Source organism: Leptodactylus fuscus, unplaced genomic scaffold (genome assembly GCF_031893055.1).
Source record: "Leptodactylus fuscus isolate aLepFus1 unplaced genomic scaffold, aLepFus1.hap2 HAP2_SCAFFOLD_130, whole genome shotgun sequence".
NCBI classification, from domain to species: domain Eukaryota; kingdom Metazoa; phylum Chordata; class Amphibia; order Anura; family Leptodactylidae; genus Leptodactylus; species Leptodactylus fuscus.
Window position 1 is genome coordinate 144,023 of NW_027440143.1, and position 137,135 is coordinate 281,157.

Sequence of the window (137,135 nt, forward strand, 5' to 3'; positions counted from 1 at the left end):
ATTATACAGTCACCCCATATATTATATTGTATATTATACAGTCACCCCCATATATTATATTGTATTATATTATACAGTCACCCCCATATATTATATTGCATTATATTATACAATCACCCCCATATATTATATTGTATATTATACAGTCACCCCCATATTTTATATTGTATTATATTATACAGTCACCCCCATATTTTATATTGTACATTATACAGTCACCCCCATATTTTATAATGTATTATATTATACAGTCACCCCCAAATATTATATTGTATTTTGTTATACAGTCACCCCCATAATATATTGTATATTATACAGTGCCCCCCATATATTATATTGTATTATATTATACAGTCACCCCCATATATTATATTGTAGTCACCTCCATATATATTATTGTGTTATATTATACAGTCACCCCCATATATTATATTGTATATTATACAGTCACTACCATATATTATATTCCATTATATTATACAGTTATCCCCATAAATTATATTGTATATTATTCAGTCACCCCCATATTTTATATTGTATTATATTATACAGTCACCCCCATAGATTATTTTGTATTATATTACACAGTCACCCCGTATATTATATTGTATTATATTATACAGTCACCCCCATATATTATGTTGTATTATATTATACAGTCACCCCCATTTATTATATTGTATTATATTATACAGTCACCCCCCATATATAATATTGTATTATACAATACAGTCACTCCGATATATTATATTGTATTATATTATACAGTGACCCCCATATATTATATTATACAGTCACCCCCATATATTATATTATATTACACAGTCACCCCCATATATTATATTGTATTATATTATACAGTCAACCCCATATATTATATTGGAATACATTATACAGTCACCCCATATATTATATTGTATTATATTTTATTATACAGTCACCCCATATATTATATTGTATTATATTATATTATACAGTCACCCCCATATATTATAATATATTATATTATACAGTCACCCCCATATATTATATTGTATTATATTATACAGTCACCCCATATATTATATTGTATTATATTATACAGTCACCCCCATATATTATATTGTATTATACAGTCACCCCATATATTATATTGTATTATATTATACAGTCACCCCCCATATATTATATTATATTATTCAGTCACCCTTGTATATTATATTGTATTATATTATACAGTCACCCCCAAATATTATATTGTATTTTGTTGTACAGCCACCCCCATATATTATATTGTATATTTTACAGTCCCACCCATATATTATATTGTATTATATTATACAGTCACCTCTATATATTATATTGTATTATATTATACAGTCACCTCCATATATTATTTTATACAGTCACCCCCATATATTATATTGTATTATATTATACAGTCACTCCCATATATTATATTGTATTATATTATACAGTCACCCCCATATATTATATTGTATTATATTATACAGTCACTCCCATATATTATATTGTATTATATTATACAGTCACCTCCATATATTATTTTATACAGTCACCCCCATATATTATATTGTATTATATTATACAGTCACTCCCATATATTATATTGTATTATATTACACAAACACTCCCATATATTATATTCCATTATATTATACAGTTACCCCCATATATTATATTGTATATTATACAGTCACCCCCATATTTTATATTGTAGTATATTATACAGTCACCCCCATATATTATATTGTACATTATACAGTCACCCCAATATATTAGATTGTATTATATTATACAGTCACCCCCATATATTATATTGTATATTATACAGTCACCCACATATATTATATTGTATTATATTATACAGTCGCTCCCATATATTATATTGTATTATATTACAGTCACCCCCATATATTATATTGTACATTATACAGTCACCCCCATATATTATATTGTATATTATACAGTTACTCCCATATATTATATTGTATTATGTTATACAGTCACCCCCATATATTATAATGTATATTATACAGTCACCCCCATATTTTATATTGTATTATATTATACAGTCACCCCCATATATTATATTGTACATTATACAGTCACCCCCATATATTATATTGTATTATATTATACAGTCACCCCAAAATATTATATTGTATTTTGTTATACAGTCACCCCCATATATTATAATGTATATTATAAAGTCCCCCCCATATATTATATAGTATATTATACAGACACCCCCATATATTATATTGTATTATATTACACAGTCACCCCGTATATTATATTGTAATTTATTATAAAGTCCCCCCCATATATTATATAGTATATTATACAAACACCCCCATATATTATATTGTATTGTATTATACAGTCACCCCCATATATTATATTGCATATTATACAGTCACTACCATATATTATATTGTATTATATTACACAGTCACCCCGTATATTATATTGTATTATATTATACAGTCACTTCCATATATTATATTGTATTATATTATACAGTCACCCCCATATATTATATTGTATATTATACAGTCACCCCCATATATTATATAGTATATTATACAGACACCCCCATATATTATATTGTATTATATTATACAGTCACCCCGTATATTATATTGTATTATATTATAGTCACCCCATATATTATATTGTATTATATTATACAGTCCCCCCATATATTATAATATAGAGTCACCCCCTATATTATATTGTATTACATTATACAGTCACCTCCAAATATTATATTATACAGTCACCCCCATATATTATATTGTATTATATTATACAGTCACCCCCATATATTATATTGTATCATATTATACAGTCACCCCCATAGATTATATTGTATTATATTACACAGTCACCCCCATATATTATATTGTATTACATTATACAGTTACCCCCAAATATTATATTGTATTATAGTATACAGTCACCCCCATATATTATATTGTATTATATTATACAGTCACCCCCATATATTATGTTGTATTATATTGCACATTCACCCCATATATTATATTGTATTATATTATACAGTCACCCCCATTTATTATATTGTATTATATTATACAGTCACCCCCATATATAATATTGTATTATACTATACAGTCACTCCGATATATTATATTGTATTATATTATACAGTGACACCCATATATTATATTACACAGTCACCCCCATATATTATATTGTAATATATTATACAGTCACCCCAATATATTATAATGTATATTATACAGTCACCTCCATATTTTATATTGTATTATATTATACAGTCACCCCCATATATTGTATTGTACATTATACAGTCACCCCCGTATATTATATTGTATATTTTACAGTCCCCCCCATATATTATATTGTATTATATTATACAGTCACCTCCATATATTATATTATACAATCAACCCCATATATTATATTGTATTATATTATACAGTCACCTCCATATATTATTTTATACAGTCACCCCCATATATTATATTGTATTATATTATACAGTCACCCCCATATATTATATTGTAATATATTATACAGTCACTCCCATATATTATATTCCATTATATTATAAATTTACCCCCATATATTATATTGTATATTATACAGTCACCCCCATATTTTATATTGTATTATATTATACAGTCACCCCCATATATTAGATTGTACATTATACAGTCACCCCCATATATTAGATTGTATTATATTATACAGTCACCCCCAAATATTATATTGTATTTTTTATACAGTCACCACCATATATTATAATGTATATTATACAGTCCCCCATATATTATATAGTATATTATACAGACACCCCCATATATTATGTTGTATATTATACAGTCACCCACATATATTATATTGTATTATATTATACAGTCACTCCCATATATTATATTGCATTATATTATACAGTCGCCCCATATATTATATTGTATTATATTACAGTCACCCCCATATATTATATTGTACATTATACAGTCACCCCCATATATTATATTGTATTTTATACAGTTACTCCCATATATTATATTGTATTATATTATACAGTCACCCCCAAATATTATATTGTATTTTGTTGTACAGCCACCCCCATATATTATATTGTATATTTTACAGTCCCACCCATATATTATATTCTATTATATTATACAGTCACCTCTATATATTATATTATACAGTCACCCCCATATATTATATTGTATTATATTATACAGTCACCTCCATATATTATTTTATACAGTCACCCCGATATATTATATTGTATTATATTATACAGTCACCCCCATATATTATATTGTATTATATTACACAAACACTCCCATATATTATATTCCATTATATTATACAGTTACCCCCATATATTATATTGTATATTATACAGTCACCCCCATATTTTATATTGTAGTATATTATACAGTCACCCTCATATATTATATTGTACATTATACAGTCACCCCCATATATTAGATTGTATTATATTATACAGTCACCCCCATATATTATATTGTTTATTATACAGTCACCCCCATATATTATATTGTATTATATTATACAGTCACTCCCATATATTATATTGCATTATATTATACAGTCGCCCCCATATATTATATTGTATTATATTACAGTCACCCCCATATATTATATTGTACATTATACAGTCACCCCCATATATTATATTGTATATTATACAGTTACTCCCATATATTATATTGTATTATGTTATACAGTCACTCCCATATATTATAATGTATATTATACAGTCACCCCCATATTTTATATTGTATTATATTATACAGTCACCCGAAAATATTATATTGTATTTTGTTATACAGTCACCTCCATATATTATAATGTATATTATAAAGTCCCCCCCATATATTATATAGTATATTATACAGACACCCCCATATATTATATTGTATTGTATTATACAGTCACCCCCATATATTATATTGTATATTATACAGTCACTACCATATATTATATTGTATTATATTACACAGTCACCCCGTATATTATATTGTATTATATTATACAGTCACTTCCATATATTATATTATATTGTATATTATACAGTCACCCCCATATATTATATAGTATATTATACAGACACCCCCATATATTATATTGTATTATATTATACAGTCACCCCCATATATTATATTGTATATTATACAGTCACTACCATATATTATATTGTATTATATTATACAGTCACCCCGTATATTATATTGTATTATATTATAGTCACCCCCATATATTATATTGTATTATATTATACAGTCACCCCCATATATTATATTGTATCATATTATACAGTCACCCCCATAGATTATATTGTATTATATTACACAGTCACCCCGTATATTATATTGTATTATATTATACGGTCACCCCCATATATTATATTGTATTACATTATACAGTTACCCCCAAATATTATATTGTATTATATTATACAGTCAACCCCATATATTATATTGTATTATATTATATTGTCACCCCCATATATTATGTTGTATTATATTGCACATTCACCCCATATATTATATTGTATTGTATTATATAGTCACCCCCATTTATTATATTGTATTATATTATACAGTCACCCCCATATATAATATTGTATTATACTATACAGTCACTCCGATATATTATATTGTATTATATTATACAGTGACACCCATATATTATATTACACAGTCACCCCCATATATTATATTGTAATATATTATACAGTCACCCCAATATATTATAATGTATATTATACAGTCACCTCCATATTTTATATTGTATTATATTATACAGTCACCCCCATATATTGTATTGTACATTATACAGTCACCCCCGTATATTATATTGTATATTTTACAGTCCCCCCATATATTATATTGTATTATATTATACAGTCACCTCCATATATTATATTATACAATCAACCCCATATATTATATTGTATTATATTATACAGTCACCCCCATATATTATATTGTAATATATTATACAGTCACTCCCATATATTATATTCCATTATATTATAAATTTACCCCCATATATTATATTGTATATTATACAGTCACCCCCATATTTTATATTGTATTATATTATACAGTCACCCCCATATATTAGATTGTACATTATACAGTCACCCCCATATATTAGATTGTATTATATTATACAGTCACCCCCAAATATTATATTGTATTTTTTATACAGTCACCCCCATATATTATAATGTATTATAATATACAGAAACCCCCATATATTATATTGTATTATATTACACAGTCACCCCATATATTATATTGTATTATATTACACAGTCACCCACATATATTATATTATACAGTCACCCCCACATATTATATCGTATTATATTATACAGTCACCCCCATATATTATATTTTATTATATTACACAGTCACCCCGTATATTATATTGTATTATATTATACAGTCACCCCCATATATTATATTGTATTATATTATATAGTTACCCCCAAATATTATATTGTTTTATATTAAACAGTCACCCCCAAATATTATATTATACAGTCACCCCCATATATTATATTGTATTATATTACACAGTCACCCCATATATTATATGGTATTATATTACACAGTCACCCACATATATTATATTATACAGTCACCCCCACATATTATATCGTATTATATTATACAGTCACCCCCATATATTATATTGTATTATATTATACAGTCACCCCCATATATTATATTGTTTTATATTAAACAGTCACCCCCAAATATTATATTATACAGTCACCCCCACATATTATATTGTATTATATTATACAGTCACCCCCATATATTATGTTGTATCATATTGCACATTCACCCCATATATTATATTGTATTATATTATATAGTCACCCCCATTTATTATATTGTATTATATTATACAGTCACCCCATATATAATATTGTATTATACTATTCAGTCACTCCGATATATTATATTGTATTATATTATACAGTGACCCCCATATATTATATTATACAGTCACCCCCATATATTATATTGTAATATATTATACAGTCACCACATATATTATATTATACAGTCACCCCCACATATTATATTATATTTTATTATACAGTCACCCCATATATTATATTGTATTATATTATATTATACAGTCACCCCCATATATTATAATATATTATATTATATTATATTATATTATGTTATACAGTCACCCCCATATATTATATTGTATTATATTATACAGTCACCCCCATATATTATATTGTATTATATTGCACAGTCACCCCATATATTATATTGTATTATATTATATAGTCACCCCCATATATTATATTGTATTATATTATACAGTCACCCCCCATAAATTATATTGTATTATATTATACAGAAACCCCCATATATTATATTGTATTATATTACACAGTCACCCCATATATTATATTGTATTATATTACACAGTCACCCACATATATTATATTATACAGTCACCCCCACATATCATATCGTATTATATTATACAGTCACCCCCATATATTATATTGTATTATATTATACAGTCACCCCCATATATTATATTGTATTATATTACACAGTCACCCACATATATTATATTATACAGTCACCCCCACATATCATATCGTATTATATTATACAGTCACCCCCATATATTATATTATAGTTGTCTCCTATATTTCTAATAATAATTTCTTATAATTCTATATACTGTGCTCCAGACTAGTCCTCTCCTATAATTCAATATACTGTGCTCTAGAGTAGTCCTCCTCCTATAATTCTATATACTTTGCTCCAAATTAGTCCTGTTCGGTAATTCTACATACTGTGATACAGACTAGTCCTCTCCTATACCGTATTTTACGGACTATAAGGCGCATCGCCCATGAGCGCCTTATAGTCCGTCTCGGTTCATATATAAGGCGCACCGGACTATAAGCCGCAGTCCGGTGCGCATTATATGTTATTAAAAGCGGCGGCAGGCAGACTTTGCCAGCGGCCGCTTAACCCCCCGCGTGCCAGCCGCTTCTATTGGAAGCGCTCGGCAGGCGAGGAGGGGCTCTATCAGCAAAATCATGCTGATAGAGCCCAACCGTAAAAGTTAGATTAAACTACCCCCCCCCCCCCCCCCGTTTTAAAATAAAAGCCTGAAACAGAATGTGAAACTTACCGAGCGGTGCAGGGTGGGCGGGCATTCAGGCCTCCTCTTCCTCCGATGTTCCGTCCTCCTCCTCCAGCGCTCGCTAACTGATAATGGCCTGGGCGCATGCGCAGTAGAAGCATTATGATATTGCGCATGCGCCCAGGCCATTAGTTCGCGAGCGCCGGAGGAAGTGGTCAGAACATCGGAGGAAGAGGAGGCCTGAATGCCCGCCCGCCCTGCACCGCTCGGTAAGTTTCACGTTCTGTTTCAGGCCGGCGTGACAGCAGGGCTGCCGGACACTTCCTATTCATTTTTATGGGAGCCGGCATGCGAGCGCTCCCCATAGAAATGAATGGACAGACACTTCCCATTCATTTCTATGGGGAGCGCTCGCATGCCGGCTCCCATAGAAATGAATAGGAAGTGTCCGGCAGCCCTGCTGTAACGCTGGCGTGTACGGCTGTGATACACGCCGGCGTTCCGTAGTGTAAATGCACCCTTACGGTGCCTTTTCTGTATGTATGGAAGCGGCACGCAGACTTTGCCGCTGCTTCCATCCATATATAAGGCGCAACGGACTATAAGCCGCACTTACGATTTCTGAGGAAATCGTAGGCTTTTATGTGCGCCTTATAGTCCGGAAAATACGGTAATTCTATATACTGTGCTCCACTAGTCCTCTCCTATAATTCTATACACTGTGCTCCAGACTAGTCCTCTCCTATAATTCTATATACTGTGCTTCAGACTAGTCCTCTCCTATAATTCTATATACTGTGCTTCAGACTAGTCCTCTGCTATAATTCCATATACTGTGCTCCAGACTAGTCCTCCTCTTATAATTTTAAGTACAGCGCTCCAGACTCGTCCTCTCCTATAATTCTATATACTGTGCTCCAGACTCGTCCTCTCCTATAATTCCATATACTGCGCTCCAGACTCGTCCTCTCCTATAATTCTATATACTGTGCTCCAGACTATTCCTCCTATAATTCTATATACTGTGCTCCAGACTAGTCCTCTCCTATAATTCTATATACTGTGCTCCAGACTAGTCCTCTCCAATAATTCTATATAATGTGCTCCAGACTAGTCCCCTCCTATATTTCTATATACTGTTCTCCAGACCAGTCCTCTCCTAAAATTCTATATACTGTGCTCCAGACTAGTCCTCTCCTATACTATATACTGTGCTCAAGACTAGTCCCCTCCTATATTTCTATATACTGTGCTCCAGACCAGTCCTCTCCTAAAATTCTATATACTGTGCTCCAGACTAGTCCCCTCCTATATTTCTATATACTGTGCTCCAGACTAGTCCTCTCCTATATTTCTATATACTGTGCTCCAGACCAGTCATCTTCTATAATTCTATATAATGTGCTTCAGACTAGTCCTCTCCTATAATTCTATATACTGTGCTCCAGACTAGTCCTATCCTAAAATTCTATATACTGTGCTCCAGACTAGTCCTCTGCTACAATTCTATATACTGTGCTCCAGACTAGTCCTCTCCTATAATTCTATATACTGTGCTCCAGACTAGTCCTCTCCTATAATTCTATATACTGTGCTCCAGACTAGTCCTCTGTTATAATTCCATATACTGTGCTCAAGACTAGTCCTCTCCTATAATTCTATATACTGTCACCCAGACTAGTCCTCTCCTATAATTCTATATACTGTGCTCCAGACTATTCTTCCTATAATTCTATATACTGTGCTCCAGAATAGTCCTCTCCTATAATTCTATATAATGTGCTCCAGACTTTTCCTCTCCTATAATTCTATATACTGTGCTCCAGACTAGTCCTCTCCAATAATTCTATATACTGTGCTCCAGAATAGTCCTCTCCTATAATTCTATATACTGTGCTCCAGACTAGTACTCTCCTATAATTCTATATACTGTGCTCCAGATTTGTCTTCTCCTATAATTCCATATACTGTGCTCCAGACTAGTCCTCTCCTATAATTCTATATACTGTGCTCCAGACTAGTCCTCTCCTATAATTCTATATACTGTGCTCCAGACTAGTCCTCTCCTATAATTCTATATACTGAGCTCCAGACTAATCCTCTCCTATAATTCTATATACTGTGCTCCAGACTAGTCCTCTCCTATAATTCTATATACTGTGCTCCAGCCTATTCCTCTCCTATAATTCTATATACCGTGCTTCACTAGTCCTCTACTATAATTCTATGTACTGTGCTCCAGACTAATCCTCTGCTGTAATTCCATATACTGTGCTCCAGACTAGTCCTCCTCTTATAATTTTATATACTGTGCTCCAGACTAGTCCTCTCCTATAATTCTATATACTGTGCTCCAGACTAATCCTCTCCTATAATTCTATATACTGTGCCCCAGACTAGTTCCCTCCTATAATTCTATATACTGTACTCCAGACTAGTCCTCTCCTATAATTCTATATACTGTGCTCAAGACTAGTCCTCTCATATAATTCTATATACTGTGCTCCAAACTAGTCCTCTCCTATAAGTCTATATACTGTGCTCCAGACTAGTCCTCTCCTATAATACTATATACTTTGCTCCAAACTAGTCCTCTCCTATAATTCTATATACTGTTCTCCAGACTAGTCCTCTGCTATAATTCTATATACTGTGCTCCAGACTAGTCCTCTCCTATTATTCTATATACTGTGCTCCAAATTAGTTCTCTTCTATTATTTTATATCCTGTGTTCCAGACTACTCCTCTCCTGTAATTCTATATACTGTGCTCCAGACTAGTCCTCTCCTATAATTCTATATACTGTGCTCCAGATTAGTCCTCTCCTAAAATTCTATATACTGTGCTCCTCTAGTCCTCTCCTATAATTCCATATACCGTGCTCCAGACTAGTCCTCTCCTATAATTCTATATACTGTGCTCCAGACTATTCCTCTCCTATAATCCTATATACTGTGCTCCAGACTAGTCCTCTCCTATAATTCTATATACTGTGCTCCAGACTAGTCCCCTCCTATAATTCTATAAACTGTGCTCCAGACTAGTCCTCCTCCTATAATTCTATATACTATGCTCCAGACTAGTCCTCTCCTATAAGTCTATATACCGTGCTCCAGACTGGTCCTCTCCTATAATTCTATATACTGTGCTCCAGACTATTCCTCTCCTATAATCCTATATACTGTGCTCCAGATTAGTCCTCTCCTATAATTCTATGTACTGTGCTCCAGACTAGTCCCCTCCTATAATTCTATATACCGTGCTCCAGACTATTCCTCTCCTATAATTCTATATACTGTGCTCCAGACTAGTCCCCTCCTATAATACTATATACTGTGCTCCAAACTAGTCCTCTTCTGTAATTCTATATACTGTGCTCCAGACTAGTTCTCTCCTATAATTCTATATACTGTGCTCCAGACTAGTCCCCTCCTGTATTTATATATACTGTGCTCCAGACTACTCCTCTCCTATAATTCTATATACTGTGCTCCAGATTAGTCCTCTCCTAAAATTCTATATACTGTCTTCTAGACTAGTCCTCTTCTACCATTCTATATACTGTGCTCCAGACTAGTCCTCCCCTATAATCCTATATACAGTTCTCCAGACTAGTCCTCTCCTATAATCCTATATACTGTGCTCCATACTAGTCCTCTCCTATAATTCCATATACTGTGCTCCAGACTAGTCCTCCTTTTATAATTCTATATACAGTTCTCCAGACTAGTCCTCTCCTATAATCCTATATACTGTGCTCCATACTAGTCCTCTCCTATAATTCCATATACTGTGCTCCAGACTAGTCCTCTGCTGTAATTCCATATACTGTGCTCCGTACTAGTCCTCCTCTTATAATTTTATATACTGTGCTTCACACTAGTCCTCTCCAATAATTCTATATACTGTGCTCCAGACTAGTCCTCCTTTTATAATTCTATATACTGTGCTCCAGACTAGTCCTCTCCTATAATTCTATATACTGTGCTCCAGACTAGTCCTCCTCCTATAATTCTATATACTGTGCTCCAGACTAGTCCTCTCCAATAATTCTATATAATGTGCTCCAGACTAGTCCCCTCCTATATTTCTATATACTGTGCTCCAGACCAGTCCTCTCCTAAAATTCTATATACTGTGCTCCAGACTACTCCTCTCCTATAATTCTATATACTGTGTTCCAGACTAGTCCTCTCCTATAATTCTATATACTGTGCTCCAGACTAGTCCCCTCCTATATTTCTATATACTGTGCTCCAGACTAGTCCTCTCCTATATTTCTATATACTGTGCTCCAGACCAGTCCTCTCCTAAAATTCTATATACTGTGCTCCAGACTACTCCTCTCCTATAATTCTATATACTGTGCTCCAGACTAGTCCTCTCCTATATTTCTATATACTGTGCTCCAGACCAGTCCTCTCCTAAAATTATATATACTGTGCTCCAGACTAGTCCCCTCCTATATTTCTATATACTGTGCTCCAGACCAGTCCTCTCCTAAAATTCTATATACTGTGCTCAAGACTAGACCTCTCCTATATTTCTATATACTGTGCTCCAGACCAGTCATCTTCTATAATTCTATATAATGTGCTTCAGACTAGTACTCTCCTAAAATTCAATATACTGTGCTCCAGACTAGTCCTATCCTATAATTCTATATACTGTGCTCCAGATTAGTCCTCCTCTGTAATTCTATATACTGTGCTCCAGAATAGTCCTCTCCTATAATTCTATATACTGTGCTCCAGACTGGTCCTCTCCTATAATTCTATATACTGTGCTCCAGACTAGTCCTCTCCTATAATTCTATATACTGTGCTCCAGACTGGTCCTCTCCTATAATTCTATATACTGTGCTCCACTAGTCCTCCTCCTATAATTCTATATACTGTGCTCCAGACTAGTCCTCTCCTATAATTCTATATACTGTGCTCCAGACTAGTCCTCTCCAATAATTCTATATACTGTGCTCCAGACTAGTCCTCCTCCTATAATTCTATATACTGTGCTCCAGATTAGTCCTCTCGTATAATTCTATATACTGTGCTCCAGAATAGTCCTCTCCTATAATTCTATATACTGTGCTCCAGACTATTCTTCCTATAATTCTATATACTGTGCTCCAGACTATTCTTCCTATAATTCTATATACTGTGCTCCAGAATAGTCCTCTCCTATAATTCTATATACTGTGCTCCAGACTAGTCCTCTCCAATAATTCTATATACTGTGCTCCAGACTAGTCCTCTCCAATAATTCTATATACTGTGCTCCAGACTAGTCCTCCTCCTATAATTCTATATACTGTGCTCCAGATTAGTCCTCTCGTATAATTCTATATACTGTGCTCCAGACTAGTCCTCTCCTATAATTCTATATACTGTGCTCCAAACTATTCCTCTCCTATAATTCTATATACTGTGCTTCACTAGTCCTCTACTATAATTCTATGTACTGTGCTCTAGACTAATCCTCTGCTGTAATTCCATATACTGTGCTCCGTACTAGTCCTCCTCTTATAATTTTATATACTGTGCTCCAGACTAGTCCTCTCCTATAATTCTTTATACTGTGCTCCACTAGTCCTCCTCCTATAATTCTATATACTGTGCTCCAGACTAGTCCTCTCCTATAATTCTATATACTGTGCTCCAGACTAGTCCTCTCCAATAATTCTATATACTGTGCTCCAGACTAGTCCTCTCCAATAATTCTATATACTGTGCTCCAGACTAGTCCTCCTCCTATAATTCTATATACTGTGCTCCAGATTAGTCCTCTCGTATAATTCTATATACTGTGCTCCAGAATAGTCCTCTCCTATAATTCTATATACTGTGCTCCAGACTATTCTTCCTATAATTCTATATACTGTGCTCCAGACTATTCTTCCTATAATTCTATAAACTGTGCTCCAGAATAGTCCTCTCCTATAATTCTATATACTGTGCTCCAGACTAGTCCTCTCCAATAATTCTATATACTGTGCTCCAGACTAGTCCTCTCCAATAATTCTATATACTGTGCTCCAGATTAGCCCTCTCGTATAATTCTATATACTGTGCTCCAGACTAGTCCTCTCCTATAATTCTATATACTGTGCTCCAAACTATTCCTCTCCTATAATTCTATATACTGTGCTTCACTAGTCCTCTACTATAATTCTATGTACTGTGCTCCAGACTAATCCTCTGCTGTAATTCCATATACTGTGCTCCGTACTAGTCCTCCTCTTATAATTTTATATACTGTGCTCCAGACTAGTCCTCTCCTATAATTCTATATACTGTGCTCCGTACTAGTCCTCCTCTTATAATTTTATATACTGTGCTCCAGACTAGTCCTCTCCTATAATTCTATATACTGTGCTCCAGACTAATCCTCTCCTATAATTCTATATACTGTGTAGCAGACTAGTCCTCCCCCTATACTTCTATATACTGTGCTCCAGACTAGTCCTCTCCTATAATCCTATATACTGTGCTCCAGACTAGTCCTCTCCTATAATCCTATATACTGTACTCCAGACTAGTCCTCTCCTATAATTCTATATACTGTGCTCCATACTAGTCCTCTCCTATAATTCTATATACTGTGCTCCAGACTAGTCCTCTGCTGTAATTCCATATACTGTGCTCCAGACTAGTCCTCCTCTTATAATTTTATATACTGCGCTCCAGACTAGTCCTCTGCTGTAATTCCATATACTGTGCTCCGTACTAGTCCTCCTCTTATAATTTTATATACTGTGCTCCAGACTAGTCCTCTCCTATAATTCTATATACTGTGCTCCACTAGTCCTCCTCCTATAATTCTATATACTGTGCTCCAGACTAGTCCTCTCCTATAATTCTATATACTGTGCTCCAGACTAGTCCTCTCCAATAATTCTATATACTGTGCTCCAGACTAATCCTCTGCTGTAATTCCATATACTGTGCTCCGTACTAGTCCTCCTCTTATAATTTTATATACTGTGCTCCAGACTAGTCCTCTCCTATAATTCTATATACTGTGCTCCAGACTAATCCTCTCCTATAATTCTATATACTGTGTAGCAGACTAGTCCTCTCCTATAATTCTATATACTGTGAAGCAGACTAGTCCTCCCCCTATACTTCTATATACTGTGCTCCAGACTAGTCCTCTCCTATAATCCTATATACTGTGCTCCAGACTAGTCCTCTCCTATAATCCTATATACTGTACTCCAGACTAGTCCTCTCCTATAATTCTATATACTGTGCTCCATACTAGTCCTCTCCTATAATTCTATATACTGTGCTCCAGACTAGTCCTCTGCTGTAATTCCATATACTGTGCTCCAGACTAGTCCTCCTCTTATAATTTTATATACTGCGCTCCAGACTAGTCCTCTCCAATAATTCTATATACTGTGCTCCAGACTAGTCCTCTGCTATAATTCTATATACTGTGCTTCAGACTAATCCTCGCCTATAATTCTATATACTATGCTCCAAACTAGTCCTCTCCTATGAGTCTATATACTGTGCTCTAGACTAGTCCTCTCATATAATTCTATATACTATACTGCAAACTAGTCCTGTCCTAAAATTTTATATCCCGTGCTCCAGACTAGTCCTCTCCTATAATACTATATACTTTGCTCCAAACTAGTCCTCTCTTATGATTCTATATACTGTGCTCCGTACTAGTCCTCTGCTATAATTCTATATACTGTGCTCCGTACTAGTCCTCTGCTATAATTCTATATACTGTGCTCTAGACTACTCCTCTGAAATATTTCCATATACTGTGCTCCAGACTAGTCCTCTCCTATAATTGTATATACTGTGCTCCAGACTAGTCCTCTCCTATTATTCTATATACTGTGCTCCAAATTAGTTCTCTTCTATTATTCTATATCCTGTGTTCCAGACTACTCCTCTCCTGTAATTCTATATACTGTGCCCCAGACTAGTCCTCTCCTATAATTCTATATACTGTGCTCCAGACTATTCCTCTCCTATAATTCTATATACTGTGCTCCAGACTAGTCCCCTCCTATAATCCTATATACTGTGCTCCAGACTAGTCCTCTCCTATAATTCTATATACTGTGCTCCAGACTAGTCCCCTCCTATAATTCTATATACTGTGCTCCAGACTAGTCCTCCTCCTATAATTCTATATACTATGCTCCAGACTAGTCCTCTCCTATAATACTATATACCGTGCTCCAGACCAGTCCTCTCCTATAATTCTATATACTGTGCTCCAGACTATTCCTCTCCTATAATCCTATATACTGTGCTCCAGACTAGTCCTCTCCTATAATTCTATATACTGTGCTCCATACTAGTCCCCTCCTATAATTCTATATACTGTGCTCCTCTAGTCCTTCTCCTATAATTCTATATACTGTGCTCCAGACTATTCCTCTCCTATAATCCTATATACTGTGCTCCAGACTAGTCCTCTACTAAAATTCTATATACTGTGCTCCTCTAGTCCTCCTCCTATAATTCTATATACTGTGCTCCAGACTATTCCTCTCCTATAATCCTATATACTGTGCTCCAGACTAGTCCTCTCCTATAATTCTGTATACTGTGCTCCAAACTAGTCCTCTTCTGTAATTCTATATACTGTGCTCCAGACTAGTCCCCTCCTGTATTTATATATACTGTGCTCCAGACTACTCCTCTCCTATAATTCTATATACTGTGCTCCAGATTAGTCCTCTCCTAAAATTCTATATACTGTCTTCTAGACTAGTCCTCTTCTACCATTCTATATACTGTGCTCCAGACTAGTCCTCCTCCTATAATTCTATATACTGTGCTCCTCTAGTCCTCTCCTATAATTCTATATACTGTACTCCAGACTAGTCCTCTCCTATAATTCTATATACTGTGCTCCAGACTAGTCCTCTCCTATAATTCTATATACTGTGCTCCAGACTAGTCCTCTACTATAATTCTATATACTGTGCTCCACTAGTCCTCTCCTATAATCCTATATACTGTGCTCCATACTAGTCCTCTCCTATAATTCTATATACTGTGCTCCAGACTCGTCCTCTCCTATAATTCTATATACTGTGCTCCAGACTAGTCCTCTCCTATAATACTATATACTGTGCTCCAGACTCGTCCTCTCCTATAATTCTATATACTGTGCTCCAGACTAGTCCTCTGCTGTAATTCCATATACTGTGCTTCGTACTAGTCCTCTCCTATAATTCTATATACTGTGCTCCAGACTCGTCCTCTCCAATAATTCTATATACTGTGCTCCATACTAGTCCTCTGCTATAATTCTATATACTGTGCTCAAGACTAGTCCTCTCATATAATTCTATATACTGTGCTCCAGACTAATCCTCTCCTATAATTCTATATACTGTGCTCTAGACTAGTCCTCTTATATAATTCTATATACTATACTGCAAACTAGTCCTGTCCTAAAATTTTATATCCCGTGCTCCAGACTAGTCCTCTCCTATAATTCTATATACTGTGCTCTAGACGACTCCTCTGAAATATTTCCATATACTGTGCTCCAGACTAGTCCTCTCCTATAATCCTATATACTGTGCTCCAGACTAGTCCTCTCCTATAATTCTATATACTGTGCTCCAGACTATTCCTCTCCTATAATCCTATATACTGTGCTCCAGACTAGTCCTCTCCTATAATTCTATATACTGTGCTCCAGACTAGTCCCCTCCTATAATTCTATATACTGTGCTCCAGACTAGTCCTCTTCTGTAATTCTATATACTGTGCTCCAGACTAGTCCTCTCCTATAATTCTATATACTGTGCTCCAGAATAGTCCCCTCCTGTATTTATATATACTGTGCTCCAGACTACTCCTCTCCTATAATTCTATATACTGTGCTCCAGATTAGTACTCTCCTAAAATTTTATATACTATATTCTAGACTAGTCCTCTTCTACCATTTTATATACTGTGCACCAGACTAGTCCTCCTCCTATAATTCTATGTACTGTGCTCCAAACTAGTTCTCTTCTATTATTCTATATCCTGTGCTCCAAACTATTCCTCTCCTATAATTCTATATACTGTGCTCCAGACTATTCCTCTCCTATAATTCTATATCTTTTTCTCCAATCTAGTCCTCTCCTAAAATTCTATATACTGTGCTCTAGACTTGTCCTCTCCTATAATTCTATATCCTGTTCTCCAGACTAGTCCTCTCCTATAATCCTGTATACTGTGCTCCATACTAGTCCTCTCCTATAAGTCTATATACTGTGCTCCAGACTAGTACTCTCCTATAATTCTATATACTGTGCTCCAGACTAGTCCTCTCCTATAATTCTATATACTGTGCTCCAGACTAGTACTCTCCTATAATTCTATATACTGTGCTCCAGATTTGTCTTCTCCTATAATTCCATATACTGTGCTCCAGACTAGTCCTCTCCTATAATTCTATATACTGTGCTCCAGACTAGTCCTCTCCTATAATTCTATATACTGTGCTCCAGACTAGTCCTCTCCTATAATTCTATATACTGTGCTCCAGACTAGTCCTCTCCTATAATCCTATATACTGTGCTCCAGCCTATTCCTCTCCTATAATTCTACATACTGTGCTCCAGACTAGTCCTCTGCTGTAATTCCATATACTGTGCTCCCTACTAGTCCTCCTCTTATAATTTTATATACTGCGCTCCAGACTAGTCCTCTCATATAATTCTATATACTGTGCTCCAGACTAGTCCTCTCCTATAATTCTATATATTGTGCCGCAGACTAGTCCTCTCATATAATTCTATATACTGTGCTCCAAACCAGTCCTCTCCTATAAGTCTATATACTGTGCTCTAGACTAGTCCTCTTATATAATTCTATATACTATACTGCAAACTAGTCCTGTCCTAAAATTTTATATCCCGTGCTCCAGACTAGTCCTCTCCTATAATTCTATATACTGTGCTCCAGACTAGTCCTCTGCTATAATTCTATATACTGTGCTCCAGACTAGTCCGCTCCTATAATTCTATATACTGTGCTCCAGACTAGTCCTCTCCTATAATTCTATATACTGTGCTCCAGACTAGTCCCCTCCTATAATTCTATATACTGTGCTCCAGACTAGTCCTCTTCTGTAATTCTATATACTGTGCTCTAGACTATTCCTCTCCTATAATCCTATATACTGTGCTCCAGACTAGTCCTCTCCTATAATTCTATATACTGTGCTCCAGACTAGTCCCTTCCTATAATTCTATATACTGTGATCCAGACTAGTCCTCTCCTATAATTCTATATACTGTGCTCCAGACTAGTCCCCTCCTATAATTCTATATACTGTGCTCCAGACTAGTCCGCTTCTGTAATTCTATATACTGTGCTCCAGACTAGTCCCCTCCTGTACTTATATATACTGTGCTCCAGACTACTCCTCTCCTATAATTCTATATACTGTGCTATAGACTAGTCCCCTCCTGTATTTATATATACTGTGTTCCAGACTAGTCCTCTCCTATAATTCTATATACTGTGCTCCAGACTAGTCCCCTCCTATAATTCTATATACTGTGCTCCAGACTAGTCCTCTCCTATAATTCTATATACTGTGCTCCAGACTAGTCCCCTCCTATAATTCTATATACTGTGCTCCAGACTAGTCCTCTTCTGTAATTCTATATACTGTGCTCCAGACTAGTCCTCTCCTGTACTTATATATACTGTGCTCCAGACTACTCCTCTGCTATAATTCTATATACTGTGCTCCAGACTAGTCCCCTCCTATAATTCTATATACTGTGCTCCAGACTAGTCCTCTCCTATAATACTATATACTGTGCTCCAGACTACTCATTTCCTATAATTCTATATACTGTGCTCCAGACTAGTCCCCTCCTATAATACTATATACTGTGCTCCAGACTACTCCTCTCCTATAATTCTATATACTGTGCTCCAGATTAGTCCTCTCCTAAAATTCTATATACTGTCTTCTAGACTAGTCCTCTTCTACCATTCTATATACTGTGCACCAGACTAGTATCCTTCTATAATTCTATATACTGCGCTCCAGACTAGTCCTCCTCTACAATTCTATATACTGTGCTCCAAACTAGTCCCCTCTTTTTATTCTATATCCTGTTCTCCAAACTAGTCCTCTCCTATAATTCTATATACTGTGCTCCAGACTAGTCCCCTCCTATAATTCTACATACTGTGCTCCACTAGTCCTCTCCTATAATTCTATATACTGTGCTCCAGACTAGTCCTCTCTTATAATTCTATATACTGTGCTCCAGACTATTCCTCTCCTATAATCCTATATACTGTGCTCCAGATTAGTCCTCTCCTATAATTCTATGTACTGTGCTCCAGACTAGTCCCCTCCTATAATTCTATATACCGTGCTCCAGACTATTCCTCTCCTATAATTCTATATACTGTGCTCCAGACTAGTCCCCTCCTATAATACTATATACTGTGCTCCAAACTAGTCCTCTTCTGTAATTCTATATACTGTGCTCCAGACTAGTCCTCTCCTATAATTCTATATACTGTGCTCCAGACTAGTCCCCTCCTGTATTTATATATACTGTGCTCCAGACTACTCCTCTCCTATAATTCTATATACTGTGCTCCAGATTAGTCCTCTCCTAAAATTCTATATACTGTCTTCTAGACTAGTCCTCTTCTACCATTCTATATACTGTGCTCCAGACTAGTCCTCCCCTATAATCCTATATACAGTTCTCCAGACTAGTCCTCTCCTATAATCCTATATACTGTGCTCCATACTAGTCCTCTCCTATAATTCCATATACTGTGCTCCAGACTAGTCCTCCTTTTATAATTCTATATACAGTTCTCCAGACTAGTCCTCTCCTATAATCCTATATACTGTGCTCCATACTAGTCCTCTCCTATAATTCCATATACTGTGCTCCAGACTAGTCCTCTGCTGTAATTCCATATACTGTGCTCCGTACTAGTCCTCCTCTTATAATTTTATATACTGTGCTTCACACTAGTCCTCTCCAATAATTCTATATACTGTGCTCCAGACTAGTCCTCTCCTATAATACTATATACTGTGCTCCAGACTAGTCCTCCTTTTATAATTCTATATACTGTGCTCCAGACTAGTCCTCTCCTATAATTCTATATACTGTGCTCCAGACTAGTCCTCTCCAATAATTCTATATAATGTGCTCCAGACTAGTCCCCTCCTATATTTCTATATACTGTGCTCCAGACCAGTCCTCTCCTAAAATTCTATATACTGTGTTCCAGACTAGTCCTCTCCTATAATTCTATATACTGTGCTCCAGACTAGTCCCCTCCTATATTTCTATATACTGTGCTCCAGACTAGTCCTCTCCTATATTTCTATATACTGTGCTCCAGACCAGTCCTCTCCTAAAATTCTATATACTGTGCTCCAGACTACTCCTCTCCTATAATTCTATATACTGTGCTCCAGACTAGTCCTCTCCTATATTTCTATATACTGTGCTCCAGACCAGTCCTCTCCTAAAATTATATATACTGTGCTCCAGACTAGTCCCCTCCTATATTTCTATATACTGTGCTCCAGACCAGTCCTCTCCTAAAATTCTATATACTGTGCTCAAGACTAGACCTCTCCTATATTTCTATATACTGTGCTCCAGACCAGTCATCTTCTATAATTCTATATAATGTGCTTCAGACTAGTACTCTCCTAAAATTCAATATACTGTGCTCCAGACTAGTCCTCTGCTATAATTCTATATGCTGTGCTCCAGACTAGTCCTCTCCTATAATTCTATATACTGTGCTCCAGACTAGTCCTCTCCTATAATTCTATATACTGTGCTCCACTAGTCCTCCTCCTATAATTCTATATACTGTGCTCCAGACTAGTCCTCTCCTATAATTCTATATACTGTGCTCCAGACTAGTCCTCTCCAATAATTCTATATACTGTGCTACAGACTAGTCCTCTCCAATAATTCTATATACTGTGCTCCAGACTAGTCCTCCTCCTATAATTCTATATACTGTGCTCCAGATTAGTCCTCTCGTATAATTCTATATACTGTGCTCCAGAATAGTCCTCTCCTATAATTCTATATACTGTGCTCCAGACTATTCTTCCTATAATTCTATATACTGTGCTCCAGACTATTCTTCCTATAATTCTATATACTGTGCTCCAGAATAGTCCTCTCCTATAATTCTATATACTGTGCTCCAGACTAGTCCTCTCCAATAATTCTATATACTGTGCTCCAGACTAGTCCTCTCCAATAATTCTATATACTGTGCTCCAGACTAGTCCTCCTCCTATAATTCTATATACTGTGCTCCAGATTAGTCCTCTCGTATAATTCTATATACTGTGCTCCAGACTAGTCCTCTCCTATAATTCTATATACTGTGCTCCAAACTATTCCTCTCCTATAATTCTATATACTGTGCTTCACTAGTCCTCTACTATAATTCTATGTACTGTGCTCCAGACTAATCCTCTGCTGTAATTCCATATACTGTGCTCCGTACTAGTCCTCCTCTTATAATTTTATATACTGTGCTCCAGACTAGTCCTCTCCTATAATTCTATATACTGTGCTCCGTACTAGTCCTCCTCTTATAATTTTATATACTGTGCTCCAGACTAGTCCTCTCCTATAATTCTATATACTGTGCTCCGTACTAGTCCTCCTCTTATAATTCTATATACTGTGCTCCAGACTAATCCTCTCCTATAATTCTATATACTGTGTAGCAGACTAGTCCTCCCCCTATACTTCTATATACTGTGCTCCAGACTAGTCCTCTCCTATAATCCTATATACTGTGCTCCAGACTAGTCCTCTCCTATAATCCTATATACTGTACTCCAGACTAGTCCTCTCCTATAATTCTATATACTGTGCTCCATACTAGTCCTCTCCTATAATTCTATATACTGTGCTCCAGACTAGTCCTCTGCTGTAATTCCATATACTGTGCTCCAGACTAGTCCTCCTCTTATAATTTTATATACTGCGCTCCAGACTAGTCCTCTCCAATAATTCTATATACTGTGCTCCAGACTAGTCCTCTGCTATAATTCTATATACTGTGCTCAAGACTAGTCCTCTCATATAATTCTATATACTGTGCTTCAGACTAATCCTCGCCTATAATTCTATATACTAAGCTCCAAACTAGTCCTCTCCTATGAGTCTATATACTGTGCTCTAGACTAGTCCTCTCATATAATTCTATATACTGTGCTCCAGACTAGTCCCCTCCTTTAATTCTATATACTGTGCCCCAGACTAGTCCTCTTCTATAATTCTATATACTGTGCTCCAGACTAGTCCTCTTCTATAATTCTATATACTGTGCTCCAGACTAGTCCTCTTCTATAATTCTATATACTGTGCTCCAGACTCGTCTTCCTATAATTCTATATACTGTGCTCCAGACTAGTCTTCCTATTATTCTATATACTGTGCTCCAGACTAGTCCTCCCCCTATAATTCTATATACTGTGCTCGAGAATAGACCTCCTCCTATAATTCTATATACTGTGCTCCAGCCTAGTCATCTCCTATAATTCTATATACTGCGCTCCACTAGTCCTCTCCTGTAATTCTATATACTGTGCTCCAGTCTAGTCCTCTCCTATAATACTATATACTGTGCTCAAGACTAGTCCTCTCATATAATTCTATATACTGTGCTTCAGACTAATCCTCGCCTATAATTCTATATACTAAGCTCCAAACTAGTCCTCTCCTATGAGTCTATATACTGTGCTCTAGACTAGTCCTCTCTTATAATTCTATATACTGTGCTCCAGACTAGTCCCCTCCTTTAATTCTATATACTGTGCCCCAGACTAGTCCTCTTCTATAATTCTATATACTGTGCTCCAGACTAGTCCTCTTCTATAATTCTATATACTGTGCTCCAGACTCGTCTTCCTATAATTCTATATACTGTGCTCCAGACTAGTCTTCCTATTATTCTATATACTGTGCTCCAGACTAGTCCTCCCCCTATAATTCTATATACTGTGCTCGAGAATAGACCTCCTCCTATAATTCTATATACTGTGCTCCAGCCTAGTCATCTCCTATAATTCTATATACTGCGCTCCACTAGTCCTCTCCTGTAATTCTATATACTGTGCTCCAGACTAGTCCTCTCCTATAATACTATATACTGTGCTCCAGACTAGTCCTCTCCTATAATTCTATATACTGTACTCCAGACTAGTCTTCCTATAATTCTATATACTGTGCTCCAGACTAGTCTTCCTATAATTCTATATACTGTGCTCCACTAGTCCTCTCCTATAATTCTATATACTGTGCTCCAGACTAGTCCTCCTCCTATAATTCTATATACTGTGCTCCAGACTAGTCCTCTCCTATAATCCTATATACTGTGCTCCAGACTAATCCTCTCCTATAATTCTATATACTGTGCCCCAGGCTAGTCCTCTCCTATAATTCTATACACTGTGCACCTCTAGTCCTTTCCTATAATTCTATATACTGTGCTCCAGACTAGTCCTCTCCTATAATTCTATACACTGTGCACCTCTAGTCCTCTCCTATAATTCTATATACTGTGCTCCAGACTAGTCCTCCTCCTATAATTCTATATACTGTGCTCCAGACTAGTCCTCCTCCTATAATTCTATATACTGTGCTCCAGACTAGTCCTCCTCCTATAATTCTATATACTGTGCTCCAGACTAGTCCTTTCCTATAATTCTATATACTGTGCTCCAGACTAGTCCTTTCCTATAATTCTATATACTCTGCACCACTAGTCCTCTCTTATACTTCTATATTCTGTGCTCCAGACTAGTCCTCTCCTATAATTCTATATACTGTGCTCCACTAGTCCTTTCCTATAATTCTATATACTCTGCACCACTAGTCCTCTCTTATACTTCTATATTCTGTGCTCCAGACTAGTCCTCTCCTATAATTCTATATACTGTGCTCCAGACTAGTCCTTTCCTATAATTCTATATACTGTGCTCCAGACTAGTCCTTTCCTATAATTCTATATACTGTGCTCCATACTATTCCTCTCCTATAATTCTATATACTGAGCTCCTGACTAGTCCTCTCCTATAATTCTATACACTGTGCACCTCTAGTCCTCCTCCTATAATTCTATATACTGTGCTCCAGACTAGTCCTTTCCTATAATTCTATATACTGTGCTCCATACTAGTCCTCTCCTATAATTCTATATACTGAGCTCCTGACTAGTCCTCTCCTATAATTCTATACACTGTGCACCTCTAGTCCTCTCCTATAATTCTATATACTGTGCTCCAGACTAGTCCTCCTCCTATAATTCTATATACTGTGCTCCAGACTCGTCCTCTCCTATAATTCTATATACTGTGCTCCACTAGTCCTTTCCTATAATTCTATATACTCTGCACCACTAGTCCTCTCTTATACTTCTATATTCTGTGCTCCAGACTAGTCCTTTCCTATAATTCTATATACTCTGCACCACTAGTCCTCTCTTATACTTCTATATTCTGTTCTCCAGACTAGTCCTCTCCTATAATTCTATATACTGTGCTCCTGACTATTCCTGTCCTATAATTCTATATATTGTACTTTTTCTGGTCTAGTTCTGAACCCAGGATCTGCACCTCGCCTGAGGCTACTCTAGATCTTCTCTGGACCACACATACATCAGAAATCTGGGGCTGATATATCTGGACTGCAGCATTCTGCTTGTCACCTTCTCACACCCATATATATATGTATATATATGTATATATATATTCTAGAGGAGGTCTCGGCTTCGCTTGGGTAGATTACATATTATCTTTGTGTAGTGGCCCCATAGAATTGGCTTTGGTCTATTTCATATGTCATTTATATGTAAACCTTCCCGGACACCTGATGTTTGTTTCTGCCAGATTTGGTGAAGATCGGTCCAGTCGTTTGCTCGCGCATAAAGAACAGACAGAAACTCATTTTAATATATCTTTCTATATTCTAAAAATTGATTTCTGTCTGTCTGTTCTTTATGTGCGAGAAAACGACTGGACCGATCTTCACCAAATTTGGCACAAAGATACATCAGGTGTCTGGGAAGGTTTAAGATGAGACGTCAACTCACTTCGACCTACCATTCTGGAGATACAGCATTCCCAAAACACTGACCCCAATTAGCCAATACAAACCTGCCAGTCATTCAGTCATATTCCACCTGCCACACACATGGTCACTCCATATATGCAATCCAACACTGATATCCAAACTGAGATACACGCTTCAGAGGATTAGATACACAGATCAGCACACAGTATCACATGTCAGAGGATTAGATACGCGTATCTGCACACAATACCACACGCCAGAGGATTAGGTACGCACATCATTACACAGTACCATGCACCAGAGGATTAGATATGTGGGTCTGCACACTGTACCACACACCGCAGGATTAGATACACGTGTCAGTACACAGTTCTACACGTTAGAGCATTAGATACACGCATCAGCACACAGTGCCAAATGCCTGAGGATTAGATACACGCATCTGCACATAGTTCCACACACCAGGGGATTAGATATGTGCATCAGCACACACTACCACACGCCAGAGGATTAGATACGCACATCTGCACACACTTCTACATATCGGGGGATTAGATATGCGTGTCTGCACATAATACCACATGCTGGAGGATTAGATACGTGCGTCTGAACACAGTACAACATGCTGGAGGATTAGATACACGCTTCAGCACACAGTACCACTCGCCAGAGTATTAGATACGCACGTCAGCACACAGTACCACATGCCGGAGGATTAGATACGCTCGTCAGCACACAGAACAACACAACTGAGGATGTGTGTGTGTAACCCCGATGCACATACTATACATGTTCTCTCCTCTCTCTCCCTATGTGTGTGTGTGTATATATATATATATATATATATATATATATATATGTGTGTGTGTGTGTGTAACCCTGGTGCACATACTATACATGTTCTCTCCTCTCTCTCCCTATGTGTGTGTGTGTGTGTGTGTGTGTATATATATATATATATATATATATATATATATATGTGTGTGTGTGTAACCCTGGAGCACATACTATACATGTTCTGTCCTCTCCCTCACTCTCTCTCTATATATATATATATTTATATTAGCAGGAGGACCTGGCTTCGCCCGGGTATATATCATTTTTTGTTTGCGTAATGTCCCCATAAGAATGGCCCAGGTTTGCACTGGTGTATTTTGTATGTTGTTTGTGTGTGTCCATAAGCGTCATGTGATTATGTGTATCTCAGTTTGCATATCAGTAAAAAACCTGCGATTGGTTGTTATGGAAACCTTGAGTAAAGCTGTGTGTATGTGACCTTGTGTAACAGTGTCACTCACAGCACTCTGCCCCTTTAAAGTCCACTTACACCAGTAAAGAAAAATGGCTGGGTTATTATTGAAACCTGGAGTAAAGTTGTGTGAATGTGGAGACTAAGCACCTGTGAGCTTCTATTGGCTGATAAGGGTCATGTGACCGTGTGTATGGCAGTTGTAGTATGTGTGAAAGACTCGAAGGCTTGTATTGGCTAATGCAGGCATTGTTTTCAGAATACTGTATCTCAGGAACTGTGCACCCTACAGAGCTGAGATCTAGTCTAAAACCTTCCTGGTCACCTGAAGTAACTGTGTGCCAAATTTGCTTTGGATTGGTCCAGTGATTTGGTTGCACATAGAGAACAGACAGACAGAAACTCATTTTTATATATATTAGTATAGTATAAATATATATTATATTAGTAAAAGGACTCGGCTTCGCAGGGGTATATTTTGTTTTTTGTTTGTGTAGTGGCCCCATACTAATAGGTTGGTTGCTATGGAAACCTGGTGTAAAGCTGTGTGTATGTGAAGACTGAAGAACCTGCAAGTTTCCATTGGTCCATAAGGGTCATGTGATCATGGGTATCTCAATATGGATATCATTGAAAAACCTGCAATCAGTTGTTACCTGGAGTAAAGCTGTGTGTATGTGACCATGTGTAACAGTGTCATCCAAAGGACGCAGCCCCTTTAAAGCTTACCTACAGCAGTGAAGAAAAATGGCGGGCTTGTTATGAAACCCTAAGAAATATAAGTGATATATTCTGCCGTATCCTGAAAACCAAAGTAGAGAGATTGTCAGTGCAATAAAGGACACTGCAAACAAAGCTCTGCTACATCTCTACATAAACAGCTCTGCTACATATCTACATTCACAGCACACACAGCTCTGTTACATCTCTATATACACACTGTACTGCTACATTTCTAAATACACACACATCACACATAGCTTTGTTACATCCCTACATACACACACATCACACACCGCTCTGCCAAGGGTTTAGTGTAGAAAAATGGTGGGGTTGTTCTGGAAACCTGGAGTACAGCTGTGTGCATGTGGAGAATAAGCGCCTGGGAGCTTCTATTGGCTGATAAGGGACATGTGACCATGTGTGTGACAGTCGGAATATGAGTGAAAAACTTGCAGGTTTATATTGGCTAATGGGGGGGTCAGGGTTTTGGGAAAGCTGTATCTCAGGAACGGTACATCCGAGCAAGTTGAGGCCCGGTCTAAAACCATCTCGGATACCTGATGTATCTGTGTGTCAGATTTGGTGAAGATTGGTCCAAGCGTTTGGTCACGCATAAAGAACAGACAGAAAGACAGACAGAAGTTCATTTTTATACCTATAAGAGATATGTGATCCCCAGTGCACGTACTGTACATGTTCTCTCCTCTCCCTCCGTGTGTGTGTGTGTGATCCCCAGTGCACATACTGTACATGTTCTCTCCTCTCCCTTCGCGTGTGTGTATGTGATCCCCAGTGCACATACTGTACATGTTCTCTCCTCTCCCTTCGTGTGTGTGTGATCTCCAGTGCACATACTGTACATGTTCTCTGCTCTCCCTCCGTGTGTGTGTGATCTCCAGTGCACATACTGTACATGTTCTCTGCTCTCCCTCCGTGTGTGTGATCTCCAGTGCACATACTGTACATGTTCTCTCCTCTCCCTTCGTGTGTGTGTGTGTGATCTCCAGTGCACATACTGTACATGTTCTCTCCTCTCCCTTCGCGTGTGTGTATGTGATCCCCAGTGCACATACTGTACATGTTCTCTCCTCTCCCTTCGTGTGTGTGTGATCTCCAGTGCACATACTGTACATGTTCTCTGCTCTCCCTCCGTGTGTGTGTGATCTCCAGTGCACATACTGTACATGTTCTCTCCTCTCCCTCCGTGTGTGTGTGATCTCCAGTGCACATACTGTACATGTTCTCTGCTCTCCCTCCGTGTGTGTGTGATCTCCAGTGCACATACTGTACATGTTCTCTCCTCTCCTCTCCGTGTGTGTGTGATCCCCAGTGCACATACTGTACATGTTCTCTCCTCTCCCTCCGTGTGTGTGTGATCTCCAGTGCACATACTGTACATGTTCTCTCCTCTCCTCTCCCTTCGTGTGTGTGTGATCCCCAGTGCACATACTGTACATGTTCTCTCCTCTCCCTCCGTGTGTGTGTGATCTCCAGTGCACATACTGTACATGTTCTCTCCTCTCCCTTCGTGTGTGTGTGATCTCCAGTGCACATACTGTACATGTTCTCTCCTCTCCCTTCGTGTGTGTGTGATCTCCAGTGCACATACTGTACATGTTCTCTGCTCTCCCTCCGTGTGTGTGTGATCTCCAGTGCACATACTGTACATGTTCTCTCCTCTCCCTTCGTGTGTGTGTGTGTGATCCCCAGTGCACATACTGTACATGTTCTCTGCTCTCCCTCCGTGTGTGTGTGATCTCCAGTGCACATACTGTACATGTTCTCTGCTCTCCCTCCGTGTGTGTGATCTCCAGTGCACATACTGTACATGTTCTCTCCTCTCCCTTCGTGTGTGTGTGATCCCCAGTGCACGTACTGTACATGTTCTCTCCTCTCCCTCCGTGTGTGTGTGTGTGATCCCCAGTGCACATACTGTACATGTTCTCTCCTCTCCCTTCGCGTGTGTGTATGTGATCCCCAGTGCACATACTGTACATGTTCTCTCCTCTCCCTTCGTGTGTGTGTGATCTCCAGTGCACATACTGTACATGTTCTCTGCTCTCCCTCCGTGTGTGTGTGATCTCCAGTGCACATACTGTACATGTTCTCTGCTCTCCCTCCGTGTGTGTGATCTCCAGTGCACATACTGTACATGTTCTCTCCTCTCCCTTCGTGTGTGTGTGATCTCCAGTGCACATACTGTACATGTTCTCTCCTCTCCCTTCGCGTGTGTGTATGTGATCCCCAGTGCACATACTGTACATGTTCTCTCCTCTCCCTTCGTGTGTGTGTGATCTCCAGTGCACATACTGTACATGTTCTCTGCTCTCCCTCCGTGTGTGTGTGATCTCCAGTGCACATACTGTACATGTTCTCTCCTCTCCCTCCGTGTGTGTGTGATCTCCAGTGCACATACTGTACATGTTCTCTGCTCTCCCTCCGTGTGTGTGTGATCTCCAGTGCACATACTGTACATGTTCTCTCCTCTCCTCTCCGTGTGTGTGTGATCCCCAGTGCACATACTGTACATGTTCTCTCCTCTCCCTCCGTGTGTGTGTGATCTCCAGTGCACATACTGTACATGTTCTCTCCTCTCCTCTCCCTTCGTGTGTGTGTGATCCCCAGTGCACATACTGTACATGTTCTCTCCTCTCCCTCCGTGTGTGTGTGATCTCCAGTGCACATACTGTACATGTTCTCTCCTCTCCCTTCGTGTGTGTGTGTGTGATCTCCAGTGCACATACTGTACATGTTCTCTCCTCTCCCTTCGCGTGTGTGTATGTGATCCCCAGTGCACATACTGTACATGTTCTCTCCTCTCCCTTCGTGTGTGTGTGATCTCCAGTGCACATACTGTACATGTTCTCTGCTCTCCCTCCGTGTGTGTGTGATCTCCAGTGCACATACTGTACATGTTCTCTCCTCTCCCTCCGTGTGTGTGTGATCTCCAGTGCACATACTGTACATGTTCTCTGCTCTCCCTCCGTGTGTGTGTGATCTCCAGTGCACATACTGTACATGTTCTCTCCTCTCCTCTCCGTGTGTGTGTGATCCCCAGTGCACATACTGTACATGTTCTCTCCTCTCCCTCCGTGTGTGTGTGATCTCCAGTGCACATACTGTACATGTTCTCTCCTCTCCTCTCCCTTCGTGTGTGTGTGATCCCCAGTGCACATACTGTACATGTTCTCTCCTCTCCCTCCGTGTGTGTGTGATCTCCAGTGCACATACTGTACATGTTCTCTCCTCTCCCTTCGTGTGTGTGTGATCTCCAGTGCACATACTGTACATGTTCTCTCCTCTCCCTTCGTGTGTGTGTGATCTCCAGTGCACATACTGTACATGTTCTCTGCTCTCCCTCCGTGTGTGTGTGATCTCCAGTGCACATACTGTACATGTTCTCTCCTCTCCCTTCGTGTGTGTGTGTGTGATCCCCAGTGCACATACTGTACATGTTCTCTGCTCTCCCTCCGTGTGTGTGTGATCTCCAGTGCACATACTGTACATGTTCTCTGCTCTCCCTCCGTGTGTGTGATCTCCAGTGCACATACTGTACATGTTCTCTCCTCTCCCTTCGTGTGTGTGTGATCCCCAGTGCACGTACTGTACATGTTCTCTCCTCTCCCTCCGTGTGTGTGTGTGTGATCCCCAGTGCACATACTGTACATGTTCTCTCCTCTCCCTTCGCGTGTGTGTATGTGATCCCCAGTGCACATACTGTACATGTTCTCTCCTCTCCCTTCGTGTGTGTGTGATCTCCAGTGCACATACTGTACATGTTCTCTGCTCTCCCTCCGTGTGTGTGTGATCTCCAGTGCACATACTGTACATGTTCTCTGCTCTCCCTCCGTGTGTGTGATCTCCAGTGCACATACTGTACATGTTCTCTCCTCTCCCTTCGTGTGTGTGTGATCTCCAGTGCACATACTGTACATGTTCTCTCCTCTCCCTTCGCGTGTGTGTATGTGATCCCCAGTGCACATACTGTACATGTTCTCTCCTCTCCCTTCGTGTGTGTGTGATCTCCAGTGCACATACTGTACATGTTCTCTGCTCTCCCTCCGTGTGTGTGTGATCTCCAGTGCACATACTGTACATGTTCTCTCCTCTCCCTCCGTGTGTGTGTGATCTCCAGTGCACATACTGTACATGTTCTCTGCTCTCCCTCCGTGTGTGTGTGATCTCCAGTGCACATACTGTACATGTTCTCTCCTCTCCTCTCCGTGTGTGTGTGATCCCCAGTGCACATACTGTACATGTTCTCTCCTCTCCCTCCGTGTGTGTGTGATCTCCAGTGCACATACTGTACATGTTCTCTCCTCTCCTCTCCCTTCGTGTGTGTGTGATCCCCAGTGCACATACTGTACATGTTCTCTCCTCTCCCTCCGTGTGTGTGTGATCTCCAGTGCACATACTGTACATGTTCTCTCCTCTCCCTTCGTGTGTGTGTGATCTCCAGTGCACATACTGTACATGTTCTCTCCTCTCCCTTCGTGTGTGTGTGATCTCCAGTGCACATACTGTACATGTTCTCTGCTCTCCCTCCGTGTGTGTGTGATCTCCAGTGCACATACTGTACATGTTCTCTCCTCTCCCTTCGTGTGTGTGTGTGTGATCCCCAGTGCACATACTGTACATGTTCTCTGCTCTCCCTCCGTGTGTGTGTGATCTCCAGTGCACATACTGTACATGTTCTCTGCTCTCCCTCCGTGTGTGTGATCTCCAGTGCACATACTGTACATGTTCTCTCCTCTCCCTTCGTGTGTGTGTGATCCCCAGTGCACATACTGTACATGTTCTCTCCTCTCCCTCCGTGTGTGTGTGATCTCCAGTGCACATACTGTACATGTTCTCTCCTCTCCCTTCGTGTGTGTGTGATCTCCAGTGCACATACTGTACATGTTCTCTGCTCTCCCTCCGTGTGTGTGTGATCTCCAGTGCACATACTGTACATGTTCTCTGCTCTCCCTTCGTGTGTGTGTGATCTCCAGTGCACATACTGTACATGTTCTCTCCTCTCCCTCCGTGTGTGTGTGATCTCCAGTGCACATACTGTACATGTTCTCTCCTCTCCCTTCGTGTGTGTGTGATCTCCAGTGCACATACTGTACATGTTCTCTCCTCTCCTCTCCCTTCGTGTGTGTGTGATCTCCAGTGCACATACTGTACATGTTCTCTCCTCTCCCTTCGTGTGTGTGTGATCTCCAGTGCACATACTGTACATGTTCTCTGCTCTCCCTCCGTGTGTGTGTGATCTCCAGTGCACATACTGTACATGTTCTCTGCTCTCCCTCCGTGTGTGTGATCTCCAGTGCACATACTGTACATGTTCTCTCCTCTCCCTTCGTGTGTGTGTGATCCCCAGTGCACATACTGTACATGTTCTCTCCTCTCCCTTCGTGTGTGTGTGATCCCCAGTGCACATACTGTACATGTTCTCTCCTCTCCCTTCGTGTGTGTGTGTGTGATCCCCAGTGCACATACTGTACATGTTCTCTCCTCTCCCTTCGTGTGTGTGTGTGTGATCTCCAGTGCACATACTGTACATGTTCTCTCCTCTCCCTTCGTGTGTGTGTGATCCCCAGTGCACATACTGTACATGTTCTCTCCTCTCCCTCCGTGTGTGTGTGATCTCCAGTGCACATACTGTACATGTTCTCTCCTCTCCTCTCCCTTCGTGTGTGTGTGATCCCCAGTGCACATACTGTACATGTTCTCTCCTCTCCCTCCGTGTGTGTGTGATCTCCAGTGCACATACTGTACATGTTCTCTCCTCTCCCTTCGTGTGTGTGTGATCCCCAGTGCACATACTGTACATGTTCTCTCCTCTCCCTTCGTGTGTGTGTGTGATCCCCAGTGCACATACTGTACATGTTCTCTCCTCTCCTCTCCCTTCGTGTGTGTGTGATCCCCAGTGCACATACTGTACATGTTCTCTCCTCTCCCTCCGTGTGTGTGTGATCTCCAGTGCACATACTGTACATGTTCTCTCCTCTCCCTTCGTGTGTGTGTGATCTCCAGTGCACATACTGTACATGTTCTCTCCTCTCCCTTCATGTGTGTGTGTGTGATCCCCAGTGCACATACTGTACATGTTCTCTCCTCTCCCTTTGTGTGTGTGTGATCCCCAGTGCACATACTGTACATGTTCTCTCCTCTCCCTCCGTGTGTGTGTGATCTCCAGTGCACATACTGTACATGTTCTCTCCTCTCCCTCCGTGTGTGTGTGATCTCCAGTGCACATACTGTACATGTTCTCTCCTCTCCCTTTGTGTGTGTGTGATCCCCAGTGCACATACTGTACATGTTCTCTCCTCTCCCTTCGTGTGTGTGTGATCCCCAGTGCACATACTGTACATGTTCTCTCCCCTCTCTCTACTCTATGTGTATATACTACTATCAGAGAGCAGTAAATGAGGCACAACAATGAGTGGAGGGAGCAGCAGATCCTGGGAGTGAACGGAGGCAGCAGGGTCTTTCTTTCCCACTCTGCCTGCCCTGGGAGTGAGGTTGTTATAGCTACATGAACCCCAGGGGTCCCCTTGTCTATTTAAAGTCCCTTAAATCTTGCCCCTCTTGTAAAGGACACCACTGGAGTAGCGGCAGCAGCAGTGGAGGGGCTTGTGGGCCAACATGCCTTAATGACTATTAAAACACTATCTCCTGGCAATTAGCTCATTCCTGCCTGACTGACAGAGCTGCAGCAGTGTCATCACAATTCCCCCTTGGCAAGAACTGCTGATTGGGTCCTTGCAGGGAAGGAGTCTGCTGCAAAGTTTTTTTTTCTTTTTAATATTTGCTTGCAGTGTGTTCGGAGTGTCAGCTCAGAGCAGCCTCAAGCACCTTGTACAGGAGGAGAGCCAGGCTCCTGCCCACCTGCAGCACCCAGGACAAGGGTAGAGCCAGGCTCCTGCCCACCTGCAGCACCCAGGACAAGGGTAGAGCCAGGCTCCTGCCCACCTGCAGCACCCAGGACAAGGGTAGAGCCAGGCTCCTGCCCACCTGCAGCACCCAGGACAAGGGTAGAGCCAGGCTCCTGCCCACCTGCAGCACCCCGGACAAGGGGAGAGCCAGGCTCCTGCCCACCTGCAGCACCCCGGACAAGGGGAGAGCCAGGCTCCTGCCCACCTGCAGCACCCCAGACAAGGGGAGAGCCAGGCTCCTGCCCACCTGCAGCACCCAGGACAAGGGGAGAGCCAGGCTCCTGCCCACCTGCAGCACCCCGGACAAGGGGAGAGCCAGGCTCCTGCCCACCTGCAGCACCCCGCACAAGGGGAGAGCCAGGCTCCTGCCCACCTGCAGCACCCCAGACAAGGGGAGAGCCAGGCTCCTGCCCACCTGCAGCACCCCGGACAAGGGGAGAGCCAGGCTCCTGCCCACCTGCAGCACCCCGGACAAGGGGAGAGCCAGGCTCCTGCCCACCTGCAGCACCCCGGACAAGGGGAGAGCCAGGCTCCTGCCCACCTGCAGCACCCCGGACAAGGGGAGAGCCAGGCTCCTGCCCACCTGCAGCACCCAGGACAAGGGGAGAGCCAGGCTCCTGCCCACCTGCAGCACCCAGGATAAGGGGAGAGCCAGGCTCCTGCCCACCTGCAGCACCCAGGATAAGGGGAGAGCCAGGCTCCTGCCCACCTGCAGCACCCAGGACAAGGGGAGAGCCAGGCTCCTGCCCACCTGCAGCACCCAGGATAAGGGGAGAGCCAGGCTCCTGCCCACCTGCAGCACCCATGACAAGGGGAGAGCCAGGCTCCTGCCCACCTGCAGCACCCAGGACAAGGGGAGAGCCAGGATCCTGCCCAGTACAGGAGAAAAGCTAGGATCCTACCTAGCTCAAGCACTCAAGACAGGGGCTGAACCTGTCCTACCAACCTGCCTCCTACAAGAGCAGTCAGGATCCTAACCACCTGCAGTACCAAGGACAGGAGGAGAGCTAGGCTCCTGCCCAACTGCCTGCAGCACCTAGGACAAGGTGGAGCTAGGCTCCTACCCACCTGCAGCACCCAGAGCAAGAGGAGAGCCTGGTTCCTATGCACTGCCTTCTCAATACTAAAGATCCAGGCACCTACTTTCTTGCACCCAGGAAATGCTTCTACCTACCTGCAACACCCAATATGCCAACCTCCTGCCGCAGCCTGAATAGATGGTAGTCGGACTCCTTCAGACCTTCTTGTAGCACCCAATAGAGTAACTAAGAAGACTTCCTAACCACCTGCCTGCAGCAACCAGCTCTGAAGTAGAGTCGGGCTCCTACCTACCTGCCTGTAGCAGCTACTATAGGTGGAGACAGCCCAGCTCCTGCCCACTTACCTGCAGCCCAGTACAGGAGGAGAGTCGGGCTCCTGCCCACCTACCTGCAGCCCAGTACAGGGGGACACCCGGGCTCCTGCCCACCTACCTGCAGCCCAGTACAGGGGGACACCCGGGCTCCTGCCCACCTACCTGCAGCCCAGTACAGGGGGACACCCGGGCTCCTGCCCACCTACCTGCAGCCCAGTACAGGGGGACACCCGGGCTCCTGCCCACCTACCTGCAGCCCAGTACAGGGGGACACCCGGGCTCCTGCCCACCTACCTGCAGCCCAGTACAGGGGGACACCCGGGCTCCATTTGCTCCACGTTCGTGCTCTCACCATTCCTTCTACATTTCTGGATATTTTTGTGATATAACTTCATTTTTCACCGAAGAAGAGAAGAGTCTCCGCTTACCCCTCACCTACCGGACAATGTTCTCTTTTGGATATTTGCTTTTTCTCTGTGGACTCAGCCAAGTTCTATCAACCTATCCAATCTGGTGGTGAGTGCCCCAATCCTCAGCTATAAGTAGTGACATAATCAGTCTTATCTATAGTGTGATGCGTATTCTCAGTGTTATCTATAGTGTGATGCGTATTCTCAGTGTTATCTATAGTGTGATGCGTATTCTCAGTGTTATCTATAGTGTGATGCGTATTCTCAGTGTTATCTATAGTGTGATGCGTATTCTCAGTGTTATCTATAGTGTGATCCGTATTATCAGTGTTATCTACAGTGTGATGCGTATTCTCAGTGTTATCTATAGTGTGGTCAGTATTATCCGTGTTATCTATAGTGTGATCCGTATTATCAGTGTTATCTATAGTGTGATCCGTATTATCAGTGTTATCTATAGTGTGATCCGTGTTATCTATAGTGTGAGCAGTATTATCAGTGTTATCTATAGTGTGAGCAGTATTATCAGTGTTATCTATAGTGTGATCAGTATTATCAGTGTTATCTATAGTCTCATCAATAGTATTATTACTAGCAGTATTATCTATAGTATGGTATAATGTACAGTATCAGTAGTATAATCAACAATATTATTAAAAATAGAATCACTATTATCAGATCAGTATTGTCACTAGGAAGGTGAGATCACTATTATAACTAGTATGAGATCACATCAGTAGTATCACTATTACTCTTAGTAGTATCACTATTACTCTCAGTAGTATCACTATTATCCTCAGTAGTATCACTATTATCCTCAGTAGTATCACTATTACTCTCAGTAGTATCACTATTACCCCCAGTAGTATCTCTATTACCCTCAGTAGTATCTCTATTACCCTCAGTAGTATCTCTATTACTCTTAGTAGCATCACTATTACTCTCAGTAGAATCACTATTATCCTCAGTAGTATCACTATTACCCTCAGTAGTATCAGTATTACCGTCAGTAGTATCTCTATTACTCTTAGTAGTATCACTATTACTCTCAGTAGTATCACTATTATCCTCAGTAGTATCACTATTATCCTCAGTAGTATCACTATTACTCTCAGTAGTATCACTATTACCCTCAGTAGTATCTCTATTACCCTCAGTAGTATCTCTATTACCCTCAGTAGTATCACTATTACTCTTAGTAGCATCACTATTACTCTCAGTAGAATCACTATTATCCTCAGTAGTATCACTATTATCCTCAGTAGTATCACTATTACTCTCAGTAGTATCACTATTACCCTCAGTAGTATCACTATTACTCTCAGTAGTATCACTATTATCCTCAGTAGTATCTCTATTACCCTCAGTAGTATCACTATTACTCTTAGTAGTATCACTATTACCCTCAGTAGTATCACTATTATCCTCAGTAGTATCTCTATTACCCTCAGTAGTATCACTATTACTCTTAGTAGCATCACTATTACTCTCAGTAGAATCACTATTACCCTCAGTAGTATCACTATTACTCTCAGTAGTATCACTATTACCCTCAGTATTATCACTATTACTCTTAGTAGTATCACTATTACCCTCAGTAGTATCACTATTACCGTCAGTAGTATCACTATTACTCTAAGTAGTATCACTATTACCCTCAGTAGTATCACTATTACACTCAGTAGTATTACTATTATCCTCAGTAGTATCACTATTACCCTCCGTAATACCACCATTACCCTCAGTAGTATCACTATTACTCTCAGTAGTATCTCTATTACCCTCAGTAATACCACTATTACCCTCATTAGTATCACTATTATCCTCAGTAGTATCTCTATTACCCTCAGTAATATCACTATTATCCTCAGTAGTATCACTATTACCCTCAGTAATATCACTATTATCCTCAGTAGTATCACTATTACCCTCAGTAGTATCACTATTACTCTCAGTAGTATCACTATTACTCTCAGTAGTATCACTATTACTCTCAGTAGTATCATTATTACCCTCAGTAGTTTTACTATTACTCTCAGTAGTATCACTATTACCCTCAATAGTAACACTATTACTCTCAGTAGTATCATTATTACCCTCAGTAGTTTTACGATTACCCTCAGTAGTTTTACTATTACTCTCAGTATTATCACTATTACTCTTATTAGTATCACTATTACTCTCAGTAGTATCATTATTACCCTCAGTAGTTTTACTATTACCCTCAGTAGTATCACTATTACTCTCAGCAGTATGACTATTACTCTCAGTAGTATCACTATTACTCTCAGTATTATCACTATTACTCTTATTAGTATCACTATTACCCTCAGTAGTATCACTATTACTCTCAGTAGTATCACTATTACCCTCAGTAGTATCACTATTACTCTCAGTAGTATCACTATTACTCTCAGTAGTATCACTATTACCCTCAGTAGTATCACTATTACTCTCAGTAGTATCACTATTACTCTCAGTAGTATCACTATTACTCTCAGTAGTATCTCTATTACTCTCAGTAGTATCACTATTACCCTCAGCATTATCACTATTACCCTCAGTATTATCACTATTACCCTCAGTAGTATCACTATTACTCTCAGTAGTATCGCTATTACTCTCAGTAGTATCACTATTACTCTCAGTAGTATCACTATTACTCTCAGTATTATCACTATTACCCTCAGTAGTATCACTATTACTCTCAGTAGTATCGCTATTACTCTCAGTAGTATCACTATTACTCTCAGTAGTATCACTATTACCCTCAGTAGTATCACTATTACCCTCAGTAGTATCACTATTACTCTCAGTACTATCACTATTACCCTCAGAACTATCACTATTACTCTCAGTAGTATCACTATTACCCTCAGTATTATCACTATTACTCTCAGTAGTATCACTATTACTCTCAGTAGTATCACTATTACCCTCAGTATTATCACTATTACTCTCAGTAGTATCACTATTACCCTCAGTAGTATCACTATTACCCTCAGTAGTATCACTATTGCTCTCAGTACTATCACTATTACCCTCAGAACTATCACTATTACTCTCAGTAGTATCACTATTACCCTCAGTAGTATCACTATTACTCTCAGTAGTATCACTATTACTCTCAGTAGTATCACTATTACCCTCAGTATTATCACTATTACTCTCAGTAGTATCACTATTACTCTCAGTAGTATCACTATTACTCTCAGTAGTATCGCTATTACTCTCAGTATTATCACTATTACTCTCAGTAGTATCACTATTACTCTCAGTAGTATCACTATTACTCTCAGTATTATCACTATTACTCTCAGTAGTATCACTATTACTCTCAGTAGTATCGCTATTACTCTCAGTAGTATCACTATTACCCTCAGTATTATCACTATTACTCTCAGTAGTATCACTATTACTCTCAGTATTATCACTATTACTCTCAGTATTATCACTATTACTCTCAGTAGTATCACTATTACTCTCAGTAGTATCACTATTACCCTCAGTATTATCACTATTACTCTCAGTAGTATCACTATTACTCTCAGTAGTATCACTATTACTCTCAGTAGTATCGCTATTACTCTCAGTAGTATCACTATTACTCTCAGTATTATCACTATTACCCTCAGTAGTATCACTATTACTCTCAGTAGTATCGCTATTACTCTCAGTAGTATCACTATTACTCTCAGTAGTATCACTATTACTCTCAGTATTATCACTATTACCCTCAGTAGTATCACTATTACTCTCAGTAGTATCGCTATTACTCTCAGTAGTATCACTATTACTCTCAGTAGTATCGCTATTACTCTCAGTAGTATCACTATTACTCTCAGTATTATCACTATTACCCTCAGTAGTATCACTATTACTCTCAGTAGTATCACTATTACTCTCAGTAGTATCACTATTACTCTCAGTAGTATCGCTATTACTCTCAGTAGTATCACTATTACTCTCAGTATTATCACTATTACCCTCAGTAGTATCACTATTACTCTCAGTAGTATCGCTATTACTCTCAGTAGTATCACTATTACCCTCAGTAGTATCACTATTACTCTCAGTAGTATCACTATTACTCTCAGTAGTATCGCTATTACTCTCAGTAGTATCACTATTACTCTCAGTAGTATCGCTATTACTCTCAGTAGTATCACTATTACCTCAGTAGTATCGCTATTACTCTCAGTAGTATCACTATTACCCTCAGTATTATCACTATTACCCTCAGTAGTATCACTAGTATGAGATAACTGTTGTATTCAGCTCAGGACAGGTTGATGGGGGGTGCAGGTGTATTTGGGGTGTAAGGGTTGGTGATATGAGGGTCCCTCTGACCTGTATACCCTCACGCTCGGGACCTTTGATCCTGACATCACAATGAACATCTGTAATGACACAAGAAACACTGGAAGAAAACTAGAGAAAATCAAAAACTTTTTTTTCTTTTTGGTGTGAGAAAGAAAAATGCAGGAAAGATAAGACTGGACCGGCTGTAGAGGACACGTGTATATATGTGTGTATATATGTGTGTGTATATATGTGTGTGTATATATTTGTGTGTGTATATATGTGTGTATATATGTGTGTTTGTGTATATATGTGTGTGTTTGTGTATATATGTGTGTGTATATCTGTGTGTATGTGTATATATGTGTGTATATATGTGTGTGTGTATGTGTGTGTATATATGTGTGTGTGTATATATGTGTGTACTCCTGTTTGTACCCCCATGATCTTCTCTCATTTATTACATGTTTCTATTATTTATTGTCCTTTTTCATGATATTAATTATTATTATTTCTGTGATTTCTCATCATTTATCACCATTGTATTGCACATGGGGAGGCTGTATGTGTGTGTCTATATATATATATATATATGTGTGTGTGTGTATCTGTGTGTATCTGTGTATAGCCGTCTGGTGACCTCTGCTCGTCTCCAGTCTTTGGTTTGTTTGTTGTCAGAGATCACTGGAGGATCGGCGGGGTCGGCTCTCTCTATATACTGTATGTATATATGTATCTCCAGGTGGAAGGTCCCGGATGAGACTTCTTGTTCTATGAGATTGTGCAGGTTTATGGGGTGCCGGCCCCCCGCCTTGTATTAGGGTTCACGTTGTACAATTGGTCATAGAGCTGTAAGGCATCTGGGCTCCTGGAGATGAACCTTCTCTTCTGTTGTCGGGGATTGGTATCAGTTGTCAGTGACTCACTATGATTTTGGGGTTCTTGTAGACTGCTGGACCCCCATTGTTTGCAGAGCAGTGTGACCTATAGCTGGGGAGTGGGCAGAGCTCAGCAGATATCTTGTAGTAACCCCACAAGGGAGGTTTGGGGGTCCAGGGCAGACGCTTGCCTTGTACACTATGACAGAGCTGTGCAGATTACTGGTGTCTGCAGCACATGGTGACCCCACAAGGCAGGCGCAGGGTCTTGTAGGGTGCAGCCCCCTCCCTCAGCACGTAGGGCAGGTGCTCCCTCTCCTCTTTCGTTGCCTGAGGAGCTGCAGGGTAATGTGTCTCACCAGGTATTTACCTGTGCAGGTTACTGGTATGTGCTGAGATGTTTGTACAGAAGATCCCGACTGCAGCACAAACCTCGTCTATAATTATACTCTCACCATTCACCTAATGGGGCCTGACAAGGCAAGTGCCTGCAGAGCGGCCGGCGAGCCAGTGAAGACAGCAAAGCCACATTCTAGCTGCAACATACAGATTGCCTTACAACAAGTCCGCTGCCAAGTCTAATGCTCGGCTAATTACCCCCCACACACACACACTGCAAACTGCACACTGTACACCCCACACTGCAAACCGCACATTGCACACTGCAAACCCACACCGCAAACTGCACACTGCAAACCACACATTGCACACTGCAAACCCACACTGCACACCACACACTGCACACCGCTCCCCGTGCCTTGTGTCAATGTTTGTGTAATGTGCACTCAAGTGTTCTATAAATATTACTGAGGAATGATCCCGAGTGGTGTCCACCTGACAGTCAGCTGCACTACAAGTAGCAGAGGTATCATGGGGGGGTCACTGTGTGGGGTGAGGTGCACATGGTCGGCGAGGTGCTCGGTGTCACCGTTGGGTGAGGTTCCTTGTCTCGCTGAGGCATCTCAGGTATGTCTGCGAGAGAGAATTCATTTCAATTAGAAGGTAATAAAATGCAAATGTGCTCTTGATAAGACAGGCAGAAGGAACACCTGGCCCCTAATCCCTAATGAGCAATCTTTAATTCACAGTTATTATCAGCCAGCTTATAATTACTAAGCATTGAGGCATTCCTGGAGCTGACAGGGGAGACATTCCTCCCAAACCCACAGATTCCCTGTCACCTCCCCGCACAACAAGTCCCTGCAACAGACGCAAAGCACCAGAAATCACTGCACTCTGAGGGGAATTTTAGGGGACAAAACGCTATTTCGTTTCATGAGAAAAAATCAAATTAAAAATTGCAAATCTTAAGAAGTTTTATATCAGGAGTCAAAAAAATCTTCTCCTTGTTCCATCGTCTTTGTCTTCGTTCTACCCGAAATGTTTTTGGTGACGTTGTGGGTGAAAAGACCTAAAAAAAAAACCATCAGGTCCGGGCGATCGTTTACGCATCGTCTGCAGATCTGTCGCAATTGTTGGGTTTTTATTCTGCCAAATTCCATATTAGAATGAAAGTGAAAAAATCCTAAAATATTTCAGATCCGGGAAGGGTTTTTATCGCAGAACCTTCCACCGATTTTCAGTCATTAAAAATCAGATTTTTTTGGATTTTTTACAGATTTTTCCAAACATTTAACTTATGAAAAAAAATGTTGCAGTTTCTAAAAACAATTTTTGCAATTTTGTAACTTTGAATTCCTCGTCAAAATCTTTGGAAAATTTCACAAATCGTTTGCTTCAGAAATCAATAGTTAAAGTCTCATTTGCAGGCGATTAAAGGAGCAGTGTTATGTAAATGAGACGCCCCTTTAAGACCGCGTCCTTTGTAAAGATCCGTTCAGATTATTTCAACCTTAATTTGTCATTTTAGATGGGTTTTTTTGTTTTTTTTCGTTCCCGGATTTTCCAAATACATCATAACCTCGCCTGGAGTCAAAGCCATAAAACATTAACCCGTTTCATCCCATAGGAATGCGCGGCTCGCTATGTGGCACAGGGTGCTGCAGGGCTCGGAGGCCGGGACGGGGGTCCCAGCAATTTCTGCTAAATACTTGTCTTTGAATTGCAGGCATTTTTGCCTTGCAAGGGTTAACCGTGCTTTAATCTATTGTTACCCCCTTGGCGGAGAGGCAAATGGACAAATTCAGACACGTGCAAGGAAAAATTATCAAAAGTTTTTTTGTTTTTTGTTGTTTTTGTTTTTTGTAACCAAAAAGAAAAAAAAAATTGCAAAAGAAAAATTTCAACTCACCCCCCCCCCACCACCCCCGAAGCCTGAATGCAGGAAATGCTGTAATGACTGTCACGTCTGTGCAATTCCTGCTAAGTGACATTAAATAGTCTTGTGTCATCTCACCCCCGGGCACGGCTTCTTCTCAGACATTGACGCAGATCATTCCCATGCAAAAATATTTTAGCCATTATTCAAAAACAGAAAAACCATCCTGACGGTCCGGAGCTCTCATGCCTGCACTGGGGGTCGCGCCTGCCTGCACTGGGGGTCTCACTTGCCTGCACTCGGGGCTCTCGCCTGCTTGCACTGGAGGTCTCGCCTGCCTGCACTTGGGGCTCTCGCCTCCCTGCACTGGGGGTCTCGCCTGCCTGCACTGGGGGTCTCATCTCCCTGCACTGGGGCTCTCACCTCCCTGCACTAGGGGTCTCACCTGCCTGCACTAGGGGTCTCACCTGCCTGCACTAGGGGTCTCACCTGCCTGCACTGGGGGTCTCACCTGCCTGCACTGGGGGTCTCACCTGCCTGCACTGGGGGTCTCATCTCCCTGCACTGGGGCTCTCACCTCCCTGCACTAGGGGTCTCACCTGCCTGCACTGGGGGTCTCACCTGCCTGCACTGGGGGTCTCATCTCCCTGCACTGGGGCTCTCACCTCCCTGCACTAGGGGTCTCACCTCCCTGCACTAGGGGTCTCACCTGCCTGCACTAGGGGTCTCACCTGCCTGCACTTGGGGCTCTCACCTCCCTGCACTGGGGGTCTCACCTGCCTGCACTCCAGGGCTCTCGCCTCATTCACTCACTCAATTTTGTTTTCTTAGTTTTTGCATTTTTTTAATTCCATTTTTTCATTCTTTTCCCCGTGTGACGATCCATTAACCATTTCTGTTACCAAATTACATTTTTTGTGAAAATTTTGGATTTTTTAAATACAAAAGGAAATATTTGTTCCTCCATGGACAGATTTATCGAGAACTTTATAGATATAAAATAAAATTAAAAAAAATATAATTCATAAAACAAGAATAAAAAAAAACGAATTCAAAATAGAAAATAAAAAAATTTAAAAGTTAAAGAGAAAAATATCCTGGAAAGACATTGAAGAAAATTTTTAAAATTAAGTCACAACATTTCGTTCAATTTTTTTAAGGAAAGTTACCGAAATCGGATTCTCGGGGGATTTCCTGTTTCTTTAAAGTAAAATTACTAAATTTGGATTATTCGTTTTGTGTTCGTTTTATCTTTGAGAGGAAATTTGTTGTGATAATTTCCGCCGATTCTCAGCCATAAGATTGGGGGGATTTGTTTGTATTTTGATTTCTTAAGATCTTGAGATTTCTGTCCCATTTCCATCCCTGGTCGGATCTCAGAAGGAGACGATGATGTGTCTGTGCTTGTGGAGGCTCCTGCAGATATTCTAGAAGGATAGACGTAGATATTGTCTACGATCGCCATTGTGCGCGATCCAGTTCTCCTTTAATCCTTCTGTTAATTATTTATTCGCCGCTATTCAGAGACGGCTCCGGAACCCAAATATGTCCTGTCCGAGCCTTCTTATAATAGACAATATATCACTCTGGAAGAAAAGGTCCCGGGGGATTGTGACGCTCTCTGTGGGTGCAAATACTTCCAAGACACAAAGGAATTCCTCAAACTCTGGTTTTTATTGTCTTCATACAAGAGAAAGAAACAAAATATCAATCACGAATAAACCGGACAGATGGCTGTCACATGAAGAATAGAAATCCATCCGAGTGTCAGGCAAAGGGTTACTGTACAGAAATAGATAGATAGGAGATAGATAGATAGATAGATAGATAGATAGATAGATAGATAGGAGATAGATAGATAGATAGATAGGAGATAGATAGATAGATAGGAGATGGAGATAGATAGGAGATAGATAGATAGGAGATAGATAGATAGATAGATAGATAGATAGATAGATAGATAGGAGATAGATAGATAGATAGATAGATAGGAGATAGATAGATAGATAGATAGATAGATAGATAGATAGATAGGAGATAGGTAGATAGATAGGAGATGGAGATAGATAGATAGATAGATAGATAGATAGATAGATAGATAGGAGATAGATAGATAGATAGATAGATAGATAGATAGATAGATAGATAGATAGATAGATAGATAGGAGATGGAGATAGATAGGAGATAGATAGATAGATAGATAGATAGATAGATAGATAGGAGATAGATAGATAGATAGATAGATAGGAGATAGATAGGAGATAGATAGATAGATAGATAGATAGATAGATAGATAGATGATAGATAGGAGATAGATAGATAGATAGATAGATAGATAGATAGATAGATAGATAGGAGATAGGTAGGTAGATAGATAGATAGATAGGAGATAGGTAGGTAGATAGATAGATAGATAGATAGATAGGAGATAGATAGATAGATAGATAGATGATAGATAGGAGATAGATAGATAGAGAGAGAGAGATAGATAGATAGATAGGTAGATAGATAGGAGATAGATAGATAGGAGATGGAGATAGATAGATAGATAGATAGATAGATAGATAGATAGATAGATAGATAGATAGATAGATAGATAATGGAGATAGATAGATAGATAATGGAGATAGATAGATAGATAGATAGATAGATAGATAGATAGATAGGAGATAGGTAGATAGATAGATAGATAGATAGATAGATAGATAGATAGATAGATAGGAGATAGGTAGGTAGATAGATAGATAGATAGGAGATAGGTAGGTAGATAGATAGATAGATAGATAGATAGATAGATAGATAGGAGATAGATAGATAGATAGATAGATAGATAGATAGGAGATAGATAGATAGATAGATAGATAGATAGATAGATAGGAGATAGATAGATAGATAGATAGATAGATAGATAGATAGGAGATAGATAGATAGATAGATAGATAGAGGGCCGGCTCCAGGTTTTTATGGGCCCTTGGGCGACAGAGCCTCAGTGGGCCCCCTTGTAAAGGAGGCGGGGGAGTCGAGACACTGTGTGTTGCAGATGAAGCGAGTGACGTCATGCAGGAGTGTGGTGTCACCAACGCCATACCTCCCAATCTTTTAAAGAGTAGAAAGAGGGGCAAAATGTGCGGCGCGCTCTGCGCGCCGTGGCAAGTTTAGCTCCGCCCTCTTTTATGTTGATTCCACCCATTCTCATTCATTTATTATGTGCTCCCACACAGTATAATCCTCCTACAGTCACCCGTAAATTATATGCCCCCCTCCATCTCTCCCCCAGTTTCATATACACCCTTCCTCTGCCCCCAGTTTCATGTCTCCCCTCCATCTCTGTCCCCAGTTTCATCACGTTCTCCCCCTTCATCTGCCCACAGTTTAATGTCCCCCGTCTCTGCCCCAGTGTCATGCCGTTCCCCCCCCTCCCCTTCATTTGCCCCTTCAGTTTCATTGGGCCCCCTCCATCTCTGTCCCCAGTGTCATGCTGTTCTCCCCCCCTCCATCTGCACCAGTGTCATGCTGTTCCCCCTCCCCTTCATTTGCCCCCCAGTTTCTTTGGGCCCCCTCCATCTCTGTCCCCAGTTTCATGCCGTTCTCTCCCCACCCCCTTCATCTTCTCCAGTGTCATGCCGTTCCCCCCCCTCCCCTTCATTTGCCCCCCAGTTTCATGGGCCCCCTTCATTATGTTTCACCTTAATATGTAATACAAAACAAACACTTACACTCACCTTCTATCACTCACCTTCCCTCGTTCCCCCGACGCTCCTCTATCCGCTCTCCCTCCAATCACATACGCGATGCAGGAGCTGTGAGATCAGCTCCTGCTTAGCTCCGGACCGGCTTGCGTGTGTAGGTGTGATGACGTCATCGCGCCTACACACGCAAGCCGGGGCCGGAGCTTTAAAGCAGGAGCTGATCTCACAGCTCCTGCATCGCGTATGTATTTCAGCTCATCGGCGGACGGACGCCGATGAGCTGAAATTGTGACAGGCAAGTGCCGGGGGGCCCCCAGAGGCTCTGTGGGCCCCGGCACTTGCCCGACTATGCCGTGCGCTGACGCCGGCCCTGGATGGATAGATAGATAGATAGATAGGAGATAGATAGATAGATAGATAGATAGATAGATAGATAGATGATAGATAGATAGATAGATAGATAGATAGATAGATACAGTCCCATGAAAAAGTTTGGGCACCCCTATTAATCTTAATCATTTTTTGTTCTAAATATTTTGGTGTTTGCAGCAGCCATTTCAGTTTGATATATCTAATAACTGATGGACACAGTAATATTTCAGGATTGAAATGAGGTTTATTGTACTAACAGAAAATGTGCAATATGCATTAAACCAAAATTTGACCGGTGCAAAAGTATGGGCACCTCAACAGAAAAGTGACATTAATATTTAGTACATCCTCCTTTTGCAAAGATAACAGCCTCTAGTCGCTTCCTGTAGCTTTTAATCAGTTCCTGGATCCTGGATGAAGGTATTTTGGACCATTTCTTTCTACAAAACAATTCAAGTTCAGTTAAGTTTGATGGTCGACGAGCATGGACAGCCCACTCTCAAATGATCTGAAAACAAAGATTGTTCAACATAGTTGTTCAGGGGAAGGATACAAAACGTTGTCTCAGAGATTTAACCTGTCAGTTTCCACTGTGAGGAACATAGTAAGGAAATGGAAGAGCACAGGGACAGTTCTTGTTAAGCCCAGAAGTGGCAGGCCAAGAAAAATATCAGAAAGGCAGAGAAGAAGAATGGTGAGAAGAGTCAAGGACAATCCACAGACACCTCCAAAGAGCTGCAGCATCATCTTGCTGCAGATGGTGTCACTGTGCATCGGTCAGCAATACAGCGCACTTTGCACAAGGAGAAGCTGTATGGGAGAGTGATGAGAAAGAAGCCGTTTCTGCACGTACGCCACAAATAGAGTTGCCTGAGGTATGAAAAAGCACATTTGGACAAGGCAGCTTCATTTTGGAAACAAAAATTGAGTTGTTTGGTTATAAAAAAAAGGCGTTATGCATGGCGTCCAAAAAGAAACAGCATTCCAAGAAAAACACTTGCTACCCACTGTAAAATTTGGTGGAGGTTCCATCATGCTTTGGGGCTGTGTGGCCAATGCCGGCATCGGGAATCTTGTTAAAGTTGAGGGTCGCATGGATTCCACTCAGTATCAGCAGATTCTTGAGAATAATGTTCAAGAATCAGTGACGAAGTTGAAGTTACGCCGGGGATGGATATTTCAGCAAGACAATGATCCAAAACACCGCTCCAAATCCTCAGGCATTCATGCAGAGGAACAATTACAATGTTCTGGAATGGCCATCCCAGTCCCCAGACCTGAATATCATTGAACATCTGTGGGATGATTGGAAGCGGGCTGTCCATGCTCGGCGACCATCTAACTTAACTGAACTTGAATTGTTTGTCCAAAATACCTTTATCCAGGATCCAGGAACTGATTAAAAGCTACAGGAAGCGACTAGAGGCTGTTATCTTTGCAAAAGGAGGATGTACTAAATATTAATGTCACTTTTCTGTTGAGGTGCCCATACTTTTGCACCGGTCACATTTTGGTTTAATGCATATTGCGCATTTTCTGTTAGTACAATAAACCTCATTCCAATCCTGAAATATTACTGTGTCCATCAGTTATTAGATATATCAAACTGAAATGGCTGCTGCAAACACCAAAATATTTAGAACTAAAAATGATTAAGATTAATAGGGGTGCCCAAACTTTTTCATAGGACTGTAGATAAATAGATAGATAGCAAACAGATAAACATAGACAGATACTGTTATATGTATTGTGATATCTATTTTGTTCTCACGTTTCTGGTAAATTAATTGACACAAAATAATAGTAAGGCTTAAACTACAACTCCAGAGAACCCTGACGTTTGGTTGTGTTATCGTCCTTACTGACTAGCCGTGTTATTGTCCTTACTGACTAGTTGTGTTATCGTCCTTACTGACTAGCTGAGTTATCGTCCTTACTGACTAGCGGTGTTATCGTCCTTACTGACTAGCTGAGTTATCGTCCTTACTGACTAGCGGTGTTATCGTCCTTACTGACTAGCGGTGTTATCGTCCTTACTGACTAGCTGAGTTATCGTCCTTACTGACTAGCGGTGTTATCGTCCTTACTGACTAGCAGTGTTATCGTCCTTACTGACTAGCAGTGTTATTGTCCTTACTGACTAGCAGTGTTATTGTCCTTACTGACTAGCAGTGTTATCGTCCTTACTGACTAGCGGTGTTATCGTCCTTACTGACTAGCGAAGTTATCGTCCTTACTGACTAGCCATGATATCGTCCTTACTGACAAGTTGTGTTATCCTTCTTACTGACTAGCTGTGTTATCATCCTTACTGACTAGCTGTGTTATTGTCCTTACTTACTAGCTGTGTTATAATCCTTACTGACTAGCTGTGTTATCGTCCTTACTGACTAGCAGTCTTATCGTCCTTACTGACTAGCAGTCTTATCGTCCTTACTGACTAGCTGTGTTATTGACCTTACTGACTAGCTGTGTTATCGTCCTTACTGACTAGCAGTGTTATTGTCCTTACTGACTAGCTGTGTTATCGTCCTTACTGACTAGCAGTCTTATCGTCCTTACTGACTAGCAGTGTTATTGTCCTTACTGACTAGCAGTGTTATCGTCCTTACTGACTAGCAGTGTTATCGTCCTTACTGACTAGCTGTGTTATTGTCCTTACTTACTAGCTGTGTTATAATCCTTACTGACTAGCTGTGGTATCGTCCTTACTGACTACCAGTGTTATCGTCCTTACTGACTAGCTGTGGTATCGTCCTTACTGACTAGCTGTGTTATTGTCCTTACTGACTAGCAGTGTTATTGTCCTTACTGATTAGCGAAGTTATCGTCCTTACTGACTAGCCATGATATCGTCCTTACTGACAAGTTGTATTATCCTTCTTACTGACTAGCTGTGTAATCGTCCATACTGACTAGCTGTGTTATTGACCTTACTGACTAGCTGTGTTATTGTCCTTACTGACTAGCTGTGTTATTGTCCTTACTTACTAGCTGTGTTATAATCCTTACTGACTAGCTGTGTTATCGTCCTTACTGACTAGCAGTCTTATCGTCCTTACTGACTAGCTGTGTTATTGACCTTACTGACTATCTGTGTTATCGTCCTTACTGACTAGCAGTGTTATTGTCCTTACTGACTAGCTGTGTTATCGTCCTTACTGACTAGCAGTCTTATCGTCCTTACTGACTAGCAGTGTTATTGTCCTTACTGACTAGCAGTGTTATCGTCCTTACTGACTAGCAGTGTTATCGTCCTTACTGACCAGCTGTGTTATTGTCCTTACTTACTAGCTGTGTTATAATCCTTACTGACTAGCTGTGGTATCGTCCTTACTGACTACCAGTGTTATCGTCCTTACTGACTAGTTGTGTTATCGTCCTTACTGACTAGCTGTGTTATCGTCCTTACTGACTAGCTGTGGTATCGTCCTTACTGACTACCAGTGTTATCGTCCTTACTGACTAGTTGTGTTATCGTCCTTACTGACTAGCTGTGGTATCGTCCTTACTGACTAGCTGTGGTATCGTCCTTACTGACTAGCTGTGTTATTGTCCTTACTGACTAGCAGTGTTATTGTCCTTACTGATTAGCGAAGTTATCGTCCTTACTGACTAGCCATGATATCGTCCTTACTGACAAGTTGTGTTATCCTTCTTACTGACTAGCTGTGTTATCGTCCTTACTGACTAGCCGTGTTATCATCCTTAGGATGAATTCACACTGAGTAACGCTAACGCTTTTTGTGCTTATTTTTGCACATAGCGCCTCCTTACCGCCGCGTTTGCGCCATTCAACGCGACCGCAAAATAGCGCGGCGCAAACAAGGCATATACGTGGCGTTAACGCGGCGCTATGTGCAAAAATAAGCACAAAAAAACGCCAGCTTTAGTGTGAATGTAGCCTTACTGACTAGCTGTGTTATCGTTCTTACTGACTAGCCGTGTTATCGTCCTTACTGACTAGCCGTGTTATCGTCCTTACTGACTAGCTGAGTTATCGTCCTTACTGACTAGCTGTGTTATAGTCCTTACTGACTAGCTGTGTTATAGTCCTTACTGACTAGCGGTGTTATTGTCCTTACTGACTAGCTGTGTTATTATCCTTACTGACTAGCTGTGTTATTATCCTTACTGACTAGCAGTGTTATCGTCCTTACTGACTAGCAGTCTTATCGTCCTTACTGACTAGCTGTGCTTTCGTCCTTACTGACTAGCAGTGTTATTGTCCTTACTGACTAGCTGTGTTATCGTCCTTACTGACTAGCTGTGTTATCGTCCTTACTGACTAGCTGTGTTATAATCCTTACTGACTAGCTGTGGTATCGTCCTTACTGACTACCAGTGTTATCGTCCTTACTGACTAGCTGTGTTATCATTCTTACTGACTAGCAGTGTTATTGTCCTTACTGACTAGCAGTGTTATTGTCCTTACTGACTAGCTGTGTTATCGTCCTTACTGACTAGCTGTGTTATCGTCCTTACTGACTAGCAGTGTTATTGTCCTTACTGACTAGCTGTGGTATCGTCCTTACTGACTAGCCGTGTTATCGTCCTTACTGACTAGCCGTGTTATCGTCCTTACTGACTAGCCGTGTTATCGTCCTTACTGACTAGCCGTGTTATCGTCCTTACTGACTAGCGGTGTTATTGTCCTTACTGACTAGCTGTGTTATCGTCCTTACTGACTACCAGTGTTATCGTCCTTACTGACTAGTTGTGTTATCGTCCTTACTGACTAGCTGTGTTATCATCCTTAGGCTGAATTCACACTGAGTAACGCTAACGCTTTTTGTGCTTATTTTTGCACATAACGCTGTTTTAACGCCGCGTTTGCGCCATTCAACGCGACCGCAACATAGCACGGCGCAAACAAGGCGTATACGTGGCGTTAACGCGGCGCTATTTGCAAAAATAAGCACAAAAAACGCCAGCTTTACTCAGTGTGAATGCAGCCTTACTGACTAGCTGTGTTATCGTTCTTACTGACTAGCCGTGTTATCGTTCTTACTGACTAGCCGTGTTATCGTCCTTACTGACTAGCTGAGTTATCGTCCTTACTGACTAGCTGTGTTATCGTTCTTACTGACTAGCCATGTTATCGTTCTTACTGACTAGCCGTGTTATCGTCCTTACTGACTAGCCGTGTTATCGTTCTTACTGACTAGCCGTGTTATCGTTCTTACTGACTAGCCGTGTTATCGTCCTTACTGACTAGCTGAGTTATCGTCCTTACTGACTAGCTGTGTTATCGTCCTTACTGACTAGCTGTGTTATCGTTCTTACTGACTAGCCGTGTTATCGTTCTTACTGACTAGCCGTGTTATCGTCCTTACTGACTAGCCGTGTTATCGTCCTTACTGACTAGCTGAGTTATCGTCCTTACTGACTAGCCGTGTTATCGTCCTTACTGACTAGCAGTGTTAACGTCCTTACTGACTAGCTGTGTTATCGTCCTTACTGACTAGCGAAGTTATCGTCCTTACTGACTAGCGAAGTTATCGTCCTTACTGACTAGTTGTGTTATCGTCCTTACTGACTAGTTGTGTTATCGTCCTTACTGACTAGCCGTGTTATCGTCCTTACTGACTAGCTCTGTTATCGTCCTTACTGACTAGCGAAGTTATCGTCCTTACTGACTAGCCGTGTTATCGTCCTTACTGACTTGCTGTGTTATAGTCCTTATTGACTAGCGAAGCTATCGTCCTTACTGACTAGCCATGATATCGTCCTTACTGACAAGTTGTGTTATCCTTCTTACTGACTAGCTGTGTAATCGTCCATACTGACTAGCAGTGTTATTGTCCTTACTGACTAGTTATTTTATCATCCTTACTGACTAGCTGTGTTATCGTCCTTACTGACTAGCTGTGTTATCGTCCTTACTGACTAGCTGTGTTATCGTCCTTACTGACTAGCTGTGTTATAGTCCTTACTGACGAGTTGTGTTATCGTCCTTACTGACTAGCAGTGTTATCGTCCTTACTGACTAGTTGTGTTATCGTCCTTACTGACTAGCTGTGTTATCGTCCTTACTGACTAGTTGTGTTATCTTCCTTACTGACTAGCTGTGTTATTGTCCTTACTGACTAGTTGTGTTATCGTCCATACTGACTGGTTGTGTTATCGTCCTTACTGTCTAGCTGTATTATCGTCCTTACTGACTAGCTGTGTTATCGTCCTTACTGACTAGCTGTATTATCGTCCTTACTGACTAGCTGTGTTATCGTCCTTACTGACTAGCTGTGTTATCGTTCTTACTGACTAGCTGTATTATCGTCCTTACTGACTAGCTGTGTTATCGTCTTTACTGACTAGCTGGGTTATCATCCTTACTGACTAGCTGTGTTATCGTCCTTACTGACTAGCTGTGTTATCGTCCTTACTGACTAGCAATGTTTTCGTCCTTACTGACTAGCTGTGTTATCGTCCTTACTGACAAGCTGTGTTATCGTTCTTACTGACTAGCAGTGTTATTGTCCTTACTGACTAGTAGTGTTATTGTCCTTACTGACTAGCTCTGTTATCGTCCTTACTGACTAGCTGTGTTATCGTCCTTACTGACTAGCTGTGTTATCGTTCTTACTGACTAGCAATGTTTTCGTCCTTACTGACTAGCTGTGTTATCGTCCTTACTGACAAGCTGCGTTATCGTTCTTACTGACTAGCAATGTTTTCGTCCTTACTGACTAGCGGTGTTATCGTCCTTACTGACTAGCTCTGTTATCATCCTTACTGACTGGCAGTGTTATCGTCCTTACTAACAACTACACACTATACACACTCACTACAACCTCTATCACAGTGGAGGGAAATACCTGGAAACCTTCTTTACTCCCCAAATGGAGGGACACAAACCCCAATGTAAGCTCCACAAACATTACCGAGCCCCCCTTTATATCACATTGCCCATGACAAGCACAGATGGAATAGACAATGGGAAACCCTTCAGTCCCCCCCTGACCTGTCATTGTGGATGTGTGTGATGTGTATATATGTATGTATATATGTGTGTGATGTGTATATATGTGTGTGATGTGTATATATGTGTGTGATGTGTATATATGTATGTATATATGTGTGTGATGTGTATATATGTGTGTATATATGTGTGTGATGTGTATATATGTGTGTATATATGTGTGTGATGTGTATATATGTATGCATATGTGTGTGTGATGTGTATATATGTGTGTATATATGTGTGTGATGTGTATATATGTATGTATATATGTGTGTGATGTGTATATATGTGTGTGATGTGTATATATGTGTGTATATATGTGTGTGATGTGTATATGTATGTATATATGTGTGTGATGTGTATATGTATGTATATATGTGTGTGATGTGTATATGTATGTATATATGTGTGTGATGTGGGGAGACCTTCCAAAATTCACTTTTATGGCCCTTAACATGAGCCCGTACAAATGAAGTTCCCGGCCCTTAAGCTCCAGCAGAGATTGGGGCCCTTCAGGTGACTTCAGCCTCTACCTGCAGAGTGTTAGGCCCGGTCACTTAGTTCAGCCTCTACCTGCAGAGATTTGTTGGCCCTTGGGGTGAGCGGAGCCTTTACAGCGTCTCTATCCCTGGGCACAGTCCTGTATCTCTAGTCCCATCCTGGCATTGCCTTTAGTCTTTCCCTCACTTACCTTTAGTCTGTAAATTACCTCAGTGGTTTCTGTATAAGTCGGCCTTTATTCATATGCTAATGAGCTGCAGCCAGCACAGGAAGTTCCCAGCAGCCTCCTCTCTCCTATTATCTCCTGTGTGTGTGAGGGAAGCAGGAAGTCGTCGTCGTCATCATCATCATCATCATCATCATCATCATCATCATCATCATCATCCTCATCATCCTCCTCATCATCCTCCTCATCATCAGCCTCCCATAGGAAACAACAGGAGAGCAGTGCACCATGTATCCTGCTACAGACCAATTAGCATGTTATTAAAGGCCGACTTATACAGAGACCACTGAGGCGATCTACAGACTAAAGGTAAGTGAGGGAAAGACTAAAGGCAATGCCAGGATGGGATTAGAGATACAGGACTGTTCCCACAGATAGAGACGCTTTAAAATACAATGTTTTGGGCCCTTGGGGTGACTAGAGCCTCACAGCAGCAGTGTATTATTTTTTGGCCCTTGGGGTGAGCCCTAAAAAATTGAGTTGCAACCCCCTGACAAGGCCCCCCCCCCCCCCCCAAAGCGAGCACGCTTGGGGGACACATGGCATCATGACACCAGAAAATGTTATATATATTATTAATTTTTAATTTTTCTCCTCAGGTTTAGTCACGTTAGTTAGGAAACACATAAAAGGAATAAAATTCAAATTTTCCGCCTTTTTCACTTACCTTAGCTGAGGTGAAGTAGGAGGTCAGAGGTCATCACTAGGCAGATTTCAAACAGGGCTTCTGGAAGCTTCCATGGCGAACAGCTGATTGGTCGAAGAAGCGTTTTGGTGGGAATTTCAAATATAAATAACGGCCACATCAGCTGTTCGTGGCCCGTCTGAAGAGACCTTCTAGCAAGACACCCCCCCCCCCCTTTGTTAAGAATTTGAATGCTTGTTATGGTGTTTATTGTAGGTGGTTAGTCGATCAGCTAATAAGCTGATTGGACATTGGGTTTAATGATTTTGATTGATATTGATCGGATATTATTGATTGGTTATTGATTAATTATTTATTTATATGAATTATTTATGTGTTATCGTCTTTACTGACTAGCGGTGTTATCGTCCTTACTGACTAGCGGTGTTATCGTCCTTACTGACTAGCTGTGTTATCGTCCTTACTGACTAGCGGTGTTATCGTCCTTACTGACTAGCCCTGTTATCGTCCTTACTGACTAGCGGTGTTATCGTCCTTACTGACTAGCGGTGTTATCGTCCTTACTGACTAGCGGTGTTATCGTCCTTACTGACTAGCGGTGTTATCGTCCTTACTGACTAGCGGTGTTATCGTCCTTACTGACTAGCGGTGTTATCGTCCTTACTGACTAGCGGTGTTATCGTCCTTACTGACTAGCGGTGTTATCGTCCTTACTGACTAGCGGTGTTATCGTCCTTACTGACTAGCGGTGTTATCGTCCTTACTGACTAGCTGTGTTATCGTCCTTACTGACTAGCTGTGTTATCATCCTTACTGACTAGCCCTGTTATCGTCCTTACTGACTAACGGTGTTATCGTCTTTACTGACTAGCTGTGTTATCATCCTTACTGACTAGCCCTGTTATCGTCCTTACTGACTAGCGGTGTTATCGTCCTTACTGACTAGCGGTGTTATCGTCTTTACTGACTAGCCCTGTTATCGTCCTTACTGACTAGCTGTGTTATCGTCTTTACTGACTAGCTGTGTTATCATCCTTACTGACTAGCCCTGTTATCGTCCTTACTGACTAACGGTGTTATCGTCTTTACTGACTAGCTGTGTTATCATCCTTACTGACTAGCCCTGTTATCGTCCTTACTGACTAGCGGTGTTATCGTCCTTACTGACTAGCGGTGTTATCGTCTTTACTGACTAGCCCTGTTATCGTCCTTACTGACTAGCTGTGTTATCGTCCTTACTGACTAGCAGTGTTATCGTCCTTACTGACTAGCTGTGTTATCGTCCTTACTTACTAGCTGTGTTATTGTCCTTACTGACTAGCAGTGTTATCGTCCTTACTGACTAGCAGTGTTATCATCCTTACTGACTGGTTGTGTTATCGTCCTTACTGACTAGCGGTGTTATCGTCCTTACTGACTAGCGGTGTTATCGTCTTTACTGACTAGCCCTGTTATCGTCCTTACTGACTAGCTGTGTTATCGTCCTTACTGACTAGCAGTGTTATCGTCCTTACTGACTAGCTGTGTTATCGTCCTTACTTACTAGCTGTGTTATTGTCCTTACTGACTAGCAGTGTTATCGTCCTTACTGACTAGCAGTGTTATCATCCTTACTGACTGGTTGTGTTATTGTCCTTACTGACTAGCTGTGTTATCGTCCTTACTGACTAGTTGTGTTATCGTCCTTACTGACTAGCTGTGTTATCGTCCTTACTGACTAGCTGTGTTATCGTCCTTACTGACTAGCTGTGTTATCGTCCTTACTGACTAGCTGTGTTATCGTCCTTACTGACTAGCTGTGTTATCGTCCTTACTGACTAGCAGTGTTATCGTCCTTACTGACTAGCAGTGTTATCGTCCTTACTGACTAGTTGTGTTATCGTCCTTACTGACTAGCTGTGTTATCGTCCTTACTGACTAGTTGTGTTATCGTCCTTACTGACTAGCTGTGTTATCGTCCTTACTGACTAGCTGTGTTATCGTCCTTACTGACTAGCTGTGTTATCGTCCTTACTGACTAGCTGTGTTATCGTCCTTACTGACTAGCTGTGTTATCGTCCTTACTGACTAGCAGTGTTATCGTCCTTACTGACTAGCAGTGTTATCGTCCTTACTGACTAGTTGTGTTATCGTCCTTACTGACTAGCTGTGTTATCGTCCTTACTGACTAGCGGTGTTATCGTCCTTACTGACTAGCGGTGTTATCGTCCTTACTGACTAGCGGTGTTATCGTCCTTACTGACTAGCAGTGTTATCGTCCTTACTGACTAGCTGTGTTATCGTCCTTACTGTCTAGCTGTGTTATGGTCCTTACTGACTAGCGGTGTTATAGTCCTTTCTGACTAGCCCTGTTATCGTCCTTACTGACTAGCCCTGTTATCGTCCTTACTGACTAGCTCTGTTATCGTCCTTACTGACTAGCTCTGTTATCGTCCTTACTGACTAGCGGTGTTATCGTCCTTACTGACTAGCTGTGTTATCGTCCTTACTGACTAGCGGTGTTATCGTCCTTACTGACTAGCAGTGTTATCGTCCTTACTGACTCGCCCTGTTATCGTCCTTACTGACTAGCTGTGTTATCGTCCTTACTGACTAGCTGTGTTATCGTCCTTACTGACTAGCAGTGTTATCGTCCTTACTGACTAGCAGTGTTATCGTCCTTACTGACTAGTTGTGTTATCGTCCTTACTGACTAGCTGTGTTATCGTCCTTACTGACTAGCGGTGTTATCGTCCTTACTGACTAGCGGTGTTATCGTCCTTACTGACTAGCGGTGTTATCGTCCTTACTGACTAGCAGTGTTATCGTCCTTACTGACTAGCTGTGTTATCGTCCTTACTGTCTAGCTGTGTTATGGTCCTTACTGACTAGCGGTGTTATAGTCCTTTCTGACTAGCCCTGTTATCGTCCTTACTGACTAGCCCTGTTATCGTCCTTACTGACTAGCTCTGTTATCGTCCTTACTGACTAGCTCTGTTATCGTCCTTACTGACTAGCGGTGTTATCGTCCTTACTGACTAGCTGTGTTATCGTCCTTACTGACTAGCGGTGTTATCGTCCTTACTGACTAGCAGTGTTATCGTCCTTACTGACTCGCCCTGTTATCGTCCTTACTGACTAGCAGTGTTATCGTCCTTACTGACTAGCCGCGTTGATATTTTCCTTGTGTGTATGGTGTATCTTGTCCCCCATAGAGAAGGATTATGACTTGTTGGGGTCTTATACGTCAGTCACCCCCTCCCTCGTACACGTCTATACATAACTGATGTGGACATGGACTTCTTCCTTATCACAGAATGTCTTATATTTGACTCTTCCAAGTAACGTTTTCTTTCCAGACTCCCTGATCCTCCTATCAGTTTATCATGTTTGTTTTTGTTGAAAGAGGTGTCACGTCTGCCTCTGCGTTTCCTTGTGTTGCTCTAGGACGTCTTGGGACAGAATAGACCTCTCAGTGTAGTGTCCTGATCCTTGATGTCATCTGACCCGACCTCGTTCCTGGTCGCCCTCTTTAGTTCCTTCTTTATTCTAGAGATTCATTGTATTTACCAAGGAGCTGCATCTTCTCATAGTGTGATAGGCCCATGGAATATTCCTTATTGTTTCATGGAGAGTCTTCTCGTTGATCTCCACAGAATCTTCAAAACTTTTCAAAACTCCAAAATCCATCAGAAGACATGTAGAGCAGATAGTGGTCATCTCTTTGGAGTTACATTGTAACTTGTAACAACATCTTCTAGGTCTTCTGTGTCACCCTGTGAATATGGTCGTCTTCATGTTATCTATCGTAGATATTCCATCTGACTATCATCTCTTATGACGTGGCTGGTGGATAGCTTAAGCGAGCTTGGTCATAGTCTCGATCCTCACCAGCCCTAAATCAATGATCATTGGTCGCAATGTCTGTAGTTATTATTTAGGAAATCCTTGTCGGGTACTGTTCACTCTTGTAGTTATCACCACCTGAAGCTGTAGCTCGTGCGAAGTATTCAGGCACAAGGTTTCCATATGGTAAAATTTATTTGTGTCCCATCCAGCCAATAAATCAATTAACCAGGTGTCCTCCAAGGCCGGTATTGACCACAACTTGTAGAGGAAGCTCTCGGAGCCATAAACAGAGCTCTCAGGAAGCACCAGAGGCTACAAGGCTGGAGGAGGCTTCTAAGGAACGTGGGAAACTTACCACCAATATCCAGGAGAATGGAAAATATGGAGCTTTACGGCCTAATGGGTGGAGAACCGACCATCAGCCCCGAGCTTCATAAATGACAGGATGAGCAGGAGAAGTTTACAGCCCTCCAGTCTTGTGCCAGGGTCAGGAACAACCTCGTAACCCGTCCATAGGCAAAATATCTGCCCCGGCCACGACCATGAGTCAGGCTAGAGAGGATCAAACAATCAAGACCCTCCAGACCCCCACCCACCCCCTCCAGCCTGGCCATCCACTATATCTACTACTGCTTGTCCTCTGTATATTTAGGAGATCCCCCTCCACAGACCAGGAGCGCTCCTCTAACCCTTATACAGTATTATTATTTGTAAGATTCCGCTCTGATTTCTTGCCACATGGAAGGTTCTATCTCTACGGACAAGCTTACACCTTAAGAAATCGTATTATAAAGCTTCGCTTCAGCTTTTAAGTTTGTGCTTGTACAAAGGCGAGACGAGGGAGCGAGGAATATTATTCTGAAAGTCTCTCTTCCCCAGTCCCCAGATACCCCAGCCCGGCGGAGGAGCGGCAGCATCCCATCTCCTCTCAGCAGGGCACCAGTGGAGCTTAAAGCATAATTAGTAGGTTTAATGAACTGCACTTTCTTATATGCAAATACCGAGGCATGCATATATGCAAATAGAGCGCCAGAAGAAGGAACAAACACAAGTAGCCGTCCTTCCAGAGGACAATACCCCCCCCCCCCAGTAAGACAGATAACAAGACATCATTGGGGCAGCTCAGGATTACAATAAGAGCGGCTGGAAATGGCTGGTGCTGATAGTGATGTATTTGGTGCTGATAGTGATGTATGTGGTGCTGATAGTGCTGTATCCGGTGCTGATAGTGATGTATCTGGTGCTGATAGTGATGTATCCGGTGCCGATAGTGATGTATCCGGTGCCGATAGTGATGTATCCGGTGCCGATAGTGATGTATCCGGTGCCGATAGTGATGTATCCGGTGCCGATAGTGATGTATCCGGTGCCGATAGTGATGTATCCGGTGCCGATAGTGATGTATCCGGTGCCGATAGTGATGTATCCGGTGCCGATAGTGATGTATCCGGTGCCGATAGTGATGTATCCGGTGCCGATAGTGATGTATCCGGTGCTGATAGTGATGTATCCGGTGCCGATAGTGCTGTATCCGGTGCTGATAGTGATGTATCTGGTGCTGATAGTGATGTATCCGGTGCCGATAGTGATGTATCCGGTGCCGATAGTGATGTATCCGGTGCCGATAGTGATGTATCCGGTGCCGATAGTGATGTATCTGGTGCTGATAGTGCTGTATCCGGTGCTGATAGTGATGTATCCGGTGCCGATAGTGATGTATCCGGTGCCGATAGTGATGTATCCGGTGCCGATAGTGATGTATCTGGTGCCGATAGTGATGTATCGGGTGCTGATAGTGATGTATCCGCTGCTGATAGTGCTGTATCCGCTGAGGTGTCAGGAGGACTCAGCAGTTTGGAGGACTGACCACTGATAGTTGGCGGGAGATGTTTCCAGTCTGGCTTTCTAAGAGCCGGCAGCAGTTGAGGAGTTCGCTGGGAATTGTCTCGTTTTCCCGCTGTCCACCTCTCATGATCTCATCCAATTCTTGATTCCTAGAAACAATCACCAGACGATTTTAAGGCTGAAAATAAATCTCCGGCAGATTAACCCGGGGCAGAAAATTGGAGTAAAATGTTCCAAGATCAAAGAGACTTGTGAAAACCCCTTCAGTAAATCTATAATAATAACCGAAAATTCATTCATTCCATAAGATGGCTTCACCTGCGCTCTACACGGGGGCTTCCGGGCGGCTTTGCCAAATCTCACCTTAAAGTGCAGCTTTGTGTAATGTGTTCTCACACAAATACATAATCCGCCAATTGAGGGAATAAGCCCCTGTCATTTGTGTGCACTGACAGATGTAAGGCCCGGATTTCACGAGTGGACCCTCGGAAGCCCCAGTCTTCAGAGTGATTCAGATCATGGCTTGTCCCAGCCTGAGGCTATGATGACTGCTTGATGTCTGAAGAATGGCTACAACTAATGTTCTCACAAGATGTCAGCCGGCGTAGACGTTCTCCTACCCAAGTGAAGTCAAGACGTCAGCATGGAATGTAAGGTGGATGAAATGCCAGTGGTCAAGTTTAATAGCCTCATATTCGTTGTCTGGTCGTCACACGACCACGACCTCCTGCACGACAGATCACTGAAACCTATAAAGTCTGGTCTGTAAGGCTGAAAAATAGAAGAAAGACAATATGGAGAAGATGGCAACTAGGATTGAGCGATCGGGATCGGAAAAGATCGGTTTCCGATCGGCGATTGAGTAAATTTCACGATCGCGATCGGAATTTCGATCCCGATCTTTTCCTGCAGGATCGAGGTTGGAGGTTGTCTCAAGATCGGCTCAACCCTACTTATGTACAGTATATATCATGAATAGGGTTGAGCAATTGGGATCGGGAAAGATGGGATCCCGATCGGCGATCGAGCAAATTTCACGATCGGGATCGGCTGGAAAATGATTGAAAATTGGATTTTAAAAACTATCCTGAAATTTCAAGATCGGCTGAACCCTAAGGGCAACCCAAGACTACATGGTGACGTGGCTATAGTGTCCCAATTATGTAACAGAGGACGAGTGTCCAAAAGTGATGAAAATTATCCAACGACTAGTGGAACTAGTGGAGTAGAATGCAAGGACGCAAAGTGTTGGAGTTGGTGGATGTGGCGAAAGGTTTGACCAAAGATGGGGGCCCATAGTGCCAGGAGGCCAGACTCCACCACTACCACCATCAGCAACTGGCAACCGAGAGCTCCACATTCATTGGTCAACTCCTTCTTCCCTCCATCTCCATGCACTTGATTTTTCTCTTCTTCTGCACCTTCCATGGTGACCACTCACTGTCCTTCTCATCTGAGACTCCTGAAGTTGAGGTCCCTCAGCCTCTAGGCCCCATAGTATCAGTTATTACTGTTACATCCATGTGGTGAATGAGTTTTGGGTCAGAAGGGTCTCCTTAAGGAGACTGTCTGAGCTCTTGTGAAAATTCTGGGAAAGGAAAATACAAATAAGTTTTCCTTGGTGGAAATGGTATCTTTTTGGAAGGTCGTTCCATATAGATCCATGCCTGGTCTTGAAGAACCCAATGACATAGCATGCAGACAAACCAGACAGCTGTTTGGGGGTTATTGTCTCTCATCAGTGAGAAGCTGGGTGCTGGTGAGAGGCTACAGACATGGGTCAGGAGGGGACTGTGCCTTTGCCGACCAGTTTTTGAAAGTCTTGGCCCAGGTCTTGGGTTTGGACCATTTCTGAAGTAGAGGGTGTAGCAGTTCCACCACTTTCAGTGGTTCTGCGTGTAACAATCTACTAACTTCTGCCCCAGTAGGTCTTCAAGGAGAACATATGGACCAAAGAAGGAGAATAAGATCCAGCTGTTTACGTTTCACGTTATGTACATCAGGGGTTAAACGTTTTTTTTTTCCCCAGTTCTACCAAAACCTGGGAAAACCCATAATGATGACATTGTGATGACGGTCACGCCGCTGGAAGAAGATCCAAAACGGAGAGCGAACCTAAAGACACAGAAACTCAATGAAACCGAAAAAACCTTGGAGAATGTTTATACAACAGGCAGAAAACAGAGCGCACCTTGGAAACGCGGCAGCGCTTGTCATTCAGGCTGCCGAGATAAAGGCATTAACCAAAATAACAAGCGGATTAAATGTTCTTTATATGGAGCTTTCCGTGTTTTCACAGATCAGCCCACTTCTAAGGAGCTGTTAGCTGAGGAAACGCCAGCAGGTGATGGACACATCTTGAGACGGCAGCTTCTGTTTGCTGAGAACAATCAACCTCTAGTGAGATGGCTGTAACGTACGAGTCGTCTCCTCCACCTGTAATTCTGATGTTACACAAGACACCATGATGAAGTCCATGATCTTAGATATTTCCCAGGATACATCGCTGTCATTGTCCACCAAGGTGGAGCTTAGTTGTCCCATGACCGTCTGTACCTGACTACTGATATATGACTCAATGGAGTCCGATGACCCCATACTTGCAGAAGATCAGGTCCTGCATTTGGTTCTTCAAACTTTTCAATGACAACATGACTACTTAGTGATTGACACCCCTGCTGATCAGCTGAGTCCCATCAAACATTTGATCGGTGAGGTGCCGAGAGTCCGACCTCCATCATTCCTGTATTGAAGGCCTTTCCTTTAAGGGTAGACCTGCAGTATTCTAATTTGTCAAACCCCTTTAAGGTGTCCATAATCATAAGATGGATGTGGGTCTATAGTGGTGGACCTGACGACCTTCTAATGTGTAGGGCGATATTCCTACTCATGGAACATATTGGTGGAACATGGATGAGCTTTCTCCCCTTCCCTATGGAGAACACAGCCATGCTCAGACATAGTGACTGCTCATGTGACAACCATCTAAGGTCCATGAGCAGTATCACAGTCTTCTCCATTCTTCTGGGTCTACTCATGTCTACAATAAGACATCAGCCTGGTTATTTGTGCTTTAGGTGGAAGGTTCCTCTTAATCTAGTGTCCACCATCTTCATGAAGGACTTCTTGATCCGGAACCTCACTGGTGTCATCACTTTTCCTGTCCCCTAATTTTGGTTTCCCTTTCATAATCATAAAGTAATGCCGCAGAATCCAAGATCAGACAGGTGAGACTTTGGTCCTACTGATGCAGGTGGAGATCTTGTCTTGGTTTTCTACCAAACGTCTTGAGCACCGGATCTAATGGGATGGAGCAGTCTTGTAGCCCATGGACCATAGATGGCGTTCCTTCTCCGAGGTCCTAGGTTCTCCGTAGATGAGCGGGATTATCTTTTTCAGTGATGTCGGCCACGTTGTCATCTACACGTGTTCCTACTCCATCTCTGCCCTTCCTTGCTCATCATTATCTCACACATTTGGTGGTGGGGGGTCTTGATAATCCCTGTTCCTCATTTCTGCCACCCCATGCCCCTCGCAACAAATTTGTTCTCAAATTTGGGACAAAACAGAAAAGTGGTAATAAAATTGAGAGTTATGTCCAAGGGCCATAGCGAGGTACGGCCAGAGACTACCCCAGCTTGGGCTAGAGGGCCTTCTTATCCCTTGTGGCCCCCTGGTTGGTTACCCCCTTCTTTTTGATTGTTGGAAGGAGAGATGTGTCTACACAGAGATGAGCCGCGCCCGCCCCACCTCCATTCTTCCTGGGCCCCATTAGGCAGTCGTCTCCTCACCGGGGAGGTTAGGACATGGGCCGTATTCTCCTTCATCCTTGTAAATTTGCAGATCTGATGCGACGCGGAGTATTTTTAGCTGGAGCATCATTATGCATTTGGGTCAGGCAGTCCTATAGGCGATGATTTGTGATCTCACGTGGGCTGATGGTCTCGCAGGACCCCGATTATTTCGCTTCATTCATCGCGCCGTGTGAGGTAATTAGAGGGATGGGGTTGATAGAGACGCGGCAGGAGATGTGATCAGGGAAGTTATTCATTTCATCGCTTTACCAGAGGTCACAAATGAAAGGGAAAAACCTGGCGTCTAATGATTAAGAAATCGGAGAACCCGCGGCGATGGCGTCCCCAAAGAGCGGTAATTAAATAAGGCTTAAAGGGCCACCAACCTAAGCCTGACTTACCCTCCATGGCAAAGCTATTCACATAGTGAGTGGATACAGGGTGTCTATAGCAGATGGATGGGGGCATGGGGGTGAGTATACAATGGCCACCACCAGTAAGGGGCGCCCACCGCCTCACAAAGGTCATATACCGTGGCTCTATCCTCTACTGGCCCAGCAGACCAGTGGACATTATGTGGCACTATTACCTAGCTACATTATAGCGGTATTATTTACACACAGTATAGCATTGTTACATTTACAGTGTGTTACATTGTGATATGATGTGACTAGGCGCTCGATAGTAATATTATGGACATACCATACTGCAGTATTATGCAGAGTATTGTAGTATTATATATGCAATGTATGGCGGTATTGTCTGGGCACTGCACATATAGTAGTATTATATAGGCACAGTATGGCATTGTATGCACTTTAGTGTTCATGTAATATTATTAGCACTATATGACTCTTTACATTGTAGGAACTGTATAGTAGTATTATGTAAGTATGGTATGGAGTTACTTGATAGACACTGTATGGCAGCATTTGTGTGGTAGTATCCTATAGGTAAAATATGGTAGTATTATATAGGCACTGAATAGCAATATTATTTATCTAGGTAGTGTAAAGTAGTATTATATAGTTATAGTATGGCAGTATATTATAAGCACTGCTACATAGTCACCGTATAGTAATGGCTTGTACTGTGCACTGTATAGATACATTGTATGTTAGTATTATGTGACTAATCACTGTACAGTAGTATATATAGGTATAATGTATCAGTATCGCTGTATCTCAGCAGTGTATGGCATTCGGTTTTTCTCTGTATTTGAATATCATGTAACTAGGAGCTGTATAACAATATTATGTAAACTAGACACTTTATAGTAGTATTATATGGGCACAATATGGCAGTATGTTATTACCACTGTATGGCACTGTTATGTTTTCACTGTACAGTAATATCATACAATGAGGCCCTGTATAGTAGTAGTTCTATGGAAGCACCGTATGGCATTACTTCAGAAACTTCAGTATGGCGGTATATTATAAGCACCGTATATAAGTATTATGGTATATATGTAGGCACAGTATGGCGGTATATTATAAGCACTATATAGCAGTATTATGTAGGCACAGTATGGCGGTATATTATAAGCACGATATAGCAGTATTATGTAGGCCCAGGATGGCAGTATATTATAAGCACTGTATAGCAGTATTATGTAGGCACAGTATGGCAGTATATTATAAGCACTATATAGCAGTATTATGTAGGCACAGTATGGCGGTATATTATAAGCACTATATAGCAGTATTATGTAGGCACAGTATGGTGATATATTATAAGCACTGTATAGCAGTATTATGTAGGCACAGTATGGCGGTATATTATAAGCACTGTATAGCAGTATTATGTAGGCACAGTATGGCGGTATATTATAAGCACTGTATAGCAGTATTATGTAGGCACAGTATGGCGGTATATTATAAGCACTGTATAGCAGTATTATGTAGGCACAGTATGGCGGTATATTATAAGCACTGTATAGCAGTATTATGTAGGCACAGTATGGCGGTATATTATAAGCACTGTATAGCAGTATTATGTAGGCACAGTATGGCAGTATATTATAAGCACTATATAGCAGTATTATGTAGGCACAGTATGGCGGTATATTATAAGCACTGTATAGCAGTATTATGTAGGCACAGTATGGCAGTATATTATAAGCACTATATAGCAGTATTATGTAGGCACAGTATGGCGGTATATTATAAGCACTGTATAGCAGTATTATGTAGGCACAGTATGGCGGTATATTATAAGCACAGTATGGTAGGTGTGCTCACCATTATAGTCTGTACTCTGCTCATACATAAGACTGTATTCGGGGACTTGAGCTTCTTGTGTTGTTTTCCCCTCTGATTCTACAGAACAATCTCTCTTTCTCGTAACCTGATGTTAATGGAGTAATTGGGGTCCAGTCACTGGGGGGGTGGGGGGTGGTGTCTATGGGTGTAGTTGTGAAGTACTTGTTATATCTATGACGGAGGTGTCACCCGGTATCTCCTGCTGGTCGGAGGGCTCAGACTGCCATAGACTTATTATCTAAGGAGGGGGGCCAAGCCAAATATAAGATGGGGGCAGAGAGCCAGAAATGTAGTCCATGGGCCTCCGGCTCCCCTCATGGATGAGGTGCCACAAGATGGATGAAATGTCTCACCAAATATCGACCATCACATGGCTGACCCCACTATATAATGACCATTAGAAGTGTATGATGTATATATAGCGTATGATACAGACAGATATTGTATGAAATGTACATAGTATGAAGTGTATGATATATATAGTGCATGATGTGTAATGAATGGTGTGCAGCGCATTATGAATATGTAGTGTATGATGTGCTGTATATATAGTATATGATGTGTATATAGTGCCTGCGACTTCATCTGCGTGTTGTCGGCGTCGATGATCCGCCTATATTCAGCAAATTGCTGTTGTCGATGGTTCACCTGCTCCGGCGTTTCGGCAGCTCTCATGTTGTCCTGCTGCTGAACTTGTTCCTCGTGCTGTGCCTGTGATTGTTTCAGTATCTCCGCAGCTCGCTGGGACGCCATATAATGAGCATGTTGTTGGTGTCGATGATCCCGTCAGCTCCGCTTGAGGAGAACTCTGTGACTTCTGGCTCCTTCATAGATCTCGTTGTTTGTGACAAATTAGATTTTCTTTTCCCTGACATGTTTCATATTAGCAAACTGCCAATGTGGGTTTAGGCTAAGGCCCCATAATCGCAGCTCTAAAGCGCTGCAGAAAGAACCGCGGCGTGAATGCATTGGGGTTCTTTCCGCAGCGCTTTGAAGAGAAACTTCACTGAGTTTTCCTCCGCGGACTTTCTCTTCCCATTATATCTATGGGAAAGGAGTCGGCGTTTCCGTAGATATAATTGGCATGCTGCAATTTGCAAAGCTGCAACAGCTTTGCAAATCACAGCGTGTCCGCGCTGCGTTTTTTTTCCACAAAGTGGGCATGGGATTTGCATGAATCCCATCCCTTTTGCTTGCACTGTAAAACGCTGGGATTTTTCCCGCAGCATCTCCACTGCAGGCAAATCACGGCATTTACGTCTCATGGGGCCCCGGCCTTAAGGTGTTTTCCCCTCCAGTGTGTCAGCACTGCCTGGAGCAGATCAGATAATATGCAGATGCTTGTACACAATGGACTGAGGGTTAGCTGAGTGTTACATAGAGAGATAACAGACCTGGGACCTGAGATAAGCAGCTGCAGGAGCAGTGTAATATAGTATGTGACCATAAACCCAGAACAGTTGTGAAGCCATGTCATTTACCGGGATACAAAGTAGCCGATGTGTTACTCCAGGTTACAGAGTATCTATGGGATATGTAATATAGTATGTGACCATAAACCCAGAACAGTAGTGAAGCCATGTCATTTACCGGGATACAAAGTAGCCGATGTGTTACTCCAGGTTACAGAGTATCTATGGGACATGTAATATAGTATGTGACCATAAATCCAGAACAGTAGTGAAGCCATGTCATGTACCGGGATACAAAGTAGCTGATGTGTTACTCCAGGTTACAGAGTATCTATGGGACATGTAATATAGTATGTGACCATAAATCCAGAACAGTAGTGAAGCCATGTCACGTACCGGGATACAAAGTAGCCGATGTGTTACTCCAGGTTACAGAGTATCTATGGGGCAAATCTCATCCAAATCCGCTCAGTGTTTTCTGTGTGATTGAAGAACAAACATCCAAAGTGTCACATGTATAATATTGTAGGATGATGGTGTAGTGTATGAAGTGTTATATATATATAGTGTCTGATGTGTAGGGTATGATGTATATATAGTGTCTGATGTGTAGGGTATGATGTGTTGTGTATATATAGTGTCTGATGTGTATATAGTATATGATATGTATACAGTCAGTGATGACAGCTGACACTTCCTCCAGACGATTTGTGTGTAATTTGTAGCTGTATTAACTCTCCATTGTCTGTACAGAAGACTGACACCTGCTAAATGTTTCCTTGTTTCACAGAAATTTCCTTAATCTGCTGCCCTCACATCAGCAGTGTCTGCACAGGGCCCTGGAGATCAGGTTATGGCAGTCCTCAGTCCTCTAAGCTACAGTCTGGAGTCAGTGCAGAAGACATTGCCAGGGTCAGTGCAAGCCATAGTGCCAGGGTCACAGCAGGGGATAGTACCAGGGTCACAGCAGGGGATAGTACCAGGGTCACAGCAGGGGATAGTACCAGGGTCACAGCAGGGGATAGTACCAGGGTCACAGCAGGGGATAGTACCAGGGTCACAGCAGGGGATAGTACCAGGGTCACAGCAGGGGATAGTACCAGGGTCACAGCAGGGGATAGTACCAGGGTCACAGCAGGGGATAGTGCCAGGGTCACAGCAGGGGATAGTACCAGGGTCAGTGCAGAGGACAGTGCCAGGGTCAGTGCAGGGGATAGTGCCAGGGTCAGTGCAGGGGATAGTGCCAGGGTCACAGCAGGGGACAGTGCCAGGGTCAGTGCAGGGGATAGTGCCAGGGTCAGTGCAGGGGATAGTGCCAGGGTCAGTGCAGGGGATAGTGCCAGGGTCAGAGTAGGGGACAGTGCCAGGGTCAGTGCAAGCCATAGTACCAGGGTCACAGCAGGGGTTAGTGCCAGGGTCACAGCAGGGGTTAGTGCCAGGGTCACAGCAGGGGTTAGTGCCAGGGTCACAGCAGGGGATAGTGCCAGGGTCAGAGCAGGGGATAGTGCCAGGGTCAGTGCAAGCCATAGTGCCAGGGTCACAGCAGGGGTTAGTGCCCGGGTCAGTGCAGGGGATAGTGCCAGGGTCAATGCAAGCGATAGTACCAGGGTCGCAGCAGGGTACAGTGCCAGGGTCACAGCAGGGGAGAATGCCAGGGTCAGTGCAGGGGACAATGCCAGGGTCAGTGCAGGGGACAATGCCAGGGTCAGTGCAGGGGACAATACCAGGGTCAGAGCAGGGGATAGTGCCAGGGTCAGAGCAGGGGATAGTGCCAGGGTCAGAGCAAGGGAGAGTGCCAGGGTCACAGCAGGGGACAATGCCAGGGTCAGTGCAGGGGACAATACCAGGGTCAGAGCAGGGGATAGTGCCAGGGTCAGAGCAGGGGATAGTGCCAGGGTCAGTGCAGGGGACAATACCAGGGTCAGTGCAGGGGATAGTACCAGGGTCAGAGCAGGGGATAGTGCCAGGGTCACAGCAGGGGACAATGCCAGGGTCAGTGCAGGGGATAGTGCCAGGGTCACAGCAGGGGACAGTGCCAGGGTCACAGCAGGGGATAGTGCCAGGGTCACAGCAGGGGACAGTGTCAGGGTCAGTGCAGGGGATAGTGCCAGGGTCAGAGCAGGGGATAGTGCCAGGGTCAGTGCAGGGGATAGTGCCAGGGTCAGTGCAGGGGATAGTGCCAGGGTCAGTGCAGGGGACAGTGCCAGGGTCACAGCAGTGGATAGTGCCAGGGTCAGAGCACGGGACAGTGCCAGGGTCAGTGCAGGGATTAGTGCCAGGGTCAGTGCAGGGGACAGTGCCAGGGTCACAGCAGGGGATAGTGCCAGGGTCAGAGCACGGGACAGTGCCAGGGTCACAGCAGGGGATAGTGCCAGGGTCAGAGCACGGGACAGTGCCAGGGTCAGTGCAGGGATTAGTGCCAGGGTCAGTGCAGGGGACAGTGCCAGGGTCACAGCAGTGGATAGTGCCAGGGTCACATATTTTGCAGCACCATTTTCTAGCCAGTCACAGGCACCAGCGGGCTGATGATTTGGGACGAGGGTCCACAGCGGGCAGTAAAACCAGGGACTTTCTAACTAGTAAATACCTGAGCAGCTCGGCCTATGCATGGAGGACATAGCAGGGGGGCAGCAGTCAGTAAGTCTCAGCCACCAGATAAGACTATAGAAGGGGTTTCCTGCCCCTGCCACCAGGGGTCTCTGTGGGGGGGACCCCAGGATGTCAGTCTGCAGTGATTATGGTGGGGGTCCTTGCTCTATACTATGAGATGACATGGCAGGGCATGCTGAGAGTTGTAGTCCTGACATTCTGCACCTGGAGGGATGAGCCTTGTTTATGACTGGTGCAACGTTCCAGGTCTTGCCCTAATTTAACCCTTGTAGTTGTGTTTCCAGTTCTGCTGTACAGTGAGAATTATCATTATCTGCAGGTAGTGACTTGTAGAGCACCACCGCTGAACAGCAGAGCCATGGCTGCGTTCCTAGAGAGGAGCCGACATAGACAGAGGAGAGGTACAGTCCTAAAAAGAGAGAAATAATCAAATATCCATCTATGTGAGAGGTAGAAGTATGTGAACCCCTCCTGCAGTATCTGCTGTCAGCCTCGTGTGTGTCTGTAATTGTTGGTTAGTCCTCCGGCTGGGAGGAATATCAGCCCAATGCTCCAGACACAACAGCCTCAGCTCTGCTATGTCACTGGTCTCCTCAGCTCTGCTAGATGTGAGCAGGTCTCTGCGTCTCTGCTGTGTTGGGGAATATGGACTGATCCTTGTACTCTGTTATACCAAGGTAGTAAACAGGGCCATACCATTATACTACCAGCACCGGGGGTCACACAACGTGTACACAATGGTAAACAGGCTGTACCATTACAGCCTGCATCTATATGTACCATCCCCCATCTATATGTACCATCCTCCATCTATATGTACCATCCTCCATCTATATGTACCATCCCCCATCTATATGTACCATCCCCCATCTATATGTACCATCCCCATCTATATGTACCATCCCCATCTATATGTACCATCCCCCATCTATATGTACCATCCTCCATCTATACGTACCATCCTCCATCTATACGTACCATCCTCCATCTATACGTACCATCCTCCATCTATACGTACCATCCTCCATCTATACGTACCATCCTCCATCTATATGTACCATCCTCCATCTATACGTACCATCCTCCATCTATACGTACCATCCTCCATCTATATGTACCATCCTCCATCTATATGTACCATCCTCCATCTATACGTACCATCCTCCATCTATACGTACCATCCTCCATCTATATGTACCATCCTCCATCTATACGTATCATCCTCCATCTATACATACCATCCTCCATCTATATGTACCATCCCCCATCTATATGTACCATCCTCCATCTATACGTACCATCCTCCATCTATACGTACCATCCTCCATCTATATGTACCATCCTCCATCTATATGTACCATCCTCCGTCTATATGTACCATCCCCATCTATACGTATCATCCTCCATCTATACGTACCATCCTCCATCTATACGTACCATCCTCCATCTATACGTACCATCCTCCATCTATACGTACCATCCTCCATCTATACGTACCATCCTCCATCTATACGTACCATCCTCCATCTATATGTACCATCCTCCATCTATATGTACCATCCTCCGTCTATATGTACCATCCCCATCTATACGTATCATCCTCCATCTATACGTACCATCCTCCATCTATATGTACCATCCCCCATCTATATCTACCATCCTCCATCTATACGTACCATCCTCCATCTATACGTACCTTCCTCCATCTATACGTATCATCCTCCATCTATACGTACCATCCTCCATCTATATGTACCATCCGCCATCTATATGTACCATCCCCATCTATATGTACCATCCTCCATCTATATGTACCATCCCCCATCTATATGTACCATCCCCCATCTATATGTACCATCCCCCATCTATATGTACCATCCTCCATCTATATGTACCATCCCCCATCTATATGTACCATCCCCCATCTATATGTACCTTCCTCCATCTATACGTACCATCCTCCGTCTATACGTACCATCCTCCGTCTATATGTACCATCCCCCATCTATATGCACCATCCCCCATCTATATGTACCATCCCCCATCTATATGTACCATCCCCCATCTATATGTACCATCCTCCATCTATATGTACCATCCCCCATCTATATGTACCATCCTCCATCTATATGTACCAATCTCCTCCCGTCTCGTCCAGTTGATCTTTAGTAAGCACAGATGGGCAGCCATGATCTTCTTGAGCTTTCTCCTTGCCATCCTGTCATGGCCACCATTGTTGCTCAGTGTCCTCCTGATGGATATGACCATTAGCTCATGTCAGTTACTTAGAGGAGACCTTGGCTTCCTTTGGGACTATCTTACACCTTGTCCTTGGTGTGATCTTTGTTGGTGACCACTCCTGGGGAGGGACAGAAATGTCTTCTATTCCCTCTATGTCTACACAATCTGTCTGACTGCCGATCTCTGGGCTCCAAACTCTTCACAGACGGTTTTGTCACCATTTCCATCCTGCAGAACATAATAAGTCTTCTCCTGAGGTCCTCGGGAATGTCCTCTGTCCGTTCCATCATACACGGCCACACTCATATTGTGAAGATCAGACTGTGATAGATCCCGGGATCTTCATATAGTTACATATGGATCCATCCTATATACTCTCATGTGTCACCGTATATAGAACGCATCGTCCAATCTCAGCGGATTCTCTCCAGGCTCTCATGTCACATTATCTGCTAATACTCAGGGGTCACTTACTTTTCCCCAGAACCCCCCACACTGTATTATCTGTGTATTATCTCCTATCTCTCTCTAGTATAACACTACACTAATCCCCAGAACCCCCCACACTGTATTATCTGTGTATTATCTCCTATCTCTCTCTAGTATAACACTACACTAATCCCCAGAACCCCCCACACTGTATTATCTGTGTATTATCTCCTATCTCTCTAGTATAACACTACACTAATCCCCAGAACCCCCCACACTGTATTATCTGTGTATTATCTCCTATCTCTCTCCTAACACTACACTAATCCCCAGAACCCCACACACTGTATTATCTCCTATCTCTCTCTAGTATAACACTACACTAATCCCCAGAACCCCCCACACTGTATTATCTGTGTATTATCTCCTATCTCTCTCTAGTATAACACTACACTAATCCCCAGAACCCCCCACACTGTATTATCTCCTATCTCTCTCTAGTATAACACTACACTAATCCCCAGAACCCCCCACACTGTATTATCTGTGTATTATCTCCTATCTCTCTCTAGTATAACACTACACTAATCCCCAGAACCCCCCACACTGTATTATCTGTGTATTATCTCCTATCTCTCTCCTAACACTACACTAATCCCCAGAACCCCACACACTGTATTATCTCCTATCTCTCTCTAGTATAACACTACACTAATCCCCAGAACCCCCCACACTGTATTATCTGTGTATTATCTCCTATCTCTCTCTAGTATAACACTACACTAATCTCCAGAACCCCCCACACTGTATTATCTCCTATCTCTCTCTAGTATAACACTACACTAATCCCCAGAACCCCCCACATTGTATTATCTGTGTATTATCTCCTATCTCTCTCTAGTATAACCCTACACTAATCCCCAGAACCCCCCACACTGTATTATCTGTGTATTATCTCCTATCTCTCTCTAGTATAACACTACACTAATCCCCAGAACCCCCCACACTGTATTATCTGTGTATTATCTCCCATCTCTCTCTAGTATAACACTACACTAATCCCCAGAACCCCCCACACTGTATTATCTGTGTATTATCTCCTATCTCTCTCTAGTATAACACTACACTAATCCCCAGAACCCCCCACACTGTATTATCTGTGTATTATCTCCTATCTCTCTCTAGTATAACACTACACTAATCCCCAGAACCCTCCACACTGTATTATCTGTGTATTATCTCCTATCTCTCTAGTATAACACTACACTAATCCCCAGAACCCCCCACACTGTATTATCTGTGTATTATCTCCTATCTCTCTCTAGTATAACACTACACTAATACCCAGAACCCCCCACACTGTATTATCTGTGTATTATCTCCTATCCCTCTCTAGTATAACACTACACTAATCCCCAGAACCCCTCACACTGTATTATCTGTATATTATCTCCTATCTCTCTCTAGTATAACACTACACTAATCTCCAGAACCCCCCACACTGTATTATCTGTGTATTATCTCCTATCTCTCTCTAGTATAACACTACACTAATCCTCAGAACCCCCCACACAGTATTATCTGTGTATTATCTCCTATCTCTCTCCTAACACTACACTAATCCCCAGAACCCCCCACACTGTATGATCTGTGTATTATCTCCTATCTCTCTCTAGTATAACACTACACTAATCCCCAGAACCCCCCACACTGTATTATCTGTATATTATCTCCTATCTCTCTCTAGTATAACACTACACTAATCCCCAGAACCCCCCACACTGTATTATCTGTGTATTATCTCCTATCTCTCTCTGTATGAGATACTTCTATCTGTCCAATATCTCTCCACAATATGTACAACCTCTCAGATCTGGGATGTGTATACTGCCAGCGGTGACCTCGTATCTATAGTCCTTCATCATTCTCTGCTCCCTGTGATAAGGACTGAGGCCACAAAGGTTAGTCAGGTGGACTAGTGACTGCCTAGGGTGGCCTCTGGCATCTTTTCATGTGGTGGCAGCAGAGGCAGGCAGGTGTCAGGATTGGTCGGGTTCCCCTTTAGTAACACTTGGGGTAATGCTAAATAACGGGGTGAAGAAAGCCGAATATTGTGCCAGAGTTCTTAATAGTTGATGTGTCTCCTTCTTGGTGGCCCCGGTTGAGGCCTTTTTGCAGCAGCTCCATGTCCAGCTGTAGACCATGTGCAGATGTTCTCCGTTACCATTACATCTCTCTCCGTCTCCAAAATAAAAGGAACAATGGGATTTGTACAGAAGAAGATCAGTCCCATCCAGGAGTCATCTTCATGATGACATGTCGGGAGCTGCAGCACCTTCCACCTCTTTGCCCTCCGCAGACCTTGATGTGAACTTCTGTATTTACCATAGAATGTTCTAGAGACAAATAATCCGGACAATTGTACATTGTAACAACATGTTTACTCTGCGCTGCAACCGTCAGCGCTCGCAACTGGATAAGTGTCTAATGCGAGCGGCCTTACTGTACAACCTTCTCTTCAAGGAGTGATGGATGACGACCTTAAGCCGCCCAGATCTTCTGCTGTATTAATCAATTTCATCCTCCCAGAGCTGCGACAATTAAAGAATTATCTGAGGGAATTGCAGGTGACGGGAGATCAAAGCCAACGAGGAAGTCCCAGTGTGCCAGGAGGAACCGTCCCAGAACATTCCCCGAGCAGGACTCTACAGATGTGCAGACTCACAAGATAGTCACTAAGTACATTGTATCTGGTCCTGGAGGACAATGGAGGGGACTCATCTGCTTCATCACACCCAGCCGGGACAAGGACCGGGGAACTCAGAAGGGGAGGGCAGAGAACTCCAAAATATCAACACTCTACCATGGTGCAAAGTGTCATCTGATGGAGAAGAGATAAGCTGGAGGTGTCTGTCCACATGATACATCCAGTAACAACCAGCAGAATAGTGAGCGCAGCTCTGGAGTATAATACAGGATAAGTAATGTAATGTATGTACACAGTGACTGCACCAGCAGAATAGTGAGCGCAGCTCTGGAGTATAATACAGGATAAGTAATGTAATGTATGTACACAGTGACTGCACCAGCAGAATAGTGAGCGCAGCTCTGGAGTATAATACAGGATAAGTAATGTAATGTATGTACACAGTGACTGCACCAGCAGAATAGTGAGCGCAGCTCTGGAGTATAATACAGGATAAGTAATGTAATGTATGTACACAGTGACTGCACCAGCAGAATAGTGAGCGCAGCTCTGGAGTATAATACAGGATAAGTAATGTAATGTATGTACACAGTGACTGTACCAGCAGAATAGTGAGCGCAGCTCTGGGGTATAATACAGGATAAGTAATGTAATGTATGTACACAGTGACTGTACCAGCAGAATAGTGAGCGCAGCTCTGGAGTATAATACAGGATAAGTAATGTAATGTATGTACACAGTGACTGCACCAGCAGAATAGTGAGCGCAGCTCTGGAGTATAATACAGGATAAGTAATGTAATGTATGTACACAGTGACTGCACCAGCAGAATAGTGAGCGCAGCTCTGGAGTATAATACAGGATAAGTAATGTAATGTATGTACACAGTGACTGCACCAGCAGAATAGTGAGCGCAGCTCTGGGGTATAATACAGGATAAGTAATGTAATGTATGTACACAGTGACTGCACCAGCAGAATAGTGAGCGCAGCTCTGGAGTATAATACAGGATAAGTAATGTAATGTATGTACACAGTGACTGCACCAGCAGAATAGTGAGCGCAGCTCTGGAGTATAATACAGGATAAGTAATGTAATGTATGTACACAGTGACTGCACCAGCAGAATAGTGAGCGCAGCTCTGGAGTATAATACAGGATAAGTAATGTAATGTATGTACACAGTGACTGCACCAGCAGAATAGTGAGCGCAGCTCTGGAGTATAATACAGGATAAGTAATGTAATGTATGTACACAGTGACTGTACCAGCAGAATAGTGAGCGCAGCTCTGGAGTATAATACAGGATAAGTAATGTAATGTATGTACACAGTGACTGCACCAGCAGAATAGTGAGCGCAGCTCTGGAGTATAATACAGGATAAGTAATGTAATGTATGTACACAGTGACAGTACCAGCAGAATAGTGAGCGCAGCTCTGGAGTATAATACAGGATAAGTAATGTAATGTATGTACACAGTGACTGCACCAGCAGAATAGTGAGCGCAGCTCTGGAGTATAATACAGGATAAGTAATGTAATGTATGAACAGGTTGGAGGACAGGGGGATGGCGGGAGAATCATCTTCATAGGGAACATCCGCTGAGCTCTGAACCTACATCTGCACAAGCAGTTCATCCTATGTGTATTGGTGAGAGTTGAGCTCAGACTATTCGCACGGAGCGGTTTGTGGGGTTTGCTGTTGCTCCATATAGACATTCCTCTCTTGCAGTCAGCAGAATCTATTGGTGGTCGTCTCCCTCGGCAGAGATTTTGATGTGTTGAAAGGAGAAAGATCTATGGCAGAAGTTTTTACTGTACAGTATTTACCATGAATGTGAGTGACATCTGAGCGGCCGCAGTGAGTGACCTTGGCTCTGACATGAGGATTATCTGAGGCTCTGTCTGATCACTGACAGCTATTGTCTTCTGGTGTCAGCCAGACAAGCTCCTGACATTCTCCTCTGCTCGCTGTGAGCTTAGATACATTCTCATCATTCTTGGAGCTACAGGTTAGTCCCCTAGTCACCGAGGCCTTAGAGACGTGCACTGCCCCGTTCTTCCGCCATATTGAATCCTGGTCACTGTCGCAGGTGCTGTATGGTCACCTCACAGGTCTGCAGAGATTCGGAGCCATCATGGCCTCCACCGCTCCAGTGTCCTCCTTCTTAAGATCTTCATATAAATAGCTGGAGGTGAGAGACTCCACATTCTTCAAGAAACAAAAAAAATCCTCCTGTCGTTGCGAGGAGGCGAATCTGTGGCCCCGGGCAGCAAGTGAAATGTCTCAGGATCCCTGCTCAGACACGTCTGAAATGTGCAGCAATAATACCAGCAGCTTCTGCAAGGAGGCAAAATTAGGACAAGGAAGAGGCAACGTCTCCCCAGACAACAGGACTGCGTGCACAGGGGGCGCTATAGAGGGAGGGTGATCATCAGATATACACTAGTATGGAGGGCTCTATCATACATGATATAGTGACTAGATGGCGGTATGATGTAGACATAATGTATAAGATAGTATGATGGACTACACTCACCGGCCACTTTATTAGGTACACCTGTCCAACTGCTCGTTAACACTTAATTTCTAATCAGCCAATCACATGGCGGCAACTCAGTGCATTTCGCCATGTAGACATGGTCAAGACAATCTCCTGCAGTTCAAACCGAGCATCAGTATGGGGAAGAAAGGTGATTTGAGTGCCTTTGAACGTGGCATGGTTGTTGGTGCCAGAAGGGCTGGTCTGAGTATTTCAGAAACTGCTGATCTACTGGGATTTTCACGCACAACCATCTCTAGGGTTTACAGAGAATGGTCCGAAAAAGAAAAAACATCCAGTGAGCGGCAGTTCTGTGGGGGGCGGAAATGCGTTGTTGATGCCAGAGGTCAGAGGAGAATGGCCAGACTGGTTCCAGCTGATAGAAAGGCAACAGTGACTCAAATAGCCACCCGTTACACCCAAGGTAGCCAGAAGAGCATCTCTGAACGCCGCACAGTACGTCCAACTTTGAGGCTACAGATGGGCTACAGCAGCAGAAGACCACACCGGGTGCCACTCCTTTCAGCTAAGAACAGGAAACTGAAGCTACAATTTGCACAAGCTCATCGAAATTGGACAATTGAAGATTGGAAAAACGTTGCCTGGTCTGATGAGTCTCGATTTCTGCTGCGACATTCGGATGGTAGGGTCAGAATTTGGCGTCAACAACATGAAAGCATGGATCCATCCTGCCTTGTATCGGTAACGGTTCAGGCTGGTGGTGGTGGTGTCATGGTGTGGGGAATATTTTCTTGGCACTCTTTGGGCCCCTTGGTACCAATTGAGCATCGTTGCAACGCCAAAGCCTACCTGAGTATTGTTACTGACCATGTCCATCCCTTTATGAGCACAATGTACCCAACATCTGATGGCTACTTTCAGCAGGATAATGCAATGCCATGTCATAAAGCTGGAATCATCTCAGACTGGTTTCTTGAACATGACAATCAGTTCACTGTACTCCAATGGCCTCCACAGTCACCAGATCTCAATCCAATAGAGGAGCATCTTTGGGATGTGGTGGAACGGGAGATTCGCATCATGGATGTGCAGCCGACAAATCTGCGACTGCAACTGTGTGATGCCATCATGTCAATATGGACCAAAATCTCTGAGGAATGCTTCCAGCACCTTGTTGTATCTATGCCACGAAGAATTGAGGCAGTTCTGAAGGCAAAAGGGGGTCCAACCCGTTACTAGCATGGTGTACCTAATAAAGTGGCCGGTGAGTGTATATGATATAGTGACTAGATGGCGGTATGATGTAGACATACAGTTTGGGCACCCCTATTAATCTTAATCATTTTTAGTTCTAAATATTTTGGTGTTTGCAGCAGCCATTTCAGTCTGATATATCTAATAACTGATGGACACAGTAAGGGTGCATTCAGACTACGTAACGCCGGGCGTGTATGAGAGCCGTACACGCCGGCATTACGGCAGACTGCCGAACACTTCCCATTCACTTCAATGGGAGCGCTCGTAACAGCGGCGTTTACGAGCGCTCCCATTGAAGTGAATGGGAAGTGTTCGGCAGTCTGCCGTAATGCCGGCGTGTACGGCTCTCATACACGCCCGGCGTTACGTAGTCTGAATGCACCCTAATATTTCAGGATTGAAATGAGGTTTATTGTACTAACAGAAAATACGCAATATGCATTAAACCAAAATTTGACCGGTGCAAAAGTATGGGCACCTCAACAGAAAAGTGACATCAAACTTAACTGAACTTGAATTGTTTGTCCAAAATCCCTTCATCCAGGATCCAGGAACTGATTAAAAGCTACAGGAAGCGACTAGAGGCTGTTATCTTTGCAAAAGGAGGATCTACTAAATATTACTGGCACTGTTCTGTTGAGGTGTCCATACTTTTGCACCGGTCAAATTTTGGTTTAATGCATATTGCACATTTTCTGTTAGTACAATAAACCTCATTTCAATCCTGAAATATTACTGTGTCCATCAGTTATTAGATATATCAAACTGAAATGGCTGTTGCAAACACCAAAATATTTAGAACTAAAAATGATTAAGATTAATAGGGGTGCCCAAACTTTTTCATAGGACTGTATTGTATAAGGTAGTATGATGGACTATATGATATAGTGACTAGATGGCGGTATGATGTAGATATAATCAATAAGGTAGTATGATGGACTATATAATGTATGACTAGATGGCGGTATGATGTAGACATATTGTATAAGGTAGTATGATGGACTATATGATATTATAACTAGATGGCGGTATGATGTAGGTATAATGTATAAGATAGTACGATGGACTATATAATATAGTGACTAGATGGCGGTATGATGTAGACATATTGTATAAGATAATATGATGGGCTAAATAATGTAATGACTAGATGGCGGTATGATGTAGACATAATGTATAAGGTAGTATGATGGACTATATGATATAGTGACTAGATGGCGGTATGATGTAGGTATAATCTATGTGGCAATATGATGGACTATATAATGTAAGACTAGATGGCGGTATGATGTAGACATAATGTATAAGATAGTATGATGGACTATATGATATAGTGACTAGATGGCGGTATGATGTAGATATAATCTATAAGGTAGTATGATGGACTATATAATGTAAGACTAGATGGCGGTTTGATGTAGACATATTGTATAAGGTAGTATGATGGACTATATGATATAGTGACTAGATGGCGGTATGATGTAGGTATAATCTATGTGGCAATATGGTGGACTATATGACATCATGAAGGTTAGATGGCTATAGGATGTAGATATATTCTATATGGTTATATGATGTACTGTATAATATCCTGAATACTAGATGGCGGTATGATGTAGATTTATGGTGCTGGGATTGCAGCATATACTGACTATATCATGGGGCTATGTAGCTGCTCGATTATATAACGGAATGACAGGGCTGGCATGATATGGATACACTGTGTAATATGATATAATAGATTGGTATAGCAGTATTATGTGGCTAGAGGGCAGTACTATGATGGGACTTTACAGCAGAGGGATTATATGATATGTGATATCAATACTGGATCTACAGCACCGTGACGACTGTATGTGACGGTGCTATCTGGCTATATGGCAGTATGCCTGGATTTTATAGCAGTGTATGTTATTGTGTAGCGCCATGATGACTATATGACGGCATTATCTGGTTACATTGGCTTGTAGAAGTCTTCAGCCCCCTATACCGATACTTTGTAGCGTCGCCTTTGGTTACAATTCCAGCTACAAGTCTTTTGCCGCCTCCAGTCTCAGGTTTTGTTCCAGGATTGTCCTGTCCTTCCCTGTCCCTGCTCCCTATGATGCTGCCCCCTATGTGTCACAGTGCGGGGAGATGACGGGGTGCTCAGGGGGATGGGCAGGGGTACATTAGATTTAGGCTGTTCCCCTTTGGTCTCCTCTCACCTTCTCCCACATGTTTGCGGGGTCCCCCTATATGTCTTGTGGCCATAACCTGCAGACGCCCCTTCTTATGTCTTCCTATGACAATGGTTTCCTTCTCGCCGCTCTCCCCTATAGATGGTCAGATTTGTGGGGTGCGCAGTGACCTCCTGTGGACAGATTCTCCTGTACCTGAGGATTTCTGCGGCTCCTCCACCCTGACCATGGGCCTCTTGGCGGCTTCTCTGACCATCGCTCTCCTTGTCAGCGCTCTCCTTAGGTGGGCGGTCATGTCTTGGTACTTTCTCCATGTTTGGATGATGGATTGTACCGGGCTCCTTGGGAGATGTTCTTATATCCTGACCCTGCTTTACACTTCTCCATAACTCTATCTCTGAGCTGACTGGTGAGTTCCTTGGTCTTCATGATGCGGTTTGTTCACTAGTGTTCTCTAACACACCACTGAGACCTTCACAGAACAGATATATATATATATATATATATATATATATATATATATATATATATATATATATATACTGAGACGACATTACACACAGCCGGACTAATCTATTAACTCATTCAGTGACTTCTGGAGACAATTGAGTGCACTGGATTTTATTTAGGGTTATCAGAGTACAGGGGGCTGAAGACTTTTGCACAATTATCCGCTACTTTGCGTTATTTTGTAACAAAATCTCAAGAAAAGTTTGTGGGTGTGAGGTGACAAAATGTGAAAAAATTCAAGGGGTGTGAATAATTTTGTCAGCCACTGTATACGGTAGTATGATGTGATCGTATAGCCTTGTACGGTATTCATTTATTATATAGAGCCATGATGACTATATGACGATGTTATATGGGTGTATGGTAGTATGGTGACTATATGTTTGTATGGACAGACAGCATTGGGCTGGGATAGAGCTATAATGTCTGCTGTGTATGACGGTATTATATGGCTATATATTACTATGGTGGGATGTTATAGCAGTGTGATTATATGTGGTTACACTATGGACAGACAACATTGTGGTGGGGTTGTATAGAACTATGGTGGGTGATGTGATGGCTGTCACCGGTCCGAATGTAGAGGATGGGCAGAAGAAGGTTGGGGCCAAAGGTCCGTGATAGGAGAACCGCGCTCCCTGGTATACAGAAGAGGAGGGCAATGTAGAGTTCCAAAGTTCAATCCCTTTATTACAGTACGTAACAGCACGACGCGTTTCAGGCCTTCACACTGACTCTTTTCAAGGGCAAAAAATGGATTTGGCTGAATTGCTGGGTTCACTGGGAGGAAACTCGTGTGTGTGTGCCCAGCAGTAGTGAAGGCTCTTACATTGGGCAGGCTTCCTCATTCACACTGCCATGTGCTGGATGAGTCACTGCTTGACAGGGGGACTGGCAAGCAGTGACTCATCCAGCACATGGTAATGTGAATGAGGAAGTCTGCCCAATAAATGTGATTGCCTCCTCTGTGCTCTCTCTAGTCCTTCTTGTATACTGGGGCCCACAATATTCTAAGTGTGGCCGTACCAATGATTTGGATAGAGGCATAACTATATCCTGTCATGAGAATCTAGACCTGTTTTGATGCATCCCATAATTGTATTAGCTTTGGCTGCAGCTGCCTGTCACTGGTCACTATAGGTAAACGTACTGTCCACCACAATCCCCAAGTCTCTCTCACTGTCAGTCTTACCCAGTAATTTACTATTAAGTACATAGTCAGACATTTTATAACTTCAACCAAAGTGCACAATCTTACATTTGTCAGGATTAAACTTAATTTGCCAAGTCTCTGCCCCCCCATGCTCCCCTAGACCCCCTCTAACTTACAAAGATTAGTATCATCTGCACATATGTGCACCCTGATCTGTAAACCCTATACCAGGTCATTAATACAGGAAAGGACCCAATACTGACCCCTGTGGTACCCCACTGGTGACCCCATCAATACTGACCCCTGTGGTACCCCACTGGTGACCCCATCAATACTGACCTCTGTGGCACCCCACTGGTGACCCCATCAATACTGACCCCTGTGGCACCCCACTGGTGACCCCATTAATACTGACCCCTGTGGCATCCCATTGGTGACCTCATCAATACTGACCCCTGTGGCACCCCACTGGTGACCCCATCGATACTGACCCCTGTGGCACCTCACTGGTGACCCCATCAATACTGACCCCTGAGGCACCCCATTGGTGACCCTGTCAATATATGTTGCACTGTAGACATTATGATGGGGTTGTGTAGCGCTATGATGAGTGCTGTGTATGGCGGTATTATATGACTATATATTACTATTAGTAGAGTAGGATGTTATAGCAGTGTAATTATACGCTCTTACACTATGGACAGACAGCAATGGGGTCCTATAGTGCTGCGATAACTGCTGTATATGACGGTATTATATGGCTAATAATGATCTTTAAAAGAAACCTTGTGCACCTATAACTTTAGAATAATTCCAAGTAGCGGCTTGTGTACCGCGTCGTATTTTGTGGGGTAAGAGGTGACTCTTTCTGATATTATGTTGGGAAACATGCGCTCTATAGATATTTTATTTTAAAACAAATTATGAAAAATTTTAGTTTTCATATTTTTCCACCGCAGCGTAATATGGAATGAGATCTCGGTACGGGCTACAGACGTCTGCTCTGGTATAGTCCAGGCGGGGAGAGGGGGGGGGGGGGGCTGTGTGTTTTTGTTTATTTTTATATAAATTTTTATATATTTTTTTTAATTATTGTTTATTTTTTTACATTTGGTCATTAGTGTGGTTGTATATCTGGATCTGGGCCACTACTTGGCGACATTGGGTGCCCTGACTCCTAATGTCCTAGAGGTTCTTAGGGGAACACGGGGGTCAGTCTATGGCATCAATGTCTCCGAGGCCGGGCATTGTCCTTCATCAGGATGGACCCGGCGCCCACACTGTGTCTGTATAGGCCTCTATACAGGCAGTTTACATGTTGTGACAGTGGAGATGGTGGCGGTGCGGCCTCTCCATAAGAACAATGTAGGAGCATGGCCCGAGGACACAGCCCTTGTATAATGATATAGGTGTGCAGAAGGAATGCGTCAGCGCGCGGCGAGGAGAAATCCCCTCCAGAAAGGCCCTTCTGATTGATAATCCCGGGATCTAATGAATCTTTTCTCCGTAGACATTTGCTATAATTTACAGTCGTCTCCCTAGTGAACCGTCCTGCGCCCCCTCCCAGTATGTCGGCCTCACTGACAGTCGTGGACGTCTGTTCAGAGTCATAGAAAATTCCTTCTTAGCTTTACTTGATTTATGGAAACTGTAAAATTGCCATTAAAAAAATCTACAAATAAAGTCTTTGTTTCCTCTCCATTGAGGACGGAGGGCGAGCGGCCAGAGATGGAACGTACTCCATGACTTCTAGGACCAGGGGCAGGTCAATGATCCATCTCCCTGGACTTCAGATGGTTTGGAAATGGTCTTATAACCTTCCCATATTGATAATCTGCAACAATGACTTCTCTGAGATCGTTGCTGATGTCTTTCCTCCTTGGCATTGACCAGCAAACTGATAAAACTTCTACTTTTATAAAGGTCACACTTGCTGATGACCAATTAATCCAAGGCATGTGATAACCTGGCTGTTACTTACCCTCACACCTATGGGTGGACGTTGTTTTTCTCCAGACGTGGACGTTGTTCTTCTCGGAACATGGACGTTGTTCTTCTTCTGACTGTATCCTCTATGTCACTCTATATCTAATGACTTGTTATATATATAATATGTTATAATGTTACTATATAATACCGCCATGTAGCCTAGTATAGGTGATGGCCCTGGAGATGCGGAGGATGATAGATAGACCTGACTCCGGGCGTACACAACAGCCGCAGCCGTCTATCAGATCACTTTAATTAATTGTACCTGTGAAATCCGAGCCTGTAATACGGAGGGGGCATTATATGATACGGGTCACTGAAGAGCATTGTCTTCTGCTCGTGTCGGGGGCTCATTAGTAGGGCGGACACTTAAAGAAAGGTAAAACGATAGGGTCAAGGTCATAGAAAGAGAGTGAGTTGGGAGTCCTGGGCGACCCTTTTGGGGAAGCTACAGAAAGGTTAAGCGTTACAATAGAGAGGTCAGCCATTGTTCAGACTTCAGAGAGGAATACCTGGGCAGTGGGCGGCTGACGGACACCGCCCCGCTGTATGAGGAGATATGGCCTCCAGGAGATTCCTCTTTGTGTTGTTGTTTATGTGCCTGGAATGTGGAACAAGGAGAAGATAGCCATGAAGGGAACAACACCGCAACACAGGGAGTGGGGGAAGATCTGCTCTACCATGTCTGAAACATCTCAGGAGCGTAGAGAAGAAGATGGGGTCATTCATGACGTCTCGTGCTTGTGGTTACCCCCCTTCCTACGACTAGAAGACAAGCAGTTCAGTGTAAAGGGGGCCTCAGCTGAGGACAGCCCACCATATATAATGTAATGGACACTGTGTAATACTTCATTCACCCTGTGGGGGCAGTGCAAGAAAATTGTATACTTAATGACTGGTTTCCCTACAGAATATTGCTGATCATTGGGGGGGGATGGGGGGCATTTTATGATGATCATATTGACTGCTGGCGGATCCCCATGTAACACCCAAGCTGTATTGGGAAAGTTAACCCTAGGGTAGACATCTTTATCTGGGGAGGGGGATCGGCCGGGGGCATCAGGGGCATTACAACCTTAGACTTGGGTTGACTTTGGATTTCTCTCTACATTATTTACTTTGGCAGTTGCTCCTGACGTCTCAGATCTACAAGTCAATGCTGGTGGCTGCTACATACTGAGCTACTAGAAATGGATGGATCACTATATGGCAGGACAAACACTATGCACAGGGATCCAACCGAAATTTTGCAAATGTTCCCTATATCCTCCTGATTTATGGTCCTATCCTGATCCATTCACAAAGCTGAGGGTTTAGTGAATGGATCAGATAGATAATCTGTGAGCTAAACCCAGTAGCAGCACAAAACCGGGTCATTCTCAACCTGGATTCAGCAATGATTGATATTCACATCCTGCAGCTGCATCTCCTCCTTACCCCCTCAGACTACAGTCTTATAGACACAGAGATGGAAAAGCTGCAGCTGCATCTCCTCCTCACCCCCCTCAGACTGCAGTCATATATACAAAAAGATAAAGAAGCTGCAGCTGCATCTCCTCCTCACCCCCTCAGACTACAGTCTAATAGACACAGAGATGGAGAAGCTGCAGCTGCATCTCCTCCTCACCCCCCTCAGACTGCAGTCTAATAGACACAGAGATGGAGAAGCTGCAGCTGCATCTCCTCCTCACCCCCTCAGACGGCAGTCTTATAGACACAGAGATCGAGAAGCTGCAGCTGCATCTCCTCCTCACCCCCTCACAGACTGCAGTCATATATACAAAAAGATAAAGAAGCTGCAGCTGCATCTCCTCCTCACCCCCCTCAGACTGCAGTCTTATAGACACAGAGATGGAGAAGCTGCAGCTGCATCTCCTCACCCCCTCACACTGCAGTCTAATAGACACAGAGATGGAGAAGCTGCAGCTGCATCTCCTCCTTGCCCTTCCCCTCTCACAGCAAACATATGCAGTTGTATGTCTCACCCCTTCCCTATCATAGCATGAACTATGACAAGGAAAAAGGGAGCTACTGGACAGAAAACTGATGCCACCATATTGGGGTACCCTTCCATCCAGGGGGTCCACCTGCAGAGTTCTGTGTCAGGTGACCCTGATGACATCACTGGTCTGCAGGCATCATATCTTCTCCCTGTAGAATAACTCTGCTGATATACACAAGAGGGAGGGACGAGGCTGTAAACAGCTGGGAGCAAGAGCTCAGGTCGGGTCAGACCGGTCTGGAGAGGTGGAAATTTCTCCAATTATTGCAGCAAGCCGCGGCCTGTAAAATGAAATCAATTTGTTCTCTTCCTGAGACTCTGTGGTGTGAGATCACAACGTTGTATAATGAGGGTGAGTCAGCTCCAAGGACGAGGGATCGTGCAGGGATGTGGACTCACAAGATGCTCCTCGCAGCCAGCATGGCTACTGGTGACAGCCGTACGAGTGCGCCGTGTATGGGGAGCGCCTATAGATCTGCTCATCCTGAGCCTCCTGGTTTATGAAAGGCAAAACTGTGTTGTAAAGACTGAACTGGTAGAACAGCAGTAAGTGTGAGATATCCCAACAGAACAAAGCCGCTTTATAGGGGGGATCTGGGTGTAAAATAACATTTCTGAGCACCCTATGATGGTATTTGGAGGGAGGGGGGTCTCACAATCAGGACCCCCACCGATCGCTGGAGCCAACAGCTTTTTTTTCTGCCCTGTCCCGAGTTTTACAGACATCTCCTTATTTCCAGTGGACACCATGTAATATCTGATTCCCCCTCCGGAGGCGCTGTGGGAAAGCTGAAGACTTCCCGCCAGGTTACCCTGCAGATTTTAGGGATTGTTGTGGTCTGTGCAATGAGACGCAGTCTACAGCTCTGGCTTCAGTCACAGTATATGGAGACCATGCTCATAGTGTCCCCGGGCAGGTGCGGCATCAGCCCCCTGCCACCATGGCCTAGTGATGTCATAACTCACAGAGAGGGCCACCATGGCCTAGTGATGTCATAACTCACACAGAGGGCCACCATGGCCTAGTGATGTCATAACTCACACAGAGGTCGCTGTGGCCTGAACTGTCAGCTCTTGGGGTTATAACGATAGAGACATGAAGATTCCAAGGGTCACATGACAGAAATCTGCTCCGCCTGCTCGATGACATCATAATATGCCATGATGTCAGAGCTCTCCATCATTAGAGATGAATCTTAGGCGTCCTCCTGGTCTATAGGCCGCAGTATGACCTGTGTCAGGCTGCTTATAGGATTAGTGGGTAGACGTGGCGGAGACTCGTGTCAGGTACTTCAGAGCAGCGCTCACATAAAGTCAGCTATCAAGCAGAAGCAATCCCCATGACCCAATCATAGCCATTTATAGGCAGACTCCATGAGCCATGCGGAGCTGGTTGTAGGGTCCTGTAGAGCCGTCCCGGTAGGGTCACTCATGTATTTTTGATCCTACATTTCCAATGGCTCCATCCCCCGTCTCTCGGCCTCCTGGGCCTATAGGAAGGATGAGCGCACATTGGATAGATGTTTCCACCAGATACAGCCGTGTGCACACACACATATGACGTTACTATGTACACACACACATATGACGGTACTAACATGTTTTCCATATGTTGTGTTTGTTGTAGGTCGCTGGCCATCGGTCAGCAGTATTCCTCTCTGGGGACGCAGCCCATTCCATGTGGGACCATTCCTGGTCTGGTGCCCAAACAGATGCGCTTCTGTCGGAATTATATGGAGATAATGCCCAATGTGGCCGAAGGAGTCAAAATTGGCATCCAGGAGTGTCAACACCAATTCCGAGGGAGGAGGTGGAATTGTACCACAGTGAATGACAACCTGGCGATATTTGGGCCGGTGCTGGATAAAGGTAAGGACAGATCCGGATTTTATGCGTGAAATCATCCCTGAGGCCATTATATGTGAGCTTCAACATTGTATTGGTCACATAATAATATTGGTCACATGATCAGATGGTCACGGTCAGACTAGTCCATCAGGATACCAGGAGATCCTCCAGTGGGCGCAGGCTCTATAACATTTTTAGGGCACTATGGTCACCTTCCTACCCAGAATCATTTTATCTGCTCGACCCCAGGAACCTCAGTCCCCAATTACATAAAGGGAGGTTTTTCAGCCAACATGGCGACAGTTGTCGTCCCCTTGAAGGTACCTTACATAAACCTGACCTCCAGGACATTACAGACTCCTAAAACTGACCCCAGTGAAATCCCATAAACTTCGGAGCTCCCTCTTAGGATAAATAAAACTTTCCCATTTCCAAAAATTCTGGATATGGTTGTCACTAGGATCTGGTATTACTAGGATTCTGCTGTCACTAGGATCTGGTATTACTAGGACTCTGCTGTCACTAGGATCTGGTATTACTAGGACTCTGCTGTCACTAGGATCTGGTATTACTAGGACTCTGCTGTCACTAGGATCTGGTATTACTAGGATTCCGCTGTCACTAGGATCTGGTATTACTAGGACTCTGCTGTCACTAGGATCTGGTAATACTAGGATTCCGCTGTCACTAGGATCTGGTATTACTAGGATTCCTCTGTCACTAGGATCTGGTATTACTAGGATTCCGCTGTCACTAGGATCTGGTATTACTAGGACTCTGCTGTCACTAGGATCTGGTAATACTAGGACTCTGCTGTCACTAGGATCTGGTATTACTAGGATTATACCGTCACTAGGATCTGGTATTACTAGGATTCTGCTGTCACTAGGATCTGGTATTACTAGGATTCCGCGGTCACTAGGATCTGGTATTACTAGGACTCTGCTGTCACTAGGATCTGGTATTACTAGGAATCTGCTGTCACTAGGATCTGGTATTACTAGGACTCTGCTGTCACTAGGATCTGGTATTACTAGGACTCTGCTGTCACTAGGATCTGGTATTACTAGGACTCTGCTGTCACTAGGATCTGGTATTACTAGGATTATACCGTCACTAGGATCTGGTATTACTAGGATTCTGCTGTCACTAGGATCTGGTATTACTAGGATTCCGCGGTCACTAGGATCTGGTATTACTAGGACTCTGCTGTCACTAAGATCTGGTATTACTAGGAATCTGCTGTCACTAGGATCTGGTATTACTAGGATTCTGCTGTCACTAGGATCTGGTATTACTAGGATTATACCGTCACTAGGATCTGGTATTACTAGGATTCTGCTGTCACTAGGATCTGGTATTACTAGGATTCCGCTGTCACTAGGATCTGGTATTATTAGGATTCCGCTGTCACTAGGATCTGGTATTACTAGGATTATACCGTCACTAGGATCTGGTATTACTAGGATTCTACTGTCACTAGGATCTGGTATTACTAGGATTCCGCTGTCACTAGGATCTGGTATTACTAGGATTCCTCTGTCACTAGGATCTGGTATTATTAGGATTCCGCTGTCACTAGGATCTGGTATTACTAGGATTATACCGTCACTAGGATCTGGTATTACTAGGATTACGCTGTCACTAGGATCTGGTTATTACTAGGATTCCACTGTCACTAGGATCTGGTATTACTAGGATTCCGCTGTCACTAGGATCTGGTATTACTAGGATTCTGCTGTCACTAGGATCTGGTATTACTAGGATTACGCTGTCACTAGGATCTGGTATTACTAGAATTACGCTGTCACTAGGATCTGGTATTATTAGGACTCTGCTGTCACTAGGATTTGGTATTACTAGGATTCCGCGGTCACTAGGATCTGGTATTACTAGGATTCCGCTGTCACTAGGATCTGGTATTACAAGGACTCTGCTGTCACTAGGATCTAGTATTACTAGGACTCTGCTGTCACTAGGATCTGGTATTACTAGGATTATACCGTCACTAGGATCTGGTATTACTAGGACTCTGCTATCACTAGGATCTGGTATTACTAGGATTCCGCTGTCACTAGGATCTGATATTACTAGGATTCCGCTGTCACTAGGATTTGGTATTACTAGGATTCCGCGGTCACTAGGATCTGGTATTACAAGGACTCTGCTGTCACTAGGATCTGGTATTACTTGGATTATACCGTCACTAGGATCTGGTATTACTAGGATTCCGCTGTCACTAGGATCTGGTATTACAAGGACTCTGCTGTCACTAGGATCTGGTATTACTTGGATTATACCGTCACTAGGATCTGGTATTACTAGGATTCCTCTGTCACTAGGATCTGGTAATACTAGGACTCTGTTGTCACTAGGATCTGGTATTACTAGGATTCCGCTGTCACTAGGATCTAGTATTACTAGGATTCCGCTGTCACTAGGATCTGGTATTACTAGGACTCTGCTGTCACTAGGATCTGGTATTACTAGGATTTCGCTGTCACTAGGATCTGGTATTACTAGGATTCCGCTGTCACTAGGATCTGGTATTACTAGGACTCTGCTATCACTAGGATCTGGTATTACTAGGATTCCGCTGTCACTAGGATCTGGTATTACTAGGACTCTGCTGTCACTAGGATCTGGTATTACTAGGACTCTGCTGTCACTAGGATTTGGTATTACTAGGATTATACCGTCACTAGGATCTGGTATTACTAGGATTCCGCTGTCACTAGGATCTGCTTTTACTAGGATTCCGCTGTCACTAAGATCTGGTATTACTAGGATTATACCGTCACTAGGATCTGGTATTACTAGGATTCCGCTGTCACTAGGATCTGCTTTTACTAGGATTCCGCTGTCACTAGGATCTGGTATTACTAGGACTCTGCTGTCACTAGGATCTGGTATTACTAGGACTCTGCTATCACTAGGATCTGGTATTACTAGGATTCCGCTGTCACTAGGATCTGGTATTACTAGGACTCTGCTGTCACTAGGATCTGGTATTACTAGGACTCTGCTATCACTAGGATCTGGTATTACTAGGACTCTGCTGTCACTAGGATCTGGTATTACTAGGATTCCGCTGTCACTAGGATCTGCTTTTACTAGGATTCCGCTGTCACTAGGATCTGGTATTACTAGGACTCTGCTGTCACTAGGATCTGGTATTACTAGGACTCTGCTATCACTAGGATCTGGTATTACTAGGATTCCGCTGTCACTAGGATCTGGTATTACTAGGACTCTGCTGTCACTAGGATCTGGTATTAGTAGGATTCCGCTGTCACTAGGATCTGGCATTACTAGGACTCTGCTGTCACTAGGATCTGGTATTACTAGGACTCTGCTGTCACTAGGATCTGGTATTACTAGAATTACGCTGTCACTAGGATCTGGTATTACTAGGATTACGCTGTCACTAGGATCTGGTATTACTAGGACTCTGCTGTCACTAGGATTTGGTATTACTAGGATTCCGCTGTCACTAGGATCTGGTATTACTAGGATTCCGCTGTCACTAGGATCTGGTATTACTAGGATTACGCTGTCACTAGGATCTGGTATTACTAGGATTCTGCTGTCACTAGGATCTGGTATTACTAGGACTCTGCTGTCACTAGGATCTGGTATTACTAGGACTCTGCTGTCACTAGGATCTGGTATTACTAGGATTCTGCTGTCACTAGGATCTGGTATTACTAGGATTCCGCTGTCACTAGGATCTGGTATTACTAGGATTCCGCTGTCACTAGGATCTGGTATTACTAGGATTCTGCTGTCACTAGGATCTGGTATTACTAGGACTCTGCTGTCACTAGGATCTGGTATTACTAGGACTCTGCTGTCACTAGGATCTGGTATTACTAGGACTCTGCTGTCACTAGGATTTGGTATTACTAGGATTCCGCTGTCACTAGGATCTGGTATTACTAGGATTCCGCTGTCACTAGGATCTGGTATTACTAGGATTCCGCTGTCACTAGGATCTGGTATTACTAGGACTCTGCTGTCACTAGGATCTGGTATTACTAGGACTCTGCTGTCACTAGGATCTGGTATTACTAGGATTATACTGTCACTAGGATCTGGTATTACTAGGATTCCGCTGTCACTAGGATCTGGTATTACTAGGATTCCGCTGTCACTAGGATCTGGTATTACTAGGATTCCGCTGTCACTAGGATCTAGTATTACTAGGATTCCGCTGTCACTAGGATCTGGTATTACAAGGAATCTGCTGTCACTAGGATCTGGTATTACTAGGACTCTGCTGTCACTAGGATCCGGTATTACTAGGATTCCGCTGTCACTAGGATTTGGTATTACTAGGACTCTGCTGTCACTAGGATCTGGTATTACTAGGACTCTGCTGTCACTAGGATTTGGTATTACTAGGATTCCGCTGTCACTAGGATCTGATATTACTAGGATTTTGCTGTCACTATGATCTGGTATTACTCGGATTATACCGTCACTAGGATCTGGTATTACTAGGATTCCGCTGTCACTAGGATCTGGTATCACTAGGATTCCGCTGTCACTAGGATCTGGTATTACTAGGATTCCACTGTCACTAGGATCTGGTATTACTAGGATTCCGCTGTCACTAGGATCTGGTATTACTAGGATCCGCTGTCACTAGGATTTGGTATTACTAGGATTCCGCGGTCACTAGGATCTGGTATTACTAGGATTCCGCTGTCACTAGGATCTAGTATTACTAGGACTCTGCTGTCACTAGGATCTAGTATTACTAGGATTCCGCTGTCACTAGGATCTGGTATTACTAGGACTCTGCTGTCACTAGGATCTGGTATTACTAGGATTCCGCTGTCACTAGGATCTGGTATTACTAGGATTCTGCTGTCACTAGGATCTGGTATTACTAGGATTCTGCTGTCACTAGGATCTGGTATTACTTGGATTATACTGTCACTAGGATCTGATATTACTAGGATTCCGCTGTCACTAGGATCTGGTGTTACTAGGATTCCGCTGTCACTAGGATCTGGTATTACTAGGATTCCGCTGTCACTAAGATCTGGAATTACTAGGATTCCGCTGTCACTAGGATCTGGTATTACTAGGATTCCGCTGTCACTAGGATTTGGTATTACTATGATTCCGCGGTCACTAGGATCTGGTATTACTAGGATTCCGCTGTCACTAGGATCTGGTATTACTAGGATTCCGCGGTCACTAGGATCTGGTATTACTAGGACTCTGCTGTCACTAGGATCTGGTATTACTAGGATTCCGCTGTCACTAGGATCTGGTATTACTAGGTGTGAAGAGGTAAACTATTTTGTGTTATGTTTCCATGTGATTTCTTCTTTGTAACCTTAGTGGTGGTACATAAGTCCCCAGATCTGGTAATATCTCTGTGTGAATGTTCTATTACTGCTTCTTATTTCTTTCTTTCCTCATTAGGCTGGCCACCTAATGCTCTATTTTCCTACTATTTCTTGTCTTACCATCTGGGAACCATATACTAACACTAAGGAACTGTTCACATTAACATGGATTTATAAAGTGTTTTTGCATATTTACCTGCATGAGTGGAGTTGCACTGGGTGTGTCCGCCCTGATCTTATAAGAGGCAAGTCTGCAGCAACTCCAGGGTTTTATAGGGAAAACTGCAGAGTATTATGGGAAATGTCTAAGGTATAAAATGATTCCAATTCCCAGAAAGCTGGGTATGTGTTGGTGAAGTTCACATGATGGATAGTTTGTGAGACTACAGCAGCCTGAGGTACAAGGTGTTTGTTGTATACATTATGGAGATTTTCTGAAGAATTATTATTTTTTGTTAAAACTGGACTTCCTGAAATAAACTCCTTGGATTCTTTTCATCAATCAAGGTCCGATTGTTTTTTTGAAAAATCCCATGCTTCACATATGGTGTCAGAAGTGGGATGATTTTTGGAGTATTGCTGTAAGTACTCAAGCCTAAAGAAACAAGGGAGTTATGTACAAGACACGTTCCTGGCGTATTAATGCAAAGCCACCAACTAAGTCTGCAAAGCGAACTGTTGCAAGGAAACTGGTGAATATGGAAAGTCAAGGTGTCAGACAGAGAGCACTGCTAGAGGAGGATGCAGAAGTGCAAGGAGCCACAGCTGCTCCATTAACTCCAAGTGTTGCTGAGCCTTCTGAAAAGACTTTACCAGAGAGCATTGCTGACCTTATGAAATGGTTAACTGTGCAGCAGATCAATGCAGAAAAAAGGCAAATGGAGGAAGCCAGGAGAAATTGCGAGGAATTGCGACGTCAGGATGAACGCTGGAGGGAGCTGTTTCAAACCCTGAGACCGCCTGTTGCTTGGAAAGACCCTCGCATGACTAAACTTTCTCCAGAAGATGATATTGAAGCCTATTTATCCACATTTGAAAGAATTGCACATACCTGTCAGTGGCCTAAGGAACAGTGGGTGGTAAGACTGGCGCCATATCTTACTGGACAAGCCCAACTGGCATATAGCCACATGAACATGAATGATGCAAATAACTATGACTTGGTTAAAGAGACTATTCTAAGGCGATATGACATCAGTGAGGAAACCTATAGACAGAGGTTCAGAGAACTCAAGTACAGCTACACTGATGGTCCAAGAGAAGTCTTTACTCGCCTGCAAGACTTATATATGAAATGGATGAAACCAGACAACAAGATGACTGAGCAGATTAGTGAAGCGATCATACTTGAACAGTTTCTACAAATTCTTCCAGCTGATGTTCTTGCTTGGGTTAAAAAACATCGGCCCAAAAATGCTGACAAAGCTATTTCTTTGGCAGAGGACTTTATCCTAGCAAAAAGAGACCTAAGCAGGTCTGCAACTGGCCCAGCCAAACCATTCAGAACTTTCTCTGGAGGGAGAGGTCAAGAAGCCAGAAGTCCATTACAAACTGTCACCAGTGAAAAAATGTGCTATATTTGCCAAGAAAAGGGACACATAGCTAAATTTTGCCCCAGAAAAAGCACTAAAGGCACAAAGTCTGGATTGTTTTTTGCTAGCAGTGACTTCATGCTGCCAATCCAAGTTAATGGACAGAACGTGGATGCTTTGCTTGATTCTGGCAGTAAATTAAGCTTGGTAAAGGAGAACCTAATAACTCAGAAGATGGACTCTCCCAAAGTGCCAATTACTTGTGTTCATGGAGATACAAAAAAATACTCCACATCAAATATTGACCTGCAGTTGGATGAAAAATGTTTTACCATGCCAGCAGTTGTTGTTCCAGAACTACAAGTACCAGTGATCCTTGGAAGAACCACACCCGGATTCAAAGATTTGCTAATGGGGAAAAGCCAGCTGTCTGCTGTGACTACCAGAGCTAAAGCAAAGGCACACAAGAGAGGTGAGACTTTGGAGGACATTTTCCCATTCCATGAGGACATCATGGAGCCGCCATCATCAAAGTCTCTGAGAGTTCCAGGATAGCAGGATGTCTCTAGGAGAAGAGTTTCCCTGGATGGCAAGTATAAAAATGCTGACTTGTGGGACACTGATATTACATTTGAACAAAAACAGGACATTGACTTGTATGCATTGTATGAACACGGTTTAACTAACAGTAAAGTGGTTGCAGAAAGTGGTAAGCGGCTTGTTACACCCTATTATCTGGTGGAAAACAATATTTTATATAGAGTGTGTAGTCACCCAAAAACAGGAGAGCAAGTGCAACAGTTAGTTGTGCCAAAAAAGTTTAGACCAGAAATTTTGAAATTAGCGCATGATGTTCCTGTTGCTGGACATTTGGGTTATAAAAGGACTTTGGCCAGAGTACTCTATCGGTTCTATTGGCCTGGAGTTTATGATGAGATCACTACTTACTGTCGTAGTTGCCCAATATGTCAGTACACTGCTTCAGCTCCTCCCAAAGCAGAGCTTATACCCTTACCAATAATTGATGAACCATTTAATACTGTGGGTATGGATATTATCGGTCCACTAGAAAGAAGTTCCAAAGGTAACCGTTTCATTCTTACAATTGTTGATTACTGTACCAAGTATCCTGAAGCCATACCTATGCGCACAGTTACTGCTAAAAGAGTTGCAGAGGAAATTTTGAAGGTGTTTAGCAGGGTTGGATTACCTAAGCAAATCCTTACTGATCAGGGGAGTAACTTTACATCTTCCTTTCTGTTAGAAGTTTATAAGCTTCTTGGTATACAGCCCCTCAGGACTACCCCTTATCATCCACAAACTGATGGGGTGACTGAACGGTATAACCAAACCTTGAAAAACATGCTTAGGAAATTTGCACATAACGATCCAAAACTGTGGGACAAATGGTTGCCCTTTCTATTATTTGCCTATCGTGAGGTTCCACAAGAGTCTACAGGGTTTAGTCCTTTTGAATTGTTATATGGGAGACGACCCAGGGGACTCTTGGATGTTATTAAAGAGGTATGGGAAGGTAAAGATGGTCATCAGAAAAATGTGGTAGAACATGTATTGAAAATGAGAGAGAGATTAATGAAATTGATTAAGGTAGCTCATGATAATGTCCACAAGGCAAAAGTTTACCAAAAGAAATGGTATGATCAACATTCCAAAAATAAATCAATTAAAGTTGGGGATAAGGTTCTTCTCTTGCTTCCCAGCAGTGAGAATAAGTTGTTGGCCAGATGGCAAGGGCCATATAAAGTGGTTAGACAAACAGGTCCTGTTGACTTTGAAATTGAAACCCCAGATAAAAAACAAAAAAATAAGGTTTACCATGTAAATTTATTAAAACGTTGGATTGAACCAGAGGTTAGTCCTAAAGATAACACTACCTGTACTATTGTCGCAGAGTCTTCACAGGATATGTCTGAAGAAATCTATGATTTGTTGAAAAATTGTGCTCACTGGTCAGAGGTAACATTGAATCCAAAGTTATCTAAAGAGCAATATTGTAACCTGAGGAAGATTATTGGGTCTAGTTCACATATTTTTGGAAGTAAGCCTGGCCGTGTGTCTTTAGTTTCTCGTACAATAAATACTGGAGATCATCCACCTATCAGACAGAGACCTTATCATATACCTGAAAAATTAAAGGGTAAGGCTGAAAATGAGGTTCAAGAAATGCTTAAATTGGGAGTTATTGAACCCTCTAAAAGTCCTTGGTCATCACCTGTAGTGATGGTTGGGAAAAAAGATGGGACAATAAGATTTTGCATAGATTTTCGTAAAATTAATGCTATATCTAGTTTTGACAATTACCCAATGCCGCGTATTGATGAGCTCATAGATAGATTGGGGTGTGCAGAATATATTTCTACCCTAGATTTATGTAAGGGCTATTGGCAAATTCCACTTGATGAGAAATCAAAAGGAAAAACTGCTTTTGTGATGCCTAATGGTCTGTATCAGTTCAGAAACATGCCATTTGGTCTTCATGGTGCTCCAGCCACGTTTCAAAGAGCCATGGACTTACTCTTGAAGAATCATACGGAGTACAGTGCTGCTTATTTAGATGATGTGGTAATCTTTAGCAAATCATGGGAAGAGCACTTGTATCACTTGGAAAAGGTGATAACTGAAATTGGGAAAGCAGGATTTACAATTAATCCACGTAAATGTGCTTTGGGATTCCAAGAAACAAAGTACCTTGGGTTTATTGTGGGTAGTGGTAAAGTAAGGCCAGAGATATCCAAAGTACAAGCCATTCAATCTGCGACTATTCCAGCCACAAAGAAAGAGGTCAGATCCTTTTTAGGTCTTGTTGGCTATTATAGACGTTTTATTCCAAACTTTGCTACTATCGTTGCTCCCTTAACCGACCTAACTAAAAAGAACAGTAGAGAGGACGTGATATGGACAACAGAATGTGATTTAGCTTTTGAACAAATAAAAGAAATTTTGTGTAAAGAACCAGTCTTACAAAGCCCAAACTTTGACAAACCATTTATTGTACAGACGGATGCATCTGAGGTGGGACTTGGGGCAGTCCTGAGTCAAGAGATTAATGGTGAGGAACACCCTATTCTTTATTTAAGTAGGAAACTTTTTCCCCGTGAACAAAAGTATTCTACAATCGAGAAGGAAGGGCTGGCGATTAAGTGGGCATTGGAGGCATTACGCTATTATTTATTAGGAAGAGAGTTTACTTTAGTGACGGATCATCATCCCCTCACTTGGATTCATACCATGAAGGACAAAAATGCCAGAATAACTAGATGGTATTTAGCATTACAGCCATTTAAATTTGAGATACAACATCGGTCAGGGTCCAAGCACCAAAATGCCGATCATTTGTCTAGGTATGGTGCTGAAGTGAAAGCGGTCTGAAGAAGGACAAGCTTCTTCTTAAGGGGGGAGGAATGTGAAGAGGTAAACTATTTTGTGTTATGTTTCCATGTGATTTCTTCTTTGTAACCTTAGTGGTGGTACATAAGTCCCCAGATCTGGTAATATCTCTGTGTGAATGTTCTATTACTGCTTCTTATTTCTTTCTTTCCTCATTAGGCTGGCCACCTAATGCTCTATTTTCCTACTATTTCTTGTCTTACCATCTGGGAACCATATACTAACACTAAGGAACTGTTCACATTAACATGGATTTATAAAGTGTTTTTGCATATTTACCTGCATGAGTGGAGTTGCACTGGGTGTGTCCGCCCTGATCTTATAAGAGGCAAGTCTGCAGCAACTCCAGGGTTTTATAGGGAAAACTGCAGAGTATTATGGGAAATGTCTAAGGTATAAAATGATTCCAATTCCCAGAAAGCCGGATGTGTTGGTGAAGTTCACATGATGGATAGTTTGTGAGACTACAGCAGCCTGAGGTACAAGGTGTTTGTTGTATACATTATGGAGATTTTCTGAAGAATTATTATTTTTTGTTAAAACTGGACTTCCTGAAATAAACTCCTTGGATTCTTTTCATCAATCAAGGTCCGATTGTTTTTTTGAAAAATCCCATGCTTCACACTAGGATTCTGCTGTCACTAGGATCTGGTATTACTTGAATTATACTGTCACTAGGATCTGATATTACTAGGATTCCGCTGTCACTAGGATCTGGTGTTACTAGGATTCCGCTGTCACTAGGATCTGGTATTACTAGAATTACGCTGTCACTAGGATCTGGTATTACTAGGATTCCGCTGTCACTAGGATCTGGTATTACTAAGATTCCGCTGTCACTAAGATCTGGAATTACTAGGATTTCGCTGTCACTAGGATCTGGTATTACTAGGACTCTGCTGTCACTAGGATCTGGTATTACTAGGACTCTGCTGTCACTAGGATCTGGAATTACTTGGATTACGCTGTCACTAGGATCTGGTATTACTAGGATTCCGCTGTCACTAGGATCTGGTATTACTAGGATTCCGCTGTCACTAGGATCTGGTATTACTAGGATTCCGCTGTCACTAGGATCTGGTATTACTAGGATTCCTCTGTCACTAGGATCTGGTATTACTAGGATTCCGCTGTCACTAGGATCTGGTATTACTAGGATTCCGCTGTTACTAGGATCTGGTATTACAAGGAATCTGCTGTCACTAGGATCTAGTATTACTAGGACTCTGCTGTCACTAGGATCTGGTATTACTAGGATTCTGCTGTCACTAGGATCTGGTATTATTAGGATTCCGCTGTTACTAGGATCTGGTATTACTAGGATTATACCGTCACTAGGATCTGGTATTACTAGGATTCCGCTGTCACTAGGATCTGGTATTACTAGGATTCCGCTGTCACTAGGATCTGGTATTACTAGGACTCTGCTATCACTAGGATCTGGTATTACTAGGATTCCGCTGTCACTAGGATCTGGTATTACTAGGATTCCGCTGTCACTAGGATCTGGTATTACTAGGATTCCGCTGTCACTAGGATCTGGTATTACTAGGATTCCGCTGTCACTAGGATCTGGTATTACTAGGACTCTGCTGTCACTAGGATCTGGTATTACTAGGACTCTGCTGTCACTAGGATCTGGTATTACTAGAATTTCGCTGTCACTAGGATCTGGTATTACTAGGATTCCGCTGTCACTAGGATCTGGTATTACTAGGACTCTGCTGTCACTAGGATCTGGTATTACTAGGATTCCGCTGTCATTAGGATCTGGTATTACTAGGACTCTGCTGTCACTAGGATCTGGTATTACTAGGACTCTGTTGTCACTAGGATCTGGTATTGCTAGGATTCCGCTGTCACTAGGATCTGGTATTACTAGGACTCTGCTGTCACTAGGTTCTTGTATTACTAGGATTCCGCTGTCACTAGGATCTGGTATTACTAGGATTCCGCTGTCACTAGGATCTGGTTTTACTAGGACTCTGCTGTCACTAGGATCTGGTATTACTAGGACTCTGCTATCACTAGGATCTGGTATTACTAGGATTCCGCTGTCACTAGGATCTGGTATTACTAGGATTCCGCTGTCACTAGGATCTGGTATTACTAGGATTTCGCTGTCACTAGGATCTGGTATTACTAGGATTCCGCTGTCACTAGGATCTGGTATTACTAGGACTCTGCTATCACTAGGATCTGGTATTACTAGGATTCCGCTGTCACTAGGATCTGGTATTACTAGGATTCCGCTGTCACTAGGATCTGGTATTACTAGGATTCCGCTGTCACTAGGATCTGGTATTACTAGGACTCTGCTGTCACTAGGATCTGGTATTACTAGAATTACGCTGTCACTAGGATCTGGTATTACTAGGATTACGCTATCACTAGGATCTGGTATTACTAGGACTCTGCTGTCACTAGGATTTGGTATTACTAGGATTCCGCTGTCACTAGGATCTGGTATTACTAGGATTCCGCTGTCACTAGGATCTGGTATTACTAGGATTCCGCTGTTACTAGGATCTAGTATTACTAGGATTCCGCTGTCACTAGGATCTGGTATTACTAGGACTCTGCTGTCACTAAGATCTGGTATTACTAGGACTCTGCTGTCACTAGGATTTGGTATTACTAGGATTATACCGTCACTAGGATCTGGTATTACTAGGATTCCGCTGTCACTAGGATCTGCTTTTACTAGGATTCCGCTGTCACTAAGATCTGGTATTACTAGGATTATACCGTCACTAGGATCTGGTATTACTAGGATTCCGCTGTCACTAGGATCTGCTTTTACTAGGATTCCGCTGTCACTAGGATCTGGTATTACTAGGACTCTGCTGTCACTAGGATCTGGTATTACTAGGACTCTGCTATCACTAGGATCTGGTATTACTAGGATTCCGCTGTCACTAGGATCTGGTATTACTAGGACTCTGCTGTCACTAGGATCTGGTATTACTAGGACTCTGCTATCACTAGGATCTGGTATTACTAGGACTCTGCTGTCACTAGGATCTGGTATTACTAGGATTCCGCTGTCACTAGGATCTGCTTTTACTAGGATTCCGCTGTCACTAGGATCTGGTATTACTAGGACTCTGCTGTCACTAGGATCTGGTATTACTAGGACTCTGCTATCACTAGGATCTGGTATTACTAGGATTCCGCTGTCACTAGGATCTGGTATTACTAGGACTCTGCTGTCACTAGGATCTGGTATTACTAGGATTCCGCTGTCACTAGGATCTGGCATTACTAGGACTCTGCTGTCACTAGGATCTGGTATTACTAGGACTCTGCTGTCACTAGGATTTGGTATTACTAGGATTCCGCTGTCACTAGGATCTGGTATTACTAGGACTCTGCTGTCACTAGGATTTGGTATTACTAGGATTCCGCTGTCACTAGGATCTGGTATTACTAGGATTCCGCTGTCACTAGGATCTGGTATTACTAGAATTACGCTGTCACTAGGATCTGGTATTACTAGGATTAGGCTGTCACTAGGATCTGGTATTACTAGGACTCTGCTGTCACTAGGATTTGGTATTACTAGGATTCCGCTGTCACTAGGATCTGGTATTACTAGGATTCCGCTGTCACTAGGATCTGGTATTACTAGGATTACGCTGTCACTAGGATCTGGTATTACTAGGATTCTGCTGTCACTAGGATCTGGTATTACTAGGACTCTGCTGTCACTAGGATCTGGTATTACTAGGACTCTGCTGTCACTAGGATCTGGTATTACTAGGACTCTGCTGTCACTAGGATCTGGTATTACTAGGATTCCGCTGTCACTAGGATCTGGTATTACTAGGATTCCGCTGTCACTAGGATCTGGTATTACTAGGATTCTGCTGTCACTAGGATCTGGTATTACTAGGACTCTGCTGTCACTAGGATCTGGTATTACTAGGACTCTGCTGTCACTAGGATCTGGTATTACTAGGACTCTGCTGTCACTAGGATTTGGTATTACTAGGATTCCGCTGTCACTAGGATCTGGTATTACTAGGATTCCGCTGTCACTAGGATCTGGTATTACTAGGATTCCGCTGTCACTAGGATCTGGTATTACAAGGACTCTGCTGTCACTAGGATCTAGTATTACTAGGACTCTGCTGTCACTAGGGTCTGGTATTACTAGGATTCCGCTGTCACTAGGATCTAGTATTACTAGGATTCCGCTGTCACTAGGATCTGGTATTACTAGGACTCTGCTGTCACTAGGATCTGGTATTACTAGGACTCTGCTGTCACTAGGATCTGGTATTACTAGGATTATACTGTCACTAGGATCTGGTATTACTAGAGTTCCGCTGTCACTAGGATCTAGTATTACTAGGACTCTGCTGTCACTAGGATCTGGTATTACTAGGACTCTGCTGTCACTAGGATCTGGTATTACTAGAATTACGCTGTCACTAGGATCTGGTATTACTAGGACTCTGCTGTCACTAGGATTTGGTATTACTAGGATTCCGCTGTCACTAGGATCTGGTATTACTAGGATTCCGCTGTCACTAGGATCTGGTATTACTAGGATTCCGCTGTCACTAGGATCTAGTATTACTAGGATTCCGCTGTCACTAGGATCTGGTATTACAAGGAATCTGCTGTCACTAGGATCTGGTATTACTAGGACTCTGCTGTCACTAGGATCCGGTATTACTAGGATTCCGCTGTCACTAGGATTTGGTATTACTAGGACTCTGCTGTCACTAGGATCTGGTATTACTAGGACTCTGCTGTCACTAGGATTTGGTATTACTAGGATTCCGCTGTCACTAGGATCTGGTATTACTAGGACTCTGCTGTCACTAGGATCTGGTATTACTAGGATTCCGCTGTCACTAGGATCTGGTATTACTAGGATTCCGCTATCACTAGAATCTGGTATTACTAGGACTCTGCTGTCACTAGGATCTGGTGTTACTAGGACTCTGCTGTCACTAGGATCTGGTATTACTAGGACTCTGCTATCACTAGGATCTGGTATTACTAGGATTCCGCTGTCACTAGGATCTGGTATTACTAGGATTCCGCTGTCACTAGGATCTGGTATTACTAGGACTCTGCTGTCGCTAGGATCTGGTATTACTAGGACTCTGCTGTCACTAGGATCTGGTATTACTAGAATTACGCTGTCACTAGGATCTGGTATTACTAGGATTCCGCTGTCACTAGGATCTGGTATTACTAGGACTCTGCTGTCACTAGGATCTGGTATTACTAGGATTCCGCTGTCACTAGGATCTGGTATTACTAGGATTCCGCTGTCACTAGAATCTGGTATTACTAGGACTCTGCTGTCACTAGGATCTGGTATTACTAGGACTCTGCTGTCACTAGGATCTGGTATTACTAGGATTCTGCTGTCACTAGGATCTGGTATTACTAGGACTCTGCTGTCACTAGGATCTGGTATTACTAGGACTCTGCTGTCACTAGGATCTGGTATTACTAGGATTCTGCTGTCACTAGGATCTGGTATTACTAGGATTCTGCTGTCACTAGGATCTGGTATTACTAGGATTATACCGTCACTAGGATCTGGTATTGCTAGGATTCCGCTGTCACTAGGATCTGGTATTACTAGGATTCCGCTGTCACTAGGATCTGGTATTACTAGGATTCCGCTGTCACTAGGATCTGGTATTACTAGGATTCCGCTATCACTAGGATCTGGTATTACTAGGACTCTGCTGTCACTAGGATCTGGTATTACTAGGACTCTGCTGTCACTAGGATCTGGTATTACTAGGATTCCGCTGTCACTAGGATCTGGTATTACTAGGATTCCTCTGTCACTAGGATCTGGTATTACTAGGATTCCGCTGTCACTAGGATCTGGTATTACTAGGATTCCGCTGTCACTAGGATCTGGTATTACTAGGACTCTGCTGTCACTAGGATTTGGTATTACTAGGATTCCGCTGTCACTAGGATCTGGTATTACTAGGATTCCGCTGTCACTAGGATCTGGTATTACAAGGACTCTGCTGTCACTAGGATCTGGTATTACTAGGATTCCGCTTTACTGGTGACTGTCCGGCCTAGTGTTGGGTGGACATTGTCTGATTGTTGGTTTCTTACTAGATTAGATGGTTGGTTGTCTGACACCTGACGAGAAGGACTCATCAATTCCTATGTCATTGTTTACACTATAAAAGTCCTGTCAAGGATTTTCCATCGATGATTGATGTAAAAGCAGAAGAATCCTGTCAGGAGCCGTGTGATGGCTTGTACAGCAAGGAACTGATTTACTGAGATTTCCAGAAAAGTTACTCAGATTTTCCACTGAGCGAACGTAAGGAACGTGTTATAGGCATAAACCATGTGTCCTGTGACAACCTGTCAGGCATGATCTATACAGCTGGTTGTCAGTAACAGGGGGCGGGGCTGTGACTACCTCTCAGACATGATATATACAGCTGGTTGTCAGTAACAGGGGGCGGGGCTGTGACTACCTCTCAGACATGATATATACAGCTGGTTGTCAGTAACAGGGGGCGGGGCTGTGACTACCTCTCAGACATGATATATACAGCTGGTTGTCAGTAACAGGGGGCGGGGCTGTGACTACCTCTCAGACATGGTATATACAGCTGGTTGTCAGTAACAGGGGGCGGGGCTGTGACTACCTCTCAGACATGATATATACAGCTGGTTGTCAGTAACAGGGGGCGGGGCTGTGACTACCTCTCAGACATGATATATATAGGCTGGTTGTCAGTAACAGGGGGCGGGGCTGTGACTACCTCTCAGACATGATATATACAGGCTGGTTGTCAGTAACAGGGGGCGGGGCTGTGACTACCTCTCAGACATGATATATACAGGCTGGTTGTCAGTAACAGGGGGCGGGGCTGTGACTACCTCTCAGACATGATATATACAGGCTGGTTGTCAGTAACAGGGGGCGGGGCTGTGACTACCTCTCAGACATGATATATACAGGCTGGTTGTCAGTAACAGGGGGCGGGGCTGTGACAACCTCTCAGACATGATATATACAGGCTGGTTGTCAGTAACAGGGGGCGGGGCTGTGACTACCTCTCACATGATATATACAGCTGGTTGTCAGTAACAGGGGGCGGGGCTGTGACTACCTCTCAGACATGATATATACAGGCTGGTTGTCAGTAACAGGGGGCGGGGCTGTGACTACCTCTCAGACATGATATATACAGGCTGGTTGTCAGTAACAGGGGGCGGGGCTGTGACAACCTCTCAGACATGATATATACAGCTGGTTGTCAGTAACAGGGGGCGGGGCTGTGACTACCTCTCAGACATGATATATACAGCTGGTTGTCAGTAACAGGGGGCGGGGCTGTGACAACCTCTCAGACATGATATATACAGGCTGGTTGTCAGTAACAGGGGGCGGGGCTGTGACTACCTCTCAGACATGATATATACAGGCTGGTTGTCAGTAACAGGGGGCGGGGCTGTGACAACCTCAGACATGATATATACAGCTGGTTGTCAGTAACAGGGGGCGGGGCTGTGACTACCTCTCAGACATGGTATATACAGCTGGTTGTCAGTAACAGGGGGCGGGGCTGTGACAACCTCTCAGACATGATATATACAGGCTGGTTGTCAGTAACAGGGGGCGGGGCTGTGACTACCTCTCAGACATGATATATACAGGCTGGTTGTCAGTAACAGGGGGCGGGGCTGTGACAACCTCTCAGACATGATATATACAGCTGGTTGTCAGTAACAGGGGGCGGGGCTGTGACTACCTCTCAGACATGATATATACAGCTGGTTGTCAGTAACAGGGGGCGGGGCTGTGACAACCTCTCAGACATGATATATACAGGCTGGTTGTCAGTAACAGGGGGCGGGGCTGTGACTACCTCTCAGACATGATATATACAGGCTGGTTGTCAGTAACAGGGGGCGGGGCTGTGACAACCTCAGACATGATATATACAGCTGGTTGTCAGTAACAGGGGGCGGGGCTGTGACTACCTCTCAGACATGGTATATACAGCTGGTTGTCAGTAACAGGGGGCGGGGCTGTGACTACCTCTCAGACATGGTATATACAGCTGGTTGTCAGTAACAGGGGGCGGGGCTGTGACTACCTCTCAGACATGGTATATACAGCTGGTTGTCAGTAACAGGGGGCGGGGCTGTGACTACCTCTCACATGATATATACAGGCTGGTTGTCAGTATTAGAAGTTGGACCAGTGATATTAGTAGCATTGCTATAATAACCAGGTTGTTTGCTACAAGGTAACCATGGACTAACAGTCGGTCTAGGTGGAGTTGTCCTTTCTATATTTCCGTGGCCGGGGAGATAAGTATATACTAACCCCCGTATAGAAGGATATGATGCTGGTCACATGACAGGCGGCAATTCCTTTCCTTTCGGACCCTGCTAGCTGTTAGTTAACCAGTCGTGCAGAGTCTTCCAGCTTTGGCTTCTCCTTCCAGAGTTCATTGCCTGAAGGTGACACGTTGTAAGGTTCAGCGGGAGCTGAAAAGATGACCCTAGAATCCAGGTGACGACCTACGACCTGCGGAAGAGGAATGGTTACCGTTTAGGATGTGTTCGGGGGGCTCTTCTTTTGATAAATACGTGTTTCTCCTTTCTGTGGGAGGCGGTGGCACCAGCATAAAATGAAAAAGTTTCTGTAAAAGAAGTTGACGGGAGACCCTGGTCCACTCCCTGCTGGGATATGCCGCAAGCACAATATCTCGGAGACCATGAGATTAAGCCAAAGAGAAAAAAGTGAGAGCGCTCGCCCACAATTCACACGCCCTTTAGATTGTTTTATTAAACCATTTCAATAGGGATTTCCCTTTTGGCCGACAACGAGGCCCTTCCAATGCATATTTCTAGGTTGCTATGACTTAGTTGGTCCTTGCTAATCACTGCCGAGGGTGAATTTCATATAAAATATCTGAGGCCATTGTGCACATAATGCGGCGTGACAGTGCCAACACAAAGGGGGATTCATTCTCCCAGCAGGTAATAAGGACGATTTGCCATACCGGTCGGGCAGGGTTAAGGGGAATTGTCACATGTGATCAGACCTCTCAAACAGAACCTCCCATTCAGTCCTCAGGTGGGCCTGGTGCAATCCTATTGTCCCACCACTTTTCTTCCAATTTTCACTTGTCACAGGCAGATATTCTATTGATCAAGGGAAGGAATCTGAGACCTTTTCACCCCTCGTCTTCCTCTGCTGTGAACCATCGCTGATGACTTTTCTTCCATTGTCTCTTTTTTTGGATTTTTATAAACCAGATTCCAATAGCGTGGACTATAAAGGTTCGTACACATTGGGCACAACTATTTCTGCCGCTGTACATGAGATTCTGTATGGAAAATATAACATGATGCTCATGAGCTGTCCCATATTGGCTGCACAGGTCTCGCTACATGTCCGGCCCTTAGGCCTCCACCTGACCTTCACTGAGGCATCTTGTTGCCCATCCAGTATTGCCCATGTCCGGCCCTTGGGCCTCCACCAGACCTTGTCAGAGGCATCTTGTTGCCCATCCAGTATTGCCCATGTCCGGCCCTTGGGCCTCCACAAGACCTTAACAGAGACATCTTGTTGCCCCTCCAGTATTACTCATGTCCGGCCCTTGGGCCTCCACTAGACCTTCACTGAGGCATCTGGTTGCCCCTCCAGTATTGCGCATGTCTGGCCCTTGGGCCTCCACCAGACATTCACAGAGGCATCTTGTTGCCCATCCAGTATTGCCCATGTCCAGCCCTTAGGCCTTCACCAGACCTTCACTGAGGCATCTGGTTGCCCCTCCAGTATTGCCCATGTCCGGCCCTTGGGCCTCCACCAGACCTTGTCATCCCAGACCTTCACAGAGGCATCTTGTTGCCCCTCCAGTATTGCGCATGTCTGGCCCTTGGGCCTCCACCAGACATTCACAGAGGCATCTTGTTGCCCATCCAGTATTGCCCATGTCCAGCCCTTAGGCCTTCACCAGACCTTCACTGAGGCATCTGGTTGCCCCTCCAGTATTGCCCATGTCCGGCCCTTGGGCCTCCACCAGACCTTGTCATCCCAGACCTTCACAGAGGCATCTTGTTGCCCCTCCAGTATTGCCCATGTCCGGCCCTTGGGCCTCCACGAGACCTTCACAGAGGCATCTTGTTGCCCCTCCAGTATTGCCCATGTCCGGTATCTTCAGGATTTCCATTATCTTCACACCACAGAAATGTTTGGGCAAGCAGTCCCATGTACAGGGGTGGGCTTGGGATGGATGGATGGATGGCAGAGCCTCACTGCTCGCAGGAGATATGACTGACAAGGAGAATATGTTTTCAATATATTTCCTTCCATAGAAATCACTACCAAAATGTGGTAGGAGGTTCTGGGGGTCCGATTCATAAAGTTATACCAATGCAGTCCTAGAAGTCACATGACAGGCGGCACTCTGCTGGTTACAATACTCATTGGACTGTATTCGGCTCAAAGGCTAAGCTAACTTGTAGAACAAAGTCAACGGCATCTGAGATAGTTGTGTTGGGTCATGACCACACCTCAGCTGGACAGCGGTCACTGTCCGGGTCTATACCCTTACCCGTATATCAGATTTCAGGTCTCTGATCTCAAAAACTGAGAAATGTATAAAATATGAACCCCCCTCCCGAGCATCATGTAGACCTGTACAGTGCCTTATGTTTATTCCACGGGGTCATCGCTGGTCACAGATATGTTATCCTTGGTGTCAGCCATAAAGTTCCTCACACCCTTTAATTAGGGGGGTGCGGGAGATGGACGTCCTGGTCCTGGCCTCTATGTCCTGAGCACGTTGCAGCCTGTTCCCAGGAGACATATCTGCTCTAGTGAATACCTGGCAGCGGCTACAACTTGGCTTGATAGCTTCATTATGGAGAAGAGCCCAGCAGATTTACTGGTGACAGAAATGATCCGGAAATTTTCTGGGTTCAGCTCAGGGTAACGGTATTTCTAGCACTTCTTCTATTGTTAGAAAACAAACAAAAGGCTGGAGCCACGAGGGAACGCAAGACAAAAAATGTGTGTGATAGTAACTACTGCCATACTGTGCCCATATTGTGTGCTGTGTATATGTAGGAAAGAAATTGGACCAGTATGGCTACTAGTGAGAGAGGTCTACACACATAGACCTACAGATACACAAACTCCACCACCAAGGAGACGTCCCCTGGATGGATAGACAAGTTACTCTTATGTAAATGATAAAAAGTGGAAAACAGTATGGAGTGTGAGCGCCCCCCGCAGGATTCCCTGCCCTTATACACCTTGGCATGTTAGGAGTGAGGTTGTCTGAGGATTGTCTTTCTGGGCACAGATCACCAGGATTGTCTGCTGGCCGCCCCATTTACCAATGAGGTCCCAAATGTGCTGGGTGGGAGATTTCCGGAGACATTTAGGGAGCAACGTGCACTACAAGCGGCCTGGCATTGTCCTCTTCTATAAAGGATCCGGGGACACCTTGTAGAAATGGCTGCACTACCGGTTCACCGACCAGATCAATGTAATACCGAATTGTTAGTGTACCTGAAATATAGACCAAAGGGTCCGGCTACGTTATACCACTCCACACCATTGTGCCAGGAGTAGGACTGGCGTGATGTTCCCTTGTGAAGTCCTCTTCATGGTGTTGTCCATTTGGACGCCAGAGAAATATCTGACCTTCATTGTGTCCGAGACAATAGCAGGGCTTATCCCTAAAGAGGATAGACCTCCATTCCAGGACTCCTCACTATAGGGGATAGACCTCCATTCCAGGACATATCACTATAGGGGATAGACCTCCATTCCAGGACATATCACTATAGGGGATAGACCTCCATTCCAGGACCCATCACTATAGGGGATAGACCTCCATTCCAGGACACATCACTATAGAGGATAGACCTCCATTCCAGGACACATCACTATATAGAGGATAGACCTCCATTCCAGGACACATCACTATATAGAGGATAGACCTCCATTCCAGGACACATCACTATATAGAGGATAGACCTCCATTCCAGGACACATCACTATAGAGGATAGACCTCCATTCCAGGACACATCACTATAGAGGATAGACCTCCATTCCAGGACCCATCACTATAGGGGATAGACCTCCATTCCAGGACACATCACTATAGAGGATAGACCTCCATTCCAGGACACATCACTATATAGAGGATAGACCTCCATTCCAGGACACATCACTATATAGAGGATAGACCTCCATTCCAGGACACATCACTATATAGAGGATAGACCTCCATTCCAGGACACATCACTATAGAGGATAGACCTCCATTCCAGGACACATCACTATAGAGGATAGACCTCCATTCCAGGACTCATCACTATAGAGGATAGACCTCCATTCCAGGACTCCTCACTATAGAGGATAGACCTCCATTCCAGGACTCCTCACTATAGAGGATAGACCTCCATTCCAGGACTCCTCACTATAGAGGATAGACCTCCATTCCAGGACACATCACTATATAGAGGATAGACCTCCATTCCAGGACACATCACTATAGAGGATAGACCTCCATTCCAGGACTCCTCACTATAGAGGATAGACCTCCATTCCAGGACACATCACTATATAGAGGATAGACCTCCATTCCAGGACACATCACTATAGAGGATAGACCTCCATTCCAGGACTCCTCACTATATAGAGGATAGACCTCCATTCCAGGACTCATCACTATAGAGGATAGACCTCCATTCCAGGACTCCTCACTATAGAGGATAGACCTCCATTCCAGGACACATCACTATAGAGGATAGACCTCCATTCCAGGACTCATCACTATAGAGGATAGACCTCCAATACCAGGACTCCTCACTATATAGAGGATAGACCTCCATTCCAGGACTCCTCACTATAGAGGATAGACCTCCATTCCAGGACTCCTCACTATATAGAGGATAGACCTCCATTCCAGGACTCCTCACTATATAGAGGATAGACCTCCATTCCAGGACTCCTCACTATAGAGGATAGACCTCCATTCCAGGACACATCACTATAGAGGATAGACCTCCATTCCAGGACTCCTCACTATAGAGGATAGACCTCCATTCCAGGACTCATCACTATAGAGGATAGACCTCCATTCCAGGACTCCTCACTATAGAGGATAGACCTCCATTCCAGGACCCATCACTATAGAGGATAGACCTCCATTCCAGGACTCCTCACTATAGAGGATAGACCTCCATTCCAGGACACATCACTATAGAGGAGAGACCACCATTCCAGGACTCCTCACTATAGAGGATAGACCTCCATTCCAGGACACATCACTATAGAGGAGAGACCACCATTCCAGGACTCCTCACTATATAGAGGATAGACCTCCATTCCAGGACACATCACTATAGAGGATAGACCTCCATTCCAGGACACATCACTATAGAGGAGAGACCTCCATTCCAGGACACATCACTATAGAGGATAGACCTCCATTCCAGGACACATCACTATAGAGGATAGACCTCCATTCCAGGACTCATCACTATAGAGGATAGACCTCCATTCCAGGACTCCTCACTATATAGAGGATAGACCTCCATTCCAGGACTCCTCACTATAGAGGATAGACCTCCATTCCAGGACTCCTCACTATAGAGGATAGACCTCCAATACCAGGACTCCTCACTATATAGAGGATAGACCTCCATTCCAGGACACATCACTATAGAGGATAGACCTCCATTCCAGGACACATCACTATAGAGGAGAGACCTCCATTCCAGGACACATCACTATAGAGGATAGACCTCCATTCCAGGACACATCACTATAGAGGAGAGACCTCCATTCCAGGACACATCACTATAGAGGATAGACCTCCATTCCAGGACTCCTCACTATAGAGGATAGACCTCCTTTCCAAGACACATCACTATAGAGGATAGACCTCCATTCCAGGACACATCACTATATAGAGGATAGACCTCCATTCCAGGACTCCTCACTATAGGGGATAGACCTCCATTCCAGGACACATCACTATATAGAGGATAGACCTCCAATAGCAGGACTCCTCACTATAGAGGATAGACCTCCATTCCAGGACTCATCACTATAGAGGATAGACCTCCATTCCAGGACTCCTCACTATAGAGGATAGACCTCCATTCCAGGACACATCACTATATAGAGGATAGACCTCCATTCCAGGACTCCTCACTATATAGAGGATAGACCTCCATTCCAGGACTCCTCACTATAGAGGATAGACCTCCATTCCAGGACTCATCACTATAGAGGATAGACCTCCATTCCAGGACTCCTCACTATAGAGGATAGACCTCCATTCCAGGACTCCTCACTATAGAGGATAGACCTCCATTCCAGGACTCCTCACTATAGAGGATAGACCTCCATTCCAGGACACATCACTATAGAGGATAGACCTCCATTCCAGGACTCCTCACTATAGAGGATAGACCTCCATTCCAGGACCCATCACTATAGAGGATAGACCTCCATTCCAGGACTCATCACTATAGAGGATAGACCTCCATTCCAGGACACATCACTATAGAGGATAGACCTCCATTCCAGGACACATCACTATAGAGGATAGACCTCCATTCCAGGACTCCTCACTATAGAGGATAGACCTCCATTCCAGGACCCATCACTATAGAGGATAGACCTCCATTCCAGGACTCATCACTATAGAGGATAGACCTCCATTCCAGGACTCCTCACTATATAGAGGATAGACCTCCATTCCAGGACTCATCACTATAGAGGATAGACCTCCATTCCAGGACCCATCAATGAAGACCTCTATTTCAGCCTCTATTACCGTCTTCCTTTGCACCATGATATCCTGTGAGAGCGATGACATCAGGTCAGTGGATCACCTGCAGTTGGAAGCAACTTGATTGTAGCCCATAGTGGTGTTAACCCCTTCTGATGGTCTGTGCCTGCACTGTTTGCACCCTAGGCTTAGGATGTGACTTTCAATTTCACTTGCAATACAGACTGGATCCCCATGTGCCATCCTTCCAATCAGACGATCTCCCATGCAGTGGTCGCCTCTTCCCGGCACTTCTTGATGTCATCCACTTCATTGTTGTTCTCCCAACCACCAATATTGACCAGTGGTGACATCTTGGCCTAGGTGTGTATTGATCTACGGAGTGATAAACCAAGGTCTGTCGAGGATCCTCTCAGTTCACCGCAGGAGATGACCTGGTATGGTGATGAACAGGAGACATCGCACAATCATTCCACCACATGTGATCTGATCTTCGAGGTTTCACGTGGCTAAAAAACTTTGCTTTCAATCTGGATTTTATGCCTCTCCGACAGGTCACAGATTGGTGATCACTTGTAGATCTTAGTGCCGCTGGCTACTTCATTCATGTAACCTTACCGCTTATCCATCTTGGTGGTGAAATTTCAGTATTGAGGAGAGTATATATACCGATACTTAGACTCATATAGATAGACAACCACACAGACACATGTAGACATATGTATACAAATACACACAGGGATTCACATAGACACACATACCTATATACACACTGTAACGTTCAGATACTCACATATGCAGATACATAGTGACTGACACGGACACTTTCATAGCGACTTCCTCAGTACTTACCCTGTATCTGTCTGAGCTTATGTATCTAAGCCTATCACATGTGATGCTACCTCCCTCATCTTGTATGTTTGTCTGTGTGATACCGCCGTCTCTAAGAACCGATTTGGAATTTAATCTAATTTTCCTCCATTCATTTCCAGCGACACGAGAGTCTGCCTTTGTTCACGCCATCGCCTCGGCTGGAGTAGCCTTTGCTGTCACCAGAGCCTGCGCCGAGGGATCTGCGACTATCTGCGGATGTGACAACCATCACAAGGGACCCCCGGGTGAAGGCTGGAAATGGGGCGGCTGCAGTGAAGACATGGACTTCGGAAGTATGGTGTCTCGAGAGTTTGCAGACGCTCGAGAGTACAGACCAGACGCTCGGTCAGCGATGAACAGACACAACAATGAGGCGGGAAGAACGGTGAGTAAGCCGGGCACTGCCGGAGTTATATGGGAGACTTACTGACAGTCTCACATGTTCTGCACTAACTGGTGGATATACAGTCCTATGAAAAAGTTTGGGCACCCCTATTAATCTTAATCATTTTTAGTTCTAAATATTTTGGTGTTTGCAGCAGCCTTTTCAGTTTGATATATCTAATAACTGATGGACACAGTAATATTTCAGGATTGGAATGAGGTTTATTGTACTAACAGAAAATGTGCAATATGCATTAAACCAAAATGTGACCGGTGCAAAAGTATGGGCACCTCAACAGAAAAGTGACATTAATATTTAGTAGATCCTCCTTTTGCACAGATAACAGCCTCTAGTCGCTTCCTGTAGCTTTTAATCAGTTCCTGGATCCTGGATAAAGGTATTTTGGACAAACAATTCAAGTTCAGTTAAGTTAGATGGTCGCCGAGCATGGACAGCCCGCTTCCAATCATCCCACAGATGTTCAATGATATTCAGGTCTGGGGACTGGGATGGCCATTCCAGAACATTGTAATTGTTCCTCTGCATGAATGCCTGAGGATTTGGAGCGGTGTTTTGGATCATTGTCTTGCTGAAATATCTATCCCCGGCGTAACTTCAACTTCGTCACTGATTCTTGAACATTATTCTCAAGAATCTGCTGATACTGAGTGGAATCCATGCAACCCTCAACTTTAACAAGATTCCCGATGCCGGCATTGGCCACACAGCCCCAAAGCATGATGGAACCTCCACCAAATTTTACAGTGGGTAGCATGTGTTTTTCTTGGAATGCTGTTTCTTTTTGGACGCCATGCATAACGCCTTTTTTTTATAAGCAAACAACTCAATTTTTGTTTCCAAAATGAAGCTGCCTTGTCCAAATGTGCTTTTTCATACCTCAGGCAACTCTATTTGTGGCGTACGTGCAGAAACGGCTTCTTTCTCATCACTCTCCCATACAGCTTCTCCTTGTGCAAAGTGCGCTGTATAGTTGACCGATGCACAGTGACACCATCTGCAGCAAGATGATGCTGCAGCTCTTTGGAGGTGGTCTGTGGATTGTCCTTGACTCTTCTCACCATTCTTCTTCTCTGCCTTTCTGATATTTTTCTTGGCCTGCCACTTCTGGGCTTAACAAGAACTGTCCCTGTGCTCTTCCATTTCCTTACTATGTTCCTCACAGTGGAAACTGACAGGTTAAATCTCTGAGACAGCTTTTTGTATCCTTCCCCTAAACAACTATGTTGAACAATCTTTGTTTTCAGATCATTTGAGAGTTGTTTTGAGTAGCCCATGATGCCACTCTTCAGAGGAGATTCAAATAGGAGAACAACTTGCAATTGGCCACCTTAAATACCTTTTCTCATGATTGGATACACCTGGCTATGAAGTTCAAAGCTCACTGAGGTTACAAAACCAATTTTGTGCTTCAGTAAGTCAGTAAAAAGTAGTTAGGGGAATTCAAATCAATAAAATGATAAGGGTGCCCATACTTTCGCACCGGTCAAATTTTGGTTTAATGCATATTGCACATTTTCTGTTAGTACAATAAACCTCATTTCAATCCTGAAATATTACTGTGTCCATCAGTTATTAGATATATCAAACTGAAATGGCTGTTGCAAACACCAAAATATTTAGAACAAAAAATGATTAAGATTAATAGGGGTGCCCAAACTTTTTCATAGGACTGTATACAGTACATATACACCTTTACTATGCGCCATAGTGACAAATTGCCCTGGGGCTAAGATATTTCTTAAGGTCTTTAGAGATTATATATGAACCACATGAGTTTCAGGGTCTTCCCGCAGGTCTACACCCAGTATTATCTACCTGTAGTATGTCTCAGGGTGAGATGTATTTTTAGGGGTAGTTGGCTTAGGAATATTGAGAACGACTGGCCTGCGCTCACTATCTGTAATCGGGAGACCAGAACATTTCCTGTAGGATTGTTTACCAGCCAGCATATCCTTCACCAAAACTGCTCAGGAACGGTGGGGGCAAAAGAAAAAATTACAACTAACTACTACTACAACTAACTACTACTACAACCACTACTATCTAATAGATGCCTTTAACCTTATTCCGGGTAGTTGTAATTTTTTCTTTTGCCCCCACCGTTCCTGAGCATTTTTGGTGAAGGATATGCTAACTAGACGGCTAACTGTGCCAAACCAAACCAAGAGGAGCCTATTGAATGTCGAAAAATGCTTAAATTGGTAGTATAAGGTTCCCTTTCAGCAAGTTTTGGGTAGAATTGTGTAAGACTTCATTGGAGGCTGGTAAACAATCCTGCAGGAAATGCTTTGCTCCCCCGATTACAGATGGTGAGCGCAGATGCAAAGAACTGGAGTTGGTGGAGACGGTAAAAGGTCATATCTGAACATTGGCACTGACAACCATCTAGCCGTCTCAGTAACCCTTGAGATAATGATGTGACAGCAGAGAGTTTCTAACACCAGGCTGTTTCTTTTCCCTATGTATTGGTCTATTTTTGGTCATGGTATTGCAGATTAAAGCTCTTCTTGTTTCTTTCTTCTTCTACAGTCCATCACAGACCACAGACATCTGAAATGTAAGTGTCACGGGTTATCCGGGAGCTGCGAGGTGAAGACATGCTGGTGGTCACAGCCAGATTTTAGAATGATTGGAGATTATCTCAAGGACAAGTACGACAGTGCATCGGAGATGGTTGTGGAGAAGCATCGAGAATCGCGTGGCTGGGTCGAGACCCTTCGGCCAAAATATACTTTCTTCAAGCCACCGACTGAGCGGGATCTCATTTACTACGAGAGCTCTCCCAATTTTTGTGAGCCCAACCCTGAGACTGGATCGTTTGGGACACGGGACAGGATATGTAACGTCACCTCTCATGGGATTGATGGGTGCGATCTCTTATGCTGTGGACGAGGACACAACACAAGGACTGAGAAAAGAAAAGAAAAATGTCATTGCATCTTTCATTGGTGTTGCTATGTCAGTTGTCAGGAATGCATAAGGGTCTATGATGTCCACACATGCAAATAGGCAAGGACTCAGTAACAAGACTCTTCCAAACCATAGACTGAAGACTGTGTTGTCCAGGCTTGGCTCAGTGAGTCCTTACAATATGACTATTAACTCTTTGACTAGTGTCCTACAGCGTCTTGGACGTTCCAAGAAGCCCCGGAGAGTAGCCTTTTACTTCAGTGGAAATGTCTTGAAACTCATTGTTGAAACCCAATGTTGATGAAACGTTCTAACCTGTTACCATGAAGCAGAACGTAGGCGTAATATTGTGCCAGTCTCTACTTTCAGCTGATAGTTAGCAAAGGGTCAACTCTGATGGATAAGAACAGAATCGAAACGTTTAACATTCCAGATCCAATGTTTCTACTGTAGCACAAAAACACTGCCTGTCTTCTAAGACTCGGAGAACACGGTACGATCTCTACAAGTAGACGAGGCATGTTCTGCCTAAGCTGCCACATCTTAAGTATGACACGATGGTCAGGTTCCCGTGGCCAGGAGACCATAATGAACATGTTGCAGATAGAACATAACCATGACAAACACATGACCTCGGCCACTCTAAGACGACATTCATGTAGTATCTTCTTGAATAGACTTTGCATCTTTGAAAATGTCATTGGCTTGTGTTGAGATTCTCAAACTCTTTTCGCAGATAGTAGCCTTGATGACAATGTCCATTGGTCAAGAAAAATGGTAACTGCATCCAGAAGTGTCAGGAATCATGGCAATGACTGGACCAAGGAAATGTCCCATCTGGAGTTCTCTTACTGCCAGTTCTAGACAACATGTCTCGGGTGTCACCTGAGCAATAACCGGGATATGACTGATTGTTACCGAGGGATTTACGGGACAGTGACATCTGCATTCTCCTTCTACCAGAGTAGATACATTACACAAAGCCATTGAGATGAGTGCGCTGTGTCTCCACCACCGGTCTCTGGTGTCCCCTCTGGACTACATCTGTCTCTTATTTGTCCTCTCTGGCCGTACAAGATGGAGATCCTTCCACTGCCTCCTTCTGGTTCAGTTCCCAACTTTGTAGCTTCTCCATAGAATTCTTGTCATCGAAGCTTAGAGTTACAACCTTAAAGGGGTTGTCCGGGATCACTATAACTCCCTACACTAATCTAAACAACCTCCTACTTTATAAATTACATTATTCATCAAAAATGGGACCCAGGGACATTTTCAGATTATCCGGTGATAATTCATTTCACCATTTCCAGAATGGACAGTCACTACTACTCCCCCCGCCCATCCAGTCCATCATACATATCTATCTTCTTCTTGTCTAAGCTTCCCCAGGGAACGGCTCCTCCTACTTCCTTGACGTCAACACGCACATGCGCAACAGAGTCAGAATCTGGCTTAGCGCTGAAGCGGACAATATATCTCTATTGCGCAAGCTGGGAGCCTGAAGTAACCGCCCATGTCTGCGTAATAGAGAAGTATTGAAGACCACAGCACAGTGCTGCGCTTTCCCACAGAAGGAAGACAGGAAGAAGACAGTAATGTATAATGGAGTACGGGGGTGGGCTGAGTTAGCTGGGAAGGGCTAGCAGTGGGAGGAATAGCTAGGGAGACAGGGAGGGGGGAGGAGTTAGAGGAAGGGGAGGAGGGAGGGGGAGGAGTGAGGAAGGGGGAGGAGTGAGAGGGAGGAGGAGGAGTGAGAGGGAGGAGTTAGAGGAAGGGGAGGAGTGAGAGGAAGGGATATAGTGTGAGAGCCTATAACTACTTGAATGCATTGCAGCAGGAAGCTACACCTAGTAAACAAATGCAGAAGATGCCAGGCCTTCCCAGAGTCCCACAAATCACTCAAAACACTGCTAAAGTTATATGGGCGCACTTATCAACCCATTCATGGCCCTTTAAAAAATAAAATATGTCTATTTTTCCCCGGAAAACCCCTTTAAGTATAGAGAGCTTTCTTGCTCTACATTTTGACCATTTTCCTTTGTAGCAAGAAATTAAAGTCCACATCAACATACAAAATACTGACAAGGGACCGATGAGGGCTGATGTGACCAGACGTGGGGAGAATGGAAGGTTCCGGCGAGGGGGGGGGACACTTGGTCGGAGTACAGACAGCACGATTCCGGATGGTTTCTTCTTCCCTTACAATGCTGCTATCCACCTTATATTAACTATACAAATATAATTGTTTTCTTTCTATGAAAGAAATTGTTTAGACGATAGGTTTTTTTAAGATAAAAAATAAGATGTGAAGTTTTTTACTAATTCATCTTCGGATAACATTGTGTTACAGTTTCTAGAAAGGTCTTAAACTCACCGGAGAACAAGGAGAGTGCAATAGGCAGCGCGCCGAGAACCGGCCAGATCTTACTGATGGGATCAGATATGGGGACTGGGAGAAGAGTGTCCGCAGCTCCGCGCCTTGGAGACAAGGTTCACTCAGTTCTTGATGGAAAAAACAAAAAGTTGGTTTTGATTTTTGAATGAAAAAAAGTGCGACAATGTCTGTCAATCAGGTCGGTGACCTGCGGGAACCATCCGTACATGTGACTCGTGGGATGACCACGCTGGCAACAAGCCGCCACCAGGCCGAGTCCGCCATAACACGTCGTGTTGTCCTCGTCTTCACTGTTCCAGCCGTGATTGAGAACCTTTCGGTGTCCACCTGTCGCCCTTCTCCTCCCCGTGTCATGTGTAATATTACAATCCAAAGCTATGTACAGATTAGCTCATGAGGTTTTTTTTGTATTTCTTACGTTGGATGATGTTTTTTATGACTATTTATTTTATGAATACATGTATATATTAGTGAGAGTATATATTTTCAGAGATAATGTGTCGGGACAGTGTTGTGATCGCTCTGCTACTGTTGTTGTGACCTCAAAGTCTTACTCTGGATCCTACTGACAGCACATTAGTCATGGCGTTCCCTTATCCCATTGTGTTACCTGTACATTGCTAGATGTGTTAACTCTATATTGATAATTAAATATGTATTAATTATAAAACAATTCTCTGTCTTTCCTTTACAACACTAATGGTATTTGTCATAGTACACAAGATGGAGGACATCAGTAGGTTTACGTGGCTTCAATGTCGATGCCTTTCCTTTACAAGAGTAGTTTTTGTCATAGTACACAAGATGGAGGACATCAGTAGGTTTACGTGGCTTCCATGTCGATATCTTTCCCGTACAACAGTGGTTTTCATCATAATACACAAGATGGAGGAGATCAGTAGGTATACGTGGCTTCGATGGCAATATCTCTCCCTTAAAAGAGTGGTTTTCACCATAGTCCACAAGATGGAGGACATCAGTAGGTATACGTGGCTTCGATGGCAATATCTCTCCCTTAAAAGAGTGGTTTTCATCATAGTCCACAAGATGGAGGACATCAGTAGGTTTACGTGGCTTTAATGACAATGTCTTTCCCGTACAACAGTGGTTTTCATCATAGTCCACAAGATGGAGGACATCAGAAGGTTTACGTGGCTTCAATGACAATGTCTTTCCCGTACAACAGTGGTTTTCATCATAGTCCACAAGATGGAGGACATCAGTAGGTATACGTGGCTTCAATGACAATGTCTTTCCTGTACAACAGTGGTTTTCACCATAGTCCACAAGATGGAGGACATCAGAAGGTTTACGTGGCTTCAATGACAATGTCTTTCCTGTACAACAGTGGTTTTCACCATAGTCCACAAGATGGAGGACATCAGAAGGTTTACGTGGCTTCAATGACAATGTCTTTTCCTTACAACAGTGATTTTCATGATAGCACACAAAGATGGAGGACATCAGTAGGTTTACGTGGCTTCGATGTCTTTCCCATACAAGAGTGGTTTTTGTCATAGTCCACAAGATGGAGGACATCACAGTGCTTCCCACTATGGTCAGTGTGTCCGTTCTTTGGATCCACCAGTAGAACAGACAGTGAACCCGAGGGACCCCATCGACTCTAATAGGGTAACAGGATCCATTGGATGGCCATTCTTTTTAACTGGAATCACCAGACAGATAAAGTTGGGCTCGTAGGACTTTTCTGTCCAGCTATTTTAGACAGACATTGCAACAGAGACTCGGATACAGATGTGAACCAGGCCTTAGAGGACGAGGGCTTTCCTTTACGACACCAACGGCTTTCATAGTACACAAAATATAGAACGCCTTGTTCTTTCACTAGAGATCCGTATACCATGAGCCTATCAATAGAGACCCGTATACCATGAGCCTATCACTAGAGATCCGTATACCATGAGCCTATCAATAGAGATCCGTATACCATGAGCCTATCAATAGAGATCCGTATACCATGAGCCTATCAATAGAGATCCGTATACCATGAGCCTATCAATAGAGATCCGTATACCATGAGCCTATCAATAGAGATCCGTATACCATGAGCCTATCAATAGAGATCCGTATACCATGAGCCTATCAATAGAGACCCGTATACCATGAGCCTATCACTAGAGATCCGTATACCATGAGCCTATCAATAGAGATCCGTATACCATGAGCCTATCAATAGAGATCCGTATACCATGAGCCTATCAATAGAGATCCGTATACCATGAGCCTATCAATAGAGACCCGTATACCATGAGCCTATCAATAGAGATCCGTATACCATGAGCCTATCAATAGAGACCCGTATACCATGAGCCTATCAATAGAGACCCGTATACCATGAGCCTATCACTAGAGACCCGTATACCATGAGCCTATCAATAGAGACCCGTATACCATGAGCCTATCAATAGAGATCCGTATACCATGAGCCTATCAATAGAGATCCGTATACCATGAGCCTATCAATAGAGATCCGTATACCATGAGCCTATCAATAGAGACCCGTATACCATGAGCCTATCAATAGAGATCCGTATACCATGAGCCTATCAATAGAGATCCGTATACCATGAGCCTATCAATAGAGATCCGTATACCATGAGCCTATCAATAGAGACCCGTATACCATGAGCCTATCAATAGAGATCCGTATACCATGAGCCTATCAATAGAGATCCGTATACCATGAGCCTATCAATAGAGATCCGTATACCATGAGCCTATCAATAGAGATCCGTATACCATGAGCCTATCAATAGAGATCCGTATACCATGAGCCTATCAATAGAGATCCGTATACCATGAGCCTATCAATAGAGATCCGTATACCATGAGCCTATCAATAGAGATCCGTATACCATGAGCCTATCAATAGAGACCCGTATACCATGAGCCTATCAATAGAGATCCGTATACCATGAGCCTATCAATAGAGATCCGTATACCATGAGCCTATCAATAGAGATCCGTATACCATGAGCCTATCAATAGAGACCCGTATACCATGAGCCTATCAATAGAGATCCGTATACCATGAGCCTATCAATAGAGATCCGTATACCATGAGCCTATCAATAGAGATCCGTATACCATGAGCCTATCAATAGAGATCCGTATACCATGAGCCTATCAATAGAGATCCGTATACCATGAGCCTATCAATAGAGATCCGTATACCATGAGCCTATCAATAGAGATCCGTATACCATGAGCCTATCAATAGAGATCCGTATACCATGAGCCTATCAATAGAGATCCGTATACCATGAGCCTATCAATAGAGATCCGTATACCATGAGCCTATCAATAGAGATCCGTATACCATGAGCCTATCAATAGAGACCCGTATACCATGAGCCTATCAATAGAGATCCGTATACCATGAGCCTATCAATAGAGACCCGTATACCATGAGCCTATCAATAGAGACCCGTATACCATGAGCCTATCACTAGAGACCCGTATACCATGAGCCTATCAATAGAGATCCGTATACCATGAGCCTATCAATAGAGATCCGTATACCATGAGCCTATCAATAGAGATCCGTATACCATGAGCCTATCAATAGAGACCCGTATACCATGAGCCTATCAATAGAGATCCGTATACCATGAGCCTATCAATAGAGACCCGTATACCATGAGCCTATCAATAGAGACCCGTATACCATGAGCCTATCACTAGAGACCCGTATACCATGAGCCTATCAATAGAGATCCGTATACCATGAGCCTATCAATAGAGATCCGTATACCATGAGCCTATCAATAGAGACCCGTATACCATGAGCCTATCAATAGAGACCCGTATACCATGAGCCTATCACTAGAGACCCGTATACCATGAGCCTATCAATAGAGATCCGTATACCATGAGCCTATCAATAGAGACCCGTATACCATGAGCCGTCCATATACCTCCACAGCAGACAGCCAACAGCTCAGCCATGTACATGTTCTCGAGGTTTCTCTGCCGGGCACATATAACAGCGGCACCCAAAATCCGAGACTCCTTAACTCTATATTGTACCTATAACTGACTATATAAGATCACCAAGCCCCGGGCTCACTAGGAAATAAGAAAGCTGAAGAATATGTCAGACGCATCAAAGGAAGCCGAGGAAGGTGTGTATAACGTACTCCAGACACGGGAGAGTCTCGGACACCTGCGCAGCCATTGATCCTGGAGTCCAGGTGTGCAGAGCCCAGATCTTAAGTCAGGTCTCATCTGTTAGATCTTCCTCCAGGTACAGAAGATGAAGGAGGGGGCGTGGCTTATAGGGAACTCCTTACATCACAAGATGAGAGCGAGATTGGCCGCACTGGCGACAACATGTGGGCTTGTCTATGTCATAAGTCTCCAGAGACACCTGGACTCCATATCACAGACTAGATAGACTGCTGCTATAGGGGGCGCTCCATATCACAGACTAGATAGACTGCTGCTATAGGGGGCGCTCCATATCACAGACTAGATAGACTGCTGCTATAGGGGGCGCTCCATATCAGAGACTAGATAGACTGCTGCTATAGGGGGCGCTCCATATCACAGACTAGATAGACCGCTGCTATAGGGGGCGCTCCATATCACAGACTAGATAGACCGCTGCTATAGGGGGCGCTCCATATCACAGACTAGATAGACTGCTGCTATAGGGGGCGCTCCATATCACAGACTAGATAGACTGCTGCTATAGGGGGCGCTCCATATCAGAGACTAGATAGACTGCTGCTATAGGGGGCGCTCCATATCAGAGACTAGATAGACTGCTGCTATAGGGGGCTCCATATCAGAGACTAGATAGACTGCTGCTATAGGGGGCGCTCCACATCAGAGACTACATAGACTGCTGCTATAGGGGGCGCTCCACATCAGAGACTACATAGACTGCTGCTATAGGGGGCGCTCCATATCACAGACTAGATAGACCGCTGCTATAGGGGGCTCCATATCAGAGACTAGATAGACTGCTGCTATAGGGGGCGCTCCACATCAGAGACTACATAGACTGCTGCTATAGGGGGCGCTCCATATCACAAACTAGATAGACTGCTGCTATAGGGGGCGCTCCATATCAGAGACTAGATAGACTGCTGCTATAGGGCGCTCCACATCAGAGACTAGATAGACTGCTGCTATAGGGGGCGCTCCACATCAGAGACTAGATAGACTGCTGCTATAGGGGGCGCTCCATATCACAGACTAGATAGACCGCTGCTATAGGGGGCGCTCCATATCAGAGACTAGATAGACTGCTGCTATAGGGGGCGCTCCATATCACAGACTAGATAGACTGCTGCTATAGGGGGCGCTCCATATCAGAGACTAGATAGACTGCTGCTATAGGGGGCTCCATATCACAGACTAGATAGACTGCTGCTATAGGGGGCTCCATATCAGAGACTAGATAGACTGCTGCTATAGGGGGCGCTCCATATCAGAGACTAGATAGACTGCTGCTATAGGGGGCTCCATATCACAGACTAGATAGACTGCTGCTATAGGGGGCTCCATATCAGAGACTAGATAGACTGCTGCTATAGGGGGCTCCATATCAGAGACTACATAGACTGCTGCTATAGGGGGCGCTCCATATCAGAGACTAGATAGACTGCTGCTATAGGGGGCTCCATATCAGAGACTAGATAGACTGCTGCTATAGGGGGCGCTCCATATCACAGACTAGATAGACTGCTGCTATAGGGCGCTCCACATCAGAGACTAGATAGACTGCTGCTATAGGGGGCGCTCCATATCACAGACTAGATAGACTGCTGCTATAGGGGGCGCTCCATATCACAGACTAGATAGACCGCTGCTATAGGGGGCGCTCCATATCAGAGACTAGATAGACTGCTGCTATAGGGGGCACTCCACATCAGAGACTACATAGACTGCTGCTATAGGGGGCGCTCCATATCACAGACTAGATAGACCGCTGCTATAGGGGGCGCTCCATATCACAGACTAGATAGACTGCTGCTATAGGGGGCTCCATATTACAGACTAGATAGACTGCTGCTATAGGGGGCGCTCCATATCACAGACTAGATAGACTGCTGCTATAGGGGGCGCTCCATATCAGAGACTAGATAGACTGCTGCTATAGGGGGCGCTCCATATCACAGACTAGATAGACTGCTGCTATAGGGGGCGCTCCATATCACAGACTAGATAGACCGCTGCTATAGGGGGCGCTCCATATCACAGACTAGATAGACTGCTGCTATAGGGGGCGCTCCATATCAGAGACTACATAGACTGCTGCTATAGGGGGCGCTCCACATCAGAGACTAGATAGACTGCTGCTATAGGGGGCGCTCCATATCAGAGACTAGATAGACTGCTGCTATAGGAGGCGCTCCATATCACAGACTAGATAGACTGCTGCTATAGGGGGCGCTCCATATCAGAGACTAGATAGACTGCTGCTATAGGGGGCGCTCCATATCAGAGACTAGATAGACTGCTGCTATAGGGGGCGCTCCATATCAGAGACTAGATAGACTGCTGCTATAGGGCGCTCCACATCAGAGACTAGATAGACCGCTGCTATAGGGGGCGCTCCATATCACAGACTAGATAGACTGCTGCTATAGGGGGCGCTCCATATCACAGACTAGATAGACTGCTGCTATAGGGGGCGCTCCATATCAGAGACTAGATAGACTGCTGCTATAGGGGGCGCTCCATATCAGAGACTAGATAGACTGCTGCTATAGGGCGCTCCACATCAGAGACTAGATAGACCGCTGCTATAGGGGGCGCTCCATATCACAGACTAGATAGACTGCTGCTATAGGGGGCGCTCCATATCACAGACTAGATAGACTGCTGCTATAGGGGGCGCTCCATATCAGAGACTAGATAGACTGCTGCTATAGGGGGCGCTCCATATCACAGACTAGATAGACTGCTGCTATAGGGGGCGCTCCATATCACAGACTAGATAGACTGCTGCTATAGGGGGCTCCATATCACAGACTAGATAGACTCCTGCTATAGGGGGCTATAGGTTTTCTTAATGCTATTCCTATGTGTCAACAAGTTAAAAATGTGTTTTAAAGGTACCTTTAACGTCAGGCAAAAATAAAATAAAAATAAAACCTGCTCGTCTGAGCAAATAACTAAATAGAACTGATAACCTAACTATACGTGTGGCTTACTACCAGCCACAGGAACACAACAGGAGCAATATAGGGTCACCGGACTCAGGGTTACAGGACAGACCCGCGCACCTCTCGTCACCTCATGGATCTGCCCTGGAATGTAAGAGCTGCAGCCTATTCTGGCCCGGGATCTGCCCCTGTGCTGAGGCTACTCCAGATCTGCCCTGAACCCCACATGTGTCAGAGACCTGGGGGAGATATAGCGGGACGCCAGCCCCCTGCTATATATATATATATATATATATATATATATATATATGTGTGTGTGTGTGTGTATTCAGTATATCTCAGTATATTTATATAATACATAGTGCATGTATAGTGTATACAGTATACATGGACTCCGGCCCTGTCACCTTCTCATATATATATATATATATATATATATATATATATGTATATATTCTCAGGGTACATACAATTATCAACATAATTAATATTAACATAATTATTTTGTAAGATATTATATTGCTATTGATAAAATTTGACTTTTTGGTAATTTTTTAATTGATTCCGTGGAATTTTCTGAAGCTATTTTTTATATATATTTTTTCATTTATCGGAGAAAATGCGCCGACGACCGCCCTGTCAGGGATGTTTCCCCCTTTTACCACTATCTGGGTCGCTTTGCTTTCCTTCGCTCCCTCCTTCTTTATGCCGCAGCCCTCTGCCGAACAAGGGGAGTTATTGCCGATTATTTTCTCCAAAACAAGCCGTTCCCTCCTCCGGCCCAGCGTTGGAGACCAAACCCAAGCTCTGCCAATTGGCTTCTGTACAGAAGAGGCTTATTCAGCTTGTAAGGTTCCTTCTGAGTCAAATCAGGAAATCTGCGGTGAATTAAGCGGCTCAGTTAATTATTCCACTAGAAATTGGTGAAGGATTATTTGCTGGACAGAAGTGAGATGCTCTTTTCTTTCATTGGGGACAATGGAGGAGCTGAGATCCCCTGAAAACCTCGGCCTTACATTAACCCTCGGATTCCTGTATTATTGTCTGCCGGCCCATCCTCTCTATACATTGTGGAGGATTAATTAATACTGTTTCTGCTTGGGATGGAAATGCCATTGTCTTCTGCCAGGCCGTGATTCGCCTTGTGTGTTTTCTACAGCGTGGCACCGACCTCATACTTTCCATGAAGGGATTAGTACCTATTTAGACGCATCAGCTGGATAGCACATTCAAGTGGGAGACCCGGGCCGCTGGGAGAAACTGAGAAGCTCTTCATGGACTCTGGCGGGCCGTATTTGCACACATTCCTCGCAGGTCACTCATGTTCCATCCCGAATCCAATACACCTACTCAACCTGACGTTCCCACCACGCCGCACAGCCTGTCCATGGGAACATCTGTCGTTGTATCAGGGAAGGGGAAATATTTAACGCATTATTATCTGCCATAATTATCTGCCATTATTATCTGCCAAGATGCGGATTCTTTATTGTTCTTGGACTTATTATTCTGTCCTTATTGGTCTCATGTCTGGTAATGGCTGAATTCAGAGAGACTTCCATGGAACGTAAAGGGGGCACATCACATAATGATAACCCTCATAATGCCACATAATGGCACCCTCCTGATGCCAATCCTCAGCACATTCAGGGCTGCAGAGTCGGTAGGCCAAACCATCAACTCTGCTCCAACTCGACTTTCATAAATGGCTGCCAGCTACAGTCAGATCCAGTAAATCCCCTCGAAATCTACAAGTGGATTTCACACAACTTCTCCAGGCCGACCTAGCAAGATCAGCTGGATAATAGAAGATGCTTTAAGACGTCTCTAACTTCATCCTAGGACCTACGGGAAGCTCCCACTACTACTGGGGTCATATCAGAGGAGGTGACCATTAAAAGGAAGGGTACCTATAGGATGAGCCAGGAGGAAACCAGAAAAAGATCTAAACTAGAAGATCAGCCCCAGAAAAAACGATACCGAAAGACCTAAGTAGGGTTGAGCAATCGGGATCGGAAAAGATCAGATTACGATCGGCAATTGAGCAAATTTCACGATCGCGATTGGAATTCCGACCCAGATCTTTTCCAGCGGGATCGAGGTCGGAGGTTGTCTCAAGATCGGCTCAACCCTATTCATGATATATACATCGAGATCGGGAAAGATCGGATCCCAATCGGCAATTGAGCAAATTTCACAATCGCGATTGGAATCGGCTGGAAAATGATCGAAAAATCAGATTCAATCCTGAAATTTCAAGATCGGCTCAACCCTAGACATACGTAACCCAGTACTTTACCTTGGGACCCACAAGACGCTTTCACCCCTACTTAGGTCAAAGTGGAAAAGGTGAACATTAAAGGGAGGAGCACACAATATGGGATATGCCAGGAGGAGACGGCCATTGGGATCATCACTGATAAGGCCCAAAAACTAAAGATGCTAGATGACATCTCTAACTAACCCAGAACTTCATCCTAGCACCTACAGGAAGATCTCACCACTACTCAAGTAACAGTAGGTGACCATTAAAGAGAAGGGCACATGGATGTTGAAAGAAGGAACCCACCACTGTCCATGAAGATCGGTCAAAGAACACAAGTCGCTAGAGGAGGTCTTCAAGAAGTCAGAACTTCATCCAAGATCCTACAGGAAGATCTCACCACTACTCAAGTAACAGTAGGCGACCATTAAAGAGAAGGGCACATGGATGGTGAAAGAAGGAACCCACCACTGTCCATGAAGATCGGTCAAATAATAATAATAATAATAATAATAATAAATTTTATTTATATAGCGCCAACATATTCCGCAGCGCTGTCAAAGAACACAAGTCACTAGAGGAGGTCTTCAAGAAGTCAGAACTTCATCCAAGATCCTACAGGAAGCTCCCATCCCTACTGAAGTCACAGAGCACAAGAAGAACATTTGGGCACACATAACATCTTCATGGAGGTTACCAGGAGAAGACTACTATTGTCCTGAATGAAATAAACCCGGGGCACAAGATCCTGGAAGAGATCGTCAAGAATCCCAGAACTGCATCCTACCGAGGTCCCAGTGAAGGAGGTGACCATTACATAGAGGGGCATACGTGGCATCTACATTATGGGGAAAGTGAAGAAGACACCATTACTGTCCAAGAGGAACACAAGATGCTAAACTATACTGGGGAAAGAAACCATGGGACATCAGCCAGACCTCGAAAGATTGCCCGTCCTACAACATAAAAATCAGTTTTCCTTCCAGTCATCTCGACCCCTGAATGAATTTTATTCGAAATCTTTATGAAAAATTCAAAAATATTTTTTTACTGGAAATTTGCTATAAAATGTAGATTTTACTGGAATTTAGAAACATTTACATAGTGAATTAAGATCTTATCATCCAAAAGTAAAAAAGAATTCCCAGTGACTATCGAGCGGCATATAATACAACCTTAATACGCGGCAATACTCCGGGCCGGCGATTTGTGTAGTATAAGATCTGCCCCCTCTGTCCATGCTCCATAATAGCCTCCAGGACCGGAGGATTGGCCGCACCTATAGAGAAGCTTCTGGCACTCAATACTCACAACAAATTTGATGTTTTTGTGTTTGTTTTTGACTTTCTGTGGGGTTTTTTTTTTGTGAAGCGAAGGCCGTGAATGGGAGTTGGGCACCTAGGAGTCGGCCATTGTTCGCTCTATAGGTACACCGCCGAGATAAGTCTACAATCTTTCAGTATTTGGGCGATTCATTAAAAAGGGCTTTGCACATATTAAAAGGAAGTGTATGGGAAAACCGTGTTGGGATGTTCGGGAAGCAGACAAGATTGTTGTAACATAAAGGGATTATTTTCCCTTTCAGCAGATACCTGTAGAGTGGAGACCTGGGGGGGCCCGGCTCATAAATGAGGCCAAAACAAAAACAGATCCAGCATTTCAGGCACGGAGGAAGAACCTATAGCAAAACGTGTCCGGCCCCGACGCCATTAATGGGAGAGGGAAGCAATGTACCTCGGCGCTGCACAGCAATCCCCACACGGCGAAGAGGATGAAAAACAACATCATTCATCCACGAAATCTCAGAAAACACAAGAAAATAATAGAAGATTTTGGAAAAAATTTTGACAGGAGGAAATATAGTCAAAATTCTACAGAAAAAATGAAATTGTGGAAAAAAAAAAAAAAAAATTATCAGATTGTAGAAAATGTCTCAAGTGTGAAGAAACGGAAATCACAGGATGAGAGAGAAAAATACAGAATCCAAACAAAATAAAAAACAGCAAAACTGAAAAATCGCCGTCTGGTAGTGTCATGAAGATTTAACCGTTCGCCCACAGATCTAAGAAATGTACAAGGAGCGAAACCACATCGTAGAGAAAAGAAGAAATTCCATATTTTAGATGTATAGTCACATGTTCTATAGAGTTTGTTATGAATGAGCCGCCATATTGGTATCACCAACCAGAAAGAAATTGTCTGGATGGTAAAAAACAGGCAAATTCCATTGTCACAGAAAAATGAAGAAAGTAGAAAAACATGTGAAGAGAGATTACGTCAGGAGGTATCAGGAGATTAGGACATGTATGGAGAGGACGGGTTGTGGAGATTACATGTGAGGAGAGGACAGGAGATTAGGACATGTATGGAGAGGACAGGGTGTGGAGATTACATATGAGGGGAGGACAAGAGATTAGGTCATGTATGGAGAGGACCGGAGATTAGTTCATGTATGGAGAGGACAGGTTGTGGAGATTACATGTGAGGAGAGGACCGGAGATTAGGTCATGTATGGAGAGGACAGGTTGTGGAGATTACATGTGAGGAGAGGACCGGAGATTAGGTCATGTATGGAGAGGACAGGTTGTGGAGATTACATGTGAGGAGGTATCAGGAGATTAGGTCATGTATGGAGAGGACAGGGTGTGGAGATTACATGTGAGGAGAGGACAAGAGATTAGGTCATGTATGGAGAGTACAGGTTGTGGAGATTACATGTGAGGAGGTATCAGGAGATTAGGTCATGTATGGAGAGGACAGGGTGTGGAGATTACATGTGAGGAGAGGACAAGAGATTAGGTCATGTATGGAGAGTACAGGTTGTGGAGATTACATGTGAGGAGGTATCAGGAGATTAGATCATGTGTGGAGAGGACAGGTTGTGGAGATTACATGTGAGGAGAGGACCGGAGATTAGGTCATGTATGGAGAGGACAGGTTGTGGTCAATCTTGTGTGTCATTGTTAATATTTTAATCTGAATTCTCTGGACAATGTGCAGCCACTAATGGAATTGGTAGAAGAGAAATAAAAGGAGAGATATTAGATAGAAAGATAGATAGATGATAGATAGATAGATAGATAGATAGATAGATAGATAGATAGATAGATAGATAGGAGATAGATAGATAGATAGATAGATAGATAGATGATAGATAGATAGATAGATAGATAGATAGATAGATAGGAGATAGATAGATAGATAGATAGGAGATAGATAGATAGATAGATAGATAGATAGATAGATAGATGATAGATAGATAGATAGATAGATAGATAGATAGATAGATGATAGATAGATAGATAGATAGATAGATAGATAGATAGGAGATAGATAGATAGATAGATAGATAGATAGATAGATAGATAGATAGGAGATAGATAGATAGATAGATAGATAGATAGGAGATAGACAGATAGATAGATAGATAGATAGATAGATAGATAGATAGCAGATAGATAGATAGATAGATAGATAGATAGATAGGAGATAGATAGATAGATAGATAGATAGGAGATAGATAGATAGATAGATAGATAGATAGATAGGAGATAGATAGATAGATAGATAGGAGATAGATAGATAAGAGATAGATAGATAGATAGATAGATAGATAGATAGATAGATAGGAGATAGATAGATAGGAGATAGATAGATAAGAGATAGATAGATAGATAGATAGATAGATAGATAGATAGATAGATAGATATATGATAGATAGATAGATAGATAGATAGATAGATAGATATATGATAGATAGATAGATAGATAGATAGATAGATAGGAGATAGATAGATAGATAGATAGATAGATATATGATAGATAGATAGATAGATAGATAGATAGATAGATAGATAGATAGATACTTGTACTTCCTTTCTACACTTTGTACATCCCATCGCCCAGATATACGGTATTATTTGCAGCGCGGTGGGTGTGCGGGGCGCCGTGGTCAGTGTCCATACATGTTGGGGGTGGGGGGTGACATGACGCTGTCTCTTTGGGAGACATGCCAAGACAGCGAGTGAGACAGAGCCAGGCGGATTAGGGACATAAAAAGCTATTTAGTGGAAAGCTAAATATTATTTTGTCTCCCTAGAAAGGGTTAATCAGACAAAGCGCGTGTAGATCATTTGGCCCTCTGGGAAGGCTCGGCCGGCAGGACAATGCTATCATTATTACATGGCCTTTTCTCAGTGGATTTTCCACAAAATCTTTCATAATTTGATTCTTTTCAGGCCCAGCGGCCAGCTGAGCTTTTTAAGAACAGTAACAAAACCCAGAAAAAATCCGCTAGTGAGAGCGAGGCTTTGGCGCAGAGATATGCAGAAGCCGATTAGGTCTGGCCTGAATAGACGACGGGAGGGCCTAGCGTAGAGGCTCAGCCTGCCGCCTCCGTCTTATTCATCGCACTACAATATCACCACCAGAGTCCGGGCCCAGACACTAAACTACACTATATAGCCAGCAGATTGATAGAAGAGCCTCGCCTCCCGGAACGAGCGCGAGCCTCGCCAGACAATGTTTCGGTGTCTGGGGCCTATTCACACGCGAGGAGGTTTTCTTATCTTAGCGCATATCAAATCCTTAATTGTGCAACACACACAAATTACTAACATGGAGACACAATCGTCAGGGAACACGACGGAGGGCGAACGCTCTCAGCAGCCCGGTGGGGCGAACATTTCTCAGTCACTTGGGGGAATTACCAGTCTCCATTTCATACGTATTAGCGGCGGATGAGTTGTTTATTAA

At 43.1% G+C, this 137,135-nt stretch overlaps 1 protein-coding gene across 1 annotated transcript; it reads left to right on the top strand.

Moving 5' to 3' along the window:
* The first annotated feature begins 36,961 nt into the window (after positions 1-36,961).
* Positions 36,962-121,107, top strand: LOC142187018 (protein Wnt-3a). The gene is made up of 4 exons (XM_075261427.1): positions 36,962-37,037; positions 91,081-91,322; positions 117,387-117,652; positions 120,203-121,107. The coding sequence occupies exons 1-4, from the start codon at positions 36,967-36,969 to the stop codon at positions 120,680-120,682; spliced, it is 1,059 nt and encodes a 352-aa protein (XP_075117528.1). The 5' UTR covers positions 36,962-36,966; the 3' UTR covers positions 120,683-121,107.
* The last annotated feature ends 16,028 nt before the right edge of the window (positions 121,108-137,135 follow it).

Excerpts from the sequence above, each read along its gene's own strand:
- LOC142187018 (XM_075261427.1), top strand. The coding sequence starts at position 36,967 with ATGTTCTCTTTTGGATATTTGCTTTTTCTCTGTGGACTCAGCCAAGTT. Across the intron at positions 37,038-91,080 it reads TCAACCTATCCAATCTGGTG|GTCGCTGGCCATCGGTCAGC; the intron begins GTGAGTGCCCCA and ends TGTTTGTTGTAG. Across the intron at positions 117,653-120,202 it reads ACAATGAGGCGGGAAGAACG|TCCATCACAGACCACAGACA; the intron begins GTGAGTAAGCCG and ends CTTCTTCTACAG.